This window comes from Mesoplodon bidens (genome assembly GCF_964165515.1).
Source record: "Mesoplodon bidens genome assembly, chromosome: 2".
Taxonomy (NCBI): domain Eukaryota; kingdom Metazoa; phylum Chordata; class Mammalia; order Artiodactyla; family Ziphiidae; genus Mesoplodon; species Mesoplodon bidens.
Window position 1 is genome coordinate 161,052,201 of NC_138177.1, and position 144,179 is coordinate 161,196,379.

A 144,179-nucleotide genomic window follows, 5' to 3' on the forward strand; every position below is an offset into this window, starting at 1 on the left:
CCAAAGTCACAGTATTATAAATATCCTGATCTCACTCTCCTCCTTCCCTCTGATCTCCTGGCAATGTCTCCTACTGGCCAAACTTTACCTGAAACCGTAAGGCAAGGGGGCCCAGGTGAGACTGGCAGTGGTAGTCAGACCCAGGACACAGGGCAGGGCAGAGAAGCACAGAGAATGAAGGGTAGGCAAAGAGTAGCCAGCCCAGGGGCTTCTCTGCTCTTCGTGGACTCGGCTTTGTGGAAGGGCTGAGAGACAGAGTGGCTGTGCTTGTCTCTCCAAGCAGTCTGTGCCTGACACTGGAACGCCCTTTCTCCTCTTCCAGGCTCAAGTTATTTCATCCGTGAGGTTGTTCCCAGTCCTGGAGTTAATCTCTCCCATCCTTGGCTTCCTTGGTTCTCAGTGCCTAGCCCATCACTCAGCTCAGTGATTTAGCATTATTCTCTGCAGGGGTTTGTCGCCCCAGGGGACAGTTCTAGCATTCTCTACACTGTGAGCTCTTTGCAGGCAGGGCCCTGGGCCAAAGAAGCCCATTTGCTCTGACACAGGACCCAGCACAGGCCAAGTGCCCATGTTTGCCAAGTGAACGGAGTCCTGTGGCCTCAGCCACCTCCCTCTGCCTTGGTGTACACAGCCTGGGCACATGTGTAGGTCTGTTTCCCTGAGTACAAAGGGGTTCCTTGGTGGCGAGTGGCCCAGGCCAGGCACACAGCAGGCATCAAATGTTGCCTGAATTGGCCTAGGGAGGACCATCCTCCTTTCCTTCATTCATTCAACAACTTTTTGAGATCCTACTATATGCCAGGCCCTGTGCTGGGCCCTGGGGACACAGAAGTGAACAAGACATACAAAGTCCCTGCCTTCATGGGGTTTCCATTCTAGTGGGGGAAGCAGAAAAGAAAGGAATGGAAAATGAACAATATTATTAAAGATTGCAGTAAGTGCTGTACAGAAAATAAACAAGGTGATGAGACAAACAGTAAAAGGATGGATATTTATGTGGGAGAGGAGCACATCAGGGAATGTCTTTCTGAGGAGATCACATGTAAGCTGAGACCTGAAGAAGAGAGGACATGAAGAGCCGGAAGGGTGTTCTAGGGAGAGGGAACAGCAAAAACAAAGGACCGGAGGTGCTTCTGGGACCCCGGAGGATTCAGTGTTTCAGCCTAAAGGAGGGCTTAGGGGGAGTTTAAGAGCAGTTAAGGAATCAGTCTTGGGGGCGGCCCGGGGCCAGGTCCTGGGCTGAGGGTTGGAGGGGAAGGGACAGACCTTCTTAATGCCACCCTTGCTGCCTGTTGCCTAGCACCACAGCAAATAGTGCTGCTGGCAGGCCCTGCCCTTGCTCCCTCGGCTCTCCTCTGGCAATGGCTGTCAAATGACCAGCCCCAGAGGCTTTGCCAACCTCCTCCCCTGGAATATTTTAGAGGTAAGTCAGAAAATGACCAGCAGCCTCCAAAACCCGACTTTTTCTCGTGCATACCTTACAAGGGTATATTTGGCTGCCCTGGGTGTTAATCTCCCACCCCCTTGCACTACACAGAGAGATATAAATATACGCCAAAGGCAGCACACTCAGAAACTTGGATTAAGGACCACATACTCGGGCCCCAGTGACACACAGAAGACTCCACACAGCTGCTTGTGAGCCCTCCCTCCCACACACTTCAGTCCCCAGTCTCCTGTAGGTACACAATCACACACACAACTATACACACGCCCCACAACACAGTCACAACAGCCAGCCACACAGACACTCCACCACCAGCACAATCACCACACACACAATCACTCCCCCATGATTATACAGTCACATATCCGCATGGGGTACATCCACATGGACAGGTACCCCACAGTCATCACAGAGTCACACGTGGACACACCATCCCACAGCCTCCCCCTCTACAGAGCACACACACAACCACGTGGTGTTCACACAGCTGGCAGCGGGCACACAGATCACAACGCACAGCCCACAAGTGTTCCACACGCCCCGCCCCGCCCCCCTCCCTTACTCAAGGCCTCTCTGATTAAACACATCCAGCCTCTCGGCTGGTTACAGTGAACAGCATTCTTCTGCGATTGAGTCAAAGATCTCCCCAGACAGAGGGGCTAAGTGGAAAAAAGGCATCAGAAGGGAGAATGCCCGAGGCCCAGGTCTGGGAAGGGGCCTGGCAGCTTCTCGCTTAGGGAGACAGCCTTCAGTGTTGAGTTTGATCCTGATACTGGTGGCCTAAGGACTTGGGGGAGGGGGCACGCCTTGGAGTGGGTAGAAGCAGGGCGGGTGGGGGGTGACAGGTGGAGCAAGCGGAGAGACCCCTGGAAACCTCGTAGCGTGAGGGAGGAAAGCGGTGTTAAATATGGACTGAACCTTAGAGGCTTAAACCCTCCCACGCAGTCCTCCCACCGCCCTTCCCCAGGCTCCGGACTGTCCCCAAACGTACGGGGTGTAGTGTTACCCCTCCTCCGCCAGCCCTTGACGACAGCTGCGGGGCACAGCGCTCAGGCGAGGGGGCATCGCAGGGCGCCGGGCGGCGGCTGATACCCCCGAACTCCTGCGGGCGGCGGGCAGGGTGCGGGGTCCCTCGAGGTCCCCAACCCCACACCCTGCCCCCCTCCCGGGCCGGTCGGGCAGGGCAAGCGGTCTCCTGAGGCTGCGGAGCCACCTTCCTCCACTGCCCCCCCCGCCCCGCCCAAACTGGGACCCTCGGAAGGGAAAGGTGGGGAGAAAGAAGGTTCGGGAAGACCTCAGGGGGGCTGGTTTTGGAGACGCCGACCCCCCCATATCTCTCCCCACACCCTCCGCTGGTCACGGGAGGGGCGGCCTCTCCCCGCCCCCGGGCCGCGCGGCCCGCTCCCTCCTCCCGCGGCGGGAGCCTGGGCCAAGTGGGCGCGCCCGGCCCGGGGCCGGCGGGATCCGGTGTCGGCTGCAGCTGGCAGTGCGGCGGACGGGCGCGGGCGGCCCGGGGGGCCAGCTATTAATACCGCGGCCGCCCAGCCAGGGTCGCGCAGCCATGGCCAGCCCGGAGCCCCGGCGCGGCGGGGACGGCGCCGCCGAGGCCGCGAGGTAGGAAAGGACCGTCCCGGGACCGCGTCGCCGCCCCCTGGGGAAGGGGTGCTGGACGGATCCCCACCCCCTGCGAGCGCCTTTCGCCGGGCGGGGGCGGGGGTCCAGCCTGGGTGGGGCACGGGGCGGAGCCACCCGCGAAGGGAGATGGAGGCGTCTCGTCCCGGCCCGGCACCTCCGGTTGTCTGGGACTTTTTATAATTACCCCTCCCCCTCCCACGGGCGGTGCGAGGATTAACCGCTTCACACTAGCGGGCACCAACCGTCAGATGCCATTCGGCCCCCAGTGGTCAAAGACGCTACCCGTTTTCTTTCGTTGCTCACCCCAAATGCAGCTGGAGATGGAGGCCTCCAGATGCTGAATTTGCCGTGTGGAAGAGACTTGGTGCAAGGTTGGGCGGCTGCCAGCTTGGAGTTGAGAGTCTGTTCAAGCAGCTGGTTCTCTCTGGTCTGGGGCTTGGGGTGGTGTTGGGCAGGGCGGGGTGGGGGGGAGAGTCTACTGTCCCAGACCAGCAAAAGGGCCTTGGTTGGCAGGGGCCCTGGAGGGGAGGCCCTCTCCAACATCCAACGGCCAGCTCCGCCACTGGTTACCAGGGAAGGGACCTGTGGCTGAAGGATTTGGGGCGAGTAGGAAGCGTTTCTGCCCCAGGTCAGCCTGTAGCCCTGGACTTCCTCTTGTACCAAGAGGTAGAGGTGCAAACACACACACCTGACACCCCTCCCCTGTCACCAAGGGTACAAAGCTGAGCCTTGTTTTACATGTGCACTCACCTGTACACAGGGGTACACACAGAGTCACACACCAACTCATGCCTGCACAGTATCACAAACACTCCCAGTCACATCCCTGATGTGTTGGGAGCTGCTGGAATCCTCTAGGGACAGGGACAAAGTGGCAGAGAGGGAGGCTGCTTGGAGCCCAAGGAAACCTGAGGTCAGGGGCCCCCAGTTAAGCTGGCCCCCTTGCCCCTAGGCCTCCCATAATCTACTTTTCCCCAGCTCCTTAGAGAGAGACAGCGGTGTGAGGGCAGCACCTAGCAGAGGCCTGGCACTGTGGATGGGTTGACTGAGTGGTGTGTGGTAACAGCACTGCCTGCAAGTCGGGAGACCTGGAATCTATTTCCAGCTTTGCCACTCGACCTTGGGCAAGTTTCCTCCCTGGAGCTCAGTTGGTTGCTGCCTGCCTACCTTCTACAGAGCCCCACCTTGGGATATAGAGAGAATAACTGTACTTGTTGTTAGGAAATGTACTTGTTAGGGGAGACAGATCCATGCTCTTCTGTAACACAAAGCACTTAGTTCAAAGATGAGCTGCCTACAAAGTGCCTTGAGAACACAAGAATGGGAGTTGTCTGGGAAATGCTTAACAGAGGAGGTGGAGTTTGAGCAGGGTTTGAAGGATGAGTAGAAATTTATTAGGTAAATAGATATAAATATATTTTGAATGCTAGGGCCAAGCTCTATTATACCTGCCGTAGTTGTTTTACCTCTTTCAGATCTTATGCCTGTTTTTTTTTTGTTTTTTTTTGCGGTACGCGGGCCTCTCACTGTTGTGGCCTCTCCCGTTGCGGAGCACAGGCTCTGGACGTGCAGGCTCAGCGGCCATGGCTCACGGGCCCAGCCGCTCCGCGGTATGTGGGATCTTCCCGGACCGGGGCACGAACCTACATCCCCTGCATTGGCAGGCGGACTCTCAACCACTGCGCCACCAGGGAAGCCCCTTATGCCTGTTTTAAGACGAGAGTGGTAAAAAGGAGCTCCAGCTCTGGAGCCACACTGCCGGCCTTTGCCAGGCTCCACCACATATGAGTTGTAGAACTTTGAGTGAGTTCTTTACTCTGTGCTTTGGTTTCCTAATCCATAAAGTGGGGATAATGGATGAGCATCAGATAAATGAGTATTTATGGGAAACGCTTAGAATACTTCCTTGAACACAATTACGTTATTCCACGGTGGAGGACTCAGCTGGAGCATGATGTGAGGGGCCGTCTGCTGGCAAAGCAGGGACTCTCTTGAGGATCCGGGTGGGTCTGGCTAGCTGAGCAGGTGCATCCTTCCTGGCATTAGGAACTCTACTTTTCCAGGTAGTGTAGGACTGTTCTCTAGTCAGGTGGTATACGATGAACTGTATTTTCTCAGCTGGACCCTTTAGATATTGTGGGGTAGGAGTAGGAGGTATAAATGTTAACGCATGTTACGGGTTGTCAAGCATTGGGTGGGCTTTGGGTAGTAATGTGAGATGAGGCTGAAGAGGTATGTTGAGGTCACATCTTTAAGGGCCTTAAATCTATGCTAAGCAGTTGGCTATATATGGTGAAGTGGAGCAAGATGGTTTGCTTTATATTATAGCAAGCTGCAACACTGTCAAGAATAGACTGGGATGAGAAGGAAGAAGGCTTATGGGAAGGCTGGTACGAAAGTGCGGGTGAGGGATGATGACTCGGACAAGGGTCCTGGCAGTGGGGTGAAGAGGGAGATGGAAACTGGAGACTTTCTGAGATAGAAATGTCAGTTCTTAGTGAGTTGGCTGTTTAAAGACCACTTGTCTATCAACAGAGGGATGGATAAAGAAGATGTGGTACATATATATAATGGAATATTACTCAGTCATAAAAAAGAATGAAATAGGGCTTCCCTGGTGGCGCAGTGGTTGAGAGTCCGCCTGCCGATGCAGGGGACACGGGTTCGTGCCCCAGTCCGGGAGGATCCCACGTGCCACGGAGCGGCTGGGCCCGTGAACCATGGCCGCTGAGCCTGCACGTCCGGAGCCTGTGCTCCGCAACGGGAGAGGCCACAGCAGTGAGAGGCCCGCATACCACAAAAAAAAAAAAAAAAAAAAGAATGAAATAATGCCGTTTGCAGCAATATGGATGGACCTAGAGATTGTCATACTGAGTTTGGTAAGTCAGACAGAGAAAGACAAATATCATACAATATCACTTATATGTGGAATCTTAAAAAAAATAAAAAGGTACAGGGACTTCCCTGGTGGTCCAGTGAGTAAGACTCCACGCTCCCAATGCAGGGGATCTGGGTTTGATCCCTGGTCAGGGAACTAGATCCCACATGCATGCTGCAACTAAGAAATCTGCATGCCGCAACTAAAGATCCCACATTGCCGCAGCTAAGACCCAGTACAGCCAAAATAAATAATAATAATAAATAAATAAATATTTAAAAAAATGGTACAAATGAACTTATTTACAAAACAGAAATAGAGTCACAGATGTAAAACACAAACTTATGGTTACCAGGGGGGAAAGGGGAGGAAGAGATAAATTGGGAGATTGGGATTGACGTATACACAGTACTATATATACAATAGATAACTAATAAGGACCTACTGCACAGCACAGGGAACTCTACTCAATACTCTGTAATGACCTATACGGGAAAAGAATCTAAAAAATTAGAGTGGATATATGTATATGTATAACTGATTCACTTTGCTGTACAGCAGAAACTAACATAACATTGTAAATCAACTGTACTCCAATTAAAAAACAAAAAAAAAGACTGCTTGTCTCATCAGCCTGGTGTATGGTGATATATTTCTCTGAGCTGGAAAATACAGGCGTAACAAGCTCAGGGAGAAGGATAATTTGGTGGCAGTTGAGTTTGAGGTGCCAAGTAACATAAGATGAAGATATCTAAAAAAGCACTCCAGGGCTTCCCTGGTGGCGCAGTGGTTAAGAATCCGCCTGCCAATGCAGGGGACACGGGTTTGAGCCCTGGCTCGGGAAGATCCCACATGCCGCGGAGCAACTAAGCCTGTGCGCCACAACTACTGAGCCTGTGCTCTAGAGCCTGCGAGCCACAACTACTGAAGCCTGCACACCTAGAGCCCGTGCTCCGCAACAAGAGAAGCCACCACAATGAGAAGCCCATGCACCACAGCGAGGAGTAGCCCACACTCTCCACAACTAGAGAAAGCCCGTGCCCAACAACAGAGACCCAACTCAGCCAAAAATAAATAAATAAATGCATTTATAAAAAACAAAAAAAGCACTCCATCTCTGGTAAAGTGAAGTGAATGGACTAGGTGATTGTTGAGTTGTCATTAAGTTTTAGGTTTTGGTGCAGGTGCTGGGGTTAAATGAGGCCAGTGATGTTTGGGGCCTGGTGAAGCCACACTTTTGTGGTTTCCAGAGGGCCATCCGGAGATACAAAAGGGAAGCCAGGGATTCCTGGGGGGTAGAGAGGAGGACTGAGAACACGATTTAGAATAAAAATCATCTTTATTGGGAAGTTGGAGCTGAGAAATAGAGCTGAAAACCTGGACACAAGCCTTTTCAAGACAAATCAAATTCTTTGTTTGACATGTGAGGTTTTCATTTATACTTTATATCTTATAAAAGAAAAGTTTATTGAAAGCTACACTCAAATTTAGTCTGTTTTATAAGTGGTGCACTCTGAGTATCTGAGTTTCCTTGAGCAAATTACTTAATCTCTTTAACCTCCATTTCCTGATCTGTAAAATGGGAATAATAAATGTAACCACCTCATAGAATTGTTACGAGGATTAAATGAATTGATATATTTAAAACATTTAGAACAGGGCCTGGTATATGTAAGACCTTTAAAAGTGTAATTTATTATTATTTCCATGGTATTTTATATTTTCAAAGAATTGCTCAGAGATCCAAGGTAGGTAAGATGCATTTGAAACAGGAAAGACCAAAGCCACTTGAGGGCCAAAGCAGCAGGAGAGCATTCCTCAACAGGAACTGAGTAAGCTAGCAGGCAATGGGCAGCTGGGTTAAGGGGCTCATCTGTTAGAATCACAGAATCTGAATTCAAGAGCATTGACAGGCTGGAAGGATGGGCCAATTCCAACAAGATGAAGTTTTATAGGAACAAGAGATGTGGTTTAAAAGCACTTGGTGTGAAAAAGTCTTCAGGATTTTAGTCAAACTAAGCATTTATCAAGAATATGATGCAGCTGCCCTATATGCTAAGGGCATCTTGACTGCAACAACAGAAGTATAGTGTCCAGAGAATCACTGCTCAGAGTACACCTGGGTATTGCTTCCTATACCCATCCCCAAGGGATAGCGAGCCTGTCAACTTGGAGCCTGTCAGAAAGAAGTGACCCAAATGAGGAGGGTACTGGAAACCTTGGCATGCATGGAGTAATTGAAGGATAAATCAGTTCTCTTTAAGTGTTCAAAGAACTTACATGGAAGAGAAATTAGATTTGTCTGATTCTAGAAAGAAGAATCAAACCCAGGGAAAAATTGCAGGGAAGGTTTTACCTCAACACTAGAATTTTCTTATGACAGTGGAACATATAGTAGCTCAGGTGTGAGTTTCCAGTCCTTGAAGGTATGTAAGCAGAGACTCGACACTGACATCATGGGGATGGTGTCAGATCTAAGCAATGGGCTGTGTCGGGGTGGATCGATGGAGGGAAGGGGCAGACGAGTGCTCTCTGAGAATTTGATATAAATTAGGCCTGTGTCCTACTGGCTCCAGTCACAAACCATCCCAGGATTGTGGCTGCCCTCTCACCTTGTCGTTTCTCTTGCAGGAACACAAGAGCAGAGGCCACTTCTCTTCAAGAGGAGAACTCTGAATCCCCGTCTGAGGTGAGGACCTGGAACCCAGAAGTTACTCTGTCTTTGGAAGGGACCTTGAACTTAGAGGATATTCTCTACCCCGGGGACACAGGTGACTTTGATGTGGCTATGTACGTGGAAGAGACCGAGAAGCCTGAGGAGACGCTGCATATTGAGGAGACCAGGACGCCTGATGAGGCCCTGTATGTGGAGGAGCCAGGAAAGCCAGAGGAGATGCTATATGTGGAAGAGCCCGTGAAGCCGGGAAAGACTACAAGCCCAGAGCAGATGGTTTATGGGGGAGAGACAGTCCCGAGCGAGGAGAAACCTGACCCCGAGGAGAGCCTCAGAGCTGAGCCGAGTCCCAGCACAGAGGGGAGCCTGAGCACAGAGGACCTGGAATTGCTGGAGGGGCGTTTCCAGCAGTGTGTCCAAGCCGTGGCCCAGCTGGAAGAGGAGAGGGATCAGCTCATCCATGAGCTTGTGTTGCTTCGGGAACCAGCCCTGCAGGAGGTGCAACGGGTCCACCACGACATCCTGGCTGCCTACAAACTGCACGCCCAGGCAGAGCTGGCGAGGGATGGGCTGAGGGAGGAGATCCGGCTGGTCAAGCAGAAGCTGTTCAAGGTGACGAAGGAATGTGTGTCCTACCAATATCAGCTGGAGTGCCGCCGGCAGGACGTGGCCCAGTTTGCCGAGTTCCGGGAAGTGCTGACCGCCCGGGCAGCCCAGCTCTCGGAGGAATTAGCCCAGCTTGGGGATGCCTATCAGAAGCAAAAGGAGCAGTTACGGCAACAACTAGAAGCACCTCCAAGCCAGAGGGACGGGCACTTTCTCCAGGAGAGCCGGCAGCTCTCTGCCCAGTTCGAGAACCTCATGGCAGAGAGCCGCCAGGGCCTGGAGCAGGAGTATGAGCCTCAGCTGCTGCGGCTCCTAGAGAGGAAAGAAGCTGCGGCCAAAGCTCTGCAGAAAACCCAGGCCGAGATCCAGGAGATGAAGGAGGCTCTGCGACCCCTGCAAGCAGAGGCCCTTCAGCTCCACCTGCAAAACAGGAATCTGGAGGACCAGACCACCCTTTTGAGGCAAAAACGAGACGAGGAGGTGCAGCAGTACAGGGTAGGCCCACATGGCATGAAAGGAAGTACAGTCTTTTAGCCTGGGGAGGAAAAGGGGATCGGGGCCAAATGTCTTCGGGCTGAAGGATACTAGCACATGTAGGAAGAACAATTTGTTCCTTGGGCCATTCACTCACTTCTTTATGCCATTTTCCATTTCATTCATTCAGGTCTGTGCTAGGGCTGAAAGTTATCTTGCACTCTTAATTTACACAGCACTTTTACACCAATTATCTCACTTGATCTTCATTAATCCTCCAAGTCAACTATTATCATTTTTCATAGATGAGGAAACTGAGGCCCAGTGAGTTGGAGTAACTTGAACTCTAGTCTGACCACCCCCAAATATTTCAGTGCTCTCTCCACGGCACAAGTTTCCAATTCTAAGTGAATCACACTGGGGTTTATATAGAGCAGGAGGGAATGAGGCTAGGTAGTATTCATTCTCTCCCCTCCCCCATATTCACCCTCAAGTCCCACCTATCTGATCTCTGCCTTGAAGTTTTTCCAGGCTTAAAAAACTGGGATGAAATCTATAAATCTCAATTCCTCGTTTTCCTTTTTTGTGCATTTGTCACCATTTCACTTGTATTCAAGCTATTTCTGATCGTGAGCCAGTTCTAATCCCTTTTAGAACAGAGTGGGAGACGAACACTAAGTGCATAAACAAGTCTCTCTCCCCCACAGACTGTGAGCTTTCGGAAAGTAGGGAGTATGTTTTACTTATCTCTGCCACCAGGCGCAGAGTATGCATCAGTTAAGCACTGACTTAAGAGCTGCTGGGTGCCATGAGAAGACCACAGTGCGGTGCTTTTCAGAGCAGTACTTTTGTCTTTTGGAACACCCCTTTTTTGGATGAACTTAATCTTATGCCCTGCCAGAGATTTTGACGTATCCTTAAGGGAACATGTCCTCTGTTGAAAATGGCTGCATTCACTTCACTGAAGATTTTGTCAAGCTTTCTGTAGCTTGTATTATGAAAACGGTGGGGTTTTTTGGTCATAATATTGAATGTTTTCAGACTATACTTATATGCACTCCCCTCACTCACCCAACACTGCCCGCCACCTTCACCGCACTGCTTTTACTGGGTCACAATCTAGTGAAAGGGCACTAATTATCTTTGCATAAACAGATACTAACCTTAACAGCTTACACTCAGTCAAGTGTTACATTAATAATTGTAACCCAGGGTAGGAAGTAACATGTGATTTAAGAGAGGTACAAATAAGAATGCTATGGGATAATAGCCAAGGATTAAATCAGAGAACCCATAATGGAAGACAATGTTATTTGAGCTAAGTGTTGAAGTATAGGTAAGATCTAGAGCAGTGCTGTCCAACAGAAATATAACGCAAGCCACATATATAATTTGAAATTTTCTAATAACCACATAAAAAGAGAAATAGGTGAAGGTAATTTTAATATATTTTATTTAATCTGATCTAAAATATAATTTGTAACTTGGCTGCATGTGAAAGGTGAAAAACTGAGAGGTGAGTTGAACCTGTAAAGGTAAGCCGGGGTAGATCACATTAGATTTTGAAATCCAAACTAGGGAGTTTGGACTTTATTCAGTGGTCAGTTGCATCCATAAAGGTTTTTTTTTTTTTATTTTTAAGAGCTTCTTTATATTTTATTTTTTATTATTTATTTAAATTTATTTTTGGCTGTGTTGGGTCTTCGTTGCTGTGCGTGGGCTTTCTCTAGTTGTGTTGAGCGGGGGCTACTCTTTGTTGTGGTGCGCAGGCTTCTCATTGCGGTGGCTTCTCTTGTTGCAGAGCGTGGGCTCTAGGCGCACAGGCTTCAGTAGTTGTGGCACACGGGCTCAGTAGTTGTGGCACAAGGGCTTAGTTGCTCCGTCGCATGTGGGATCTCCCCGGACCAGGGCTTGAACCCGTGTCCCCTGATTGGCAGGCGGATTCTTAACCACTGTGCCACAAGGGAAGTCCCCATAAAGGTATTTAATCAAGGGATTAACATGATCGTTGCTCTCCTTTTAGAAACAGTATTGGTGGCAGTGTGTAAAACGGGCTAGAGACCCAGAGGCAAGGAGACTAATTAGGAAGCTACTGTTGGTAAAAGGAAACAATGGTAGCAGGAATAAAAGGAAGGGGAAGGATACAAGAACAAATGTAGAATAAACTTGGCTACAGAATGAGTGGGGCAGAGAGGTGAGAAGTCAAAGAGGATGCTTAGATTTCAGGCAAGACTAACTAGGATGGTGGTGCTCTAAGTAAGGAATCCTCAGGATTAGAATTTTCTGACATAGTACTAGGCTTGAAGAACTTTTTCCCCAGTGATTTTCGTCACTGTACTGGATTTGTTTCATATTTGATGATCTGTGCACCTTTCCAAAGATCATTCTATAGAAAACAATCTTGATGGGTGTCTCCTATCGCCGTACCATAACTAAAGTAGGAATAAAGGTCTGAAGGAGCTAATTCTTCTCTTTCTTTTCTTTTTTTAAAAATTTTATTTATTTATTTATTTATTTATTTATTTATGGCCGCGTTGGGTCTTCGTTGCTGTGCGCGGGCTTCCTCTAGTTGTGGCGAGCACAGGCTACTCTTCGTTGCGGTGCGCGGGCTTCTCACTGCAGAGGCTTCTCTTGTTGTGGAGCATGGGCTCTACACGCGTGGGCTTCAGTAGTTGTGGCTCACGGGCTCTAGAGCGCAGGCACAGTAGTTGTGGTGCACAGGCTTAGTTGCTCTGCGGCATGTGGGACCTTCCTGGACCAGGGCTCGAATCCGTATCCCCTGCATTGGCAGGCAGATTCTTAACCACTGCGCCGCCAGGGAAGTCCCAATTCTTCTTTCTGAAGTGGCTTCTTCCTAAACTGTTTGCCAAAGGCCACGTATGGCATCTGATTACTTTTCAAAGGTACACTTCACTCTTATGACTATAAACTTTGCCTCTTTCATCACCATCATCCATTCATTTGACAAATATTTTCTAAGTGCCTATTTTCTATGTGCCAGGCAATGAGCTATGTGCTGGCAAGGGATGAGACGTTGTGGTGTAGGGTGGAGGTAGGGGGCGGTCCCTGCCCTCAAAATGTTTATAGTCCAATTAAAATATAATAATAATAATAAATAAAATGAACAAAAAATACAAAAAATAGGGCTTCCCTGGTGGCGCAGTGGTTGAGAATCTGCCTGCCAATGCAGGGGACACGGGTTCGAGCCCTGGTCTGGGAAGATCCCACATGCCGCGGAGCAACTGGGCCCGTGAGCCACAATTATTGAGCTTGCGCGTCTGGAGCCTGTGCTCCATAACAAGAGAGGCCGCGATAGTGAGAGGCCCGCACACCGCGATGAAGAGTGGCCCCCGCTTGCCACAGCTGGAGAAAGCCCTCGCACAGAAACGAAGACCCAACAAGCCATAAATAAGTAATAAATAAATAAATAAATAAATAAAAAATGCTATCACTTAGAAGGCTAGTTCAACGACTTCTCCTGGCTCAGTTAACAATGCAGTATTCACATAAAAGGAGCAAATCACAGTTGGTCTCTTTCGAAAAAAAAAAAAATTAAAATAAAAAAATTAAAATTAAACAGAAAAAGAAAAGAAGAAATAAAAGTTTATAGTCCAGGAAGGATGCCAGATAAAATTTCATAAAATCTAATACACTTGATTGTAAGATGCATCCTGATCCAAGAAAGATATTAAAGTGTGAATTTTAGAATCAATGAAATAATTAATATGCTTCAGTGTGATAGACAATGTAATAGTTGTAGGAATAAAGTGTTGTACTGAAGCAGGTATAATTACACCTGGGGAGATAAGGGGGAAATTTCATTAGAGGATTAACAGTAGCTAGCATGTATGTGAAGTTCTTTACATGTAATAATTCATTTAATTCTTACCTCTGAGATAGGTATAACTACTGTCACCATTTGAAAAACAAGAAAACACGTGAGTCAGAGAAGTCATCTGTCCAGGGTTACACAGCTAGGAAGTGATGAAGGAAGGATGTGACCCTGTGCCATCTAGTTCAAGTCCACACTCAACTACTACAGGGTGTTTGAGCTGAGCCTTAAAGAATGAATTCACTGTGTAGACAAGGGAAGGGTATTCTAGGCAGAGGGAACAGCTTATACAAAAGCATGGAAACACAGACGTTGTTGGAAGTGAGAAGCTCAGTGTGGCTGGATCATAAGGAATGTGAGAAGTAGAGAGATGAGGCTGGAGAGGTAGATTGGGACCAGATTGCAAAGGGCTTTATGTATTCTTTAGGTCAGTGGTTTTAAAAAGGTTTTCTTCAAAGCCACAGACCCTTTCCCCAAAACAATTTTATATGGAATGCCAACATGTAAAACAAGTAAAAGTAGAGCTACTTTCTAACTAAAGAGTGACAAGGTCACTCCAGCATGGCCTCCTCCTGTGGTTTCCTGGAAAACAGTTTGAAGACCATTTAAGAGCCTATCTATTATCTATCTATCTATCTATCATCTACCTATCTATCACCTATCTGTCATTTATCTATCTTTCATCTATCATCTATCTATCTACCTATCATCAATCTATCATCTACCTATCGTCTATCTGTCATCTATCTATCATCTATCTATCTACCTATCATCCATCTATCTATCATCTGTCTATCATCTCTCTATCATCTATCTCTCTATCATCTATCTATCTATGATCTATCATCTGTCATCTATCTATCTATCATCTATCATCTATCTTTCATCTATCATCTATCATGTCTACCTATCATCTATCTATCATCTATCATCTATCTCTCCATCATCTATCTATCATCTGTCTATCATCTATCATCTATCTTTCATCTATCATCTATCATTTATCTATCATCTATATCTATTATCTATCATCTATTTATCAATCATCTATCTATCTATCTATCATCTATGTCTACTTTTATATCTATCTATATGAAGGCAATAAAGCAATTAAGAGTATGAGCTGTAAGTCAGTGGCGAATCCTGGCTCTACCACTTACTAATTGGGAAACTTCGGACAAATGACTTAACCTCTGTGGTTCAGCTTCCTCACATGTAAAATGGGATTAATAGGGCTGTTGCAAGGAATGAACTAGTTAGTATCTGTAAAGTGCTGATAATGGTGCCTGCCATGTAGTTACGTACTCTAAGTGGCAGTGTGGAGGGTAGATTGAAAGAGCCTGGAAACACCACTTAGAGATGAAAGATGTGAGGTTAAATGGGTAGCATTTGGTGACTGGTTGCAGTGGGCAGGGTGAGGAATTTGCTGAGAATGATCTCAAAGTTTTTAGCTTGAAATTGGTAGACTTCTAATGCCGAAAGATGGAATATGCTTACTATCTGCATGCTTCACATCAATAAGCATTATGTGTAGGGTGCCAGACATACTAAGAACCAGGAACCTACAATCTGGTTGGGAGTTAGACATGAAAAAAAAATTGCAATATAAGGGAACAGATGCTATCTAGGTGACAGAAATGGCAGGAGTAAAGGCACAGAAATCTGACCTGGTCAGACTAGAGCAGCACTCTCCAACAGAAGTATCATGCAAGCCACAGACGTCATTTAAAAATTTCTAGGGGGGCTTCCCTGGTGGTGCAGTGGTTGAGAGTCCGCCTGCCGATGCAGGGGACGTGGGTTCGTGCCCCGGTCCGGGAAGATCCCACCTGCCACGGAGTGGCTGGGCCCGTGAGCCATGGCCGCTGAGCCTGCGCGTCCGGAGCCTGTGCTCCGCAACGGGAGGGGCCACAGCAGTGAGAGGCCCGCGTACCGCAAAAAAAAAAAAAAAAAAAAATTGTTTTCTAGGGGAACTTCCCTAGCAGTCCAGTGGTTAAGCCTCTGCGTTTCCAATGCAGGGGGCGTGGGTTCAATCTCTGGTTGAGGAACTAAGATCCCACATGCCACACAGCGTGGCCAAAAAAGAAAAAAATTCTAGTAGCCACATTAAAGAAAATGTAAGAAACAGGTGAAATTAATACATTTAACCCAGCATAGCAAAAATATTACCACTATAACATGTAATCAACATTAAAATTTGATATATATATACATATATAGATATTTGGTGTTAAGTCTTAGAAATCTGCTATGTATCTTACACTCACAGCACATCACAATTCAGACTAGCCATATTTCAAGTACTCAATAGCCACATGTGGCTAGTGACTTCCATACTGGACATTGCAGACTACAGGAATAATGGAGGTTCTAGTTAGAGGTAAGGGTCCAACTAGCAGGAGTCTGAATGCCAGACTAAAGAAAATGGAAAGCCTATGAAAGACTGAGATGATAAAGCAGGTTTGTTTTGTTGCGTTTTTTTTAGTTTTTTTTTGGCCACGCCGTGTGGCATGTGGGATCTTAGTTCCCCGACCAGGGATCGAACCCGTGCCCCCTGCAGTGGAAGCGTGGAGTCTTAACCCCTGGACCGCCAGGGAAGTCCCAATAAAGCAGTTTTTAAAAAATTAACCCAGTGGTGCTACACAAGATTAAGAATGGAGATTGTCCTTAATTTCTGTCACTGTACAATACTTCCTTCATTCTGTGACAGTTTCTCCCTGTCAAGAGCTTATCAGTGATGGTGCAGACAGCCTTCACAAGCAGGTCTTTTGTATGTCCAGCAAACAACAGGTTTGCTAGATGGTGAGGCTTGGGAAACTGGGGCACAGAGGTATGCAGATGCTTTCCTTTAGATAACATGCTCTTAGATAGTAAGGCTACATCTCTGTGTGGTATCAAAGCATGGCTACTAGGCACTAAAAAAAAGAACTTTGACAATGTTGATGAAAGTTGAGATTCAGCCAGAGTATCAAAACACTGCAGATTTGACATGCCACAAGTATATCAAGGATGACTCAGTGAACAAATTATTTAGATCCTTTTAATGACAGTATGCACCTAAACTGGATTCTTTTTTTTTTTTTTTTTTTTGTGGTATGCGGGCCTCTCACTGCTGTGGCCTCTCCCGTTGCGGAGCACATGCTCCGGATGCGCAGGCTCAGCGGCCATGGCTCACGGGCCTAGCCGCTCCGCGGCATGTGGGATCTTCCCGGACCGGGGCACGAACCCGCGTCCCCTGCATCGGCAGGCGGACTGTCAACCACTGCGTCACCAGGGAAGCCCCTCCTATTTTATTATTCTTCAAAATCTGAGGTAAAGTCATTGCTCCTTAAAAATGTGCCTTCCAATTTCAATGCTCCCTTCCCTTCCCAGCTACCCCATGCTTCCTGAGGGTCCATGTCAGCTAGCAACCAAGGCACAGACTGATTTGCTGACACCTTCATTCCTCAGGCATTAATCCTAGGCAGAGACAATTTACGGAATGCATCCTGCCTGGTTTTGGCAGAATGGGAAATAGTTATCTGAAGACCCCTGAGGGCCTCCAGGGCATAGCACCTTCATCTTCCAACTTAGCACTTTAGAAGGAATTGTCCTGATGTAATAAGCAAAGGATATAGGAAATTAACAACTCTGATACCCTCACTAATAAAGCATCTATCTGCATGCCATGTCGTGGTAAGTACTAAGTAAAGATATCTCTGACTTCAAGGAGCTTCAAATATAATATTCAAGAATAATTGCTTACACAAAGACGGTTTCTTTCAACTTAAATTGCTGAAGTTGTTGGGCATTATAAAAACTACTGATTATTAACGGAAACAAACTTGTACATAGAGCAAGGGGTCTATAAAATTCTTAGTTCACCACTAGATAATCAAAATCCTCCCCGACACTTTTTTTTTTTTTAACTTATTTTTGGCTGCGTTGGGTCTTCGTTGCTGCACGTGGGCTTTCTCTAGTTGCGGAGAGTGGGGGCTACTCTTCGTTGCGGTGTGCAGGCTTATTGCAGTGGCTTCTCTTGTTGCGGAGCACGGGCTCTAGGCGCACGGGCTCAGTAGCTGTGGCTCGCGGGCTCTAGAGCACAGGCTCAGTAGTTGTGGCACACAGGCTTAGTTGCTCCGCGGCAAGTGGGATCTTCCCGGCCCAGGGCAGGCAGATTCTCAACCACTGCGGCACCAGGGAAGCCCCCGACACTTCTTAAAATCGGGAAACAAAAAAGTCCCTCTGAAAATCTGTCCACCCTCTGCAGGATTTTATTAAGATGTAAGCTGTGGTTAACAGACAAGACTCCTTTCAGAACAGTATCACTGTCAAAAACAGTATCACTGTCGAAACACAAATTCTCTGAATCTGTTTCTCAACCTCAACACTGCTATGGAGATTACACGATGTGTAAGGAAATACACTATTATGGACAATGTCAGGTTTTTATTGTTTGGAGCATTAGAAATGTTCTTGGCCCTCATGCAGGAACAGCTGGAGGAAATGGAAGAACGACAGAGGCAGCTAAGAAGCGGGGTGCAACTCCAGCAACAGAAGAACAAAGAGATGGAGCAGCTAAGGATCAGCCTTGCTGAAGAGCTCTCAACGTACAAGTCAGTTTTTGCTGCTACCCAAATCTCAACTAACACTGGCTGAAGGAATGGTGGGGAGGGCAGATGTTGCTCAGGGGAAATTTCTCTTGACAGTGAAAAGCCAAAAAAAAAAAAAAAAGGAAAATTTCAAATTGTACTCATCCGTGAACAGATGGAAAATGGCTTTTTTTTTTTTAAACGGCTATGCTTCCCAAGAGCCTGGAACGGGCTAATGCTCCCACTTCTGAGGCAGGTGGAATCCAGACACAGCCGCAGGTGATCCTTGCAGGTTACAAGAGCAGTGTCTGCATTGTTGCTGCTTTCCTAACCTAACAAGACTAGCGCCTTAAAAAAAGATTGTGTCTAATGACAAGTAAGTCATTTAGGGATAACACATACTTCCAGGTTGCCTGGTTCAAGCATTCAGGCTTCATTTGGAATGTTTCAATTTCTAGTAGGACTTAAAATATGTCCTGATTATCATCAGGAAATCCAGAACAGTTTAAAACATCTAGGCTCTGTGCATTCTTACTTTCCTCACCCTACGTGACCCCATCTGCTATTCATAAAGTTTCCTTAGAATAGCAGAGAAGGCAGTTAGGGTACCTAATTCAGACTATGACTAAGGAGGCCAAGAAGGCTAAATTAATCTGTTAACAGTCATTTACAAAGCTGAAGAGGGTGTTGTTTGTAGACTGAAGGACATGATTATTGCTTTGTGAAACAAGCAACACACCTATCCATTAAGTTCTTTACACACCAGTATGTCCTCACATTCTTTATAAAGTGCTGGATTCTCTTGGATAAAGAAACTAAGAATTAAAAAAGATCAAGTTGGATACTAGATAAATATCCATAAATTTTTATTAATTTCCTAGTTAATCCTACATTTTGGATACAAATTCACAAATAACTATTATTACTGATGCTTTTCCTAAATTACTAGGATTTTTTTTTCCTTTGGCCACCCTGCGTGGCTTGCAGGAGTTCCCCTATCAGGGATTGAACCTCGGGCCACAGCAGCGAAAGCGATGAATCCTAACCACTAGACCACCAGGGAACTCCCATACTAGGATCTTCTTTTACCATGTTTCATCCAGGCATAACTGACTACGCCCATTGTTTGGGAGATTACTAGAACCTTGTAATTGAAGAAAATGATCTGCTAAACACCTTTGTGTGGATCAGATGAAAAGTACAACATGGAAAAGACAATGACTAATCCAAAGAATCGAAATTACAGAATTTCAGGCCTTGTAATACCTGTGTGTAAAGTTAACGTGGGCAGAAAAAATTTTTAGCTAGCCCCTCCCAAAGTCAGATGCAAAACACACTGTAGCAATCTCTCCTCAATATGGCCTTCACTAAGCTTCAGAAATTATTAAAAACTTTATACTGGGAATTCCCTTGTGGTCCAGTGGTTAGGACTCAGTGCTTTCACTGCTGTGGGCATGGGTTCAATCCCTGGTCAAGGAACTAAGAGCCTGCAAGCCATGCAGCCCCCGACCCCCGCAAAAAAAAAAACAAAAAACCCCCACAAAAACTTTATACTGTATTATTTCAAGTTGCAAAAAGTTTAAACTTATCATTTTTTCTCTCAACCTTACAGGGGCTGTTTAGAAACATATGGCCGAATCTGTAACCAAGAAACAACAAAAACTTCTTAGCAAAGGATCACTAAGTACCCTTTGGACATACTTTTTTCTAAACAGAGAAGGGAGTGCCAGGGATTTGGCAAGCAGTTCACTCTGGGAAAGTTACAAATACTTTGGCTGACCTGTTTAAAAAGATTCTAGGGCTGGCTGAAGGCAGAATACTATCAGTCAACTCTTAGCTGGATTCTATTTCATAGGCTGCTGGTACTGATTTCAATGCACTGAGGAATGGAAAAATAAGTCTCCTGTCACCCATCAGCAACCCTCCACACACACAAAGTAAAGGATGAATGTATGGACACACCTTGCTGTATTGTGAAGAATGTATCTTGCTTTCTGTTGACCCAAAGCAGAAAGTTTTTCAGGAACACAGGTGGAGTCAAAAAGGCAGACGATTTTCCTTATATTCAAGTTGACCCCCGAACAACGTGGGGGTCAATCTGCATATAACTTAGTTGGCCCTCGGTATCCGAGGTTCCTCCACATCCACGGACTCAACCAACCACTGCAGGTATAGTACTGTGGTATTTACTATTGAAAAGTATGTTATAAGTGGACCTGTGCAGTTCAAACTCACGTTGTTCAAGGGTCAACTGTACATGGGTTTACAATTTGAATTCTTTTGTGCCATGAATGTTAGACTTTAATTGAATCCCTTTACAAAGTTTACTTTTCTTTAAGTCTGTGCTGATTCATGTAGATTTACTCTTGTCATGGTAATTTTCACTATACTCTAAAAGAACTACTGACTTAGAAAAAAGAACCAATCCAGATTTCCCCAAAGATGATTTTGATTTTTCACCTCATGAAAATGATTCTGGGTCAGAGTGACCTACTCAGTTAAAATTGGGTGATTGAAGAACCGGGCATTTTACCTGGTTATGGCACTTGGCTTTCAAGAGCCTATTTTTCTAACCTCTAAGTACAGGCCCCAGTGAAAAAAATACTGGGGAGATTCAACCTCTCTATGAGAAAAGGTCAAACACCTTTTCCAAATTTAAATTTTGCCTTAAATTCTCTCTGCCACACTGCCTCTGACATTCTTGAAAGTTCATGTAGTTCTCTAGACTTCAAAAAGATGTTATTTTATCAAAGACTAATCTGTGCACCTCTGATTCAGTATTTTGTGTCTTTCACTTTCCCTGGGAAGGAGTAAAGCTCTTTGCTATACCTCTGGGTCTATTATATTTAATTCTGCTTTTGGTAGTCAAAGACCATAGAAAATAACTGTCATCTGAACAACTCTTCTAGAAGCCAGAGACTGGTGTTTGATGGATATTATATATTAAATAAAACCCATCAGCGTGGGGTTATGTAGAAAAGCAATTTATTCCATTATAAGCACTTACACAGTTAGTCATGGAGAGTAACAGGCCTGCTGGTGAAACAGGTCACCCAAAATAGAGATGGTATCAAACTAGTGGTCAAGGACTAACTCCTTAAAAAAAAAAAAAGCAACTCTTATCCAGGATTAATTTAATTTTAAAAACAAATACAAGCTATTGATTCGCTCTTCTCAATTTAACTGGACAGTCTACCTGTGGTATAACTGTCAGGTAAAAACATACATCTTTACAACTTGGTGGTCCCAAGTTTTTTTTTTTTTTTTTTTAAAAACCATTTCACAGAAAGGAAAGAAATAATATGAAAACAGCTCAAGAAATACACTAACAAGCAAAAATATATGGGGAAAGAGGAACACATTGTTTTGACTTAACTGAAGAAACTGAGAGGAGACTGGTCTATGTAAGAAAATGTGTATCCTGGCAAGTTTGGTGTGAAGATTTTAGAGCAGGAATTTATATGACTTGAATCTCCCCTATTTCCTGAATAAAAACGACATCTTGTAGTATTTATACTTCATGGCTCAGACACCTACCTCACTTGGCTCTATTTCTTACTCACTCTAGCATTTACTTAAATGAGTCAGAAAAACTTGGGGATATAGCATAAGAAGAAAAATAACCACACACAATATTCCCCTTTTTGTGGCTACTTTAGACCTCTGTTACTAGAAAATTCCTGAAGAAAATTTAAATATAAGTCTGTGGCTTTGCTGAATCAAGAAGCCCCCAGTTAATATTTAGAAAACACCTTCTGTTTGGACTAATAACATTGTTGATAGAACTTACAGAGGGATAACCAAAGTCTGTGTCTCAAAACCAGTGTTAAATCAATCTCGGGGTTGAGAGGAAGAAAAGGGGAGTCTAAAATCACAACAAGTGCAGACATTCTCTAGGATCCTTGTCCTTCTGGATCCACGCTTCCTTCAGGGTCTTCATCATTATAAATGTTCTCTGCCTGCCAAAAACAAGAAAAAAAGAGAAGGATATTGAGTAAACATGAAAGTTACTTCCTGAAGTTAAAGTTTCAAATAGACGAGGCCAGGGAGACAGACTGTGGGGCATATAGTCTGTTTTAACTATTCAACTCTGCAGTTGTTGGATGAAAGCAGCCACAGACAACCTGCAAATGGATAAGTATAGTCGCATGCCAAATAAAACAGGCAGCTGGCCACAGGCCAACCCCCCTGGATTAGGATAGTCCCTAAAAACTGAAGTATGGTTACCATTTGTCTTGATAATCAATCTTGAGTCTTTTAATCAGACATTATTCGTAATAGTCAAAAAGTAAAAACAACACAATTGTCCATCAACTGATGAATGGACAAATAAAATGATATATCCATACAATGGAGTATTATTTGGCAATAAAAAAAGTCAGTCACATATTGTATGATTTCACTTATATTAAATTTGCAGAATAGGCAAATTCATAGAGAAAGTAGATTAATGGCTGCCTAGTACTGGGTGGACTGGAGGCAAATGGGAGGGATGGCTACTGGGTGTGCGGTAACTGTAGTGATGGTTGCACAGTTCTGTGACTGTACTACAAAAACCATGTTCCAAATCTCAATTTATAAATATTTTAAAAAGAGAAACTGTTCTTGCATAAAATAAACTCTACTTGTACGACTTGATGAAATACCCATATCCAAGAGCATCTTAAACACAGAAACCACTTTCACTTGGGCAAAATTTACTGTTCTTAGTATCTACTATGCACTTAGTATCACTAGGGTAGGTACTACAGAGGATGGGATAGTCTTAGCTTACAATCTGACTACAGGGACAAACAATGTATACAATTATGTGAGTAGTCTGACAACAAAAGTGTGGTATCTTCTCCCCGACACCAATGGGGTGTCCAACAACTCAGTTCAATCCTGATGCTGACCACCTGGAGGTAGCACTGAGACCAAGGGCTCAACCCACAAGACTACCCTCACTTCAGCAGAGGCCAGTGTCAAGCCCTGAGTGCCCAGGCTACCCGAGTACTCCTGCCCAACTTGGCTATAAATTTTCTCACAGTCCCTCCCCCTACACCAGGTTTGATGATTTGCTGGAATGATTCACAGAACTCAGGAAAGCACTTTACTGGTTTATTATAAAGACTATAACTCAGGAATGGCCAAATGGAAGAGATGCACAGGGCAAGGTGGGGATGGAGCACAGAGCTTCCATACCCTTTCTGGTGGCATTGATATATTCACCAACCCAGAAGCTCATGAAGTCAAAAGCTTTTTATGGAGCTTTCCCAAGAGTTTTTATAGGGGCCCCCTTAAGTTACCTCCTTAGCCTAAACTCAGGTGTGGCCAAAAGCAGCTACTTATAAATAGCAATAGAGACTCCTACCACTCAGGAAATCCCAAGGGTTTTAGGAACTCTGTGCCAGGAACCTGGACGAAGACCAAATGCTTACTACTTATTATATCACAGTAATTCTTTAAAAAAAAACAAAACAAACACCCCCCCAAAAAACAGAGTAAAGTAACAACCTGGACTGGAGGTGATGGCCTTGAAGGTGATATAGCTTAATCTCCTACAACATTCCCATGACAACCACTAAAATACCTTTCATTGATAGGCTATCTGAGGCAGCCCATTTCACTTTCTTATTAGAACTCTAATTTTTTTTTTTTTTTTTTTTTTGCGATACGCGGGCCTCTCACTGTTGTGGCCTCTCCCGTTGCGGAGCACAGGCTCCGGACGCACAGGCCTGGCAGCCATGGCTCACGGGCTCAGCCGCTCCGCGGCATGTGGGATCTTCCCGGACCGGGGCACGAACCCGTGTCCCCTGCATCGGCAGGCGGACTCTCAACCACTGCGCCACCAGGGAAGCCCTAGAACTCTAATTTTTTATATTAATTTTGTGTGGGTGTGTTACAAGGAAAAGGATAAAGTGGATTTTCTGTTAATACATGAAGCAAATCCTTATTATAAAAAATTATAATCCAGAAAGGTATAAAGAAGAAAACAAGAATTCTCTAAACATACCAACCACATTTTGGCAAATAGCCTTCTATTAAATAGTTACATGTAATTAAACATAAGACTAGATATCCAAATTTTAATAAGAGGGATTCTATCATGCTGTTCTATAATTTGCTTTTTCCCTACTTATTAGCATATCATGAATAGCTTATAAAACTAAGTATATTTCATTCTGATACATAATATTCCAAAGTATCAATGCAGTATATAATGCGTTAATCTCATAGGCCACAAATGCTCCCATTTGATTTCTTTATTTTTGATTAATAGGGCTATTCCATAAGAAAGTTCTGAATATCAAAAATTTTTTTCCTCATGTTGAGCCAAAAACTCACCTCTGGAGCTTCTTCCTGGCTCTAGATCTACTCTGAGACACCAAAAGTTTCTTTTGAATTATTTTCATTTATTAGGCTACTGTCACTTAAAAGTCATGCAGTTGTTTTGTAAATTGTGGTAAAAGACACATAACAAAATTTACCATCATAACCATTTTTAACTGTACAGTTCAGTGGCATTAAGTCCATTCACACTGTGTGCAGCTATCACCACCATCCATCTCCAGAAAGCAACTGTTTCTTGTACTGCTATATATCAGACATTACAGTTGCTTTTATTAAATTTCAAGTGCTCTGAGAATTCAAAGAAGGGTGACCACCTTCAATTGGGGTATAAAGGCAGGGAATGTTTTTGACATCTAGGTAAGTTTCATGAAGAAATGGTACTTTTTGATGCTGTGACATTACAGTAGGAACTGTGCTAGGCATGTTCATAAGTAATTTCAAGGGAATGATCATTCCTAAAGATTCGACTGCTAGCAAAGAGGGAAAAACAGGAGGCAAGCCAACAATTAGGAGGTTACTGCAATAGCCCAGCAAGTAGTAATGAGAACCTGACCAAAAAACTAGGTGTGGAATAGAAACAGGAAAGTTGGTTATATCTGTTTGTAAGATGAGTAAAGACAGGAGAAACACTATAGAGATCAACATTGTAGAGATCAACAATATAAAATCTGATAAGTGAACCGCACCTAGAGGTGAATAGACCGCACCTAGAGGAAGACCTGAGTTTTCAAATCTAGTGAGCTGGGGAGACATTGAAGCCATATAGAAAACAAAAAGTCAGGAGGTAAGGGGAGTAAGGAAAGGAAGGAGAAAAGAAAAGATCAGTTTTGTTTAGTTGAGTTCGAGATACCAGTGAGACAACTTGATAAAGTTAAAGGGCAGGCAGCTGAAAATGATAATGTGCAGGCAAGTCACACTCGGGAGTAAACTGAACAGAGTTGCCAGTTGTACTGATGAAGTATATAAATATGAAGTGATACTAGGTCTCATTTATCTAAACTCGCCCAAATAAAGAAACACTTACCATTTGCCAAACTTGCATGATATTGTCTTCTGATACAGAACAAATCACCCAAGGTTCATTGGGATTCCAGGAGAAATCAGATATCTTGGCAGTGTGACCACCATGAATAAACTGGAAGAGGAAGGAAAACAGAGATGAAAAGCAGACAGAGGACAATAAATCACAAGCTATTTCTGTTCTGCTCAATATCTGTAACATACCAACAACTCTGGTGGCCCATCTTCTGCATCTTCTGGGGACTGTTCCTCTCCAATTTTACTAGCACAAAAAGATTTTTAGAAGTTAAAACAGGGACTTCCCTGGTGGCGCAGTGGTTAAGAATCCGCCTGCCAATGCAGGGGACACAGGTTCAATCCCTGGTCTAGGAAGATCCCACATGCCACGGAGCAACTAAGCCTGCGAGCCACAACTACTGAGTGCATGTGCCACAACTACTGAAGCCCGCATGCCTAGAGCCCGTGCTCCGCAACAAGAGAAGCCACCGCAATGAGAAGCCCGCGCACCACAACGAAGAGTAGCCCCCACTCGCCACAACTAGAGGAAGCCCGTGTGCAGCAATGAAGACCCAATGCAGCCAAAAATAAATAAAGTTAAAACAGATTTACCTTGAGTAATTCTGGAAAGTGTAAGAAAATAACTCCACAAAGAGTAATAATTAACAAGACTTACCTTAAATCCCAGACATTCAGCCTGCGATCAGTACCACTGGAAGCCAAAATAGTCTCATTGTGAGGTGACCACTGAACCTATACATAAGAAAAAAGCCATCAATTAGAAAATTGAGGGGAAAAAAATCTAACATTATATTTAACAATTTAACCCATTACTAGACCCAGGATATCAGCTTTTGTTCTATTTCATATTCTTGAAGATCTCATTTATTCTTATAGTCTAATTCCAGCTTCTAGCCAAATGTCATACAGTGCTGACCTAAGAACTAAAGTACAGATCACACACAAAGTAATTATTTACCCAAGTACTTATAATGAATTCAGTATTACACATAGGACTGACTGCAAAGACTATAATGTACTCCTCACAGTGCCCTTGCATTAAGCTTCCAACATAATGTAACAATTATTTCTTGAACTGAGTCAGAGGGCTTTGCATATGGAGCTTAATTAAACGGATGAGGCAGAAAACATGGTCAGTACTTTACGAATGAACTGTGAAATTAACAGATACAGCAAATTATAAAGGATAAAGGAGTGGAAATAAGGGAAGAGACAAGCGTCAGGAACAAGGCTGATAAAATAATCAGGCACTAAGTTTAATACCTCAAGAGTGTAGGTGACAAATGATCAGCTTAAGTATAGAAATAATGGAGGGAAAACAATCCCAATTCATACAGAGATCAGCATAGGCATAAAGATGATTTTTATTACTTATAGCAATGGGATAAGGCACAAGTGTGCCCACTCCCACACTCAGGTTTCCTTTGGGGTGGGGTGGGTGGGGGGAAGGAGCATTAGTTTCTCTCACCTGGAATATTTCATCCTTATGTGATTCAAAGGAATGCAACTTAAGTTTCAGATTTCTCAGATCCCACAAGGCAACAGTCTACATACAAAAAGGAAAGCAAGTACAATCAATAAAATTTTTTTACTGAGAAAAAGAAAATCCATAACTAAAAGATCTCTGTGCATTCAAAAGAAGCCAGAGAGGGACTTCCCTGGTGGTCCAGTGGTAAAGAATCCGCCTTCCAATGCAGGGGACACGGGTTTGATTCCCCAGTCGGGGAACTAAGATCCCACAGGCCGCAGGGCAAGTAGGCCCGCGCAGCACAACTACTGAGCTCGCACGCCTCAACTAGAGAGCCATGCACCACAACTAGAGAAGAGAAAACCCGCACGCCACAACTAGAGAGAAGCCCACGCACCACAACGAAAGATTCTGCATGCCACAACTAAGACCCAACACAGCCAAATAAATATTAACAACAAAAGAAGCCAGAGAAATCCACCCTATGTTTTCTTGTAGAATAAATCACACTGACCTTGTCAGCTGATCCTGTGGCAAGAATGAACTCACTATAAGGATTGAAAGAAAGGCAGTTCACTTCAGCAGTGTGAGCATCAACCGAGTGGCTTGGTTTGGAAGTATTGTTTGAACGAGTATCCCAGCTTTAGTACAAGAAAAAAACAGGAAAAAAGCTTGAAATGGGTAACTAAATATAAAACTTAGATAATATATTGAGAAAAAAATGGATTCTACTCACATCATAAGTTTCTGATCATCAGCAACTGACCCAAACAGAGACTCATGGAGCAGATGCCAGGAGACGTCTTCTACTACTGCTGTATGCCCTGTAAAGATGGTCTTCGCATCCACAACTTTTCCTTCCTTTGGAACAGCACTGATGTCCCATAGGCAGATAGTCTTAAATGAAAAATTTACTATTAAATAAAAGGGTCTCACTTCCCGACACACCCCCGAGGAAAAAAACTGATATAACTAGCACAGATTTGCTTCAAAATGGAAAGGATACGCACATGGTCATCTGAAGCACTAAGTAAGTGCCCACTGAGATTTGGGTTCCAAGAAAGCCCGTAGCCTTCCTTCTGATGTCCACGGAGACGCAAGTCTGGGTTGCACTCTCCAGAAGGGTCTACAAAGTAACAGACACATCAAGACTATCCAGTCCACTTCCTCTTTGGATCTACTAAGTATAATGGAATTTTTATCAAGAGGTCTAAAGCTCTTACTTTTTATGAGACATACAGACCCATTATGACCAAATAGATAATGCTTAAGAGCTGCACATTCTATCCTATGTAAAAAAGCACTTTTTTTTCCCACGTAGGGAAGAAGGATGAAGGAAGAGTACCCACACATATCAATATAAATACAAGATGTTAAGTTATACAAAGAATAACAGGCAATTAAAATTGAGAGAAGCAATGTAGCCCCACAGTGACTCATCATTTGTATTTGAATCGAAGAGGGCAAGTACCTGGTTTAGAAGGATGTTTCGTATAGTCAAAAACAAGAACATCACTGGATGGAGTCTTTGTGGCAATGATGCAAGGGTTCTGGGGCATATACCGTGCCCTGTTTACTTCTCCTTCATGGTTGATCTTGATTTCTATTTCAATTTTTCCACTAACTGAGCCAAAACCTCCAAATTCTGTAAATACGATAAATTAATTGCAAATGAGGACAAAGCAAGAGCTACTCTATGTCACTCAAAGTATGACACAGGCAAGGCTTTTAATCAATGAACTGGTGTAATACTAGAAGCGATCTAAACATTTGTTAGCAGTATAAAGTGCATTCACATTCCTTATTTCATTTGATTCTTACCATAACCCTACAGTGTAGGGAAGAGTTATTATCTCCAAAAATTTTACACGAGGGCTTCCTTGGTGGCACAGTGGTTAAGAATCCGCGTGCCAATGCAGGGGACACGGGTTCGAGCCCTGGGCCGGGAAGATCCCACATGCCGCGGAGCAACTAAGCCTGTGCGCCACAACTACTGAGCCTGCGCTCTAGAGCCCGCGAGCCTAGAGCCCGTGAGCCTAGAGCCCATGCTCCGCAACAAGAGAAGCCACTGCAGTGAAAAGCCCACGCTCTGCAACGAAGAGTAGCCCCCGCTCGCCGCAACTAGAGAAAGCCCGCGCACAGCAACAAAGACCTAACGCAGCCAAAAATCAAAAATAAAAAAATTTTAAAAATAAAAATTTTACACAAGAAAGGAGAAGCTCAGAGGACCTACATTAATTTGTTTATGGTGACTTGACTATGGCAGAACCTAAACGGAATCCCTATTTTTCTGATCCCTAGCCTGGTACTCTTTCAGCTACACCTACAATGATTTAGGTAATAATATACCTAATAAGTATTACATTACTATCTAAAAGTAAGGAACACTGTTGACTCCACTTCAAAAATTCTCACTAAGTGGCTTTCAAGCCTCACTTAAACTATCAAAAACAATGTGCTCAATAAATAAAATCTAAGTTACTGTTTTAATGAATATCAAGTACACAGTGTGCTAGGTAATAAAGAGTCCCTTTTACTATTTATTTGAAACTCTAGTTTGGGATGATCTTTCTGAAATACCGTCACATCTTTCCTCACACCAGTGAAGAAAAACAGAGCCACAACAGCTGGTTCCACTTTCCTGACCTCCCACTTACACTTGCCAACCAGAGTCCTTGGTTGAAATAAACCAGGTAGGCAAGGACTAGACAAAAACATTTTTTATTCATATTTGACTACTGTATGCACTTACAGAATTCTCCCAAGTACCATTATAAAATGTATCACAATATAATTTGTGATTATGTAAATCTTGACAAAGCAATATTTAAACAAAGGTAGTTAATAAGTAGCCAAGAATTACAGAAGGCAGCATGATAAGGTACCTGAGTAAGAGTCAGGCCATGGCATAACTGACTCTGCCACTTACTACCTTGGTGATTTTGGTGAAGGCCTTCAGTTTCTCTGAACCTCAAATACCTTACCCATAAAACAAAGTTATCACGAGTAACTTGTAGATGAAAATGACACTCTGAAGGACAAAAATCTTTTCAAAAAGCAGAGACATAGTTGGGTAATATAATTAGCAGATAACTTTCAACCTCAAAATAACTTTATAAGTTGAAAAGCAGTGGTTTAAACAAGCTAAAAAACTAGAAACAGTTCAAAATAGACTCTAAAAGAGAAAAAAAAACCAAACACATTGAACAATTTTTCCCCTAGAATTCTAGACCACAAGCATCTACATTGTAAAAAAAGAAGGCACGATTAGGATATGTGATCTCAAAAAACTTTTAGTCCAAACACAGGGAGATAAGATAAGCACACAATTATAGATGACTATGACAGAAAAGAATAATTGCCAGAAAAGAGATACCAACAAGGAAAGAGCAATAGCTGGCATAGAGCCCACAGAGCAAGGGGTAATTACCATATAATGTGGGTTATTTCAGTATCAGCTATATACTACTAATCAGAGGGCCCCCCCAACTGTAGCTGAAGTACAGTAATAAGAAATCAGCTTAGAGGATTCACAGTTGAGATTTATGAAGATGAGGATTTATCTATTTAACAAACAGAGATTCCCCAAGTTGAAGGTGATACGCAAAAGGCCAAATCTGATGTAGGAAAGAAAGACTGAGGTAGCAATGTACAATAAATTGAATGACTATCAAGGTCTAACTATATTGCTATTTTGTTTGCTTCTCTCCATATAAAATACTATTTAAAAAGACTGAGACATAACAATATAGTAACAGTGTCTAGCCTGATGAATTTTTACATAGGCGTATATCAGGGGAACTACCACACAGATAAAAATATGGAACATCTCCAGCCCTCTCTCATCCTCCCGCAAGGCACCACTGTGTCCCTCCCAACCAATGCTGCCTGACAAACTAGATAACCGGCATTCTAATTTCTACCACCATGCCATTTTTTTGAGTCCATAAACATTTTGAAACTAAGAAGAATAAGTTGTAACATCTTAAGTCAAATATTCCATTATTTCATCATGATTTAGTAATAGTTTATTATATATTGAGGCAAAAGACTAAAGATTACTTAAAAACAAATGCCCCCCCCCAACCCATTCCCCAAATAAGTTGCTAAAAATAAATCTGTTGATATTTGAAGATCCTGGTAACGGAGTCTGAAGTAAACTTTTAAACCTAATCTATTTTCAGGCTTAAAATGTGACCATAGCCAGGCTGAATCTAATATAAACACACACATTCTTTTTAATGTCAAAACAAGCCTAAGCCAGTTTTTAGTTCTTTCTCTTTGAAAGTTTAATGATCTTTTGAAGCTGTCTGCCACCAAGTACCTCAAACCAAATGGGGTCAAGTAGATGGTAATCAATTACAATAGTTCAATCTGAGAGTCCAGGAGATTTCATCTGAGAGCAAGGAGGGACTAGGAAGCTATCTATCTAACAATGACCCAAGAAGCTTTAAGAGACATTAGTATGTATCTACTTCCACCACTGTTGAGATCACATGGAGAGCACCTGCCCCGCTTTCAAGCACCAAGCTTGTTCAGTCATCCGAGGGTGATCTGAAGAACGAAGGAGAGTTAAAAGGAAGAGAAAAGGAAGGAATGGGAGCTGATATGCTATGTAACCTTAGGGCAAGTTACAAAACAATCCTTGTGAGGATTAAATAGGGCGAAATACAGTCATACAAATATATCATTCATATTACTGGTATTTTTCATAGTTCCTCTATTATTAAGTATTAGTAAGGGGGATAAAGGTATCATCAGAACATAAAAGTAAATTGGTTTGATGCCACTCAAAAAGCTCAGTTACCAGAAAAAGACTGAAGTGTATGTTAAAAGATGCCATTTCAAAAACCAGGGAAGACTTATATGAGGAATCTAAAGAAGAATACAAATGAATCTATATACAAAACAGAAACAGACTCACAGACATAGAAAACAAACTGATGGTTACCAAAGGGGAGGGGATGGGGGATAAACTAGGAGTATGGGATTAACAGATACAAACTACTATACATAAAATAGATAAGCAACAAGGATTTATTGTATTCTCAATATCTTGTAGTAACCTATAATGGAATATAAAAAAACCCGAACCCCCCCAAACCCAATGAAATCACTATGCTGAACACCTGAAACTAACACAATATTGTAAATCAACTCTACTTAAAACAACAAAAACAGTGAAGAAAATGGATTAGTCATCAAATGGCATTAAAAAAAAATTGCTAACCACTTAGAAAAAAGCTCGGATTCCTATTTCATCCCTAAAACCAAAACAAATACAAGAAAGATTAAAGTTTTAATGGTCAAAACATAAAAGTACCAGAAAACAACAGCTAACTATTTTAAAATCTTGGAATGAAGGCCTTTCAATGAATGACAAAATCTGAAGGACACAAGAGGAAAGCTGGATAATTTAAAATTCACAGCTTCTAAACAAAACAGGACTCAAAATTATAAAATAAAGAGGGAAAAAATTACCTATAACCTATTAGTTAGGGATAACTTACCTTATATATAGAGATAACTCAAAAGAAAAAATGAGCAAAAAACATAAATAAGCAGCTCAAGAGAGACAGACAAAAGAAAAATATTTTAAAATAGGTCCAACATCACGAATAACTTAAAAAGCAAAGTAGGGAATTCTCTGGCAGTCCAGTGGTTAGGACTCCGTGCTTTCACTGCTGAGGACACGGGTTTGATCCCTGGTCAGGGAACTAAGATCCTGCAAGCAGCGTGGTGCAGCCATTAAAGGAAAAAAAAAAAAAAGCAAAGTAAAATAAGAGTGTAGTATTACATTCAATGTTGGCAAAGGCATGCAGAAACAGACATCAGTACATCTGCTATTGGTGAAATTGTGAATCTTTCTTTGGAGGGCAACTTAGCAGTACCAATTATAATTGAAAATGTTCTTGCCATTTGATTAGCATTCCACTTAGTTAATCATTCTACAGCAAAACTATGCAAGATACATGTACAAGAACTGTTTTTGAAGCCAAAAGATTGGAAACCACTTAAATGTTAATTGAGGGATGGTTAATTATAGTATAGTATACAGCCATCAAAAAGGAGGCACATCTCCATATGCTCACACAGAAAGATGTCCAAGATACACCAGGCCAGGAAAGTATATTTTATGCTGTATTGCCAGTACCAAGAAAAATTGCCTGGCATACAGTAAGTACTTAATATATTTGTTGAATGAGTGATCCAATAAATGGGATAAACCATTCAGAAAACTATCAATTTAACAGCGATCCATAAGGGATAGATTTACAGGGGGAGGGGGGGTTCAGTTTTTTATATTTGCTTCAATTTTTTTTTTTTTTGGCTGCACTGTGGCTTGCTGAATTGTAGTTCCCTGACCAGGGATCCAACCAGGGCCCCCACAGTGAGAGCACGGAGTCCTAACCACTGGACCACCAGGGAATTCCCTGCTTTATTAAAGATGATTTATTATATTACCAATCAGAATATTTGCTTTATGTCTAAATAACCAAAAGTCCTATTTAAAGACAAATTATTTAATAAAAAGGAAACAGGCTCAGAGAGGCTAAATGATTTATCCTCAAACCACACAGCTAGTGAGCAGCCCAACAGGGTCTCAAGCCCATCTTCTGATTCTTTTTTTTTTGATGTGGACCACTTTTAAAGTCTTTATTGAATTTGTTACAATATTGTTTGTTTTATGTTTTGGTTTTTTGGCCGCAAGGCATGTGGGATCTTAGCTCCCCGACCAGAGATCAAACTCGCACCCCGTGCATTGGAAGGCGAAGGCTTAACCACTGGACTGCCAGGGAAGTCCCAGTCTTGATTCTTAAGTTCAGTGTTTTATCCCCTCAATCACTGATGCCTACCTAGAGAATAACTCTGTAGTAACCATATCCTATATAGTTCACACACTTGGGTCAGTGACACAAAATCATGTTTGCTGACCTTTATCCTAAGAACTTATTTTGCATTCTATATTACCCTAAGCTAAATATGGAATGATCAAAAGAGTAACTGCACATTACAACCCTTGTAAGTAACCGGAACCCAAAATATCTTAGATAAAAGAATGGATTCTGCTAATCAGGAGAAATCTAAGATAAAAAACATTAAACATTCATTTTTGGCACAAATCTCAATACTGAGAGCCTATCTTCTACCTCCCAGTAATAATTTGAGTTCAAGGACAACAATAAAGGAAACCCACTCATTTCTATCTCTTCTGAAAGGGAAAAAGTATTTCATGAACAGTTAAGCCCTTAGGATATCTCCTAAAAATAGGATATAATTAAACACTCATTTAATTTTTATATACTATATAGCAAATGCTATGGTTAAGTCATTTCTACCACTTAAACCCGGAAAGTGTAATTTAAGCCAGTGTTTTTCAACCTTTTTTTTCATTATTGCCCCTGTAAGGAACCTTGTAGGACATTTTTTCTGATACCTTGATGAAATTCCTGTGTATTTGTTTATGCATGCTATGTATATCTGTGCTTTAAACAGTTCAAAGAATAAGACTGTTTTCATACACACACCCCTCTGAGAACCAATTTTCACTCCCGCAGGGGCAGTATCTCCCATGTTGAGAATGCAAGCATGCATAGCAGTAATATATGGTGGATTTTTGCTTCTTTCAATTCTAGAAATTTCCCCACCACCAAATTTAGTTGAAGAAAGTTTACAGAAAAGGTACAGAACCAAGTATGTGTTAAATATGTCTTCTGACATCTAATATCTATACTGCAAAATCAGGCTTTCCAAAGCTTATCTTGTTCCTAACTTGAGAGACTACTTTATCAAACTGTACACACTCTTTATGATAATTTAGAGATATGAAAAATATAACCCATACATCATTCCTTCCTTCACCTTTAAGATTCTTACCTCCTTTTTCACTGTCGTAGTGTGAAGCATCAAACTGAGCATCATCATTAGGGAGCTGCACACTGGCTATCACAAGGTGGTTTTGTTCATCTGACGTGTGTGTCCCCAGGACAAGTCGATGAATACTGAAATCTTTCCCTTCTGGTCTGTAATAGCAGTATATGGTCAGTATTCAAATCAGTACACTAAGAAAGACTACAAAGTCAGTGACATACCTGTATGCACAAGGCACTATTACAACCAGGTTTTGAGAGGAAGAAGTCATTAAGAGCCATAGTTCCTACTTTTCACGTATCATCCATAGAGCTGAGTATAAGGACCACAGAGCACTTAATTTCATAATTATTTCTTAACTTAGCCAAATATTTACAATTACTTTGAGGAAAAAAGTCTGATGGGATAAAATACGAATTAGCTACTCACCCTTTACAAGGAGTTGGAGGGAAAGAAACCAATTGGTGGGTATACTACCACTTTAGGTTACTTCATTAGGTTAACGTCATTAAAAGGGAAAGGAAGTAACATCAGGTAAACTAACTGTTCAAATACTACTGAAGCACAAAGATGATTAAGATGTGATTCATATCCTCAAAAAACCAGGGACAATTAAACAGTCATATACACAAACATTTTAAACACAAATCAACATATAATTCATGAAAAGAACCCAAGAACATGGAAATTTAGATACGAAAGATTACTTCTGGAATAAAGGACACGTTCTTAGAAGTGTTACCTGAGCAGGTCTCAAAATGAGAGATAATCTAGAAGAGAGGAACAAGGGCTTTGGAAGATAGTATTCTAAGAGAAGTAAGCAAAGGGGAAGATTACAAAGTGCCAGACACCACGTTAAGCATTTCACATACCTCATATCATTTAAACACCATAACGACACTCTGAAGTACTATTCTAATTTAAAGACGGTTTGGGAAAATTAAGCAACTTGCCTAAGATCACAACTACCAACTAATAGAACTAGAACTGAAGTCCAAATCTGACTTTGAAATATGGGAAAACAAAGTGAGAGAGAGGGCTAGAAAGCAGATTAAAATCAGACTCTAGGGTACTGAATGCCAATTTAAGGCATTCTGGACTCTTTACTGTAAGGAACAAAGAACGATGGAAAATTTATAAGGGACACAGCATCATTTGAGTTACCTCAGAAGGATTAATTTAACAGTGTAAAGCAGAGGTTCTTCAAGCGTGGTATCAGGAACAATAGCATCAACATCGCCTGGGAACTTCAGCATGCAAATTCTGAGATCCACTATAGACCTACTCAATCTGAAACTCGGGGGGGGGGGGGCGGGGGATGGTTTGTGGTGCTCAACAATCTGTTCTGCAAGGAACTCCTTGGTTGTCCAGTGGTTAGGATTCAGCGCTTTCACTGCCATGGCCCGGGTTCAATCCCTGGTCCGGGAACTAAGATCCCGCAAGCTGCAAGGTGCAGTCAATTGAAAAAAAAAATCTGTTTTACAATCCCTCCAGCTGATTATGATGCCTGTTAAAGTTCTAGAACCCATGGTCTAGATGGGAAAGATGCTACACAAGAATTGATCAGGGCTTATAAATGGACTGTCAAGTGGATAAAGGGGGAAAAACCTAAGAAATGTCAAACCAAAGTCAACTATGAAAAGGAGAAATGGGAACAATAGAAAAAGTTGGGTTGGGACCTCCATGGAAAAAATATACTCAGTTTGAAATATGTCATGTTGGGGAGGCCAATAAAATACTCCAGATAAGACGGCTGAAAATTCAGGTAGTGCTCAGAAGTTGGGTCTGGAGATAAATCAACAGAAATTCCTCTGCACAGATTTGATAGGTGTCTACATCTTACATGGGAAAAAACAGAGGAAAGATAAGAAGGCTGTCAACATAAAGTTGGGGATACCTGCATTTAGAAAGTTAAAGAATCAGAGCAAGGGAGGGAAGAAGAATATTACAGAACTACGATTGTATGTTTTTTTGTTTTTGTGCAAAATATGAATAAAAAAGAACACAAACACACAGTAAACAGTAGACGTTAGAGATAGTTGCTTAAAGGACCCCTCATTCTAAAAAAATAAATAAGTAAATGACATTGTTATTCGAGCAGAATACCAAAAAAAAAAAAGAAAAAAGGAAGGATATTTGGACCAATATGTAATACTGCAGAAAGATTTATTTACCTAGATTCATAAAGTAGAAAGCCACTAAGACTATAGCACAGATTTCAGCCTTGGGTTATTTAGTCTTATTCACTGCTTTCCAAACATAGCTAATCACATTATATGCAAAGCTTTTCTAGAATGACTTAGTAGGTATGGAGTGGCCAATATTTGGGATCCTCTGGTCCAATATCATTTAGCACATGGCTACAGTAAATCTGGAATCACCATTCAACTATTCTCAAGAATCCTGCCGCAAGTTCCTAAGTGGTTTGAACTGAGAACTCCTGACAGAAATGACTCCACTTATCCTGAACTCAAGTAATTCTGATGATCAGCTGAATATGGGAACTCCTGGTCATGATAAACCAGCTTCCAGCTCTAAATTTCTAAGTACTTATTAACATACTTAGGACAGATGTCGCCATTTAAAAAAAAATGCCAATGTGAAGGTAGCAGGCTCATTCTTAAGTTATTAATAACATTTATATAAAACTTGTTGAGCTGAAACCTAGCCAAATAACCACAATTCGCAAATATCTTGACTTCTAAAGACCTGAGTTTTGAAGGAATTTACTTACTTAGTACACATATAGAATTTCTAAATGTTGTTCTGAATGGCAGGTACCATGTCACATTCATCTTTGCATTAACCAGATACTACCAATGACTGTAAGATTCAAATTTCTTTTGTTGAAAGAACTGGACTCATCATAATACTTTTTGAAAGCTGACAAATTTTACATTACTGTTTGGTCAACTATACTTATAATATGGCTATTCAATATCAGATAATGAAGACAACATGTTTTCTCTTATCAGGTAAACTGCAAAGTAGTTTTACATTTTGCCTTTTTTGGCCTAGAAAAAAAATGTCACCACTAGGTTCTGATCACGTGTCCGCTACGGGTGACTGGAGAAAAGAAAAACAGGGAAAATCAATGCGAGAAATCTACACCGAGAACACAACAAAATAACGTTCAAAAGATTCCTATCACCTGGTTACATCAGGAAGCCACTGTGCAGTTAGGCTGGGCCACTCCAGAGCATGGGTCATCACCAAATCGTAAAGAAAAGGAGTGTTCTTTTTCCATATTTTGTATTCTTCATTGATCACACGTTCTTCTACTGCGTCATCAAAGGCTGCTAAAACATTAAAAACAAATTTAAGTTAGCGACCACAAATGGAAACCGAGTAAACACTTCCAAAGCTACCGGCACGGCTCCAGAATCCCGATTCTGAAATGGAGGTTTGTCTAAATCTCCCCGAGGCGCAGGCACCAACACCGCTCTCCAGCTTCACGGGGCCTAACTGCTGGGGTCATCCCGGCCAGACGCCGTTAGCCGTTCGGGCGACGACGTCGGCAGAACAGAACCCGCGAGGAGGCCCGAACACCGACCCCTGCGGGTAACGAGCGCTGCAGAGAGGACCCAGAGAGAGACAGGTAGACCGACAGGGAACGCGGGGAGGGACCAAACACCCGCCGGGGCCCCCACCGCCACCCTCCCGCCGCTGCGCCGGGCCTCCGCTCCCGAGGAGCTGGCGCGCCGTTAGCCCTCCCCGCGGGGCGATTTTTCCTCACGCCTGCGATGGCGGGGACGGCACTCAGCAGAGTCCGGGCTGTCCTCACTGTTAGGCCGTGTCGAGGCCGCTACGCAAGCCCGGCACCCCCGCTCTCCTGTGGCCGCCCCGGCACCCTCACCTTCCTTGTCGGCCATGGCGGGCAGGCAAGCCGGGGGGATCGGGTTGAGCTTTGCGAGAGGGGCGGGGAGGCTGCGGGCGCTCGCTCTGCGCGCGCGGCCTCTATTGTTTCCTGCTGCCCCTGAGTGAGGGCCGACTCGCGCACCTTCGCGCCAACACCGGCCAATCGAAGCGCGCCGAGCGGCGAGGTGGGCGGGGAAGCCGCGTTCGTAGCCTATCCAGACGCGTAGAGTCGCTTGCCGCGGGGTCGAAGCGCGCGCTCCTCCCCTGCCCCCACACGGCCCGGAGCCGACTTCCTTCGATTGCGCGCGCGCGGGGTTAGTGAGAGTGCGCCTCTCGCGGTCACGTGAGAGGTTTAGTGCGCACACTCCTGGGTGCAGCCATTTTCTTGAAGGGTGTTAAGCTAGCGATCACTTTAAAGTAGGACTATAGATGAGGAGTCTAAGATGTTTTCGGGTCTAGTTGTCAACTCTGGGGGTGAGGCTGCAAGAAAAGGCTTCTGTCAGACCTCGAGGTGTCTAATTCAAGTGTCCCTTGCTCCTAGGTCCTCCAATTTATTTGTTCCCTTCGTTCTTAGAAAGAACTATTGGTGAAGCAAGCCCAGAAAATGAGGCCTTGGACTTTTAAAGGTCTCCTCCAAGCGGCGGGACCTAGGACGGAAGTCTTAGGGGATTAAGTAAGTCGTCGAGAATGGAGTCCTGGCCCTTTAAGGGTGTGTGTCAAGGGGCGGAGTCTAGGGCGGAAGTTGTAAGTCCGGGCCGAAGTCCGGCTGATGAAGGGCGGAAGTTGAGTTTGGGGCCCAAGCCGCAATCATGGCGCTGGAAGCGGAAGATCTTAGAGACTACAATTTGACTGAGGAGCAGAAGGCGATCAAGGCCAAGTATCCTCCAGTCAATCGGAAGTACGAGTGTGAGTAGGTGGCTCACTTCTCTCCTTGCCGGGGGCTGCCGACTTCCTCTTCCACTTTGCCCCATAGGGTGGCTCAGGCATTCCCGTTTTGCCCTTTATTGTAGGCTTTTCTGTACTTCTCTGGGGAACGCTGAAGGCTAAAGCCGCCTGTCTGAGAGTCGGGAAACCCGGGCTCCCACATTTACAGCCTTTTGAACTTTTTCTGCATATGCCTAATTACATTTATCTTGTGGGAATTTTACTTCTGTATTAATTCTGAAGGTAACGTATTTTCAAGCGTTTGGGGGGTTGTCGCCCCCAAGTATCTCCCTCCAACTGTGGGATAGTTAGAGTGTGCCTAGGATAGAGGACTCGGAAAGCTCTGAGTAGGGGACTTCTAAATTGGTGTTTTACCTGTATCGTGTTGTTAGCAAAAAGACCTGGTTTTGTCATTTTTAGCTTAGTGACTTTAGGCAAAAAAATCACATAACCTCTTTGCACTCAGTTCCTTCATGTGAGGGATAAATGAGATAATAATAAATGTGAAAGTATAGTGCAGACTCTCAAGTTCTACATAAAAGTTAAGCTGCCGTCCCTAAAGGTGGATGTGGTTTGGGGAGCACAAATCTGGCTCTTATTTCCTTTCTTAAAGTTCTTTCATTGATTTCCCATTGTCCTCTGTATAGAGTCCAACTATTTACCATAGCATACTAGGCTCTGTACTTTCTGGACCCTGCATATCTCCCTAGCTCACTTTCTCTCACTTAATTTTTTTTTTTACAACTTTATTGGAGTATAATTGCTTCACAATGGTGTATTAGTTTCTGCTTTATAACAGAGTGAATCAGTTATACATATACATCTGTTCCCATATCCCTTCCCTCTTGCGTCTCCCTCCCTCCCACCCCTCCAATCGGTTACAAAACACCGAGCTGATCTCCCTGTGCTATGCGGCTGCTTCCCACTAGCTATCTACCTTACGTTTGGTAGTGTATATATGTCCATGCCTCTCTCTGGCTTTGTCACAGCTTACCTTTCCCCCTCCCCATATCCTCAAGTCCATTCTCAAGTAGGTCTGTGTCTTTATTCCTGTTTTACCCCTAGGTTCTTCATGACATTTTTTTCCCTTAAATTCCATATATATGTGTTAGCATACGGTATTTGTCTTTCTCTTTCTGACTTACTTCACTCTGTATGACAGACTCTAGTTCGATCCACCTCATTACAAATAGCTCAATTTTGTTTCTTTTTATGGCTGAGTAATATTCCATTGTATATATGTGCCACATCTTCTTTATCCATTCATCCGATGATGGACACTTAGGTTGTTTCCATCTCCGGGCTATTGTGAATAGAGCTGCAATGAACATTTTGGTACATGACTCTTTTTGAATTATGGTTTTCTCAGGGTATATGCCCAGTGGTGGGATTGCTGGGTCATATGGTAGTTCTATTTGTAGTTTTTTAAGGAACCTCCATACTGGCTGTACCAACTCTCACTTAAATTTTTAAAAATTACTTTTAATAGGTCATATATATGATATAGAATTCAAAAAATGCAACAGGTATGCACGAAAAGTCTTTCTTTCAGCCCTGATCCCCAGCCCCTTAGTCTTGTTATCCAGATCGACCATCCTTAACATTTTCTTATGTGTACATGCAAAGGTGTATGTTTACTTAATTTACTTAACCAGTTTCTAGTTGATGGACATTTATACTTATACTCGTTTGCCAATAAAAATAATGCAGCAGTGGATATACCTGTGCATCCATTGTTCGGCACATGTGCACGTGTATCTGTAGAATAAACTTCCAAAAGTTACATTGCTTTTTCAAAGGGTATCTGCATTTTATCAATATTTTTTAAAATTGAAGTATAGTTGGTGTACAATGTTGTGTTAATTTCTGCTGTACAGCCAAGTGATCCAGTGATACATATATAGATATTCTTTTTGATATCTGCATTTTAAACTTCAATTATTGCCAAATTGCTCTCCATTGAGGTTGTGCCAGTTTATACCCTTGCTAGCATTGTGTGTGTGCCTTTTTTCTTTCCTTTTTTTTTAAGAAGCCTGAATTCTTTTTTTAAATTCATTTTTTAATTTACTTTTACTTTTTTTTTTTTTTTTTTTTTTTTTTTTTGCGGTACGCGGGCCTCTCACTGTTGTGGCCTCTCCCGTTGCGGAGCACAGGCTCCGGACACGCAGGCCCAGCAGCCATGGCTCACGGGCCCAGCCGCTCCGCGGCATGTGGGATCTTCCCGGACCGGGGCACAAACCCGTGTCGTCTGCATTGGCAGGCAGACTCTCAACCACTGCGCCACCAGGGAAGCCCTACTTTTACTTTTTTAAATTTATTTATTTTTTGGCTACACTGTGCTGCGTGGCAGGTGGGGTCTTAGTTCCCCGACCAGGGAGTGAACCCGTGCCCCCTGCATTGGAAGCGCAGAGTCTTAACCACTGGACCGCCAGGGAAGTCGCGACTATGCCTCTTTTCTCACACTTTTACCAATTTACTGTGTTACCACACTTTTTGATCTTTTCCAATCTGTTAAGTATCTTATACTAATTGCATTTTACTTATCAGTGAGGCTGAACATATTTTAGTATGTTTGGAGTTATTTGTATTTGCCTTCTGGAATGTGTATATTCATATTTTTAACCCATTTTTTCTATTGGATTGTTGGTCTTTTTTACTGTGCAGAAGTTTATTTTTATGTAGTGAAATTTGTTAACCCTTTTTATGGCTACTGGGATATCATACTTAAGAAGGCATTGCTCGCTCTGGGACTGTAAATTAATTCTCCCATGTTTTCTTCTAGTACATTTGAAAATAAAACTTTTTTTTTTCTTAGGCCATACCACATGGCTTGTGGGATGTGGGATTTTAGTTCCCTGCTCAGGGATTGAACCTGAGCCCTCGGCAGTGAGAGCACAGAGTCCTAACCACTGGACTGCCATGGAATTCCCCAAAATAAAACTTTTATTTTAGTATAAGATACATATAGAAGAGTGCACATGTTACAAATGAAATTTTGCAAACTGGATACACCTGTATAACGAGTAACCAGATCAAAAAACAGAATGTTACAGCATCCCTGAAGACCCTCTCATGCTCCTTTCTTCTCTCTCCCTATTTTTCCCATTAGCCTGACTTCTAATACCATACATGAGCTTTGCATGTTTTTGTACATAATCTGAATGGAATCGTGTAGTATGTATTCCTTTTGTGTTTGGCTTTTTTTTGGCTCATATTTGTGAGAACCGTATTTTTGCTAATAGTTATAGATTGTTCATGTTTCTAGTATTTATGGTTTTTTAAAAATATATATTTAGGGCTTCCCTGGTGGCACAGTGGTTGAGAGTCCACCTGCCGATGCAGGGGACACGGATTCGTGCCCTGGTCCGGGAAGATCCCACATGCCGCGGAGCGGCTAGGCCCGTGAGCCATGGCCGCTGAGCCTGCGCGTCCGGAGCTTGTGCTCCGCAACGGGAGAGGCCACAACAGTGAGAGGCCAGCGTACTGCAAAAAAAAAAAAAAAAAAAAACAACATATATATATATATATATATATATATATATATATATATATATATATATATATTTTTTTTTTTTTTTTTTAAATTTTGAATACCTTAGGATTAGGGTAAGGTGGAAGTTAAGTATCAATATCTGATAATTATTTTCCAGATGCTATAAAATCATTTATCAACAGTCTGTCTTTTCCCTTGTGATTGAACTATGACATCTTTATCGTATACAGAATTCCTCTAACTATATATAGGTCTATAGCTGGACTTACTATTCTATTCCTTTGTTTCAGCTCTCTTTTTATGTGCCAGTGCCACATTTTAAATTATTGAGACTTTATTGTATCTTTTAATATCTTCTAGGACAATCTCCCTCTCAGTACTTGCTCCTTTCCTGCCATTCTTATTGTTTTTATTTTTTTCTCCATATGTAGATAAAAATCAGCTTGTGAAGATCCGTAAGAATTACTGTTGGTATCCCCTCTCCCCTTTTAATCATTTGTTTCATCTTCTCTCCATCCTGAGGCTACTTAGGGGCCCAACCCTGAGTCACCTTATTAGCAGAGACTCAAGTGTGGTCAGAAGGGGCTCTTTATGAATAACACTGAGTGACACTCCTGTCACTCAGAAAATTCCCAGGATTTTAAGAGCTCTGTTCTAGGAACCAGAGACAAAGACCAAGTATATATTTTCATTATACCACAAAAGCATTCAGTGAAAAGCAGCAATTAAGAATGAGAGAAAAGGGCTTCCCTGGTGGCGCAGTGATTAAGAATCTGCCTGCCAATGCAGGGGACATGGGTTTGAGCCCTGGTCCAGGAAGATTCCACATGCCGCGGAGCAACTAAGCCCATGCACCGCAACTACTGTGCCCATGCACCGCAACTACTGTGCCCATGCACCGCAACTACTGAGGCTGCGAGCCACAACTACTGAGTGCATGTGCCACAGCTAGTGAAGCCCGCATGCCTAGAGCCCATGCTCTGCAACAAGAGAAGCCACCGCAATGAGAAGCCCACGCACTGCAATGAAGAGTAGCCCCCACTTGCTGAAACTAGAGAAAGCCCACATGCAGCAACAAACACCCAACACAGCCAAAAAAAATAATAAATTTATTAAAAACAAAAAAAAAGAATGAGAGAAAAAATAAACAATAGTGTATTTTTGAGAAATAGTTGAGAAAAGACCGTTTGCTCAAAAATCCTGTTAACATTTTGTTTGGGAATTCTCTGGCTGTCCAGTGGTTAGGACTCGGTACTTTCATTGCCGGGCTGGGGTTCAATCCCTTTCCAGGGAACTAAGATCCCACAAGCCACGCAATGAGGCAAAAAACTGAAAAAAAAACCCATTTTTATGTTATGCCTCATGATTACATCTATGGAGATGATGTAATCTGTTTCCTAAGAATTGAATCTTTGCATTCCAGGGATAAATCCCACTTGGTCATTCTGGATTCTACTTGCCTACATTTTGTACAGAGTCTTGGCATTGATGTAATGTGAGATTAGTCTGTGTTTTCTTCCAGCTTCATTTCTTGCCACTGACTACCCCCAGATCTACCCCAAGCTCTCCCTGTAGCCCTGTTTTTCCTTTAAGACTCAGCTCAATTGTCATCTCATTTATTCATTCAGCAACATTATTGAGCACCTGTTGTGTATCAGACACTGAGCAGGAAACTGGGAATAAACGAGTGAGCAGATAGATAAAGATCATCCTTAGTCTCTTGGCACATAAAGTGTTAGGTCTTGTTTCTTTTGGGAATTCTTACCTGAACCTCTTAGTCTAGCTTAGTTTATCTCTTATGCTCTCCTATAATAGAATTTTCAAAGTGGGTGGTCTCTAGAACCCTAGGTTTTCCCAGACTTTTTCAAAGGATCTGTGAAGTTAAAACTACTTTCTTGGGATTCCCTGGTGGCACAGTGGTTAAGAGTCCGCCTACCGATGCAGGGGACACGGGTTCGTGCCCTGGTCCGGGAGGATCCCACATGCCGCGGAGTGGCTAGGCCCGTGAGCCATGGCCGATGAGCCTGCGTGTCCGGAGCCTGTGCTCCACAACGGGAGAGGCCCCAACAGTGAGAGGCCCGTGTACCACAAAAAAGAAAAAAGAAAAAAAAAAAAAAAAAAAACTACCTTCTTAATAATACTAGATGTTACTTGCTCTTTAAACTGTGTTGATATTTGCACTGGTGGTGCAGAAGCAGTAATAGGTCCAAGTCCTGGCCCCTTGGCGCAAATTGAAGCAGTGGCACCAAACTGTATTGGTAGTCACTGTACTATTTACCACTATGTACTTATAATTAAAAAAAGAAAAAGTCCGTTTTACTTAAAAATGTCCTTGATGACTTGGCAAGAACTATTAATTTTATTAAATACTAACCATTGAGTACACGCCTTTTTAGTATTCTGTGTAACAAAATGGGAAGTATGCATAGTGTTTCTGCTGCTTCTCAAAGTATTGATGCTTACCTTAAGGAAAAGAACTTCTGTGATTGAGTTGTGAGATGCCTTTTTTCTCGGAACACTATTTTTTCTCAAAAGAATGACTGGAAGACATACTATTGTTACTCAGACTTGGGTACTTCCAATATCTTCTTGAAACTAAAGTAATCTGTCACATCAAGGAAAATAACAATATTTGTTGGTATATTGATAATATATATTATTATATAATGATAAAATTCACGCTTTCAAGTGAAATCAGAAGTTTGGAAAACTTGGATCTGCCATCATGAGTTTCACGGTTTCCCAGTGCTTAAAGACTTTTCTGATGAGATTGGAGGTGATATTAACAAATAGATTTTTAAAAATTCTATATAATATGTCAACATCGATGAACTGATATTTTTCCCCAAAACCAATGCTTGATATTACACAGTCAGGCATAGATAAGATCTGTCCTAAGCACAAGATAGAGCAATGCATTTTAATGTTACAGAGTTCGAAAAATTCATTGTTAAAGCCTCAGATTCTGCATTGCAACTAACCTTTAAAAAACCACCAGTTTCTAGTTTTGGTGAAGGAAGACTATATGCAGTTTTTTTTCCTCACTCCGGCTGTGCTGCCCATATGCATTTTTTAAAAATAAATTTATTTATGTATTTATTTTTGGCTGCATTGGGTCTTCATTGCTGCGGGCAGGCTTTCTCTAGTTGCGGCGAGTGGAGGCTCTTCCTTGTTGTGGTGCACAGATTTCTCATTGCGGTGGCTTCTCTTGCCGTGGAGCATGGGCTCTAGGCACACGGGCTTCAGTAGTTGTGGCTCGTGGACTCTAGAGAGCAGGCTCAGTAGTTGTGGCGCACGGGCTTAGTTGCTCCACGGCATGTGGGATCTTCCTGGACTAGGGCTCGAACCCATGTCCTCTGGATTGGCGGGCGGATTCTTAACCACTGTGTCACCAGGGAAGTCCACAGTTTTTTTTAAGCTCTTAAAATACTCCTTTTTCCTCCTGCATATCTGTGAGATTGCAGCACACTGAAAAGCCAGACATTAAAAATACTTGCAGAAATGCTAAACAGCGCCACTCTTCTCACTACATTTTTTGAAAATGTAGTCATTTTTCATAAAAATATATAATTTATGTTAAATAAAATGGGCTTATTATTTGTATTTATTTATTTATTGTTTTTGGCTGTGTTGGGTCTTCGTTGCTGCTCTGGGGCTTTCTCTAGTTGCGGCAAGAGGGGGCTGTTCTTTGTTGCAGCGCACGGGCTTCTCATTGCAGTGGCTCCTCTTGTTGCAGACCTTGGGCTCCAGGCGCGCGGGCTTCAGTAGTTGCAGCACGTGGGCCCTATAGCACTCGGGCTTCAGTAGTTGCGGCACGTGGGCTCAGTAGTTGTGGTGCGTGGGGCTCTAGGGCGCGTGGGCTTCAGTAGTTGTGGCGTGCATTGGCAGGTGGAATGTTAACCACTGCACCACCGGGGAAGTCCCTGGGCTTATTATTCTTAAGTGAATTAATACATACTTAAATTTTTTTTCAGTTAAAATTTCTAGGTTAATATTGCCAGATACAACCCATATAAACAAAAGCTCTTTGGGTCCTCAGTAATTTTTAAGAGAATAAAGGGTTCCTGAGACCAAAAAATTTGAGAACCACTGCCCTATAGCTATCTGTCATTGTCTCTTTAAACCGTCTTTTAAAAAATTGAGGTACAATTTACATGTTATAAAAGTGCTCACATCTTAAGTATAAAGTCCAATGAGTTTTGATAAACAGATGACATCTGTGTAACCAGTACTCGAGTCAAGCTCTAGAACATTTCTATAACCCTAGAAAGTTCCCTTTGCTCCTTTCCGGTTAGTCCCCTAGCCCCTTACCTTGAGGCAAGCACTGCTCTGATTTCTATCACCACAGTTTACTTTTGTTTTAGAGTTTTGTATAAGTGGAATCACACAGTATAGATTCTTTTCTGTCTGGCTTCTTCACTCAGTATCAAACACAGCTAGACTTTAAAGTGGTGAATGGATTTTATTCAGTAACTACTGACAGCAGGGGAAAGAGGTGAGCTCCCTGACTCCTGTTAATGCATTGTATCAGTAGTTCATGCTTCTTTATTGCTGAGTAGTGTGGCATTGTATTCCTCAGTTTGTTTATCCTTTCTCTTGATGGATATGGGGTTTTTAATTTGGGGGAATAAAATTGCTGTGAACCTTCTATGTCCTTTTGTGGCCACATACTTTCATTTCTCTAGGGTTAATACCTGTTATTTTCTTTTAACTTGTTTGTCATCTCTGCTGGTCATTGAGCCCCTTAATGCCTAAAATGTATTGAGTCCTCAGTAATATTCTGAGTAAATTAGAGATGAGCTTAAACCTTGAGTGTTACCAGAACAAGATGTATTATGTAAACGGCACTAAACTGGGAGTTAGAAAATCTCAATTCTAGTCCCAACTCTAATCAGCAGTGTAGTCCTAAACAAGTCGCACAATCTCTCTGGATTTCCCGTTTCTTGTAATTGAAGGAATTCTGTTAAATGAACTCTAAGACTTTGTTGTAGCCTGAATATTCTATGATTCTAAGCAGGAAGAATTGATGGAAGTCAGGTAAGAGTGAAGGATAGACTCTAAAATCATTTTTTTTTAATTAATTTTTTTTATTTTGGCTGCACTGGGTCTTCTTTGTGGCACTCGGGCTTCTCTAGTTGTGGCGCGTGGGCTTAGTTGCCCTGTGGCATGTGGGATCTTAGTTCCCTGACCAGGGATCGAACTCACATCCCTTGCCTTGGAAGGCAGATTCTTAACCAGTGGACCACCAGGGAAGTCCTGACTCTGAAATCTTGAGATAACAGATCCAATGGGAACTTGCTGTAGTAGCAGTTGTTATTTCCTGGTGTTGCTGTGAGAATATCAGGAAAAAGCTCATAATACATATTGTAGAGTTTACTTTCCAAAACTGTTTTATTGGTCAAGGATATCATTGAGGAGTCCTTCAAATGAAAGAAATCAACAAATATAAAACTTGGCTCTTGTTAAAAATAAAAAACTGTTTTGTCTGGGATTTGGCTAGCTCTTCATGAAAAGGTGAAACGAAATCTGGAATTTTATATCTTTGACGATGTAGTTTCTAGAATTCTGGTCATTCACACAAGTAGATATTTAGAAAAGATACTGATTTGTTTTGTTGAGGAAAAGTAACTAATGGCAGAGAATGGCATTTGTTTATTGAAAAACTATGATGTATTAGACACTTTTTAGATCACCTAGAAGACCGTGGCCGTGATGCCTTCCAGAAATTGTCATTTATTTAAATATAAATCTTGGCTTTTAAAAAAATAACCCTTTAGGGGCTTCCCTGGTGGCGCAGTGGTTGGGAGTCCGCCTGCCGATGCAGGGGACACGGGTTCATGCCCCCGTCCGGGAGGATCCCACATGCTGCGGAGCGGCTGGGCCCGTGAGCCATGGCCGCTGGGCCTGCGCGTCGGGAGCCTGTGCTCCGCAACGGGAGAGGCCACAACAGTGAGAGGCCCACGTACCACAAAAAAAAACAAAAAAACAAAACAAACAAAAAAACCCTTTAGCATCAATATGCTAATATTATGGAACTATTAATTCTTTTATTTAATATTTGTTCATTTAATATTAACAGAATAATAACTGTGAATGCTTAGAAGAAATTTTAAAAAATAAATAATAACCCTTAACAGAGCAATCAACTTTTGTGTAAATGGTTAGTGAAAGGTGTGTGGCCAGCCCACATTTTCTTGCTCTTCAAGGATGATGTTCTTAGTAAAATGATCTAGAGTTATTTTCTTGTGATTTGCAAGTCAAGTTTAGTTACTTATAAGTGTTTTTTCCTCTCTCCCTCAGATTTGGATCATACAGCTGATGTCCAGTGAGTATAGCTGGAGTTTATGCCTTTGCAATCATGTGCTTAACATAGGAAGGCTGATGTTTTAATCTTGATGTCCCAAGTTTTCATTTTTCTCCTCCTCTTTTGGTTCCTTTAGGACACACAAATGATGGTTTAAAAGCACCTGGTTTCAGTGTTATTAAACTGATTGAGACCTTTGGTTTTGTATTTATCATGTTAATTTTATTTTGACTTTCCTGACAAGTTTCTGATTTGCAGTGGATTATATTACACAGGGCATGAATGTATTTCTTTAGGTTACACGCATGGGGAGATACTCTGGAGGAAGCATTTGAGCAATGTGCAATGGCCATGTTTGGTTATATGACAGATACTGGGACAGTGGAGCCCCTCCAAGCAACAGAAGTAGAAACCCAAGGTAACCAATTTATTCACAAGGAAGAAATTGTTATAGATGTTCAGTATTCTATATAAATTCAGTATATGCTCACAGTAAGAACAACAAAATTGATTATGAGCTTGTTCTTTCAACTAGCCTAAGAAATTTATTGCACTGTTAAATTCAAACCAGTTTTTTAGAGACAAGAGTTATTAAACATGATACTGTCATGGTTCTTTTTGATCCTGTGTAGGAGATGACTTACAATCTCTTCTGTTTCACTTTTTGGATGAATGGCTTTATAAATTCAGTGCTGATGAATTCTTCATAGCCCGGGTAAGCAAAAGTTTTTCTTTTTTACTGAGCAAATGGGTTCTTACCCATATTTTATAATAAGACTAGTGATTTAAAATAGAACATGTGATGCAAAACCAAGCCATACAGATGATGATTTGCAGAAATTATAATAACCATAGGCTCTTCTTGAATAACCCGAGTTTGCTTATGTATGTGCATTTTGTGTTTAGATCTCTTATTATATACTTGTCACTCATCAGGATTGTGTGACAAGAACGCACCTGTTGTCTCCGTTGTCTCCACTGTCTCTCTACATTTTATGTCTCCCAAGTTTGAGCTGTATTTATGTCCATCCATATGTTCCTTTTGTCCCATTTGTAATTTGGCAGTTCTGCCATGTTGGCCTAAGTTTAAAAATTGATGCTTTTAGTTTTCCTTAATGTGAAAAAGGAAAAGCCAAATGGAGTTTACTTGTTGTCATCAACCTCCAGAGGGAACACCTCTCCAACCTCATTGTTATCTAACACACATGGCCTTCCTTGCTTCCGTAATTCCTCCATTCTCTCCCTTACCAGCTCCACTACATATATTCTTCCAACTGGGTCATTCGTCCTACAGAACTGGGTCATTCGTCCCACAATATTATATAAAAATAGGCTGAGAGTTTTGTCAACTCTAAATAAATAAAGCTGAAAAAAACCCAGAGTGATTGAAATCCTAGGTCATCCTCCTCTATGTATCTTACAGAAAAATTCTTTTGACTCATATTTTTAGATTGTACATTTTCAAGAATATGTCCCTTGAATATGTAAGAAAAAACTGTATTTCCTTGAAATATATAGTTTGTTGTTCTGTTTTAGTTAACATTTTAGTTTTCTTTGCTTCAGAGAAGTTTTATGCTATTATCTTGAAAAGATGATAACCTAGACATGTTGTAGTAGCTGGTCTGTTATGAGCATATATTAAAATTAAAAGAAAATTTTTTTTCTTCTTTAGGAAGTAAAAGTACTTAATATTGATCAAGGAAATTTCAAATTACGGTCAATTGGGTAAGTTTTGAAAACCTTTTAAGTAGCAGGTCATGAATGATGTTAAGTTATTCTTCAGTGAACTCAGTGGGCAGGAAGACAAATAGACGTGTTAAGTCAGAAGACCAGTTGCATCCCAGTAGGGCTTTGCAGGTTAAGCTTCTTGAGATACCTAGGAGCCAGGGTTCACCTCAGGTTTGGTGGACCAGAAACTTGTCAGAACAAAGTTGATGTGTGTTAGTAAACAGGATTCCCAATTTGTTGATTTTTAGCACAAACAATATATCACTGGTAGATGGCACAGATATTTGCATAAAGCTTAGCTTGGTGATGAGAAATGCTGATGCATCCTTTCTTATAGATCCTCACACTTGGACTCCATTTCCTTCTATTAACAAGTTATACATTTCCTTCCAGAGTTTGCAAACACTTGATTACGGCACTTTGATTGGATTTGGTGTTTTCCAAGTTTCTTCAGTCATTTAATGATATCTTTTAGGTGTTTTTTTGTTTTAACAAGTCTCTGTTTATTCATACTTAGATGTAGGTTATTTTTACTCTTTTATTTTTATGTACAGATTTACTTAACAATCACGGTTTCTAGGCCAGGTTCAGGTAACTGAAAAGCCTTTATAAGTAGTTTATATTCTCTAGAGCCAAGGTATGCTGCAAATCCAGTCTGGAGCAAAATGGGAAATAACATCTTTCTAAAGATAGGCTTAGAAATCCTAATCTAGTAATTTAAGATGTTTGCTTCCTCGGGTAGCGGGGCTGAGTTATATCTTGCTGCTAGGCCACCATTCACAGGGATAGCCAAGAAAACAGGGTACAGACCACCAAAAACAAGACCAACCAATCCACCTTGTGTGAAGGTACAGGTTTCACAATGCAAATCACCTGTATTCAAAGGTAAACTTACAAAATCTTTGTAAGACACGTGTGCCGTCAAAAATGGGATCTCTGCCATTAGTAAGCCAGCAGGTATATGAGCCTTTGTCACATGCATGATTCGTCGAAAAAGACTATCTGCTATTAGGCCATAGAGGGCAGCATTAAGTCCAACATATATTGATCCATTTTCAAGCAGATTCCTTTCTGTTTTGGAATTTGGTTAATTTTTCTGGTTATGATATCAATTAAGTTCTCCTTGACAGTATCATCTGGTTCATGATTTTCCATCTTGAGCCTTACGCTTTCCTCCCATCACTCGCTGCCTCCTCTGGTCTTATTCAGCCACGTGAGGACTCACTCCAACCCTTACACAACTCTTTTAGGTTATTTTTATATAAAGCTTATCTTTTCTATTTTATGTTGAATTTTTTTAGTTTCTTTTTGTAAAGTGAGAGCTTTTATCTCCTCCTCCTCCCTTTTTTTATGGGTAAGAAAACAGGGTTGTCCAAAGGTACTTAGCTAATAAATAGTTGAACAGAATTTTAAAACTTTGCTCTTTCTACTACTGCTACTGCTTCTGCTACTGTGATCTTCAGCCACATTAGTGTTGAAGGGAGAGAGGATGCTCATCCCAGGTTCCAGGGCAGTACCTTTCTAGGGCCTTCCATGTACACACCATGGACATTTTTTGAAAAGTTATAAAATACAAACCAAGTTCAGACTGTATTACAGAATCTAGTATTTTGCCTTTATGGTGTTCAGACGTGCTTTCTCCAGTGGAAGTTATTAATTAGTTCTGTAGTCCTGAGTACAGTGAAAATTTTGAACATGCTACTCTGTTATGAACCAATATTCATTAAACAATGTTTATTGAGAATCTACCTATGTACATTATACTAGGACACTTTTTTTTTCTAAAGAGCAACTATCAACCTTCTTGAAATGGCTATTGTACACATAAGTCCCTCAACAGCTGTATCTGCTAACAATCAAATTGAAATTTATAGCTCCCTTCCCCCTCCATCTCTTTTGGCTTTCTAGTATCTAAACCACATTTATAAGGCTTATTTTAAAATGTGGAAAGAGAGAATAAATGTTAAATCCTGGAAATCTTAATCATGTTTCACTTTTCCTTCTCAAGGTGGGGAGAAGAATTCTCATTGTCTAAGCACCCTCAGGTATGTCTTTAAATCCAGCCATTAGAAACATTTTATACTACCTTACCATAAAGTCGGTAAATGTGACAGTTAACTAGTTCTAATAAGTTGGTGTAAAGTCCTAACTTTTTCTCAGACTAATACGACCTGTCGGGACATATTATGTTAAAACACTGTGATTTCACACACCTGATTTGGAGGATTAGGATTCAGCATTTGGGTTATAGGGTCAGGTTTGTTACAGAGTTGTGGGGTGTAAAAATCCCTTTGCCTTATCGAGTTTTGATGTCCTCCCCTGTAATGAAGGTGTTGGACTAGATGTTCTCTAAAGTGTCTTCTGCCTTTTGTGCTTCTCCAGATTCAGTATTTGCCAGCATGTATGGCTTCGCTCTATACGAGTCAAATCTGTTAGAATAGGGGTAGGCAATTTTTTTCCTAATGTTTTGTGCTTTGTGGGCAGAGAATGATGGAAGAGCAACTATTCAACTCTTCTCTTATGTATAGCACTAAACAGCCAAGGAGAACACATTAATGAATGAATGTGGATGTGTTCCAGTAAAACTTTTTTTTACACATTTCCTCCATTACTATTTAGAAATGTAAAAACCATTCTTAGTTCGTGGGGCTGTACAACAATAGGTGGCAGGCCGTATTTGGCCTTCAATTTGTAGTTCGCTGACCCCTGTGTCTAGGCCAAGGAGACCTAAGTTAGTTGGAGGTGACTGGAAAATCCTGTTTGCTTCCGGTAGCTGCAATAGAATTTCTTCAACCAAAGTGCAATAAAATGAAGCCTGGTGAGGGAGCCTCGGGGAAGAGAAGCATAAAAAGAACAGAAGCCAGTAGAGGGGGAGCATGTGGATTGAAAACAAATTATTTTTATAATACAAATGACAGTGGCATTTTCTTTTGAGTATGTTATATTTGAGATACCTATTAGACATCTAAACGGAGATGTTGGATAATAGGCATTTGACTGCCATTCAGAGAAGGGACTAGGCTGAGTTCCCAGGGCCCAGGTTCGACTGTATGGAAGAAGCCTTAAGAAGGAGCCCTGACCCAAACAGTAGGAAAGCTTTGTGTTCTTGGATTCATCCCATCTGATAAATGAAAAAGCTGATGCCCAGAGAGGTCAGACAGCTTCTGTATCCAGTTGCAAACAAAGCCAGGACTATAGTATGCTTTGTCTCCTAACTCAGTGATTTTTCTGCTGTACATATTTGCCTCTCGTTTTTACTGGATCAGTGGATAATGCTATACTAATTTGATAACTAATTGTTTCGTCTGAGTTTTTCAGAGCAATATTAGAATTTTGACTTTCTGCCAATTGTTGCTAGAGTTAATGATTCTGATTTTGATGTCCTTTTTCTTCCTGTTTTTTCTTTAACCCCAACTTCAGGGAACTGAAGTCAAGGCAATAACATATTCAGCAATGCAGGTCTATAATGAAGAGAAGCCAGAAGTTTTTGTGATCATTGACATTTAAGACACACACAAAAAAGAGACTCCCTACGAAGACCTGTTTTTTCTCTTCCTCTTGGGAAGATACCATGATACCATGATATAAATTCTACAGTATCTTTTTTGTTTTCGTTTGTTTGTTTTGTTTTGTTTTGCGGTATGCGGGCCACTCACCGTTGTGACCTCTCCCGTTGCGGAGCACAGGCTCCGGACGCGCAGGCTCAGCGGCCATGGCTCACGGGCCCAGCCACTCTGTGGCATGTGGGATCTTCCCGGACCAGTGCACGAACCCGTGTCCCCTGCATCGGCAGGTGGACTCTCAACCACCGCACCACCGGGGAAGCCCTCTACAGTATCTTAATATATGGAGATTTGCAGAACAGAAATTTTTAACTTAAAGTGTGGCTTTCAGAAATGGAAAATCTAGGTACAGCCTTGGTCTGTGTTATCCAAATATTCAAAGTTTAAAGAAACCTTTAGGTGGCAAGTATGGTTCCTCATTTGTTAATTCCCTGCTGTAGCAGCAGGTGCCTTACACCCTTCCCATGGAATGCCAGCCCTCCAGCCTGATCCCAAAAAGGATCATTGATCTAAGATCAGCCTGAGAGACTCTGAAGCCCCCATGCTCTTACTGAATGCAGCTTGAAAAAAAAATCTGAGGAATCCTACAACCAGGATTTTGCTTTTCTTCCAAATTGGTTAACATATATTTTCTATATGTACATGAAAAGAGGTCGTTTTAGATTGCTGTGGGAAAGAGCCATCCTGTATTCCAGTTGGTTTTCTCAGATGAAACAATTATAGTTGAACAATTGGAAGGCTTCTCTAGAAAGAGCCCTGGTTTACTGTTCTCACTTTTTTTTAAGCACTGAAGTATTGACATTTTCCTGTTTTCCATAAGAAAAATTTGATGCATGTACAAATGGGCCCTTCTTTCTAACATATAATTTTATATTAAAGCCATTATATTTAGAGAAGAAAAGGAGACTTTTTTTAAATGTCTTTGGTTTTTAAAAATTACCTAAGCTTTTCATTCCTAAGGAGACAGGAGGCCAGGAAAACAACTTTAAAATGATCTGAACTTTTCAAAGTAGATAACCTTTGAAAACATGAGGCTGCTTTCATTTGATTTGCAGCATTATTCCATTCTCTATTCATTGATGTATTCTTCCTTGTGATGCAAGAGTTTGCAAAGTTGCTATTTATTCACACATATGTGAAAAAAGATTGCCACTGGGTGCTGCCAAATATCCTTATAGTGTGCTGAACTTGACCTAAAAGGAAGAGATTGTCTGTGAGCTTTCTAACTGTTCTCTCGGAGCACCACATTATTTTTACTCTGGGGATTGTTTTTTTGGGGGGGCTGCGCCGCACGACATACATGATCTTAGTTCCCTAAACAAGTATCGAACCCGTGCCCCCTGCCTTGGAAGCTCGGAGTCCTATCCACTGGACTGCCAGGGAAGTCCCTCTCTGGGAATTTAACAGAAAGTAGGGGGTGCGTAATGAAGACAAGGGCAAGAGCCTGTGGTTTTAATAGTAGCTCTTCAAATGGATACACAGCAGGATCTCTGAGGTAGCACTCCTTTACCTTCTTTATTCTCAGGCATATTTTATAAGTGTAAATTGTGGACCTCCAAGCAAAACAATGTCTAGAAGAATCTCTTTACCTTTTGTTAGGATGAATTTCCAGCCTGAGATGGGGCTCTTTCTTTCGACTCCTTTACACATCATGGGCTACTTGGGGGGGTTGATTGTGAAAGTGAACAATGGGATATTGTGAGGGCAATGGGAGAGCTGAAGCCAAAGTAAGAAGAGCTCTTGGGATGTATCAAGCCAAGTAGGGTACACATTTGACTTGGTGGGGTGGGGGGAAAGCATAGCCATATCTCTTAACCACCAGAGCTGTATAATGGGGCTCAATAAAAACAAGGCAGATGTAATTATGCAATACAAATTATATTTTCTTAATTTTTAATAAATTTATAACATTACAATTTCAGGTAAATTTTAAATTTTAGTTTGTGTTAGTTTTAAAACATGCCAAAACAAAGATACTGAATAGAAGGAAAATGAGTATGTTACCTTTTATACGTGAAATGTTGGCGTTCTTGATCCATCAGTAGCAGCACACGTTTTATTGATTTTTAGTTTATTTATTGAGATGGTTGCACCTTGCTCTCACCAGATTCTTCTGCTAGTTTCAAGTATGTGTCTTTCCCTAAGGAACAGATTTCCCCCGTTGCAGAGCTAATTCTCCTTCCCCATAACGTACCCACCCATCTTCACTTCTGTCTGTCTTCTGGGCTGCCGTTCTCATTTCTGAAAATGTCGGGTAGCAAATCCGCTGCCCAAGGAGTCAGGCAGGTAATGGGAGGGCTGCGGGTGTTGAACTGAGGGTTTACGCAGGGGCCGAGCGGGCAGCTGCCTCTCAGCTCCAGCCCTCATTGCTAATGGGAATACAAGCCTAGGGTGGCAGTTTTTCATAAAAGCCCAGAGAGTGGGATTTTTATGTAAAACCTCCCAAGTTTTTGTAAAGAAACCCAAACCATTGTGGGTCCTCACAATGAAGTACAGACAGGTTGTGTGTGGGCTGAATCTGGTCCACAGGTTGCTAGTCTGCAGCTCCGCTTTAAAACCGAGTTCAGGGAATTCCCTGGCAGTCCAGTGGTTAGAACTTGGTGCTTTCACTGCTGTGGGCCTGGGTTCAATCCCTGGTAGGGAAACTAAGATCCCACAAGCCTCGCAGAGTGGCCAAAAATAAATAAATTTTAAAAACCCAGCTCAAATCACATTTCCACAATGCCTCCCTTACCATTCAGCCTTCAAGGGTCTCTGAACTATGCTTCTCCAGTTAGCTTTAAAGATTTACAGGCTTATTCAATTTTATAATTGTTTAATGTTCACTAGTCTTATACCTCTGAATAGAAGGAAAGCTCCTAGATGGCACATAATAGACGGTCAGTTACTACTTAGTGGTCAGTGGATTAAGCATCTTAGAGCTACGTCAGACTCTTAGGCAGAGACTGCAGGTCAGCTCCTTGAGCATATCTATAAGAACATAAGAATCCCAAGCCACAAGCCTCAGTTCCTGGCCTTTGCTCTACTACTGTCTGACCTTGGACCTACTTCCTCATCTATGTATTATAGGTGTGTATTAGTGATTCCTCAGTTCTTTTCCAGTTCTAAGTTTCTGTGATCTAGTAATATCTTAAACAACTGAGCTGAGAAAAAGAAGGTATCTTACTGGAACAGTTTAGCCTAAAAGGTCCAAATCACACCATCCAGGTCTGCTCACTAATCAGTCAGTCATTGTCATGGGTACAGGGCTGTGTTACATGATGGCAGTGACTTTTCAGGAAAGTAACAGTAGTGATGTGATGACTTTTTCTCACTGGTGCCTCTCCAAGAAGGCTAAGTGGTTATGTGTGTCCTTACAGCCACCTTTGCTAGTTCTCTTTCCACCTTGCTATTACCACTTGGGCTTTGGAAGAGAATGTTCAAGAAGAAGTGGTGGAAAAAGTACAGTTTATACCCTCCTCAAAGTGGGGGAAGCGCCCCAAGTGGACTACAGTTCTGCCCCTTCCTGAAGTCTGAGCTTCAGAAGGTTTGGGGAATTCCAGATTGAGACTGAGAATGTAGTTTCTTCATCTACAAAAACCAGGGGGTGGGAGGGGGGGACAGGAAATTGGAAAAGATAGCTTCCAAAAGCTCCTTCCAGAGCAAACTTCCTCAGAATTTAGTGATTGTAGTAATTTATCAATGTTTTTTCCCCTATAACATGCTCTGTACTTTTTTGTTCTGTTGTCTGTAAAATGAACAATTAATGTTGAATTCTGGACATGCAAGAAAGTAGTCTTAGGGCCAACATATTAATTTTGTCATAAACACATATCCAGGTCTCCTCTGTACAAAACATTTTCCCAGATGCTTTCTGTATATTACCCATTTGTCCTTCCAACAATTCTATATGTAGTACAGTTGTCCTACATTTTACAAATAAAGGGATTAGTGACACCTAAAACCTACTGGCTAGAAGAGGCAGATTTGGGACTTAGGACTCTGTTCATTGTATTTATACAATATCTTTTAATATATAACAAATCACATTTATGTTCTGTTGTTCTTTTGATCCAAGTTAGCACAACAGCTGTCATTACTCAAGTTTTATTTTTTTTATTTTTGGCTGCGTTGGGTCTTCGTTGCTGTGCGCGGGCTCTCTCTAGTTGTGTTGACGGGCTTCTCATTGCGGTGGCTTATCTTGTTGTGGAGCATGGGCTCTAGGCGCGCAGGCTTCAGTAGTTGTGGTGCATAGGCTCAGTACCTGTGGCTTGCAGGCCCTAGAGCGCAGCCTCAGTAGTTGTAGCGCCCCGGCTTAGTTGTTCTGCAGCATGTGGGATCTTCCCAGACCAGGGCTCGAACCTGTGTCCCCTGCATTGGCAGGCGGATTCTTAACCACTGCGCCACCAGGGAAGCCCTCAAGTTTTATATATAAGGAAACACTTCACATTTGTGTGATATTTGTAAGGTGCAACTCAAAAATAGATGATTGACAATGGCTGTCTCATTTTCTCTGACACATACTCTAAAAGTTCAAAAGCTAATGTTATTTAGCAAAAACATTTTGACTATAGAAATATCTCGTATCAGGACAAGACAATAGAAAATAGTGGATTTATATTATTTTTTCCCATTGCCAAATAAATACACAACTGTGTGTGTTTTTTAAATTACTTCCAAATACAAACTTTAAGTACATTAGAGTCATGGATTCACATCCTGACCATGTCACTCACTAGCTATATGACTTTGCGAAATTTCTTGAAACTCTCTGAGGCTGGGTTTCTTCAACTCTGAAATGAAGATAGTGATACTCACAGACCAGGTGTCCCCAGCTTTGCTACTATAGTTAAGAATCTTATTTTGTAGAAGAGAAAGGGAGTAATTTTGGAATTATACTTGGAACTGTGGAATTTAAACACTACTGTGCTAACAGTTTTATTTTGAGGATTTTGGGGGTGCAGTGGTTAACAGCACAAACGAGCCAGATCATGGGGGTTCAAGTCCTGGTTCCACCACTTACTAACTCTCCACTTTGGGGCATGTTGCTGAATCTCCGTGTGCCTCAATTTCCAAATTTTAACTCATGACAATAGTTGTTGAGAGAATTAAATAAATGTATACACATAAAACTCAAGACAGTGCCTGGCACATAGTAATGCTCAGTGAGGGCTAGTACTATTATTGGGACAAGATTAAATGCTAACAGCCCCCTTACTTTTTCACCTTTTAATTTTTTAAAAAGGCCACAGCGCTTGGTTAGGGGGTGACCAGCCTAAGGATAACCCTGGAGCCAGTGCCATTCTGCCAGTCTTGTTTATTAAGAAGGGCAAACAAAGCCACTCCCTTCTGCTTCTCCTCCTGCTTTCTCTTCAGACTTTTTCCTTTCCCGCTTCTCTACTCCAAATCTTTCCTGTTAGTCTAGTTTTCTTTCTTCCATATCAGAGTTCAGCTGTCTTCAAAAGCTGTGCCTGTCCCTTTATGCCAAGCTGGGTGCCCTTCTACAGGACTCCCATTTTACTGTCCCATCCTGATTCCCTTGCAGCTCGAAGTATTAACCATTCAGGGGGTGTGTCACAATGAGAAGAAAGATGAATCAATTATAGGGTAACTTTGTTTCTGCCATTATGTTCCCATGGCCTCTCCAAGTCTTCTCTCAGTACCATTGAAGCCCACCCACCACCACCCACCATCAAAGTCCACACCATACAACTCACCAGTTCCTGCCTTTGAATTCTTGTGCAGATTCTTTTTCTTTTTTTTTACAACAATTGCATAAAGTTCCTTAAGTCAGCTAATGTGTGTAGTCAACTCCGCTTCGAAGTTGGAAGCACCTTAAGGAGCAAGGGAACTGGCTTCTGGTTATTATTTGTACCTTGTACCTTCCATCTTTTTGTTGTTGTTGTTGTTGTACGCGGGCCTCTCACTGTTGTGGCCTATCCCGTTCTGGACGTGCAGGCTCAGCGGCCATGGCTCACGGGCCCAGCCGCTCCGCGGCATGTGGGATCTTCCCGGACCGGGGCACGAACCCGTGTCCCTTGCAGCGGCAGGCGGATTCTCAACCACTGCGCCACCAGGGACCCCCCACTTCCATCTTTTAATGGTCTGTTTCAGTGATGCTTCCAGTTCTTCCTGATTCCAAAGCCCCCTGGTGACATGCTCCTTAGGGAGAGATCTTTAATGTCGTGTTTTCATATCCAAAATCTGAGTTCCTTGTTTCTATCAACAGTGCCCTTATCCTTCCACAGCCCACACTGGAGTTTTCTTGAACTCCTCTTACACTTCCATCCCCTGTGCTCAACTATTTGCTAGTTTTCCTTAGTTATACTGATCATTTCTCTTTTCCTTTCATTGTGTCTCCTAATTGGATGTTCTTTCCATTATTCAAGGTGTAGCTCAAAATCATCTTTTTTTTTTCCTTTTAAACATAGCATTGCTATTTTACATGTTGGCATTAAGGACCATTTTTGTTATCTGTATTTATTTTTGAGTAAAAACGAAATTAATAAATGTGATACTCTTCCCAACCCAAATTTTTTGTCTGAATTCCATTTAGGAATCTGGGTGCTTGGTAGATATTGAGACATTGGTTGGGTGAATAAATGGATGTATTTCTGGCTGTTGGTACTTTCTACCACACATCATCATTGGCCGTATATGTATGTCTCTCCAGCTGGAATGTAAAATTCCCCCAGGACTTTATTTCATTTCTCTCCCTTGCATGTGACAAGGGTTCCCGAAGTCACTACAAATGCCTCATCTTCCAATATGTGGATGTTTATATGTATGTCTGTTACCTAAAGGTAGGAGTCAAGGCCTCTCCTTCCAGTTTCCTTCTTGAAACTTCCTAAATTTTCTGAACTTGGCCAAGTCTTTTCACCACTCTAAGCCTCAGTTTCTTCATCTGCCATAATACAGTAGTACCTACCTCATCTGGCTGTCAGGCTAAAACCTTTGTTGCTCAATTTTTCTCTAAAAGAGTTACGACTCCCTGAAAAAGGAAGGAGGGGAGGGAGGCAAGACAGGTAAACTAAAAAACATCAGTGAAGTGCCCACAGAATCTGGAGAGCTAGGCTCTCATCCGGTACATCTCTTCCAGCGGCAGCGAGGCCAAGGGCGCGGTCCCCACTCTGTGTGATTGGGAGGGGAGGAATGGGGGGGACGCCCAAGGCAGTGACTCTCTGTGACCCACGGACTGCACTATGGGAACCAAGAGTAGAGGTAAAGCACACTAGCTCCCCCTGGCGGTAGGGCGGCGGTTTCTGGCACCGCTAGCCAACCCACTGTGTGGGCTGGACTCAATGACTTTGGGGTCAGTTCTCAAGCCTCAGTTTCCTCCTGTTTTAAATGGGGAGGCATGTGTGCCTACCTCAGCGGCCTTGGATCGAGTAGGGAGCCGGCAAATAGGGGCTCTTTATCGGGTGCACACTGCACACAACAGAGTTTTCTATTCATCTTGCCCCCCCCCCCCCAGAATTTAGCTTTAGGGGTGTCTGGTATGTCGGGGCCCTCTACGGTGAACTGTGGGGTTCTCTACGGGGCTCTCGCTGCTGGACTCTGATAACTTTCCAGGAAAAGTAGTTGTGCGGGAAACAGGACTGAAAAGGAAAAGAAAGGTTCCTACTCCTTAATCCCACTCACTGGTGCAGTCCTCCCTGAGAGTAAGATGAAGCCACGTGGTCATCGGCTTGAGCGCGAATAGATGTCGCTGCTGCTTAGGGGAAAACACAGGGCTTTCATTTTTTAACACGGTCCCCAAATACTGGAGCGTCTGGTGCAGGTGCCATTTTCCACTGCTGTATTCCTTGTGGATTTTTTTCCTCCAGGGGAAAAAAAGTTTAAAATCAACTCAAATATGCAACAAAAGACACATTATCTTGTATTTCAGAGTTTAACCTTTTTTTTTTTTTTTTGCGTTACGCGGGCCTCTCACTGTTGTGGCCTCTCCCGTTGCGGAGCACAGGCTCAGCGGCCATGGCTCACGGGCCCAGCCGCTCCGCGCATGTGGGATCCTCCCGGACCGGGGCATGAACCCGCGCGTCCCCTGCATTGGCAGGCGGACTCTCAACCACTGCGCCACTAGGGAAGCCCCTAACCTTTTTGAATTATGCAAGAAAGTGCCACTTCCTTATTGGATAATTTTTTTCTTTTGGTAGGAGATTAAGCAATGGTGTCTGCATATACAATACTACTGAACAGATATACTTGTCATGTTTGAATTGCATACATAACCTGTTATGGGAATGAGGATGGTGCTTTATGCCAAAGTCGTTTCAAGTTATTTTCCAAAAAAAAAATTTTAATGGCAATACTTGAAGTAAAGCAAAGACATTTATTTTTCTTTCCAAATTAATCTGAAGGCTTCTTTAAATAAGACATCTTTCTTGGTTTCTCTGCTATGGCATTTAACTTGAATAAAAACTGATTTAATTCAATTCATTGATGGAATACTAATGTGTAGCAATTAAGTTTCACAGTGCTTGGAGAGTGTTCTGGTTTCTTTTTCAAAAGCAAAGAAAACATTAAAGCTTGCAAAATTTCAGGATATAGTATTTCAGTCACATATTCCTAATATAGTTCTTTTATTACTCTGTGTGATTATTCCCAGACTGCAACCCATGATCAAATAAAAATGCAAATACATCTCAAAGTAAAAATGGGCTATTTTAATTTAGTGTCCATACTATTTGACCCTAATAAAAAGCTTAGATGAGGGGGCATACACAATATCTTAAAATTTCACAAAAATTAATATTTTCTTGGACTGGGCAACCATATTTTAATTTTTTTTCCTTAATGATAGGGTTGCAAACCAGTGGACTGGAAGGTGAAATGGTTCCACTGCCCAACTTTAGCATCTATCTATCTGGGGAGAACAAAGGGAAACCTTGACTAGGGGACCTATTTTGCACATAAAAAACACTGGAAAGATTAAAAAAAATGTATCCAGGCCCCATCTGCCAGAGATTCTGCTTTACTTAGGCATCTGTATTTTTAAAATTTCCACAAGTGGTTCTCAAGTGCAGCCAAGGTTGAGAACTACTATCTAGGTAAAAATGTTCCATTTTTTCCCTTATAGGCTGAATAAAATAATTTACTCAATAAAAGAATTAAGTAGTTGTAAATAATATCAACAAGGAATTAAAAGATTTTCCCAATGGGAAAATCAAGAAACTATATAATGGATCTGTGTATCTAGAAATCCAAAAGAGTGAAGTAAAGTATAATCAGTTCTTAGATATACTTTACAAGTTGTCTTTAATAATGTTTGCAAATGATCTAATCAAGCCCAAAGGTAAAGAGATGACTGGCATTACCCTGGTCACTGGTTTCCTATCTAAAGATGATGAAGTACCAGTGGCTTTTGCTGGTGTGAAGAAAATAAAAAGAGGCAGGGAAAAGTGTTTATCATGCTTTTAAGAAAATACATTTCAAAATATTTTGCATTTAAAAGTTAAGAGTCCCGGACTTCCCTGGTGGTCCAGTGGTTAAGAATCTGCCTTCCACTGCAGGGTACACGGGGTTGATGCCTGGTCGGGGAACTAAGATCCCACAGGCCATGGGGCAACTAAGCAACTACTGAGCTGGCATGCCACAACTAGAGAGCCCACACACTGCAACTAGAGAGAAGCCCACACGCCACAACGAAGACCCAGTGCAGCCAAAAAAAAAAATTAAAAGAATCCCCTGACTTCTCCTGTGTGTGGCTTATTAACATATTTTACTTTTCATTGGCATTAACACAGGTACTTTAGGGAGAAGGCTGATAAGTTAGAAAATGAAGTTTATAGATTCTCTGTGGATTTCATTTTTCTGTTCTATTCATGGCTCAATTGGTATGAATAGTTGAGAAACTCTTGTATCAAAATAAAATATTAATTATACTTCACAATATATAAAATTGGCTAAATAATGCCACTTGTGTGACAACTTGAATTTTTATCATTGAAACTCTTGTAACCAAAGTCACATCCTTTACATAATATTTATTCTGTATAGGATTTATCCACATACAATGACGTCAGCTTTAAAACAATTGACTGTTATTTGTATAAACTCATCTTATAAAATAGAGTAATACACAACACACCTCAGTGATTTAAGCTGATATTCTAGGATTCAGAAAATCTGATCATTCTAATTCCTATTTTTTGCCACTGTTTCACTGGGTTGTCTTAGGCAGGTTGCTTTACTGTTCTGTGCCTCAATTTCTTTACCTTTCATGTGATAAATGTCCTATTTCATAGATATGTAAAGAATAACAAAAATTATTAAATACTTTGCAAATATAAAATGCTATATAAATGATAAATAGTAATACTGATCCACTCTAATATAAAATAACTTAGAACTTTCCATTTATAATCTAAAGTTTGGTCCTCCAGTACCTACTGTTATCACCCTTCCCAGTTAAACACATCTTATGCTGTACTGTTTTTAGTGATTTTTCCATAGTATTAATTTTACGACTCCAAACATATATAACCAATATGAATGGAAATTTCAATATATCTTAGCATGACTCAGCAAAATAACTTTAACGAATTGAGTTCTGAGCTCATAAGTAACTGAAACACTAAACTTTTCATCCATTAAGCAGTAACTTGGCCACATAAAAGCAGTAACTGTGTTTGATTTCATCACTCAGACATACAATATTGAAAAATTTGTTCTTAAAAAGGTCTTAAGATATATGATAACTATAGAAGGAACCTTGAAAAGATGTGATTTGCTGCTCTATGGTTACCAGCTTATAAGTGCAAGGAGTAACAGGAGTAATGAAGTGAGACTGTAATGCTCAAAGGGAATTCAAAAAGTGATCCAGCCCAAGGTTTTCAGTGCTGGACTCCTGAGCTCTGCAGAGTGTCTGGGGAAAGGTTTGCAGGGAGCTTAAACCAGAGCAGCTCTGTCCTTTAGAGTTTCCTTAAATGTTGAACTTCTCTATGAAACAATTCATTTGAAGAAGGGGTTTCTTGGGTAAAAAAAACTCTTTAAACCACTGGCCTAGTCAATTTTGCTTTCTCCAGACAGTAGGCATGACTCAGTGGTGCTTTATTTTGCAAAACTTCATCCTATCAACCGGATCTTGAGGACCATAGACTTAGAAGGGTGTTCAGAACCTGATAAAACAGCATTCTTGTAAGAGCAAACTTTGGTCTAACCAACTTCCATTATTTTCCTAACATTAAAAAAAACATCTTGGCATAAATAAAGCTTATATTAACAGATTATACCCCTATGTAATATTTTCCGATATTTAAGAGCCAAAGAATTCAGTTTTCTTAGAAACCATTAATAGACAATTTAACTCTAGAAAATAATTGGTCTCTAAAGTCTTAGATAAATATGATATGATACTGGAGTTATTATTTACAACTTACAAACATGTCACGTATGTTCTTTTATGATACTAAAATGATAGAACAGATGCACTGTCTAGTTTGGTGAATTTGATAGCTGTTTTGTGGGGATCGCCTGATGCTTGTTATAAACAATTATGAGAAAGCATTATTTCTGATAAGGCTCTACAAGTGCTGGTGGCACTGTGTTCAGTGGACCTTGCTGACAATCATGCTGATGTTTGCATGCAGAATATAGTAGCATCAAAGAACATTTAGATCATAGACTAAAGTGCGTTAGAGTATACACATGCAAGCACAACTTCATTTCTATAAATAAAGCTCAAGTCAGTCATTTTTCCTATTGGTTCCAATGATTAAAAATCAGATTACAATTTTGAAAGATGTTATCATCCTCTGGTGAGACTAAAGAATGACAAGTGTTCCCTCCCTCATTTGGAACAATGTAATTGTTAAGACTCCTGACTCAGGAATGGTCATGTTGGGAGACAATGAACTCAGTGCACACTATCTGGTCTTGAAGCAATTGGAAATTTACCATCAGGGGAATCTTGAAAAAAATCTCAGAATTAGGTACCATAAAACAAAGTGGTTATTCATCTATTTATAAAAAAAACTTAAAGAAATTAACCATTTTGGCCCACAAATTGGTATTAAGGGCAATCATTAATTAAAGAATAAGAGAAAATAACATAAAAAGTATCTTGAGGTATGTCATGGCAGTTAAAAATACAGTATAATACATGGAGCCTCTATCAAAATTAAAACAAGCTTAATTGGGATAACTTGCCAAGACCTTTATGAACAGTTCTTTACTTCTAGTATTTAGATTTTATCTTTACAACTAAAATAATGCATCTCCAATTTGACTGTGATTTTGGAATGTTTCATAATTTATATAGGGGAGGAGTTAAAACTTAATTTTGTATTCTAGTAGAAAAGTTTTGAAGAATTATATATAAATTATATAAACTGCTTAAAGAACTTAGGAGAATAATGTGTTCAAATAGTTTTAGATATAAAATTTATATATAAATAACAAAAACATGCCAATAGGTACTATAGGGACATTACTTAGCACTACTTGAATAACTCTAGTTCAAGATATTATATGTTGTTGAAGATGATTAAATTCCTCTTCTTTCATACTTTCTAATTCTCATAGGCTTTTTTTTATAATTATTGCATATTGGTGAGGTTTGACTTCACTTCTTCACCATTTCAGGGGACTATCCAGGGAGAGACGGTTGAAAGAGGACTGTTTAAAATCAAAACCTGTCCAGTCACCAGTCCCACCACTTAAACTTTCTGACCTTAATTTCCTCATTTGTAAATCAGAGACAATACCATTTACCTTGCTGATTAGGTGGGGAGATGTGTGAAAGAGCACTTTATAAGTAATATAGTAGTATATAAATGGAGGAAATTAATCTTAAGAACTGGTAAGAACCTCCAGTTTTCTTTTCTTCTCTAGAGAGGAAGAGAGCTATATAGACAGATCCTCAAAAAACTACCTTGACAGTATTAGCTTCCTGCTTTAAGAAAATGATGTCTGTATATAATCTCTGGTCAGCTTCTATTTTAGAGTTTGTTCTTTTTAAACACTGACTACATAAGAGTAATTTTTAACTTAATGACAAAAGTTTCAAATATGAACGATTTCAAACAGTTTAGGTTTGTTTTCTGCCATAATTCTAAAACATTTAGGATACTGGAATAATGATAGGTTATTTTTGGTCTGAAGGTAATAGACTAATTAGCTTAGTCAGGTAGGGTGCCAGACCCTTAAATGTGCTCTTACCTGGTTCCCTGTGAAAATTAAATAGTGGTAGTTTATGTTTTTGAAACACCTTGAAATTATCATATATACAGTTTGGTTGTGGTGAATTTATTTAAAATATTTTCTTTGAAAAAAGTTCACTAAGTAGATCTTCCAATATTAAAAAAAAAAGGTATCTCTGTAATAAAAGTAAGAGGATTAATTGTTCATCCATCATGCCAACTCAAGCTAGGTCTTTCTTCCCAGTGCAGCAACAGATTTTAGGGCAACAAAGTTCAGAATGGATACAATGGCCTGTTCAGAAAGCATGCAAGTGATATCAGGTCATTACTTTCAAGTCAGTGTGATAATTTGTTAACCAGACTCTGACCATGGAAAGAGAGAGTTATGGGAAGTCAGTGTAAGTTGCAGACATGCCAGATCTGTTGGTTCACATCCCAGCTACCTGATGTTGGGCTTTATCTCCTTTTCTTCTTCTTCTTCACTATCATCAACCTGTTGTATGACCAGATCAGCAGACCCATCCTCTACAATCTCCACGTATGATCTATTCTCATCTTCGCCCAAGTGCCATCTGGAATCCTTATCTCCATCTGATGCGGACATAAGATGCTGTTCAGCTTCCAAATCAATGGGGAGGCTGTCTATGCCAACTTCAGCAAGGCACTCATTACAGAGTCTGTAGCGCCTGGTTCCTTCCTGTACCACTTGACCTGTTAGATCAGTCACATGGCGTTTGCATTTTCTGCAGATGAGTTTGCATGCCTGGTGAATCTGTGTAGAGATTTAAATAGTGATAAAAAAAGATTTTTCAAAAGCAGAACCGTTTGATATTCTAAGTACCAATTCATAAATTTAAAATGTTCAAAGCCAAGCATTAGTATTAAATTAACATCTAGTTATTAGAAAAAAATCACAGGTTTTGGTGATAAATTAATGTCACAGAAATATTAAATACCAGCTTTCTCTAAATAATGTCTTTTATGTTTTTATGATTAATATTACATACTTAATAATTTCACATATCCCTTAATCCAATAATGTTTTTATATCTGAGGTAACAAGGGACACATTCCCAGAATAATACAAAATAATTGCAAACACTTAATATCTGCCATATACTATTCTAAGGACTTTACATATCTTAATTCAGGGGAAAAAACTCATTTCATTTGAATACTAATATTTTGTTATTTCACTAGAGAAGGAAAAAATATTGTCCCAAATTTAAATTTATCAAAAAATATTTTTCAATATAAGGATTATTGCCACTTTTATTAATGAAAGATCTAATAGAAAGAAGACTGGACTAGGAATTGGAAAGCTTGGGTTCTAGTCCTGCTTTTGTCATTTACTAACCATGTTATCTTGAAGCAAGTAACTTAAAACATTATAAACCTGCTTCCAGGGTGACTGTCAAAATATTTAACAACTGATAAGGTATGGGCACCACCCAAACAGAATAGAAGCCTGACTATCAGAATGGACACTGGTTATAAACAACCACTATGGTGGTTCTGCTACATATCAGTCTATTACTATTCCTAACTGCTCCGTTATTACTAATAGGGATACAGCTCAGGTTGTGTGGACCAAATGAGTTAATATGTGTGAAATGCTTTGGGAAGAAGTTGTAATTGATGAATAATTGTATATTATAGTTAGTAACTTTGTTCAATTAGCTGTCAGAGCAATAGATTATAGATTCTAATCTAAAAATTATTACATATAATTAACTATATATGCTGAATTAATGTTTATGGCATATTCATTTAGATAATGTCAGAATGGTACGAAAGTGGGCCACCAAACACAAATAGTCAAAAAACCCAAGAGAACTAAAGCAGTCTGGTAAAATATCTAAGAAAATGTATGGTACTACCACTCAGTACAGTTATTATCTTCTGCTTAACCACTGACATATTAATCAGTAAATGTTGAAAGTACATAATTTGAGTGTACCTTTATTTCTCCTGAGATAGAATCAGTATTATGGTTATCATATGTGGCATTGTTTTTATTACAAAGTTCTGACACAGATTCATGTTCATCCCCCTCCAAATCCAATACAATTATGAAGACAAAGAAATTAAGTGAAACACTGTAATGTTAAAACTGAAAATATCATCATGAACTCATTATTTTAAAAATATATACCTTCTAGAAACAATCTAAAAAGGATGCCCTAATAACAATGAGCACCCTGGGTGTCTAAATTTTGGTTTCTAATTTCATTCCCCACTAAGAGGTACCAAAGCTCCTTTGAGAAATGGCTGATTCCAGTTTTGTGGCAGCGGAAGTACAAGATGAGCCTAGGGCTCTTTTGGAGCCAGAGAAAAAGGACACTGAAAATTTAATGGAGTTGTGACAGAAGGACACAAGAGCCAGCTTCAAGGGTCCCCACTGCACAAATTTGAAATTTTGAGTATCAAAAAAATAATAATTATTATGGATCCAAACACAATGAACCAATGAAAATTCATGAGAACATATGCTATTTAAAAAAACAAAGCCAGAAAAACCTCATATACCATTTGAGGCTACTATTAAATCACTCTTTACTTTGAAAATTGGTAGTTAAAGGGAAATAATTAAACATTTATCTTGCTTCTCCTGCAGGAACCCTATTTCAAAGTAACCAAATAGCCCCAGGTGATGAAGGAAAGCTTTATAGAATTCCAGCTAATAATATAGAAGGAAGGATAATATTAGTAAATCATTCCACAACTCCAAGTAAAATTAATAATTTGGACAGAGATTACCAATTGGTATTAATACTATTAAATGAATAGTTCATGGGGAAATGGATAGTCATAGAATACCAAAATAGTTACACAGAGATTCCTTTCTAATTACAATGCAATGGTGGGATCATAGTATCATCACCCTAATCCAGTGATCAACTGTAACAACATGAATGATGGGTACACCAGATATGATGTGTCTCCTAATGTGACACAATATGAAACATACAATTTTGTCTTTTTTTTTTTTTTTTTTTTTGGTACGTGGGCCTCTCACTGCTGTGGCCTCTCCCGTTGCGGAGCACAGGCTCAGCGGCCATGGCTCACGGGCCCAGCCGCTCCGTGGCATGTGGGATCCTCCCGGACCGGGGCACGAACCCGCGTCCCCTGCACCGGTAGGCGGACTCCCAACCACTGCGCCACCAGGGAAACCCACAATTTTGTCTGTGTTGAAAGTATTTAACTTGAATCCATTAAGCCTTTAGATAAAACTTCTAGTTTTCGGAAAATGCAGGGGGGGATAGAAGAACAAGCTAAAAATGACACCATGTAGAAGCAAGCAGAGAAATCCAGAGGTAGGATATTTTGTAAAATAATTGGCTCAATATCTTCAGTAAGTCAATGTTATTTTTAAAAAGGTGGGGGGGCGGCAGGGGCGGGTAGGGAACTATGCTAGCTCAAAAACATATTTAAGGGATCTAACAATGAGATGAGTTCTGGATTGGATTCTGGCTTGGATACACCAGCTATAAGTGGTATTTTAGGAAACTATAGGTAAATTTAAACTGTGTAACACATAAAATTTTATTGAGATGGAAAGGTAGAGATTATTCACTAAAGAAAGCAGGTTACAGGGACTTCCCTGGTGGCGCAGTGGTTAAGAATCTGCCTGCTAATGCAGGGGACAGGGGTTCGAGCCCTGGTCCGGGAAGATCCCACATACCGCGGAGCAACTGAGCCCGTGTGCCACAGCTACTGATCCTGCACTCTAGAGCCCACGAGCCACAACTACTGAGCCCATCTGCCACAACTACTGAAGCCTGCATGCCTAGAGCCCGTGCTCTGCAACAAGAGAAGCCACCGCAATGAGAAGCCTGCGTACCGCAAGGAAGAGTAGCCCCCTCTTGCCGCAACAAGAGAAAGCCCACGTGCACCAACGAAGACCCAATGCAGCCAAAAATAAATGAATAAAATAAATAAATCTAAAAAAAAAAAAAAAGCAGGTTACAAAACAGCATATACAGTATGATATCATTTTGGTTATAAAAACATAAATGCACATGATAAAGTGTTAAGAATGGTAATATCTGGGTGGTAAAAATATGGTATTTTTATTTTCTTATTATGTCTATCTATTTTCTTAGTTTTTATAATGCATGCTTATTGCTTTTGTAATAATAAAAGGTTATTTTAATTTTTAAAAATCTAGCTTCAGAGATTAATGAAGGCAGAGAGTTTGTTTTGCTCACTGCCGTATACCTAGCTCTTAGGAAAGGGTCTGGCACATAGTAGGTGCTCAATATATATCTGTTGGATGAATACCTAGAAAGCAATGCATCAAGTGACCAATACCCTTCCAAATTAAAAGGAGCTTGTATAAATGGAATAAAAGTATGGGTAATAGAACATCAATTTTGGAAAAAATTTTTGCTGCAGGACGAACAGCAGAATAATTCCAATGTCACTACCATATTTATTTTTATTTTTTTAAATTTATTTATTTATTTTTGGCTGTGTTGGGTTCTCGTTGCTGTGTGCGGGCTTTCTCTAGTTGTGGCGAGCAGGGGCTGTTCTTCGTTGCGGTACACAGGCTTTTCATTACGGTGGCTTCTCTTGTTGCAGAGCACGGGCTGTAGGCCTGCGGGCTTCAGTAGTTGTGGCTTGTGGGCTCCAGAGCGCAGGCTCAGTGGTTGTGGCTTAGTTGCTCCGCGGCATGGCATGTGGGATCTTCCCAGACCAGGGCTCGAACCCGTGTCCCCTGCACTGGCAGGCGGATTCTTAACCACTGCGCCACCAGGGAAGTCCCGTCACTACCTTATTAAACCACCAGAGCACTGAACAGAAAATTCCCTGAGATTTTTCTGACTGCTGACAGTCCAGCCCCTGACGGAGAGTCGCTCTATTGCCCACCTCACTCCATTCCTTAAGGAGACCAGAGAAACTGGAGAGACACTAGAAAGAGGCTGTAGTGGAGAGAGGTCAGACAGCAGAAACTAGACTGACAACCCACCAGATAAGGATTCAAGAATCACTAGCAGATGCTGAATATCTGAAGTGGTGATTCTGACATAGACATTTAAAAAGTTTTAAACATTTTAAAAGTTTACATTGTCTTTGGCTCGAAAAAACCGGGATATAAAAATAATAGATTTTAAGTGAATTGAAATGGATATTCAAAAGAATATCTCTTACTTCAAGGTTTCAGAGGAGAAAAAAAACCCTATTTTAAAAAATATAGGGCTTTCCTGGTGGCGCAGTGGTTAAGAATCTGTCTGCCAATGCAAGGGACAAGGGTTCGAGCCCTGGCCTGGGAAGATCCCACATGCTGTGGAGCAACTAAGCCCGTGCATCACAACTACTAAGCCTGCGCTCTAGAGCCCGTGCTCCACAACAAGAGAAGCCATGACGATGAGAAGCGCGCACTGCAAAGAAGAGTAGCCCCCGCTCGCCACAACTAGAGAAAGCCCATGTGCAGCAACGAAAGACCCAACACAGCCAAAAATAAAAAAAAACAAATAAATAAATAAATTTTAAAAATATATAAAATTATGCATTATGTGCAAAGTAAAAACATTAAATTGGAAAAATTGTTTAATATTGCAGAGTTGTGTGAAAAGATTTTCCTCAGTGAACTAGATTATCCTAAAGCAGATAAATGCATGTATTTCCTAAAAAGTAAAATGATGAAAAATCATATACTTACTGTTCGAAAATGGCTACTTAGATGGTCTAGCCGGCTAAATCTTTTCCCACAAGCTTGACAGGGATAGGGCCTTTCTCCTGTGTGACAACGAAGGTGGCGCTTGAGGTCTGCCTTCCGCTTCACCACATGTGTGCAGTACGGGCACTTGAACCTCATCCTGGGCAGGTCATCTGTCAAGAGACAGTTTGATTAAGTCACTGTAAAGTTCATAATCACCGTTCTGATAATATCAAGAATCCAAAAGGGTCTGGAGAGTCCAATCTCGGAAAGGTAGGCAACAAGAAGGAAGAAATTTTATAAAGACTAGATTGTCAGTGTAATCCTAAGTATAGAACCCTACCTTCAGGATTTGATATATTTACAAAGTCTGGATAGATTTAGACTGTCCCACTCATGTTTTTATTTAATGGCATAGAGTCACTAGATTTAAGTAAAGCAGTAGTACTAGATTTTAAAACTACAGACACAATCCAGGGTCTTTACGCTTTTAAGTAACTTGTTTCTTGTTTTATTTACATGGGTTTATCCCCCCGCTCTTAATTTTCTTTAAAAAAAATTTTTTTAATCGTTCCACCTGGGCTGGATTCTGACTCGCAGGCATTCAGTCATAATTCCACAGATGGTAGCATCGCCCCATTGGCTCCGCAGCCAAGCACACACACTAGATGTCTGAACCCCCTTGCTCTTACTTTTCATACAGCTGTACTGCTTTTCTTTTAAAGGTAAAAAGTGTCAAGGATCTTTAATCGTTTGTTTTAAAACTCACACATATTCAAAATGTTAGTTGTGGTTGGAGGCATACCTTCTCAATTTAACAGCAGTTAAGTTCAGCTGTTCATTATTGAAGTTAGATTTAAATAACCTAGAGTTACAAAAGTGCAAAGCCCAAGAAAGGATAACTTTGTTGCTGTTTTAAAATGCAACAGAGATTTCCCATTTTTGCTCTGTTATTTCTGTCTGCCTTGGTCAATGGTAGAGCGCCTCAGCATTTTCAGAAAGCTTTATATGATACAGTTTCATGTATTTTCATGTTAGTATCCTACAGGAAAATGTGCTAGTAAAAATCAATCAGGTTGCCTATTATTTTTAAATATGTTATCTATAACCAAATTATTTTCTAAAATTTACATGACAACCAGGGAAATGTGAATATTGATTGGCTTTTAGTGATATTAAGGACTTGTTAATTTTGTTTAGGTATGATAATAATGGTATTGTAGTTTTTTTTCTAAGACTATATTTTAGGGACACATTCTGAAATATTTACACATGAAAACATATGATGTTTGAGATTTGCTTAAAAATGGGAGTGGTCAGGGGCAGAGGTACAGATGAAACAAGACTGGTCATGAGTGGGACTGGGTAATGGGTGCATGGCGGTTAATTAGACTACTCTACTTTTATATATACTTGGAATTTTTCTAAAATTAAAAAATTAAATATATCACCTAAATCTTTTTTTTCTTTTTTTTAACATCCTTATTGGAGTATAATTGTCATCTAAATCTTATACTCTGCAAGAGTTTAATTTTATCATAATTTTCCTTTAAATTCACATGTAAACTATTAAGCAAATTTGCTAACTGATTAATTGGTGGGGGGAACTGGATGATATACATTTCTAATCCCTGTTCTCTACTTTGAAACTATCAGCCTCCAATAATATCTCTGCATTTTACTACTATCATAAAAATGAGATGCCTCATGGTGGTGCAGAGATACAGTATCAATATTATATGTTGTATTAAGTTTCTAAAAATTATGTATTTATATCTTAATAAAATCAGATTTAGTTTAATTTCTTTTCGATACTGGGTCTGTGAACCTTTACCAATATGTATGGTTGCTCTATTTAACTTTTCTGTATAAAAATACTGCTCCTGAGTGAATACTCAGAAAAAAAAGTAAACTATTTAAAGTGAAAATATGATGTATAACTGAATATGATGTATAACTGTACAGCAAAGTGTGCTGTACACCTGAAACTAACACAACATTGTTAATCAACTATACTCCAATATAAAATTTAAAAAAATAAAGTGAAAATATGTGTCTTAAGGATTGAACCATTTTACAAAAGAGCTTTAAACATTTAACGGTAATCTAATTGCCCACAGATAAGCAGCTTTCGAAATTCATGGGTTTCTGACCCTCAGAACTCTATTGTTTTGACTTCATTAAATTTATCCAGTATTATAATTTTTAAAATTTGTGTTTTATGCATAGATTTCATTAGAGAAGTATGACTTTTAAAAAATCACTTGTTTCAACTGCCCATAACACCTAAAAGTAAGGGCATGTTGAGATAGGATTGATTTATATCAGAGTCTTGGAACCTGATTGAGGGGACTGATTCTCTTTCTGGGTACCTGGAAAACTTCTTGATGTGACATCAGATCCTTGACCATACTGATAGCCAACAGGAGGAGAGTCCATTTCTGCATCCATTTGTGCCTGTTCTTCAGATTGCGAAATGTGGCTGGAAGAATCAGATGTTCGTGCTTCTCGTTTGCTTGACTTATAATGAGCCATTTCAGAAGGCTGTGACAACCTCAAATGTTTGGATTTTTTAATGGAATCTTTCCTTTGTTCATGTTTGGCCAGAGGCTGTTGAGTATTCCTTTGGGAGGCTGGATGGTAATTATACTTACTCCAAGATTTCCCACTTATACCTGTTCCTTGATCTGGGCTTAGGTGAGAATGTGGAGAACTGCTTTCATCTTGCCAGCCGCCACTATAAAAAGAGGAGCGTTCTATACCATCAGAACTGGCATTTTTATCCGAAAGGCTGAAATAGCGATCCTTTTCTTTTTCACTAATGTCTAACGAAGATTTAATAAAGGTCTTACATACACTAATGACATCAGTCATTTGAAGGAAGCTAGCAGCGGACATCACTTCTATGACATTCTGACCTGTGAGAGAGAGCTTGCCGGAATAGACAAAGTCCAGGATAACTGTAAAAGTGTCAGGGGAGAAAGCCTGAAATGTCGCTGTGGTTGGCTGACTTGTCTCCTTGGAGTTCTGGGAAAGAAGCATTTTAAAGTAGCCGCTACTAGCAAATAATACATTTCGATGGGCTTTAAAGACCTTTCCTTCAACCAGAATACTGCAGTCACAAAATACATCCTGCCTGCGCTGCTCATTCAGTTGTTGCAGGAGGTGAGACTGATGAGAGGAGATCTCCATTCTAAAGAGGAAAAGAAACAGTGATTACCAAAATCGGAGTAACACTGCTTCTCTGAGTCAAGTAAAATGACAGTCAGAAACCTCTGTCCTTTTTCCATTAAAAACACTTTCTCCTTAGAGAATATCGTCTCCAAGACACAGAAGATAATGGGTTTCAGGATATCATGTAAGACTCTACTCTTAGTTAGTTATTAGATTTTTAGACAATTATTTGTTCAGTCACCAAACCTGATTGAGCATCTTCTATAAATCAGGCCTTCTGCTATATATGGTGAACTGAACAGGCTTGATTCTTGCCTCCATGTAGTTTTTAATCTAGATGGGTACCAGCTTGAAACAAATACTCATATGAAGTTATAAATGACAAGTTAAGTGCTAAGACAGAAGGAGCGTGCTCTTAGTATAAAAAGGTGAACTAGTTTAGATTGGGATGGAGAGGGTTAGGGAATACCTCTCCAATAAGTCACATTTAAGCTGAGACCTCAAAGGTGACTAGGAATTAGCCAGGTGAAGAATGAAGGGAGAAGATTTCTGATTCCAGCAAAATGGTGGTCTAGAAAGTGCTGAAACTTTGCTGTCACAAATCTCTAGAGATGCTGGCTAAAATATAGCCAAGGCTTTAAACTGTATGGCTGAGCTGCTGGGGCAGCAACGTGGGCTCCAGTTTTTATCAGTAACAGAAATTGGAACTCTCTAAGGATTCAACCGTAATGAAAAAGGACTAGTAAACTTTGCCCCGAAGTCCAGGGAAAAGGCAAAGAAAGTTTGTCTTTGCAGGGCCTTAGTTGGGAAGAAAAAAATCCCTAGGTGAGACATCAAACGCAAGGTTGTGCTTTGTGAGGTTCTGGAGTCCAAATTTATTTTACCTGCTTGGTGTGGGAAACCTCAACTGAAAAATTAACATGAGAATTAGTCCTGGGCTGGTGGTGTCTGTGGGGACACCTTGCAGAAGCAAATGCCAAACTGCTCAGGAGGGAAGCTCTCAGAGCTTCCAGGTGGGAAATAAGCTCTGCTTAAACTGAACTCAGTCATTCCCATCTCTGTACAGAGTGGATCATTTCCTATATTGTACCACCATGATGTCTAATATGGCCTATCTTAAAAACTCCCCTTGATTTCACATCTATTTCTGGCTACTACTCCATTTCTCTGCTCCCTTTACACAGAGTTCATTGAAAGAGTTTTTTGTCTTGGTTTTTTCATTTGCTATCTTCACTTCTCCCATTCTAAATCAGGTTTCCATCCCCATCCATCAAAACCCATTTTTTGAAGATCATTAGTTGCATGTTGACAACCTGCATGTTGTCAAATCCAATGGTCACTTCTTTGTCCTCATTTTACAGACACAGTGGATCACTCTTTTCATCCTGAAACACTTGTTGCACTTACTTGGCTGCCAGGACACCACTCCTTCATGGTTCTTCTATTGCTCACTCCTCAGTCTCCTCTCCTGGCTCTTCCTTGTCTAATCTCTAAGTTTTTTGGGATTCAGGACATGCTACCCCCCAAGATGGCACCTTGGCATATTGAATATTGTGAATTGAAGGAGTCTGAGTAAACAGCAGAAGCAGGAAGGTCACTCTGACACCCCCTCCCTTTTCTGCTGCAACAGATCACAAAACCCTCAGGTGAGAGGTGTCCACCCTACACCCAGAGGAAAGGAGCCTCCTTATCTCAGAAGACAAAGGGACGCTGAGAAGACTCTGAACAAACAGGCTTTGCTGGGTGTGCCCCAGTTTTCTAACCTTACCTCTTACTCCTTATTCTATCACATTCTTCCATGACTCTCCACTCTTCACCAAGCCTAGCATAAAAATACTCAGGTCTGTCTCTTCGGGCCTTCATTTCCTTATGAAGCCTTCTGTGTCATGTAAAATTTATATTGAGAAAATATGTATGCATTTCTCCTGCTATTCTGTTAGTTTGATTTTCAGACACAGGCCGGAAGAAGGTCAAGGAAAATTTTTTCTCCCCTACAGCTGGAATGTCCCAGGCCTCAGGGCTCAGACCTCTCCTCTCCTTACATCATTCCCTAGGTGAGCCCATCCAGTCTCATAGCTTTAAATACCATTTTACATATCTAGCCCCTGACCTCTTCCCTGAGCCTCAGACTCAAATTGTCTGTTTATCTGCATCCCCACTTAGATGTTTAATAGGCATCCTGAGCTCAACAGAGCCCAAGCCACTCTTCATTCATCCTCATCTTAAACCTGCCTTTCCTACAGTCCTATCCGTCTCAGGAAATGGTAACTCCATTCCACTTATTTAGACCAAAAACATGAAGAGTCATCTTTTACTGTGTGTTGTCAGCTTTACCTTCAAAACAAATCCAAAATCCTACCACTTCTGTGCTACTGCTGTTACCACTTCACTCCATCACCTATTATCAACAGCCTCCTAATTAGTCTCCTTGCAACTTCAGTCTAGTCTGAATACAGCAGCCATGGTGATGCTTCTGAAACACGAGTGAAATCGTGTTACCCCTCTGCACAAAACCCTCCAAACAAAGGTTCCCCACCCAACCCCAAAGTTCTTCTCATGACCTACACCATCTGCATCCTGCCCCTCCTGGTACCTCTCTGCCCGCATCTCTTCTGCTCTACCCCTCACACACTGCATTCCAGCTCCAAAGACCTCTGCTTGTGCCCAAACATTCAAGGCATGTTCCTGTCATGCAGCCTTGTACTTGCTATGCCTTCTGCTTGGAAATGCTTCCTCCAGATACACACATAGCTCACATTCTCACATTTTCTAGGTCTCTGCTCAAATGTCACCTTATCCTTTACCATTTCCTTTACCATTAGCCAGGTGAAGACTGAAGGGAGAAGATTCTTCTCCCTTTACCATTCTTTTTTAAATAAATAAATAAATAATCAATTAAAATAAATTAATTTAAATAAAGGCTTTCCTTTACCATTCTTTTAAAATTAATTAATTAGTTAATTTTTGGCTGCGTTGGGTCTTCGTTGCAGTGCGTGGGCTTTCTCTAGTTGAGGCAAGTGGGGGCTACTCTTCGTTGCAGTGCGCAGGCTTATTGCAGTGGCTTCTCTTGTTGTGGAGCACGGGCTCTAGAGCGCAGGCTCAGTAGTTGTGGTGCACGCGCTTAGTTGCTCCGTGGCATGTGGGATCTTCCCAGACCAGGGCTCAAACCCGTGTCCCCTGCGTTGGCAGGTGGATTCTTAACCACTGCACCACCAGGGAAACCTCCTTTACCGTAAGCACCTCCTCCCACTCTGCGTCCCCTTACTCGTTTACTCTTTGTTTTCTCCTACTAGAATTTAAGGTCCAAGAGAGCAGAGTTTGCCTGTTTTGTTTACTTATATATTCCCAGCTCCTTGAACAGCACTTGAGCAAACAATAGCTGCTCAATCAATGCTGTTGAATGAATGAGTCAAAAATATTAAAAGACACAAGGAAATTGTTCTTTATAAAGAAGAATCAGCAGGCATAACAAGCAGGGAATTAGGACCCCAAGAATTTGAGAAAAATAGTACAAAAATCTAATAGGCTATTAAATAAGTATGTTTAAAATGATCAAAGATAAAAGGTGATGCAGACTAGCACATAGTTATGAGCACAGACACTAGAACCAGGTAGCTTGATTGGAATTCTTGCTCTATCACTTAACTAGCTGTGTGAACCTGGGCAATGTATTTAACCTTTGCATTGCTGTTTCCTTATCTGTAAAGTGGAACCAAAAATAGCACTTATTTCATAGGATTATTGTGAGGATTGAATGAGTTGATGTACATATACCACTCAAAACAGTGCTTGGCAGGTAGTAAGTACTTCACAAATTTTAGCTATTCTCCTTTTATTATTATTATCCATAAGAAAAGGGAAAAAAAAGAAGAGGTAGGTTTGAAGAAGAATCAAATGAATTTAATATATGAAAAATATAAGTAATGAAATTAAAACACCTCATGCTGCAAGATGAGTGCCCCATCTGCAGTCTCATGTCCATATTCCTGGCAGGAAGAAGACAAAAAGACAAAAGGCAATTACCAGCCCAGTCTATCTTCTTTTTTATCAGGAAAAAAAAAAAGTTCTTCCAGATGCCACATCCAGGGGACTGACACTTGCAACTCAATGGCCAGAATCATGTCACCTACTTTTTAGGTGTGCACTCCCACAAATGGTATATATCAATTTCTACTTCTCAATTTTTGCCAACACTTAATATTATCAGATTTTAAATTTTGCCAATCTTATGGATATGCAATGGTATGCTATTGCTTTTATTTGTATGGACTGAAGAACTTTTAATGTTTGTTGACCATGATTAAGTGAATTTCCTTGCTCATTACAATGTTGTCAAGTAACACTGAATAACAGCTAACCACAAAAACAATGTTATACAATAGTATTTATTTAGCTTAGTGCCTTTGGGTTGGATGGGGCAGCTTGTCTAAAGTGGCTGTGTTATTACATGGTCTTACATCTTCCTCCTGGGACTAGTAGGCCAGCCCGGACAATTTCCTCTCATGACAATGGCTGAAGTATAAAAGCCCAAGTGGAAATACATGAGGTCTCTTAAGGCTTAGGCTTGTAACTGCCACACTGTCACATATTCTAATAGACCAAAGCAAATCACATGGCCAAAAGGGGAGAAATATCCTCTGGTCTGTTAGTGAGAAGAACTGCAAAGTCATACAACAAAGAGTGTGAATGTTAGTAGGCGGTGATGAACTGGGGCCAATAATGCTATCTACACAATATCCTTTCTTATTTGTAAAACTGAATTATCTTTTTCTTACTGATTTATAGGTATCCTTTATATATCCAACATACTAATCCTTTATCAGTTATATGCCTTGCAGATATCTTCTCTCATCTGTGGTTTGTCTTTTTAACTCCATTAAAGGTAGCTTTCATTAAAAAGCAGCTTTCAGTTTTAATAGTCAATTTATCAATCAAAGTGTTTTCTCTATCTTGTTTAAGAAATCACTATTTCAAGGACATAAAGATATTTTTTAAAGTTCTGTTTTTCACTTTTAGGGCTTTAATCTACTATTGATTTTTCATACGGTATTCTAATTTTTTTTCATATAGATAATCAATCTTTCTGGCACTGCTTATTGAGCAGCAAATCCTTTCCCCACTAATCTGTAATGCTACCTCTGTTATTCATCTAGTTTCCATAAATTCATGGATCTATTTCTGAACTGTCTGTTCAGTTTAATTTGACTATCTCTCTGTACCAATACGTCACAGCTTTTTTTTTTTTTTTTTGCGGTACGCGGGCCTCTCTCACTGTTGTGGCCTCTCCCGTTGCGGAGCACAGGCTCCAGACGCGCAAGCTCAGCGGCCATGGCTCACGGGCCCAGCCGCTCCGCGGCATGTGGGATCTTCCCGGACCGGCGCACGAACCCGTGTCCCCTGCATTGGCAGGCGGACTCTCAACCACTGCGCCACCAGGGAAGCCCCACGTCACAGCTTTAATTACTAAATCTCTAAAATGAGTTCCCCCACCTAGGTCTTCTTCAAATAACATTAAAAAAAAAAAACTCTGGGGACTTCCCTGGTGGTCCAGTTGGTAAGACTCCATGCTCCCAATTCAGGGGGCCCACCTTCGATCTCTGGTCAGGGAACTAGATGCTGCATGCATGCCACAACTAAGAGTTCACATGCTGCAACTGAAGATCCCGCACACTGCAACGAAGATCCTGTGTGCTGCAGCTAAGACCCGGTGCAGGCAAAATAAATAAATAAATATTTTAAAAAAATTCTGATTGTCTCTTTGTTCTTCTATATAAAAATTAGGATAAGCTTACCAAGTTTCACTTAAAAAATATCCTATGGGATTTTTTTTTCTGGAATTGAATTTATAGATTATGGGAGAACTCACATCTTTATAATATTGAGTCTTATCATCCATGAATATGGTATAATTCGCCACTCAGTTAGGTCTTCTTTCATATTCTTCAGTTATGTTTCCTTATTTTCTTTAAGATCTTGCATGTTTTTTGTTAGATTTATTTCTGTTTCTTATAGGTTTTATTGCTATACTGAATGGGATAGCAGGCTTTGTCAGCTGAATGGAAATGCTGCTAAAATTTTACCATTAAGAATGGTATTTAGGGACTTCCCTGGTGGCGCAGTTGTTAAGAATCCGCCTGCCAATGGAGGGGACACGGGTTCAATCCCTGGTCCAGGAAGATCCCACATGCTGCAGAGCGACTAAGCCCATGTGCCACAACTAATGAGCCTGTGTGCCACAACTACTGAAGCCCGCACACCTAGAGCCTGTGCTCCACAACAAGAGAAGCTACCACAGTGAGAAGCCTGTGCACCACAACGAAGAGTAGCCCCCACTCACCGCAACTAGAGAAAGCCCGTGTGTAGCAAAGAAGACCCAATGTGGCCAAAAATAAATAAATTTTAAAAATTAATTAATTTTTTAAACGATTGATTTATTTATTATTTATTTATTTTTGGCTGCGTCGGGTCTTCACTGTGGCACTTGGGACCTTCGTTGAGGCATGCGGGCTCTTCGTCGTGATGCATGGGCTTCTCTCTAGTTGCTGCATACGGGCTTCTCCCTAGTTGTTGTGTGCGGGTTTTCTCTCTCTAGTTGTGTTGCGTGGGCTCCAGGGCACGTGGGCTCTGTAGTTTGTGGCACGCGGGTTCTCTCGTTGAGGCACGTGAGCTCAGTAGTTGTGACATGCAGGCTTAGTTGCCTTGTGGCATGTGGGATCTTAGTTCCCTGACCAGGGATGGAACCCCCGTCCCCTGCATTGTAAGGCAGATTCTTTGCCACTGGACCACCAGGGAAGTCCTGAAGCTGTAGCTATTTAAAAGCTGTTACTCTAATTGTTTCAGTGGACGCTTTTGTTTACCAGTCTGTTATGTAATTTCCCTTCTGTTTTTTCATTATTCTATTCCTACTACTCCCCCTACTCACTCAGTTCCTTTTTCTGGTAATAACTCCTCAACTTTTCTTAAGAGGATCACCACTTCACTTCTTTGGTTCTTATGGTTTGGGAGATATTGACTCAACTCATCACTCCAGAGGTCAACTTGTGACCTAGACCTGGCAAATCAGAGCACTGCATTCCCATGGCCAGTTACTGGTCTGGGGATGGACACGTCAAACAAGGCCAGAAAAAGAGGTTCAATCAAAGCAAATCTTAGCATTTTTTATTGGACCAACCAGAAAAGAAGACCATTCTTATGAGGATGTGAGCCTGGAGCTATAGTAGATTTTCTGCCACCATGAGGAGAGAGCCTACATGAGAAAGGACCAACACTGAGGAAAGCAGAGCAAAGAAACAGAAAGGCCAGATCCTATCAACATCATTTTTCCCTAGACCAGAGGTGTTTGGGCTGTGCAGCACGGCATGTGGGATCTTAGTTCCCCAACCAGGAAGAACCTGCATCCCCTGCATTGGAAGTGTGGAGTCTTAACCACTGGACCGCCAGGGAAGTCCCGGTCATTCATTTCTATAAAGGGTCAGATAGGAAATATTTTAGGGTTTGTGGGTGTGAGAATGTGATGTATAATAAATATATATTTTGGAGTCTGTCCATGGTTCCTGGCTCACAGCTCCCCAAAACCCTTGGAATTTCCTAAGCAGTAAGAGCAATAGGAACATCTTTTGTTATAATATTTGGTCTCTTGTCCTCGGTTCCTGAAATCGCATCAGAGCCATAAAGGTGAAATGGACATCTTGTTATTATGAAAAGCCCCTTTCAACCATAACTGAGTTTATGTTAATAAGGTGACTTTCAGAAGTCCCCTAAAGATTGGAGGAGGTTGCCAGGGAAACCAATCAGTGGATTAGATTAATTAGATCAGAGGGTTGGAACTTACAGTCTCACCTCATGACCTCTGGAGAGAGAGGCTGGAGGTTGAATCAATCACCAATGGCCAGTGATTTAATCAATTGTGCCTATGTAATGAAGCCTCCATAAAAACCTAAAAAAGACAGGGTTCTGAGCTTCCAGGTTGGTGAAAGAGAACTCATCCACTTGCCAGCCCTAAACTCCACAGGGACAGAAGCTCCTGGATTCAGCATCTTGCCCTATCCAGCTGTTGATTCATATCCTTTAATACACTTTGTAATGAACCAGTAGTCTAGTAAGTAAACTGGTTTCCTGCGTTCTGTAAGCCACTCCAGCAAATTAATCAAGGAGGGGGTCCTGGGAACCTTTATAACCAGTTGGTCAGACGCACAGGTAACAACCTGACTTGTGACTGGCATCTGAAATGGAGGCAGTCTTGTGGGATTGAGCTCTTAACCTATGCAATCTGATGCTATCTCCAGGTAGATAGTACCAGAATTGAGTTGAGTTAGTGTTGGGAGAATTGCTTGGTTTGGGGGAAAAACCCACACATCGTAGTGGGCCATAGATCTCTCACAGCTACTCAACTTCACCACTATATTGCTCAAGTCAGAGCACAAAAGCATCTAGACAATATGAGAAGGAATGGGCATGGTTGTGTTCCAATAAACCTTTATTTACAAAAACAGACACAGGCTCCTGTTGCTAACCCCAGCCCTAAACCCAGTCATGGCTTAGGCTATATCTATCCTTGGACTTTTCAGTTACTTGAGCCAATAAATGTCCTTTTCCTTAAGCCAATTGGAGTTGGCTTTCCTTTTAACTTGTAACCAATTTATGTTATATCTGAAGATTCTGAATTCTTTGGTAACTTTCATCTAACATTAGTGCAACTTTTGTTTAAAATCCATTCTTAATCCGGAAAGGAATCAAAGTTGGCTTCACAGAGGAAAGATTAATTGATGTCCAAGTCATTGCCAGTTCTTTTTCAGACATAAAAGTGTTACATAAACACAAATTCTATTCTTAAAAGATTTAATAAAAAGTTAATTCCTTGGTGGGGGGGGAAACAGATTTTCTTTTTCAGTTTAAGTTTCCATAAGAATTTGCTTTCCAGGCAATTTGTAGACATTTGAAGTGAGCATCAGTATTGTTAAGAGTTGCAAACTGCAGTCACTTTGTACAAATTTAAACAGGCTCCTTACTGAGAGTTGATAGGGAGTGGGGGGATGTTAACAGTGAAAATAAAGTGGAAAATCATCTTCTCCTGACTGCAGAGACTTGAGCACTGCCTTTGACAAGCAGAAGAAACAACAGAGGACCTCTGAAAAAGCTGAGAGCTGTGGGGAATGACTTCAGCAACGGACTGTGTCAAAGGGCAGTCACACAACTCTTCCCTAATGTGAAATACCCCAAGTTGGCAGCTGAATTCCTAGTGCTATATACTCTTGAAAATATAATTTCAAGATAGGATTGAGAGTGAGTTCCAGGGGCTTAATGAAAAGACTCCAATAAATAAAAGGGAAAAGGCAATTCACACACACACACACACATCAAGGTAACACACATATGGCAGGGAGGAGAAAGAGAACAGTCAAGGATGACTCCAAGCTTTATGGCCTGAGTACTGGCAGAAGGGACTTGCCATTTGTTGAAATGGGAAAGACTGGGAGAGAAACAGGTTGTAGGGGCTGGTATCTGGAGCTCAATTTTGGACATATTAAGTTTAACATGTCCTGTTATTTATCCAATAAGAAATAAAGAGTGGGCAGCTGGATATATGAGTAGCGTTAAGGAAATAGGTCCAGGCTGGGGATATAAAATTGGGAATCGTCAGCATATAGACGGTATTTACAGTCATGAGATTAGATGTGATTACGAAAGGAGGCTACATAGAACAGAGACGAGTCCGTGGCACTCCAACATTTAGAGAGATGAAGAGGACCAAGAAAAGATACCTGAGAGGAAAGCCAGAAAGATAGGAAGAAACATCCTGGAGGTGAAGAAAGTGTTCCAGGGAAGAACGGGTGATCAACTCTGTTAGTTTTGGTAAGATGAGAACTAAGAGTTGACCACTGGGATTTATCAGTGGTGTGTGTGTGTGTGTGTGTGTGTGTTAGGGTGGGTTTAAGGGAGAATGGAATGAGAGAAACAAGCACACACAACTCTTTTCAAAGAATTTTGCTGTAAAGGGAAAGAGAATAAGGGAGGAAAGTGGGCTCAAGGCTGAAGAAGGATCTGAATATTTTAGAAAGAAAAAAAAATAACTGAAGAAATAAACTTCCAGATGAAGCAGGAAGGGATTGAGAACACATTAAAATGGTTACTATTAGAAAGGATTAGTGAGGGGTGGGAGAAGAGGGTACCCTCTTTGCAACAGTAAGAGAGAGTGAAAAAATGTACAGATATCTAAAGAGAAGGAGGTGACATTGGAGCTCATTACAGATGGCTTTGATCTCTAAAATATCACTATTTGTGAAAATGAGGAGGATGGGGGAAATGTGGTAGAATTACAGTAGTTAAATGTAAAAATGTAGAGCTGATTTTTAATCTACTCTGATTTATACTTTTCACTCAAATCACAAGATTAAAGTAGCACAACATAAGCTGAGCTTAAACCATAGTAGATACTCAATAAATATTCAGTGGATTTGTACTGGTGAAACTGTTTCATTGCTAGACTAACAGCAATTGACAGGCAGGAGAAGTTGCCATTTTTCCTTAATCTACCCATCTATGGCTGAATACGTTTGTTTTTTGCTCTTGTCAGGAAGCAGGGCTTTCATAACTAAGGCAACAGATTTTGGTTTCCGTACTGATCATTTTTACCTATTGCTTACCTATTTAAGCCAAACAACTGTCCTTTTGTATTCTGCTCTGTTCTGATGGGTAGCGTCTGGGGCTGAGAGTCTGCAACTTCATGACCCAGGATCTTTCATCAGTTAACTTTCTGTAGGATATGCTAAATGGGTCATAATGGATATCAGAAGACCAGGGGAAGAGAGAAATTTCCAGCTTCTAGCTCTCACAGTGGCTGGTGTTTGTTGTAATAGTAGCAAGATGGGAGGATTCTGGACAGCAGCTCAGGCAGATGCAGAAGTTTTTTGGTGGTTCCAATTCTGATCGAGGTGGCAACTCTTCAGCAGATCTAACACTGTGTCTCCAAAGGTCCAGCAAGCAGTATATGCTTGTGGGCTCAGCTTTAAGGGCTGGTGAACTCTAAGCCCTTATGATTAGCAGCTCGTCACCTCTGAGTATCATTTCCTTCTTTCTTTTTGTTCCTCTAGACCCCATCCTCATTTGTGCTCTTCTAGGCCTTCCCACACCCTTGTACTGGGTTGGCCAAAAAGTTCATTTGGGTTTTTCCGTAACATGTTATGGAAAATAATTTCGTGTATTATATTATCTCTGTCTGGAATATCTAGAATGACTCCCATTTTCTGGATAGGACTATATAATCTTGGCAACAGAAAAGGTTCCAGGAAATAGACCCTCTAAGCTTGAACAGAGTGATGGCCTTACTGCCAATGGAAAATGGAGATGTAGTAGCTCTATGATTACCTACCTACCTTATCACCTGTGTTTGCTTAGGATGAAGTCCTATTGAAGGCAACGCTTTGGGAGATGAAGTGTAATTGCTGCCTTTCCTCAGCTCATACATATGGTTCCAAAGTGAGTTCCCGACAACAAGTTGACTGAGGAAGAAAAAGTTAAGGCCGATTTACAGATGGTTTTGCACAATATGCTGGCATCAGCTGGAAGTGGACAGTTGAAACATCACAGATCCCATCAGGAGTGTCCCTGAAAGTTTTTGGGAAGGAAAAATCTCCCCAGTGAGCGTCTGGTTGCCCACTCTGCATAGAGAAAGAGATAGACACAGGTATAGATTTTACCCTGATTCATAGACAATAGCTAACAAGTTGGCCAAAGAGTTAAGGATTTAGAAAGAACCAGACAGAAGAACTGGTGACCAAAAGGCATGTGGGGGGGAAGAGGCAGGTGGAAATACCTCTTGGAATGGCCACAGGGTAAGAGACGTTAGTGCCTCACATGAATGCTTAATAAAGGGTACCCATTGCAGAGGAGGCTCTCAGAAATCAGGTAGACAAGATGACCTGTTGTGTGGATGTCAGGCAGCCTCTTTCCCTAGCCACCATGAAGCTTGCTGTATACTCCATCACCCAGAAGCAGCTTACCTGATAAAATGGTGGAATAACCAACTGAATATTCCATTATGGCCCCGTAAGAGAGATGATACCCTGAGAGATCGGGGTGCTATCCAAATGGATGTGGTATATAATTTTAGCCACTGACCAATATAGATGCTATTATTTCCATAACTAGAATACTCACTTCTAGAAATCAAGGGATGAAAGTGGCAGTGCCTCCTTTCACTTTTACCTCTAATAGCCCACTTACAGAATTCTTGCTTTCTGTCCCTGCAGAGGTCTTATCTCTCAAAATAGGAATGTTGCCACCAGGGAAACATTGCATGCTTCCACTAAATTTGATCATGACTGACCTAAAAGAAGAATGAACGTCACCCATTTTGGGGAAACGATGATGGTGTCCTTGTTTGTATGAAGGATAGTTGCATACTGGAAAGCAGACTCGTGTACTTGTTTAGAATTTTAAATATGGGAAGAGTGGTATATGTGGATGCCATGTAGCCAGAGAGGGTGGACTATATTGGTCATTTACCTGTTGTCTCTCAGTTCAACACCTGCCATGCTCTACTCTACTCTCTACTGATGTAATTGGAATTCTGCAAATGACATTTCCCAGGCTTCCATCCTTGCAGCTGGCTTCCTGTTAGAGCCTATCAGTAGGAGGCGCCAACAGGAGATCAGTAAAAGGAAAAATGTTTCCTGCTTTGGGCGGTGAAAATGCAGCAATTTCTGGTGGCTGCTGGCTGTTGGCGTAGTGGCAGCAGGAGCAGGTGATTCTGGACTCCAGTAGACTTTCCAGACTTTGGACTTTCCCTCTCTGATAGAAGTGGTACCTCTCTGGCAGATCCAGAACGACTGTGACAGCAACTCCAACTGCACAGCAGCCAGCACAGACTTGAGAGCTCCAGCTCAGGGGCACAGCAGCTTCTGATCTATGATTGGAATTCTTTTTTGTTGTTGTTTTTAAAGATTTATTTATTTATTTTGGCTGCTCCAGGTCTTAGTTGCGGTACGCAGACTTCTTAGTTGCGGCATGTGGACTCTTAGTTGCAGCATGCATGTGGGATCTAGTTCCCTGACCAGCGATCGAACCGGGGCCCCCTGCATTGGGAGCGTAGAGTCTCACCCACTGGACCACCAGGGAAGTCCCTATGATTGAAGTTCTTCTAGCTCCCCTGGCCCCTTTTTTTCCTTTTGCTATTCCAGCCCTTCTTAAACTTGTGGAAGCAATTTCATATATTAAATTTCTTCTCTTTGAAATACCCAGAGTGGTTTCTGTTTCCCTGAGGAGATCCTGACTGATAACATTTCTAGTCCCTAAAACAGATAAATCTAAAAAAAGGATCTATCCTGAGACTTGCCCTTCTGGGCAAATGATATAATCTTCCCTCTCAGCTTCTCTCTTAACTTTTACTTCTTACAAACAACCATAGTCAATAGAAACTGCATTTATTTTGTTGTTGTTATTGTTGGTGCATTGTTTTTTGTCATTAACTTATTTAAGCAAAAATTTAAACACTCACCAAAGTAAAGCAGATAATATATAGAATACTTGCGTATTTATTACCCAGCTTTAACACTGATCGATTTTGCTAATTTTGTGTCTTGTATCTGCCTCCACTTTCCACCCAGAATATTTTAAAATAAAATCACAGGCATCAAATCATTTCACCCCATAATATTTCCTGTGTACTTTTTACATGAGCCTCCTTCCATTTCTGTAATTACAGTTGGACCTCTGTTATCCTTTGCCTGCACAGGACCCCTTTCTCTTCCTCAGCATAGGAGTCTTCTTTTTCTCTTTTTTTTTTTTTTCCATTTTTTTTTTTAAGTTTATTTATTTATTTTTTTAATTAGTTTCTGCTTTATAACAAAGTGAATCAGTCATACATATACATCTGTTCCCACATCCCTTCCCTCATGCATCTTCCTCCCTCCCACCCTCCCCATCCCACCCCTCCAGGCGGTCACAAAGCACCGAGCTGATCTCCCTGTGCTCTGCGGCTGCTTCCCACTATCTATCTACCTTACGTTTGGTAGTGTATACACGTCCATGCCTCTCTTTCGCCTTGTCACAGCCCACCCTTCCCCCTCCCCATATCCTCAAGTCCATTCTCAAGTAGGTCTGCGTCTTCATTCCCGTTTTGCCCCTAGGTTCTTCATGACATTTTTTTTTTTAAATTCCGTATATATGTGTTAGCATACGGTATTTGTCTTTCTCTTTCTGACTAACTTCACTCTGTATGACATTCTTTTTCTCTTGGGAACTGCCTTCCAAAATCTGGTGATGCTGTTCATCCGTTTGCCTCCCTGACTCTATGGACATATGAACTAGACTCGTCAGTCTGAGTGTGTTATGGAAGCTAGAGAATAAAGGTCTCACTACACAAGGGCATGGGCCTTAAGGATCACATGAACCTAGAACTGCAAAAAGTTACCTCCAACAACTGGGAAAGCCCACGTAAGAATTATGCTAACACAGAAGAAAACTAGATAAAACTGTTTCAGAGAGAGTCCTGATGATATTATTTTAATACCTGAATCCAGCTGTGCCTAAAACCAATGCTCCTTCTGGATTTTTAGTTATGTGAGCCAATAAGTTTCCTTTTCTGCTTAAATTTAAGTTGGATTTCTATCATGTGTGACCAAGAGTCATTTATTACTAATTTGTAGCACTCTCCAAGCCTGAAGCGATAGCCCATTCAAGAATACTCTATTTAGCAGGGAGAGCATATTTCTATGGATGGGAATGTTAATAGAGTCAGTGCAATTAAGGTCATCATATCACTAAAGCATAGTTTCTGGTGTTGCTATTTTGCAGTTATTTTTTCCCTTCATACTCCCTGAAATCCCGGTATGCTTCCAGGCAAAGTTTCTTCCAACTTTGTTCATTCAGGTAGTTGTGAATCATTTCTTCTCAGGCTACAGTAATTCCTATGATAGCTTTCATGATGTCAGAAGTCTTCCACCAATCTCTAATTAACAGCTGATCAGTTTTTTAAAAGTGTTTCCCTGGTTTGAACCACTGTAAAGTATCGATTTTAACATGTAAAGTAGTATTTTTGTTTAGTACTCTTTTTTTTTTTTTTTTTTTTTTTGCAGTATGTGGGCCTCTCACTGTTGTGGCCTCTCCCGTTGCGGAGCACAGGCTCCGGACGCACAGGCTCAGCGGCCATGGCTCACGGGCCCAGCCGCTCCGCAGCATGTGGGATCCTCCCGGACCGGGGCACGAACCTGCATCCCCTGCATCGGCAGGCAGACTCTCAACCACTGCGCCACCAGGGAAGCCCTTGTTTAGTACTCTTATGGTAACTTTAGCTTTAACATTTGTGATAAGTTATTATGGGTCAAAATCATTCGGCAGCACATGAAATAATGACAGAAATTGAGACTGTGGCATAGAAACACAAATAGATTAGTGAGGCCTCTCAAACTCAGGAACACACCGTCTGCTAAATCAGCTCTCTTTAGTGCTAACTGTATTGACTGGCTGAGCGGTTATTTTTTAAATGCATTAACCACAATTCAGTACTGTTTCAAATTTATAAATATGAACATATACGGAGATGAAAAGCACTATAATAAATTAGTGCTCAAGGAGTTACGTCTATAATGAAATTTCTTTCATGTTTAAAATAATCTAGGTTCTAGCTAATAGTAGGCTTTGAAATCCCAAACTTCCCAGAAATTATTTCATAAAAAAGACTAAAGCAGTTGGCTAGAGATTGGGGCCTTCACATTCTCATTATAGGCCCAAAGATCCAGCTTTTGCTGAATCCTTATATGCCCAAGTCTCTGGAATACAGACAAACCAGGGATACTATGCTAACAGAGGTAGAATATACTCAAGGTTATATCATACAATTGCCAAAACAGGACATCTGGAAATATTGCTAAAGAAGCATAAAATCAATACCCAATTTTTTACTATCATATCCTATCAGTTAAAATCTAATAATTCCTCTATTCTAATCTGAAGCACAGTAGTGGGTCATGACTTTACAATTTTTTGCTATTATAAATAAGGCTGCAATGAGTACCTTTGCACACAGATCCTTGAGCACTTGTGAAATAATCTGATTCCTAGAAGTAGAGTTGCTTAGTGAGTACAGATTACCTTCCCAAAACACTATATCAATTTAAATGTTTACCAACATGAAATGACAGTGCCCTTTTCCCCCAACACTTTCATTAACTCTGGATATTATCTCTTTAAAATGCTTCCCTTCTACCCTTAGGGAAAAATACCAGGGAAATATCAATACTATTATTTAACATTGTCCTGGAATTACGAGCCAATGAATTAGGCAATATAATTAAAATATGAATATTGGAAAAGATGAAATGGTTATTATTATTGCAGATATTATATATCTTTAAATGCAAAAGTAAAATTAGAAAACTATTTTCTAAAGTAAAATTCTGGGCTTCCCTGGTGGTGCAGTGGTTAAGAATCCGCCTGCCAATACAGGGGACACAGGTTCAAGCCCTGGTCTGGGAAGATCCCACATGCCGCGGAGCAATTAAGCCCTTGCGCCACAACTACTGAGCCTGCGCTCTAGAGCCCGTGTGCCACAACTACTGAGCCCATGAGCCACAACTACTGAAGCGCCCGCGCCAAGAGTTTGTGCTCTGCAACAAGAGAAGCCCCCACAATGAGAAGCCCGCGCACCGCAATGAAGAGTAGCCCCCACTCTCCGCAACTAGAGAAAGCCCATGCACAGCAACGAAGACCCAATGCAGCCAAAAATAAATAAATAAATAAAAATTTAAAAATAAATAAATAAAATAAAGTAAAATTCTTGGGCTTTTGTCATATTGGAGTAACTGGTACTAGATTTGGCCTTCTGCTATAAACAATTAGAAAACTGGACAAAATACATGAAAAAATTGTCTTCGGACGATGAAAACAGGGCAAGTGAGACTGTGATCTCCAAGAAAAGGAATCAAATGAGGCAGCCTATTATCACTTTGGCTTTCTGGATTTTGATACAGAGAGGGGAAATCAAACTAGATTGAATAGACAGAGGTGGTGTTCAAGAAGGCTGAGGTGCCTGGCAGTTGTGGGGCAAAGTACCAGAGGAAGCAACTACACAGGCAAAGAGATCCATAAATCTGCACAGGAGTATTCTAGAGTCTGTGCTGAACACTAATCTACAAATGTGTAAGGTTAAACTACAAGAGTTCAGCTGAAAAACAACTGGGGAACTGTGAGCAGAAAAATCCCCAGAGCTCACACAGGGTTAAGAGACAATTAAGTTTTGACCAGTCAGGATAAAGATTCTTCGCTGAACGCCTAGGGCATTTACTAGAGACCCCAGAAGAGAAATACCTTAGTAGAAGGACTAACCTAACTCAACAGTAAAGATGACTCTAGATCTGCCCCAAAGTTCAAAAACAAGCTTCAAAATCATCAAGCTGATTCATCTGCAACTTAACTAACACATAAACCAAAATTCAAAAGTCTTTGAAGGAAAACAACAAAATTCAGATACTCAAAAACATATAATTACAATGTTCACCATTCCATCAAAAATCACTAGACATGTGAAAAAGCAAAAACAGTCACCTTAAAATCAGAAGAAAAATTGGTCAATGGAAACGGATCCAGGAATGAAAGAGATGCTAGACTTAGTAAACAAGGATGTAAAAAAGAGTTAATATACTTAATAAAATTTTGTATTTGAAAATTTTAGGGCTTCCCTGGTGGTGCAGTGGTTGAGAGTCCGCCTGCCGATGCAGGGGACACGGGTTCATGCCCCAGTCTGGGAAGATCCCACATGCCGTGGAGTGGCTGGGCCCGCGAGCCATGGCTGCTGAGCCTGCGCATCCGGAGCCTGTGCTCCGCAATGGGAGAGGCCACAACAGTGAGAGGCCCGCATACTGCAAAAAAAAAAATATATATATATATATATATATATATATATATTTAAGTTTAATTTAAAATTTGAAGAAAAATATGAATATATTGAAAGAAAGACAAGATATAAAAATAATCAAAAAATCTAGAAACAAATACAATATCTGAAATTAAAAATTCGGTAGATGGGCTTAGTGGCAGATATTATAAACTGCACAAGAATAATCCATGAATGTGAAGACATAGCAATGGAAATTATCCCAACTAAAAATTTTTAAAGAACTGACAAAAAATAAACAGTCTTAGTGACATGTTAAACAATATCAAATTGGTCTAATATATTTGTAATTGATGTTCCAGAAAAGGTGGGGGCAGAAAAAATATTTGAAGCAAAGAGGAGAAACATAAATATACAGTTTTAAGGTCCTTACGCTATACATCAGAGGTTGACAAACCTTTTCTGTAAAAGGTCAGATAGTAAATATTTTAGGCTTTGCAGGCTAGTGGTCTTTGTTGCAACTACTCAACTCTGTCACTGTAGCATAAAAATATGCCATAAACAATATGTAAGTGAATGGCTGTGATTGTGTTCCAATAAAACTTTACTTACAAAAGCAGGGAGTAATCCACATTTGGCCTGAAGTCTGTAGTCTGCTAACCTGTGCTATACATGAAGTGGTACAATATGTGATAATAATAAGGGAAAATGCATATTGCAACTCTTGGAGCAACTGTTAAATATAAAACAAAGAGATTAAGCTAATAAGCCAACAGTGGGGATAAAATAGAATACTGAAAATTACTTAATATTCTTTTATTGAGGCAGGAAAAAAGGGGAAGAGGAACAACAGAGATGGTATAAATAGAAAACAAATAGCAAGACAGTACACTTAAATCCAACTATATTGATAATTATATCAATGAAAATATTCTGAACTGCATTTAAAAAGGAGATTGTCAGACTGGATAAAATATGATGACTCAAATATATGCTGTCTACAAGAAACACACTTTAAATCTAAAGATACAAATGTTAAAGTAAATAAAGGTAAAAAATTATATGATTAATTGTAAGAGAGCTGGAACAGTTATATTAATATCAGACAAATCAGGCTAAAGACAATACCAGAGCTAAAAAGATATTTTATAATGATAAAAGGATTAATTCATTAAGAAAATATAACAACGATAAATGTGTACATACTTAATAACACATACTTAATAACTTTAAAATACATAAAGCAAAAACTAGCAGAAATGAAAAAAGAAATACTGAAATTCATAATTATTATTGTATATTTCAACACTCCTCTCTCAGTAATTGGTAGAAGGAATAGATAGAAAAATCAATACGGATATAAAACACCTGATCAACACTATCAACCAATTTGGCCAAACTGACATTTATAGAACACTCTATACAACAGATTAATGGAATAGAATAGAGTCAGAAAAAGACATGCAAATATATTATCAATCAATTTTTTTAAGTAAGGCTCATTTCATCAATTTTTTTTACAAAGGCTAACACAGTAATTCAATGGGGGGAGTAATATTTTCAAACAAATGGTGCCAGAACAACTGTATATCCATTACAGGAAAAAAAAGGAACCTTGACCCTTACTTTACACCACATATTGATACAAGTTTTCACTCAAAATGGATCATAGAACTCAATGTAAAAGTTAAATTTCTAGAAGAAAACATAGGAGAAAAATCTTTAGGACCTTGGGATAGGCAAAGATTTCTTAGGACACAAAAAGCATGGACCGTAAAGAAAAATTTGACAAACTCTGCTCTTTGAAAGATACCATTAAGGAAATGAAGAGCCCAGCCATGAACTAGGATAAAATATTTGCAATACATATATCTGACAAAAGACTTGTATCTAGAATATATAAAGACTTCAAAAAACTCAATAATAGGACAAACAACTCATTGGCAAATGATTTGAACAGATATTTCACTAAAGATATACAAATTAGCACATGAAAAAATTTCAACATCATTAATCATTAGGGAAATACAAATTGTGGTTTTACACAATGAACAATGAAAGGTCATTACACACCCACTATAATGGCTAAAACTAAAAAGACTGACAGTACCAAGTGTTGACAAGGATGTGGAGAAAGTGGATCTCATACACTGCTGGTGGGAATGTAAAATGGTACAATCAATCACTTTGGAAAACTGTTTAGCAGTTCCAACAAAGTTAAACCTATTCTAGGACCCAAGAATTCCATTCCTAAGTATTTACCCAAGAGAAATGAAAACATGTCCACAAAGAGACTTGTATCAATACAAGAATCTTCATAGCAGCTTCATTCGTACTAGCCCTAATCTAGAAAGAAATGTCCATCAACTGGTGAATAGATAAATTGTGGTACATCCATACCATGGAATAGTAGTGAGCAACAGGAAGGAACAAACCTCTGATACACACAATGACATAAATGAATCTCAAAAGCATTAGCCTCAACAAAAGAAGCCAGACACAAAACAGTACAAACTGTGTGATTCCAGTCACATGAAATTCTAGAAACAGGCAAAATTAATCTAGAGTGACAGAAAGGAGATTGATAATTGCCAGGGGCTGAGAGTGAGACGGGCGTTTACTTCAAAAAGGCATGCGGAAAAAAAAAAGATAGGACGGAAGTTCTGGGTGATAGAAATGTTCTATATCTTATTTATGCTGATTGTTACACATGAATACATATCAAAACCCACTGAACTTGTACACTTAAAACCGGTACATCTTATTGTATGTAAATTATACCTTAATAAAGTCAATTTTAAAAAAATCCTTAGAAACAAGAGAATTTGGGAAGATATCCCAGTTATAAAATACACAAAGTGAATACACAAAAAATGAGTAGCTAGTTATCAGATGCAATGGAAGGTTCTTCTTGCAAAATAGTGAAAATTAAATATTTTAACAAAAAATATGCAGAAACTTTATGAAGAATATGATAAAACTCTGTAATGAGGATCATAAAAGAACACTTGAATAAACAGACTACTGCCTGAGCTTCCTTTCTGTTCTCTGCTTTTACCAGAGGGATCTGCTAAAATGTTAAGTCAGGTCATATCATTCCTCTACTCAAAACTTCCAATGGTTTCCCTCTCAGAAAGAATGCCAAAATCTTTACCCTCGTCTAAAAGAGCTGCAAGATTTCCCTTCCTCCCTCTACCTGCCCCTAGCTCTAACCTCATTGGTTTTGATGTTTCCCAATGTGCCAATGCACTCCTGATGGCCCTTGTGTCGGGAACACTCTTCACCCAGATCTTCACATAACTTGTTCCCCAACTTTATACAAATCTTTGCTTCAGTATCACTATCAGAGGTTATCTTGACAAATCCATCTTTAGTGTGGGAAGTTTCAGTTGATCACTAGGGCTCAATAACTGTTGTCATAGAAACTATGTCATATGTGGCACAGTTTAGAAACCAGGGGAAAGGATTAAAAGGAAACATGATAGCTGTCTTCCAATATTGAAGGACAATTATGGGGAAGAGGAAGTAGAATTATTCTTTTAGCAGCTCCAGTAGACTAGTCCTCTGGACTGATCACTAGAACGTAAGTTCCGAAAGAGCTGACTGTTTTGTTCAGCTCAGCATCCCTCGAACAGAGCATGTCTGGCACACAGATGCTCAGTCATATTTGTTGAATAAATGTTCAGTGTAGTTCTGAAAAGCAAAAAGGACGGATGGATAGGACTAAAGGGGGACAGATGTTAACTCAGTATAAAGAACAGTTTCTTAAAAATGAGAACTTGATGGGATTTTTTTGAACTCACGTGTCTTGATCTAGTGCTTTCATATTTATACGCAAGCAAACTAAGGTTTGGAAAGTTTTAAGTCAATGGTTATTATACTGCTTGTCTCAGTCCATTAGTGGGTTTTGAAATCAATTTAGTTAGGATTTTAAAGAACACAAAATAGAATTTAAAATAGTAGAGCTTATTGCAAATAGTAAGAATTCTTATATGAATTTTTTGTTTCAGATAGAGAGAGAGATTAATAAGCAGAATCCCAGGTATGTGTGTATTGGGTCAAGATGTAAAATGTAGTATTTCTTACTGCGGGTTCTGGTTAAAAAAAATTTCTTTTAAGAAATACTGGGTTAAGCTGCTCAACAACAGAATTTGCCCCCTTGCAAAGTAACGAGTTCTATTTGCAGTTGAGGTAGAGGCAGAATGTCATTGACTTAGGGTGAATACACTTGGGGAGAGGTGGGGCTAGATGACTTCAGGAATTTATATTTTTTTCTTTATATTTGTCTATATTTTCCAAAAGGATCATACATCCTTTTTAAAGAGATTTAAAGTAGTTTTAAATACACATATACGAAACATATTTTACAATAGATATTAGAAATTTAAAATGGAGATGAGATGGTTTCTGTAGGTTGACATTTAGCACCATTTGTCCTGGAATCCAAGGCAAAAGCAAAAAACAGAGAAACACAAACAATTTATATAGTGCTCACATCATTTGCCCAGTAGAAATGAGCACTGTTCTGGCACTAAGTTTCAGGAGGAATTTGTATGTGAATTATTATGAGGACATAAAATTTCATTATAGAGAATATTTGGACTAATACAATAAACTTCCTAATTGGTCTCCTTGCCTTTTATCTTTCTCCCTTCAATCCACCCTGAAGTATGTTATCTTTCCAGATTCTCCTGTTGAGAATTCTTTAGTGGCTCCTTCCTGCCTACTAGATAAAGTCTATATTTCTATGAATGGATTTAGTACCCTTTACGACCCAGCTTCTGCCAATCTCTGCACTCTCATCTCCTACCAGCTACCTCACCTCCCACTCTTAAGCTATATGTCATTCCCAGGCACGCTATACCTTTCATGCTGCCAAGCTTTTGTACATATTGTTCCTGTGCTACAATAAAACCACACTTCTCTGTTTGAGAAACTCTCACTCTTCATTCAAAGTCAGCTCAAACAGAGCATCCTTTGGGAAGCTTTCCTTGACTTCCCTGGGCTCGTGTTTTTGTTTGTTTGTTTTTTGGCCATGCCACGTGGCATATGGGATCTTGGATCCCTGACCAGGAATCAAACCCGTGACTCCTGCATTGGAACCGTGGAGTCTTAACCATTGGACCACCAGGGAAGTCCCCTCTGGGCTCATGTTAATTGCTATTTCCTCCATGCCCCATTGTACTGTATACATGTACGCCATGGCAAGTGCTAGAATGCATTTTATTTGCCTATTCTGATGTATGTTTCCCTGCTACATTGTATTGAGTAATATCCATATGAGGAGAGACCATGTCTATGTGTATGCCCAACCTTAGTTTAACGTTTGGGATGCGGTAGACATTCAATAAATATCTTCACCAGTGTCTTTACTGAACTAACAAAGGTTCTTTTTATTTTTTAAATAAATTTATTTATTTATTTATTTATTTTTGGTTGCACTGGGTCCTTGTTGCTGTGTGTGGGCTTCCTCTACCTGCGATGAGCGGGGGCAACTCTTCGTTGCAGTGCGTGGGCTTCTCATTGCAGTGGCTTCTCTTGTTGCGGGGCATGGGCTCTAGGCACATGGGATTCAGTAGTTGTGGCAGGCGGGCTTAGTAGCTGTGGCTCGCAGGGTCTAGAGTGCAGGCTCAGTAGTTGTGGCACATGGGCTTAATTGCTCCGCAGCATGTGGGATCTTCCCGTACCAGGGCTCGAAGCCGTGTCCCCTGCAGTGGCATGTGGGTTCTTAACCACTGTGCCACGAGGGAAGTCCTGAACTAACAAAGGTTCTTTACGTGACTTTCTCTATATGTTGCCTCTAAAGTCAAGGACGACCTGGGACCTCCCTGGTGGTCTAGTGAGTAAGACTCGCGCTCCCAGTGCAGGGGGCCTGGGTTCGAGCCCTGGTCGGGAGCTAGATCCTGCATGCATGCTGCAACTAAGAAGTCTGCATGCCACCAACTAAGAAGTCCACATGCCGCAACCAAGAAGTCTGCGTGCCGCAACTAAAGATCCTGCATGCCCCAGTGAAGATCCCGTGTGCTGCAACTAAGACCCAGTGCGGCCTAAATAAATATTTAAAAACTAAAAATAAAATAAAGTCAAGGGCATACTATAATTAATTCAACAAAAACATTTCAAAGGCAAGCTAAGCTAATATGCTTTGAGTACACTGTCCTTTGGAATTTTACCTTGACATGGGGTTCAAGCTGATTAGCTATCACCTTTTTTTGTGTCCCCACTGTGTACTATACATAACTTTACTATGACACATATCACACTAATTTTTGTGTCTGTCTTTTCCAGTAAACTCTTTGAAGGGTGGTGGAGTCATACTCATCTTTTTTAATCCCCATTTTATGGCACAGAGTCTGGTATACAATCTATTAAAAGTTTGTTGGTGATAAAATATATCTATTTTAGCCCCAAACCCAGCATCTTAATAGAAGCATCCCAGTAAAGTCAGCAACAGAACAAGGATGCCCTCTATTAACACTACGTATTATTTAACACTGTTCTGGAGACATTAGCCAATGCAATTAGATTTGAGAAAGAAACTACAGAAAGGAACACTGGAAAGTAGGAGGTAAAATTACCATTGTTTGCAGATAAGATGATTGTATACCTGGAAAATGCAACAGAATTAACTGTAAAATTACCACAAACAAAAAGAGTATTCATTCAGGGCTTCCCTGGTGGCGCGGTGGTTGAGAATCCGCCTGCCAATGCAGGGGACATGGGTTCGAGCCCTGGTCCGGGAAGATCCCACATGCTGCGGAGCAACTAGGTCTGTCCGTGAGCCACAGCTACTGAGCCTGCGCTCTAGAGCCCATGAGCCACAACTACTGAGCCCACGTGCCACAACTGCTGAGCCCGTGAGCCACAACTGGTGAGGCCCACACGCCTAGAGCCTGTGCTCCACAACGGGAGAGGCCGCCACAATGTGAAGCCCACGCACTGCAACCAAGAGTGGCCCCTGCTCGCCGCAACTAGAGAAAGCCTGTGCGCAGCAATGAAGACCCAAAGCAAGCAAAAATAAATTAAAAAAAAAAAAGAGTATTCACAGGGGGAAGGAGGTTATGAAATTAAAGTCTCCTGTTTACAGTAGCATCAAAAATAAAAAATACCGGGCTTCCCTGGTGGTGCAGTGGTTGAGAGTCCGCCTGCCGATGCAGGGGACGCGGCTTCGTGCCCCGGTCCGGGAGGATCCCATATGCCACGGAGCGGCTGGGCCTGTGAGCCATGGCCGCTGAGCCTGTGCGTCCGGAGCCTGTGCTCCGCAACGGGAGAGGCCACGACAGTGAGAGGCCTGCATACCGCAAAAAAAAAAAAAAAAAAAAAATACCTAGGAATAAATTTAACAGGAAATGCACAAGACTACTCATGAAAAAAACCAAGGGACACCAGAGAAGACTATGGAAAATCAAACCCTTCAAACAGGAAGATTCAACATATTAAGATGTTAGTTCTTCCTAAGTTATTTTATAATATAACATGATCATAATAAAAATACCAGCAAGGGGGCTTCCCTGGTGGCGCAGTGGTTGAGAGTCCGTCTGCCGATGCGGGGGACGCGGGTTCGTGCCCCGGCCTGGGAGGATCCCGCGTGCCGCGGAGCGGCTGGGCCCGTGGGCCGTGGCCGCTGGGCCTGCGCGTCCGGAGCCTGTGCGCCGCGGTGGGAGAGGCCACAGCAGTGAGAGGCCCTCGTACCGCAAAAAAAAAAAAAAAAAAAAAAAAAAAAAATACCAGCAGGTTATTTTAAGATCAATACAAGTTGATGCTAAAGATTTATTGAAAAATAAATATACCAAAGAGCAGGAATTAGCACCAACAGATATTCAATTATATTACATATTGATACTTCATCAATAATTAAAACTGTGATGCTGGTCATAAAGAGAAGGACAGGGGGACTTCCCTGGTGGCGCAGTGGTTAAGAATCCGCCTGCCAATGCAGGGGACATAGGTTCAAGCCCTGATCTGGGAAGATCCCACATGCCGTGGAGCAACTAAGCCTGTGTGCCACAACTACTGAGCCTGAGCTCTAGAGCCCGCAAGCCACAACTACTGAGCCCACATGCCACAACTGCTGAAGGCTGCGCGCCTAGAGCCCGTGCTCCACAACAAGAGAAGCCACGACAGTGAGAAGCCCGCGCACCACAATGAAGACCCAACACAGCAAAAAATAAATAAATGAATAAATTTATTTAAAAAGAAAGAGAAGGACAGACCAGTGGAGTATACTAGGAAATCCAGAAATGTACCCCAGTATATGCAGAAATTTAATATATGATGAACAATAAAAAGATGAGCAACTTACTATGTGGCACTGGGACAATTTTTAGCCTTCTGGAAAAAGAAATTAAGCTGGATTTTCACCTCCCATCGCATATCAGGATAAATTACATATGGATCAAAGACTTAAGTGTGAAAATAAGGCCATAAAAGTGCTAAGAGAACATTTGGAAGATTTATAAACTCAAAGTGGGAAAGACCTTTATAACCATGACTCAAAATACAAAAGCCATAAAAGAAAAGATTGATACACTTAATTACATAAAGATAAAACAAAATTCTGTATGGCAAAAAAAATCACAAAAAGGCAAAAGACAAATAACAACATGGCAAAAATGTCTATTAGAGAAAGGGCAATCTCCATAATATACACCAAGCTTCTAAGAAATTGGCACAATAACCTAAGATAAAATAAGACAAAGGATAGTTCACAGAAAAAGAAATACAAATGTCCCTTATCATATGAAAGAATGTTCAACCTAAGCCATAAAAATATAAATGCAAATTAAAACTAAAACTATACTCTTAACACAACATTGTAAAGCAATTATACTCCAGTAAATATGTGAAAAAAAATACATATAAAACTACACTGATGTTTCATTTTTCCTCTCTCAAATGAGCAAAAAAATCCAAACATTTGATAATATTGATAAGACTGTGGGAAAGCAGGCACTTTCAATCTTTACTGGCAGGAATATAAATTGGTATGACCCCATGGCAGGCAATTTGGCAACAGTTCTCAAAATTATGAACGCATATATTCTCTGACCAAGCAATTTCACTTCTGGGAATTTATCCTACTGGTACATGATCAAAGTGACACATGTACATAGTTATTCACTGCAGCACTGTTTGTAATAGCAAAAGACTAGAAAAATGTCCATCAGTAGGGGAGGACAGTCAGATGGAAAGATGGCTATGATACATACATGACACATATGATACATGATACACATAGTTGTTTTTTTTTAAAAAAAGGGAAGGAACAAGGACTTCCCTGGTGGTCCAGTGGTAAAGAATCTGCCTTCCAATGCAGGGGATGTGGGTTCGATCCCTGGTCGGGGAACTAAAATCCCACATGCCAAGGGGCAACTAAGCCCGTGTGCCGCAACTACTGAGCTCGCACACCTCAACGAGAGAGCCGGCCTGCTGCAAACTACAGAGCCCACGCACTCTGGAGCCCATGCGCCACAACTAGAGAGAGAAAACCCGCATGCCACAACGAAGAGCCCATACCGCAACGAAAGATCCCGCACACCTCAACGAAGACCCCATGTGCCACAACTAAGACCCAACGCAGCCAAAAAAATAAATTTTAAAAATAATAGGGCTTCCCTGGAGGTGCAGTGGTTGAGAGTCCGCCTGCCGATGCAGGGCACACGGGTTCGTGCCCCGGTCCAGGAAGATCCCACATGCCGCGGAGTGGCTGGGCCCGTGAGCCATGGCTGCTAAGCCTGCGCGTCTGGAGCCTGTGCTCCGCAACGGGGAGAGGCCACAGCAGTGAGAGGCCCGCGTACCACAAAAAAAAAGAAAAAAAAACTATTTAAAATAAATAAATAAAAATAAATAAAAAAATTTTTAAAAAGGGGCTTCCCTGGTGGTGCAGTGGTTGAGAGTCCGTCTGCCGATGCAGGGGACACGGGTTCGTGCCCCGGTCTGGGAGGATCCCACATGCCGCGGAGCGGCTGGGCCCGTGAGCCATGGCCGCTGAGCCTGCGCGTCTGGAGCCTGTGCTCCGCAACGGGGAGAGGCCACAGCAGTGAGAGGCCCGCATACCACAAAAAAAATAAATAAATAATAATAATAATAATAAAAAATTTAAAAAAGCAAGGAACAGAGTATATGTGTGTGTGTGTGTATACACGCACAAAATACAAGGGAAAAAAGCAGAAACTCTGGAAGGATTAACAAGAAACCCAGGATGATGGTTGCCAGTTGGAGGCAAGGTGGGACCTGGGAGACAGAGGCAAAGATGGACGGAAGACTTTATATGGTATACTTTTTTAATATTTTGAGTTAAAAAAATTTTTTTTAATTAATTATTTATTTATTTTTGGCTACGTTGGGTCTTTGTTGCTGCACGCAGGCTTTCTTTAGTTGCAGCAAGTGGGGGCTACTCTTCGTTGTGGTGCACAGGCTTCTCATTGTGGTGGCTTCTCTTGTTTCAGAGCACAGGCTCTAGGCGCATGGGCTTCAGTAGTTGTGGCACGCGGGCTCAGTAGTTATGGCATGTGGGCTCAGTAGTTATGGCTCATGGGCTCTAGAGCGCAGGCTCAGTAGTTGTGGTGCACGGGCTTAGTTGCTCTGCGGCATGTGGGAATCTTCCCAGACCAGGGCTCGAACCCATGTCCCCTGCATTGGCAGGCAGATTCTTAACCACTGCGCCACCAGGGAAGTCCCAATATTTTGAGTTTTGAATCCTATGAATATATACTCAAAAATAAAAATTTTAAAGTGTGTCAAGCAAGTGGGTGAAATATTAACTATCAGTCTCATATTTAGCCAGATCTAGGTTGTAATTCAAGATTAAGATATCTTGGGAGCTCTCAGAGTAATGATATTCTGTGTCTACTTAAGTATAGATTCATGTGCTACATGAACAAGTGACAAGATGACATTCCATTATGAAATGTTAAGAGGTTGTATTTCTTGGGAGAAAGAGAGAGAGAGAGAAAGAAAGAGAGAGAGAGAGAGACAGAGAGAACAAACCAAGCTATTGCCAGATGAACAAACAGCTACACTATTGCAATTGTCAATCTGCTTACTGGTCTGAACACAGTGATGATGACAGGAATGGGAAGGAAGGAAAAGATACAAATGTCTTGAATGGGAAATAAATCTATGGGTCTTGATGGCTGATTGAAAAATCCTGCTACATATTTTCAGAAAGCCCCACAGTAGTCCCCAGAGCTCTTATAATTCTTATTCGATTTGCCTAATTGCACCAAAGTGTACCACGATTTGTAATTGGCTGTGGAAGGCTAGAGAGACATAAAGAGGACACAGCGATTTTAAAAACATAGGCGTTTAGTAGTATCACTAACAGAAATTAGGAAGCCAGGAGGAAGAAAGCCAGGTTAGAGAAAAAGCAATGACTTAGGTTTTAAGTACATGGTGTTTGATGTGAGTGGGAAATCAGGTAGCCGTGGCCAGAGGGCCACTGGAAATGCTAGTCTCAAGTTTAAGAGGGGAAGTCAGACTTGAAGGTGGAGACGTGGGAGATATTTGCAAATAGAGATGAAGGGGCTCAGAGGAAATACGGGCTGAGGTGAGAACCAGGAGGACTGTGCCGACCGTGGAGCAGAATGGGGAAGAGAAGCCAGAGTTACAGACAGAGAATTACAGGGAGAATCAGGAGAGCATGTGACATGTACACCGAGGGTGGGGAGCTTTAAGAAGCAGTGAAGGGGTAACACGGTGAGAAATGAAAGGGCCACAGCCACAATAATAGTAGCAATGTGCACTGTCTCCTGAATCCCCACACACAACAACCTATCAGGTAGATGGTACAGCTAGCCCCATTTTACAGAAAAGGGTATTAACCCAGGGAATCCCCTGGCAGTCCAATGGTTAGGACTCCCTAGGACTCTGTGCTCTCACTGCTGAGGGCCAAGGTTCAATCCCTGGCTGGGGAACTAAAATCCCATAAGCCGCAGCAAGGCCAAAAAAAAAAGGGGGGTGGGGTGGGCGGATATTAACCCAGACAGTGACTCCAAAGCTGCAGGATGTAACTGATGAGCTATACTCCTTGAACACTGTCTCGGGGAGAGCTGGGAGATCAGAGTTCTGACACTCGTTCTACCACTAAATTAGCGATATGTCCATGGACAAGTAACCTTCCCTTTCTAAGTTTCATTTCCTTCTCTGCAAATTGAGGGTATTGGTCTAGATAAACTCCAGCTCTTATGTAAATCTGAATCTTTGATTAAAGCAGAATGGAAGAAATACATACACAAGATAGGCAATGAATTAAAAATTTAGCCATAAGTGAACAGGGAGACCTGGCCAAGAAAATCAGAATGTTGAATGTTTTATACAGTGACTTTTCAAGCAATAAACCCATACTCTGATACATAAAATCTATAATTGCAAAACTCTACTTTGTATCTATATATTTAAGTCAGGTATAACATCAAGAATTAAAATTTTTCATACCTGGAAATTTATAAATGCTGCTCTTGAAACCCTGCTAAGTTGATTGAATGGAGTAAAAAAAGGGAAGATTCCAAGTCTGTGTATGAAGGATTGTCCTGTAGAGACAGAAAAGAGCTATTTACAATGAACTTTTGTATAAGAGACAGAAACATCTGCTAAGGTACGTAATAAATATTTATTCAAATAAATTATATGGCTGCATCTATCAGGTATCAGTTTTTAGCATATAAAAATAGATCATCTGGCACAGAATATTAGCTGATGGGAATCTTATCCACCTATCTATCTACCTATTTATAACCCAAACCTTAAAATTAAAATCTGCAAGAAAAGATTGCCAAAATTAAAACATATTATGGCAAACTGAAAGCAAACATACTTTTTAACTTTGAGAATAAAATAAACTTCTTAAGACAACAGCTATTCAAAGGCAGGCCAATAGATGAAATACCAAGACAGCAACATATGTTCTATTACTCTTTTCCTGCAAGTGGCATCAATATGATTTGCAAGAAAACCAAACAGAATAGCTTTAAAGATTCAACTTGAAAAGTTAAACATTTCTTTAAAACTCTATGGTTAAGAGGGAAGTGGGAGAAAAAGTCCTGCTACATATATTCAGAAAGCCCCACTGCAGTCACCCAGATCTACCATTCGATTTGCCAGATTGTACTACAGTGTACCACAATTTGCGAGAGGAGTTGCAACAACGTGTATTAAAAATGTTTCAGTTTCTACTATATTCCAAACCTGTTTCATTGCCAAAAAAAAAGAATCTGTTCAACTATTTTGCTCAATGACCATGAAGTTTTGTTAATGTGGTGACTGTTAAAGCTTTATGTCCATAGGCAGTGGAAAAATGAATTTAATGCTTTTTAAATCAATGAATTAAGCTAAGAATTCCCGCCAAAATAATTCTGACTAAATTAATGAAATCACTTTTTAAAATAATATGTTTTTTTCTGATTATAAAAGTATTACATACTTACAGAAAATTTTAAAAATACAGGGAGGTATAAAGAAGAAAACAAAATGAAGTAACTTTTAAATGAGCGTCCTGAAAACACCACCAGAGAAAAGAGAACTGCTCAAATATACTTTAGTTAATAAAACAAATGCATCAGCTATCCACTCATGAGAAGGTCTAAATTCTGGCAGCTTAAACCATTCAAAACACTGCTATTTAAAACACTGACCTAGAAGTTTACCAAAAAAATTTTTTGAACAGCAACCAAAAGAGAAAATAGCCAAGATGATCTGAGTATTCCATAAAGTGTAATGTGATTTCCTCTTATGATTGGCAAAGTTTATTTAAGAAGAAACAAGTCCCACAGTCTTTATAGGTGGGAAGAATGGGAGATTTTTACATTTTGTTTTTTAAATAAAGGGACAAAAAACAAACTGAGAGCAAAAGGTGATGGAGTTGGGAAGCAGCAAACCTCTGACGGTGGTTTATCAACACTTTTTATGTGTTTACATTTAAAGTACAGCAAAGAATAGAATTGGCTATGAAAAGGATTTTAAGAAATACCCATAATTAAAACAGCAGGATCTAATTTAGGGGTAAACTAGGATTCTGTACTTGGAGGAACAAAACAAATAACTTTTTTTTATCATCTTTATTGGAGTATAATTGCTTTACAATGGTGTGTTAGTTTCTGCTTTATAAAAAACAAATAACTTTTGAGAACAACTCCTCCCGACCCTAAAAGCTCATCTACCCCAGTGAGCTAGGAGGGCACTTAGTAAAGGGTATTCACTTTGATAGCTTTAATGTCACTATTTCAACAATGCTACTTAAGAGCACTAACTAACACTGTCCAGTGTACTGGGTCTGTACAGTGGCAAGCAAAATTAATTCTGAGGCTTTTTAAGAGAACTGACTTCTGAACACAGTCTGTACCCAAAACAGTTTATACATACTTGATGAAATGTCAGTTTTAGTGATAACCGAGTTCTACCCTGGCAGAAATTAGTTAAGAGTAGATTTGTGTATTAACCCCCAGCATCCTTTCTAACTTCCTTGTGGAAAATTAAAAAGACCATTTCCCGGACTCCTTTACAGTTACGTTTCCCCATGTGAAATGGGGCCCATCCATTAGATGTTCTTCTGTGAGATTTGGAAGGCAGAAATGAGGTGGGAGCCATCTTTCTGCTGTTCTGGCTGTTAATGCTGACAAGCACATTTATGGAAACATTGGGTTTTTCTGCAGCATTCCAGTGTCCAGAGCCTCATGGCTGTCAAGAGACAAGTTTGGTGGAGACAGCCATGACTAATTGGTGGGTGTTGAGGGGCAGTTTCAGAATAGCAATTTCTTGACCCTTGAATTGCAGTGAGCAATGTCATCTGGAACTCAGAAGTGCCAGTGGTGGCCTCCCGATTCCCTCCCCTGGAGGCCCTGTTTGGCAGTCTGGTCCTGGGAATAATTTCTGAAGGCCCAGCCCAGAGCCCACTCCTCTCAGCCCTTCCAATGATTCTGCAAACGAATTAAAATGCTAGAGCGGTTGCTCTTTCCTGCAACTAGGCCCAGATGACATATTAGCACATCAGTTGCCTCAAAATGTAAGCAGAAGGGTGATTAGTCTGTGAGCAGCAGTACTGGGCAGTGTGCTTGCCGGTACAGGCTCTGGAATCAGACTGCCTAGGTGCAAATTCTGGCTCTGCCACACATTAACCTCCCTGTGCCTTAGTTTCTGCATCTGTAAAATGGGACTAGTAATAATACCTATACCTTCTAGAGTTATGCGACACAGTAAATGAAAAGATAATCTAAGTAAAGTGCTTACAGCAGTGGCTGTCTTATAAAAAGCCCCTGAGAGATGTTAGCTATTATTAGAGTAATAATAGTAACCACTATTATTAATTATGCAGGCCACTTTAAAACACTACTTTAACTGAGTAGGAAATGTAAACATTTTAGAATTTTATTACCACACATTTTCTTGTAGCCTAAAGAATGCTTACTTATACAAAAGTGGACCCAGAAAAAATGTGACTGGTTCCCATATTTGTATACTCAGAGAGAGTGATCATTTAAAAACCACAGTGTACCTGAGGATAGCAAACCCCTAACTAGTCAATTAATTAGTTACTCTAACTAGTTATTGTAGACCTCACCCTAAGGAAGAGTTATTCTTTGTTTCCAACTGAAGTATAGTTGATTTACAATGCTGTGTTAGTTTCTGCTGTACAGCAAAGTGATTCAGTTATACATACACATATATTCATTCTTTTTTAGATTCTTTTCTCATATAGGTTATCACACAATATTGAGTAGAGTTCCCTGTGCTATACACTAGGTCCTTGTTGGTTATCTATCTTATATATAGTAGTGTGTGTGTGTTTATCCCAAGCTTCTGATTTATCCCTCCCCCCCTCCACATTGCCCCTTTGGTAACCATAAGTTTGTTTTGGATATCTTTAAGTCTGTTTCTGTTTTGTAAATAAGTTCATTTGTTTCTTTTTTAAAAAAATTAGATTCCACATATGAGTGATATCATATATTTGTCTTTGTCTGTCTGACCTTCTTCACTTACTATGATAATCTATGTCCATCCATGTAGCTGCAAATGGCATTATTTCATTCTTTTTTATGGCTGAGTAATATTCCATTGTATATATGTACCACATCTTCTTTATCCATTCCTCTGTCGATGGACATTTAGGTTGCTTCCATGTCTTGGCTACTTTAATTAGTGCTGCAATGAACACTGGGGTGCATGTATCCTTTTGGATCATGTTTTTCTCTGGGAGTGGGACTGCTGGATCATATGGTAGTTCTATTTTTAGTTTTTTAAGGAACCTCCATACTGTTCTCCATAGTAGTTGTACCAATTTACATTCTCACCAACAGTGTGGAAGAGTTATTCTTTAGAAACAGTTTTTGTCATTTTCCCATTTCAAATGTTACCTCATTAATTATGCTCTATGAACCAGGGTGTTTGTTAGGTTTTTTTTCAGCTTCATTTAGATACAACTGACAAATAAAATTGTAAGATATTTAAAGTATACATTGTGGTATACATATATATTGTGAAAGGATTCCTCCCATCTAGTTAATTAATACATCCACCACCTTAGATATTTATCTTTTTTTGTTGTTGTTGTTTGGTGAGAACATTTAAGTTCTACTCCCTCAGCAAATTTCAATTATACAATACAGTGTTATCAACTATAGTCACCATGTTATACATTAGATTCTCAGACCTTGTTCATCTTAGAGTTGAAAGTTTGTACCTTTTTACCAACCTCACCCTACTCCCTCTATCCTCCAGTCCCTGACAACTACTTTCCTACTCTCTGCTTCTATGAATTGGACTTTCATTTTTCAGATTTCACATATAAGTGATAACATGCAGTATCTGTGTTTCTCTGTCTGGCTTAATTCACTTAGCATAATAAACCCTCCAGGTCCATCCATGTTGTCACAAATGACAGGATTTCTTTTTTCTCATGGCTGAATATTATTCCAGTATATATACAATCATATTATATATATATATTAATAATATATATATCACATCTTATTCATCCATTAACAGACAGTTAGGTTGTTGTGTTATTCAAAACTTAGGTTGTTTTTAAAATGTTATCACAGAGGAGGTTTCATAAGAATGAGATGTGTATAAGATTTGCAATCTCAAAGTTTCAAGTTTTAATGTTTAGGCTTAGAACACTATTCTAATTTACATATTAAGGTCTTAGATGAAATGATGGCCTGGTTTGGTTTGCAGAAGTGTCTTCTGATGATAAAAAATATATTGTAGATTTTGGAATAAAGTTTCCCCCAAATATTCTGAAATTGTAAGAACCTTGTGTTGCTCCTTATCCAACAATGCCAGTGAGATAGAGGGACCTGAAGCCTAAACAAAGGTGTTTGTTATACCCTCGACGGTTCAGATGCTGCTGAGAGTCCAGGACTCAAAGCAGTGCAGATTTACTGAAGGGTTAGAAAAACAATTGAAAGAAAGCAACTTCATCCTTGATTCAGTAGTTAGGTTTACACTGTTCTGAACTTCATACAGCTATACGTATTTTCTCTTCCTTGCTCCGGACGCGTAGGCTCAGTGGCCATGGCTCACGGGCCCAGCCGCTCCGCGGCATGTGGGATCTTCCCAGACCGGGGCACAAACCCGTGTCTCCTGCATAGGCAGGCGGACTCTCAATCACTGCGCCACCAGGGAAGCCCCTCTTCCTTTTTTTTAAGAAAAAATCTTTTAATTCTATTTTCATGAGGTCAGATATTCAAACTGAAATGTGAAATGTATTCATTCAGTATCTATTTATTGACCTATTTATTGAGCATCTGCTCTATGCCAGGCTATCCCTGGCCCTGGGAATACAAAGATGATGACATGTCAAAGATCAGTGCTCTAGAACAACTCAATGTCTATCAGCAGAGAGAGAGAGTCAGAGAAAGAGAGAGAAAGAAAATACTCCTAGTAGAAGTAAACTATAAAACCAAGGAAGCAAATGACTTTGCCTGGGAGTGTCCACAAAAGTTTCCAAAAGGCAGAACCGTCGAGTCTTGAAGGATGAGTAAAAGTTCATACATGAAAAAGAGGACAAAGGGCATTCTCAACAGAAGCACCAAGGGCAAAGGCACAGACAGGTATTAAACAGCACGACCTCTTCAAAAAAAGTGTGCTATGACTAGAGACTCAGGGTCTGTGGAGGGACAGGGGAAGATGAACGGAGAACAGTATGTAGGTGCCAGATCCTGAAGCCCCTCCATTTTTGTAGGTTTGGGGCACTTTTGAAGGATTTTAAAAAGAGTGACATGGTTATAGGTCCACCAATGACTAGCTATGTGACTTAGTCAAGTTGCTTAATTCTAAGCATCAGTTTCCTTTTTGTAAAGTGGGGATATTGACTGTTAAGAGGCTCTAAGGAAGTCTGTTAAGAGGATTACATAAGATAATAGCCAAGATAAATAAGATTAACAGCAATAAGAAATAAATTAAGACAAACAGCAATAAGCACATGAAAATATGTTTAGCATCAGTAGTCATTAGGGAAATGCAAGTAAAAATCATAATGAGATACGACTTCACACCCGCTAGGATGACTACAACACACACACACACACACACACACGAAAATAACAAGTGTTGGTCACGATGTCGAGAAATCAGAACCTTCATGTACTGCTGGTTGGAATGTAAAATGGTACACCCATTTTGGAAAACAGTCTGGCAGTTCCTAAATGATTAAACACAGAGTTACCAAAGGACTCTGCAATTCTACTCCTAGGTATATGTCCAAGAGAAATGAAAATATGTCTCCATTGAAACTTGTATACAAATGTTTATAGCAGCATTATTAATAATAGTGAAAGAGTGGAAACAACCCAAATGTCCATCAACATTTGGGAAAATGGATAAACAAAATGTGGTAGATCTATACAATGGAAAGTTATTCAGCCATAAAAAGGAAAGAACTGATTACCTGCTACAACATGGATGAACCTTAAAAACCTCAAGCTAAGTGAAAGAAGCAAGTCACTAAAGACCATATATTTTACGATTTCATTTATATGAAATATCCAGAATCGGCAGATGAGACAGACAGAGAGTAGGTTAGTAGTTGTCGGGGGTTAGGGAGATGCAGGAATGGGGAGTGACTATTAATGGATATGGGGTTTCTTTATGCAGTGGTGAAAATGTTCTGTAATTAGAGGGTAGTGACGGTTGCACAACTTTGTGAATACACTAAAAAACACTGAATTGTACACTTTCAAAGGATGAATTTTATGGTATATAAGTTATATCTTTTTTTTTTTTTTTTTTTTCTTTTTGTGGTATGCGGGCCTCTCACTGTTGTGGCCTCTCCCGTTGCGGAGCACAGGCTCCGGACGCGCAGGCCCAGCGGCCACGGCTCACGGGCCCAGCCGCTCCGCGGCATATGGGATCCTCCCAGACCGGGGCACGAACCCGTATCCCCTGCATCGGCAGGCGGACTCTCAACCACTGCGCCACCAGGGAGGCCCTAAGTTATATCTTAATAAAACTAAATAGCTAATATTTGAATTTTACTAGGCACAGTACTAAGCATTTTACACTCATTATCTTATTTCAGTCCTCACAACAGCCTCATGAGGTAACTGCTGCTGTGATTCACATTGTATAGATCAAGAACTGGAGGCACAGAGAAATGAAAAGAAAATCTTCTCCAAGACTGCGCAATGAGCAGCTGAACAGAGATTGGAATTCAGGCTGACTGAACCCAAACCAGCACTCGTAAGTCTCGCACTTTTCTTCTGACCATAATGTATGCAAAATGCCTAGCACAATACCTAGCATGCAGTTAGGTCTCAATAAATATAAGGTATTATTGTTATGATGATCCAATTTGTATACCCAGAAGAAAACCGTAGACAGCATGGAAGAAGAGAAACAGTGGGAGAGGCAGGGCCAGCGAGATCATTTTAAAGGCTTGATGCAGTTGTCAAAGCAAGAAATGGAGAGGAACTAAATTAAGGCAGAGGACAGTGAATAACAGAAGTGATAACAGGAACCTTTGCAAGAAAATAGGAATTGTCCTATAAATTGGGATCAGTTACAACTTCATAATACTACAAAGCATTAACGTAACCTGCATTCATAATTGTACTCTTGAGTCACCAGGAAAGGTTTAAGTTATTCTCAAAATATGTGATTAAGGGGCTTCCCAGGTGGCGCAGTGGTTGAGAGTCCGCCTGCTGATGCAGGGGACACGGGTTCGTGCCCTGGTCCGGGAAGATCCCACATACCGCGGAGCGTCTGGGCCCATGAACCGTGGCCACTGAGCCTGCGTATCTGGAGCCTGTGCCCCGCAACGGGAGACACCACAACAGTGAGAGGCCCGCGCACCACAAACAAACAAACAAACAAAAAATGTGATTAAGTCACGGAAATGGGTAATATGTTTCAAATTTTCTTTTCAGTAGATTGACCTTATAAGTTGAAACAGCTAGTTGTACTAGTTCATGTAGACAGTCCAAATTCAATTTGAAACACTTAAAATACCTATAAGAGTTTAATATCTATAATAGTTCTAAGAATATTAAAGAATTAATGATTCCCATCAAGTTCAAAGATCTTTAAAGGTGGGTGAAAAAGACAATACATATTTTAGAAGCCATTAAGTGCAAAGGTCTTTGGAACAGAAGGAAAAGACATGAATTTCCACAAGCAGACGAAAGATTTAGGTAACGAGTGTAACTCCAATTAAGGTTGTGGGATAGAAGACCATCTTTATAAAGGCACATAGTTTTTTGTGTTTTTTTTTTTAAAGGAATTTTGCCTTTTTAAAAAATTTTATTTATTTATTTATGGCTGTGTTGTGTCTTCGTTTCTGTGCGAGGGCTTTCTCTAGTTGCGGCAAGTGGAGGCCACTCCTTATAGCGGTGCGCGGGCCTCTCACTATCGCGGCCTCTCTTGTTGCGGAGCACAGGCTCCAGACATGCAGGCTCAGTAATTGTGGCTCATGGGGCTAGCTGCTCCGCGGCATGTGGGATCTTCCCAGACCAGGGCTCGAACCCGTGTCCCCTGCATTGGCAGGCAGATTCTCAACCACTGCACCACCCGGGAAGCCCAAGGCACAGAGTTTTAAACTAAGAATTTAGTGTTTCCCATCAGGGTCACCAACACAAATCTCATTAGCCTTCTTAGCATAAATCTCTGGGCCATAAGGAACTTCAGCAAACTGGCATGGTAACTGTATGGATAAATATCTTTTAACACTGGAGAGATTTAGAATTAAGTATAAAAGTGTTTAAGAAAATCAAAACCATATTTGGTAAAGTCTCAATGAGAAGATGGTATTTAAAGACCAGGGCTTCCCTGGTGGCACAGTGGTTGAGAGTCTGCCTGCCGATGCAGGGGACACGGGTTCGTGCCCCGATCCGGGAAGATCCCACATGCCGCGGAGCGGCTGGGCCCGTGAGCCACGGCCGCTGAGCCTGCATGTCCGGAGCCTGCGTGTCCGGAGCCTGTGCTCCGCAACGGGAGAGGCCACAACAGTGAGAGGCCCGCATACCGCAAAAATAATAATAATAATAATAATAATAAATAAAAATAAAGACCAAAGGAGGTGAGAGAGAGTCATTTGGGCACCTGGAGGAAGGGTGTTCCAGGCAGATGGGACGGCAAGTGCAAAGGCTCTGAGGTGAAGCAGGCAAGGAGGATTGTAGGAACAGAAAGGAGGGCTGGGGAGAGCAATGAGAGATGGAGTCAGAAAGGAAGGACAGATTGTGAGGCAGGTAGGACATCATGGGACCAGTTCCTGTAGGACTCTGTAGACTACTTAGGGGCCTTTGGCTTTTGGTCTGAGTAAGATGGGGAGCCACTGAAGATGGGGAGCCACTGACCAATTCTGAGCAAAGAAGTGACAAAAACTTCCCTCAAGGGGATCAAAAAGCTTGCACCAAATCCTTTAAATATTATAAACATATAGTTAGGTCACTGAAAAGGTTGAGCCTCTTAGATGTAAATTCCATTTTATCTAGAAAATAAGATTTAAATGATATAGGATGAATCAAGTATTACCCTATTTTACAAACTTTGGGGCTCAAATCATCAACAGCAGAGCTGGTGATTTCAAGGCCATGAGATAAACTCTGGCAGAGGGCCGTCTTTCATGGGGTTGGAAATTTACATGACTTGGAAGAAGCCTAGGTCCTCATGATGCCTCTTTCTGACATTTTACAGCCAAACCCAAACATGCCCATTTATTTGGCCAAGGGTGGCGGGTTAGATTCTCACTTCCCATTTACTGCTTGTGTGGCCAGAGGGACTCCCAGGAATAAAGATATCTGATCCCCGGTTATCAGTGAAGGGCTCTTCTTGTTCCAGGGGTCTCACAAACCCAACCATACCTGAGGCTTGGGGAAGATTACAGAAGTTTGAGCCTTGGTTCTTCTGCTGAGGATTTGAGACTTGTTTCTGATAAAGATCAGTTAAGGTCTTTAGAGCACGGTAGCGATATGACTTGCTTACTGGAAGACTCTGGAGGTGACTTTAGGAGGAAATAAAGAGCAAGAACAGGAGGCAAGGGCGCTGGAAGGCTGCCACCGGTCACCTGGCTTAATGCTTAAATGCTTAATGCGTTTCCTCACCTAGAAAGTGGAAAAAGCATCAGCCTGACTGGGTGGTTGTTTTATGTGAAATAATTCATATAGGCGAAAGCACTCCATTTACTAAAGTTCTGCAAATATAAACGTTTATTAAGAACAGAAGTAATACTGACGTGTGTAGTTTAAAAGCCCAATAGGTGAGAATCTACCGCTTCCAAACACGTCTTGGACTAAACCTAACAAGATGTTATATGTCTACTATATCTCAATTTAAAAGGGAAAAAAGAAAAAGGGGAGGGGTAAAAACACGCCTTTGAACGATACAGAGCCTGGCTACTGACATAATCAATAATAAATAAGCGCATTTGAAGGGGAAGGGGCCAAACCGCTATTAACTTACAAAAGATGCCGTCTGCATAGGTAGGAGGTGCGTCTGTGTGGGTCCGTCATAAAACAATAATTATAGCACAATATTTGTTAGGTATAGTAAGTCTGCCTTGGGTTCTAAGCTCGGATCTGTCGCATCACGATATAAAACCAAAGGATGAAGGATGTACGGAGAAACTCGGACCACTGCCCAGGCAGCCACCTTCCCGAGGAAGCGCCCGGGGCCGAAGGGGTGAAGCCCCAGACCTCGGCCGCCCCATCCCGCGGGCCATCCATCACTCGCCGCGCAGCCCGAGCCCGGCCGGCCGCCGACCCTCCGGGAGTCCGCGGCGCCCGACGGCTCCAGACACGCCCGGCACCGGCCCCGCGCCGCCTTCCAGCCGCCGCCGCCAGGAGGCTCCGCGCACCTTCCCGCCTTTCCCCGCGCCGCGGCCGAGCCGGGCCGGGCGGCCGGGCGGGCGCGGGCGGCGACGGCGCGGCCATTGTCCCGCTGCCCCTCCCGGGCGCGCAGGCGGGCAGGGCCGGGCGGCTGGGCAGGCGGGGCGGCCGCGCAGTCCGGGAACCGGTGCGCCCCGCCGCCGCCCGCCTCTCCTCGCCGGCCGCCGTCCCGAGGCCGGGTCCTTTGCGCCGGCCGGCCGCGCCTCCTTTGTGACCGTCTCCAGACCCTCGGAGCCGGCGCACCGCCTCCACTGCGCCCGGGGCTGCAAATGGCGCCCGCTCGCCTCTGCGCCTCCTGCCGCTCTCCCGGCCCGGGGACGTCTGGGGGGCGCCGCACCCGGGCCGCATCCCGCCGCTGCCGCCGCCCGGGGCCAGAGCCCGCGGCGCCTTAACCCGCGCCCCCGCCCGCAGCAAGGCTCACGGGCCCGTCCCGGGCTGCCCCGACGCCCCGCCCGCCCTCCGCCCGCGCCGCGCGCAGCCACTTACCGCGGGCCGAGGCGCACCGGCGGGTCGCGTGCGCGGGCCGGGGTAAGATTCCCGGTTCTCGGCAGGGGAAATACCCCCTTTCGAAGCCGTTCCTTTGCGCCCTAAAACAAGTAGCCCCAACGTGAGAGAAACAAAAGGTATTTGCTGACGTGGGCGTTGGACAGAAACGCCCGAGGGCTGGGGACACAATTAAAGGGGCAACGCACAGATTTCAGGCACCAACCAGCAGCTTCGCCCACTCCCCTGCCCTTGCCTACACCCCCCTGCACCCTCCAGAGGCACTGGGGTGCCCGGATCCCCTAGCAGTTGACTACAGAGTCATTATTTAGTCAGGAGCTTAAATTTTAAATTGTACTTTACGTTGGGAAAAGGCGCCTCCGGAGGGCAGAAGGGCTGGATTTCTAGGATCTGGGGAATTTGGTTTAGGAAAGAGGGAGGGACTTAGGCGTGCCCACAATTACTGTGTAAGTACATGTGACATTATTGTACTTAAGTTTAGCAACGTCAAATGGAAGAGATCTGCACAGAATTTTTCCCTTTATTGAAGCACTCGTTTTAGTCGGGGATAACCTTTTCTAAATCTCTACAGGTCACAAGCATGTTCTTTGAAGAGGATAACCCAAGAAGCTGAGATAAGAGAAAATAACTCTTGGTTAAGTTCAGAGAAAATATAAAACTAGTAAGAATAGCAGGTTTTGTGTTTTCAAATACAAAACTTCATTGTATATCAAGCCTTTCTTCTGACATTTATGTGCCTAATATTTAGAGTTCTGACGTCAGGTTATATATTTGCTAAATCTTAAGTCACTGAATTTTCATTGTTACTACGGAAACAATTCTATAAACTAAATTAGTTTTCTAGTTCCTTATGTTGGGGTCAGGTACTGAAAAGTACTGTGATACAGTAAAACTGAAAAAAAGACTCAAATTTTCAAAACATTTAGTTTTTTATGGATTTCTCTCTTATGTCATACTCAATTATACTGGACAAAGTTTATTACTTTGGTTTGATCATAATTAGCTATGCGTTTTGAGGATCATACTCTCTACTAGAAGGATACAAAATATTCACAACTATCTCTTAATGTCACTTCTGTATTACTCTTGAGTTGTTTTCCTATTTAGTTGCATGTCCTCACATTCTGAACAGGTAATTGAAAACGTGTTTGAAAGCCACTTGGTATCAGGAGTGTTGGATGTACTCAAACTCTTTTGCTAGCATCCGCATTGAGAATTCTCCCAGAAAGACTTGGGCATTGTTATAGCAAAAGTGGTTTTTTTGTTTTGTTTTGTTTTTTTAGCCTTAATTAATTAAAACATGCAAAAGAATTCTACAAACTTGTTCCTCAAGAGAGCACATCAGATGGGTGATGAACTCTTTGTTTCAAGGAAGAAGTAATGGGAGTTTTTTTCCCTCAACTTCCCCCTCTAGCTTCTGAAACTCATTTATATATTTGGAGAATTCCTTACATTATGAGTAATTGGTAGGAGGTGGAATCTGCCTTCTGCAACAGAATCTGGAAATGCCAGTGACTTGCTTTCCCAGAATCCCTTGTGGCTAAGACAATGGCCAGGATCTATACTTTGATAATCAGATGCACCCACCAGGGACTTTGAAGAGGGAGCTGTAAGAAGCAGGAAACTCAAAGAATCTTTTCTGACAGTGGTGATAGTTGCAGCAAGATAGTATCTCCAGGTGCCACAGTGGCAGTGCCACTAGTGGCAGTATCCACTGTCCAGTGCCAGTGCTATCAGTGGTACCAGCTGCCATGGCTCTGCTGAGAGCAGTGTTGGTATCCTCACCAGACCAGTTCTGTGCTATGACTTGGCTATTGTTTCTAACTGGTTAGCATAGGCTCCAATCCCTGTGCTTTGCTCTTCCTGTGATTCTGTGAACTTTTAATACATTCATTTCTGTTTAAATCAGCCAAGGCCAGTCTCTGTGCAACTAAGAACTCTAACTAGTACAAAATGTTAAAAGGCATTTGGACATATGGCCTGAAGCTTAATAGATAAAATTGTTGGAGGTAAAATGTTGTCATCAATGTTGAATAGATGGGAATTAAAACCATGAATATAGATAGAAAAGAGAATATGAAGTAAGAGAAGAAACTAAGAACCAAGCATCACCAACTTCATCATCTAGTGGCTGGCTAGAGGAAGGTGAAATTGCAAATGAGTCTAAGAAGTGACTAGAGTAGAAGGAAGAGATGTGGGATAGTGTGGTGTTACAGAAACTAGAAGAGAGTAATTCAAGAAGGGAGAATTGGACAATAGTGTTAAATACTTCTCTTAGCAGTCTAAGAGAAAAAGTCTATTAGATCTAACAACTTGGAAATCATTGACTTCAGAGAACATTATTAAGCTTGAAAGAAGGGAACAAAATCCAGATTATCGGACTACGTGGGAATGAAGAAATAGAGGTGGTGAGAATAGACAACTCTTGAGAGATTTGGTTATAAAGGGCGATATTCCAATTACTATTGCTGTGTAAAAAGCCAACCCAAACATAGTGGCATAAATCAAAGATTATTTTATTATGCTCATGGATTCCATGTATTGCAGGAAGGGGGACCCCTTCTAGGGCCCAAGAGTGGGCTCTTGTCTAACACTCGGAAATGAATTGTCTGAGGAGACACAAGTGCTGACAAAGCAAGAGACTTTACTGGGAAGGGGCGTCCAGGTGGAGAGCAGCAGGGTAAGGGAACCCAGGAGAACAGCCCTACCACGTGGCTCTTGGTCTCAGGTTTTATGGTAATGGGGTTAGTTTCCAGGTTATGTTTGGCCAGTCATTCTGACTCAGGGTCCTTCCTGGTGGCGCGCATCACTCAGCCAAGATGGATTCCAACGAGAAGGATTCTGGGAGGTTGGTAGGAGATATGGACTGGCGTCTCCTCTCTCCTTTTGACCTTTCCCGAATTCTTCTGGTTGGTGGTAGCTTGTTAGTTCCACATTCCTTACCAGGACCTCCTGTTGTAAGATAACTCAAGCAAGTGGTTACTATATTGTCTGGCCAGAGTGGGCGGTTTCAGTCAGTGGTTCCCCTAATACATGGGTCAAGAATTTGACAAGTCACAGCAGAGATGGCTTGTCTCTGTTCCACAGTGTCTGGAGTCTCAGCTGGTAAGACTCAAATGGCTGAGGGTGACTTGAACTTCTGGGAATTGGAATCACCTGGAGGTTTCTTCACTGACAGATCTAGTACCAAGGCTGGTGTAGCCGAAATTCAGCCTCAGTACCCTGGTACTGAACTGAATCTTGGAGACAGAATTTTGGGTGAAGTAGAAAAGAATAGATTTATTGCTTTGCCAAGCAAAGGGGGCCTCAGAGGGATAATGCCCTCAAAACAGTGTGTCCCAAACTGGAGGGGATAGTGAGGAGTTTCACAGTAATGGTTCAAAGAGGAGGGTATGATCAGCTTGTGGACATTCTTCTGATTGGTTGGTGGTGAGGCAACTGGGAGTCAGCACCATCAGCCTTCTGGTTCCAACCAGAAGGGGTCTGTGTGCTTGTGGATAGCATACAGTTAACTTTTTTCACCTCATGGGATTTTAGTATCTTCAAAACAACTCAAAGACATTGTTATGAAACACGACCCTGCCCCAAGGCTGTACTATTGTTTCTTTTTTTTTTTTTTTTGCTCTACACGGGCCTCTCATCGCTGCGGCTTCTCCCGTTGCGGAGCACAGGCTCAGCGGCCATGGCTTACGGGCCCAGCCGCTCCACGGCATGTGGGATCCTCCCGGACCGGGGCACGAACCCGCGTCCCCTGCATCGGCAGACGGACTCTCAACCACTGCGCCACCAGGGAAGCCCCACTATTGTTTCTTGATGCTCCTCCCTTGTCTCCGCATCCCTTCCCTTCCCTGATTAGCAACTGTTTGAACCTGCCCTTTGGAACTCAGGGAAGATAATGGAGGCTGAACGAAGGCTATTTCCTGAAATCAAGCCTATTTCCTGTAATCAAGAACCTGCCCATTGGAACTCAGGGAAGATCATGGAGGCTGAATGAAGCCTATTTCCTGTAATCAAGAAATGGGGGACACAGAAAGACTTTTGTGCCCAAGAGCCCCACAGGGTCTGCTGTGTTTCACTGGGACTACTTGAAAACTAGGCTCAGCTGTGACTGTCATCTGGAGCCCTAAACATGGTCTCTTCATGTGACTTGAGCTTGCAGCATGCTGGCTGGGTTCTGAAAGGGAGTGTCTCCAAGAGAGAGCATACCAAGAGGGGGTATTTCAAGAAAACTAGGAAGGAACTGCACAATCTTTTATACCCAGCTACAGAAGTTGCATTGCCTCACTTGCCATATTCCATTGGTTAAAGTAGTCACAAGCCTACCAAGATTCAAGAAGAAGGGGATATAGCTGCGATCTCTTAAGGGGAAGAATGTCAGAGAATTTGGGGCTATGTTTTAAAGCTATTCCAAGCAAAGAGACAGGGTATTAGCTAGAAGGGGATATACACAAAAGACTTTAAAATGTTTAATGATGATGGAAAGCATGAAGATGAGAGAGAGATACTGAATAATCAGGAGGAACAATTAATAGTGGCTGAATCTCTACAAATTCAGGGAGAAGAAGATCAAAATCTTAAATAGAGGAACAGCCCCTAGATCAGAAAAGTGATAACACTGCTATCCCCATTGAAATTGGGGGGGGACAAAGAGAAAAGTATGGATAGGTGTGTTGGTTTAAAAATGCCCACATATTCTTTGACACTGCTCCCTTCAAGAGGTACATCCTAATTCCCCTCTGCATGAGTGTGAGCTGGACTTAGTGACTTGCTTCTAAATAATAGAATAAAGCAGAAATGCTAGTGTTGGATTTCAGAGTTTTGGTGATACAGGGGAAAGCAGCGTCCTGCTTTTTCTTTCTGTCTCGGATCAGTTGCTCTGGGAGAAGCCAACTGCCTGAGGATGCTCAGGCAGCCATGTGGAGATGAACAGAGGCTTCCTGCCAACAGCCATGTGAGTGATCCATCTTGGAGTGCATCCTCCCACCCTAGACAAGCCTTCAGCTGACTGCAGCCCCAGCTAACAGCTTGACTCTCCCTCAGGAGAGACCCTGAGCCAGAACCAACCAGCTAAGCTGCTCCTGAATTCCTGACCCTGATAAACCTTGTGAAGTACTCAATGTTTGTTGTTTTAAGCCATTAAGTTGTGGGGGTAATTTTTTATGAAGCAACAGACAACTTATACAGATTGTGGTGATTAAAAGTGCTACCATAACAGGGACTTCCGTGGTGGTCCAGTGGTAAAGAATCCACCTTCCAATGCAAGGGACACGGGTTTGATCCCTGGTCGGGAACTAAGATCCCACATGCCACGGGGCAACTAAGCCCGTGCGCCACAACTACTGAGCCTGCACACCTCAACTAGAGAGAGAAAACCCACACACCACAACTAGAGAGAAGCCCACATGCTGCAATGAAGAGCCCACGTGCCACAACAAAAAGATCCCACATGCCGCAATGAAGATCCCACATGCCACAATGAAGACCTGACACAGCCAAGATTAAAAGTAAATAAAATAAATATATTTTTTAAAAGTACTACCATTGGGCTTCCCTGGTGGTGCAGTGGTTAAGAATCCGCCTGCCAATGCAGGGGACATGGGTTGAGCCCTGGTCCAGGAAGACCCCGCATGTCACAGAGCAACTAAGCCCCTACGCCACAACTACTGAGCCTGTGCTCTAGAGCCTGTGAGCCACAACTACTGAAGCCCGCGCACCTAGAGCCCGTGCTCTGCAACAAGAGAAGCCACCGCAGTGAGAAGCCTGCGCACCACAACAAAGAGTAGCCCCCTACTTACTACAGCTAGAGAAAGCCCCTGCACAGCAGCAAAGACCCAGAGCAGCCAAAAATAAATAAATAAATTTTTTTTTAAAGTGCTACCATAACAAAAACCTAAAAATGCGACTTTGGAACTGAACAGTGGGTGGAAGCTGGAAGAACTTGTATGTAAGTTTAGTGAAATCTTGAGCCTTTCAAAAAATAGTAGAGTCCTGGGCTTCCCTGGTGGCACAGTGGTTGAGAATCTGCCTGCCAATGCAGGGGACACGGGCTCGAGCCCTGGTCGGGGAAGATCCCACATGCCGCAGAGCGACTGAGCCCGTGAGCCACAATTACTGAGCCTGCACATCTGGAGCCTGTGCTCCGCAACAAGAGAGGCCGCGATAGTGAGAGGCCTGCGCACCGTGATGAAGAGTGGCCCCCTCTGGGGAAAGCCCTTGTATAGAAACAAAGACCCAACACAGCCAAAAATAAATAAATTAATTAATTTAAAAAAATAGTAGAGTCCTGATTGCCTTTGAGTAAGCTGTAAATGAGGACTTAAAGGAAAGTCATAAAAATTTTACTGGACATTGAAGGAGATGGTGTCCTTGTTATGTACTGGCAGAAATTTAGCAACACTGTTGCCTACAGTAAGGCAAAAAGTAGAAAATGTGCCTAGTGAATTGGGTACTCTAGCTAAGGAGATTTCCAAGCAGAGTGTTGAAGGGGTCACCTGGTATCTTCTTGCCACTTGTAAAATATGAAAAAGAGAGATAAACCAAAGCAAGGACTGTTAAACAAAAGGAAACCAGAGTTTGCTGGTTTTGAAAAGTCCTAGCCTCTCCAGGTGGTAAATGATGCTAAAATTAAGAAATGGCTTCTGAGAACAGATTAAATGCCAGAAAACACAGTCTAAAGATGAAGTCAAGGGAGTAGCTGTAAAAGCCTTTGTTAAGATCGAAGAAAGATCTAAGGTGGTACCTCAGAGCACTCTTCAGTTGATTTTAAAAGTCCTCTAAAGATTTAAGAATGTGACTCATGGATCCTCTCAATCAAACAATAAAATTCTAAGAAGTTTAAGGGCATTGTTCCTCAGCAGAGGGCCAGGATAGAGAAGAACTTATCTTGAAGAGCTTTGTGAGGGTGCCTTTTGTTTAAAAGAGTGAACCCTAGGAAGATTCACAGGAGATCCACGTTTTTAAAAGACTGTTCTGAGGAGCACTGTTTGGACTGAAAGAATCAAAGGCAATACAAAATGAAAAAATATCTTCTGACCCCCAAAATTCAACTAGTAGGATGCAATCTGTGCAAACTATGCAGTTGCAAACATGGGCTGTCTTTCATGCAAAAGGAAGAGTGACTCAGAGGGAAGAACCAAGAGCCCAGAAGGTAGAACCAAAAGCCATGGAGGATTATCACTAGGCCTTGAGTCCTAATCAAGGAATTTCCAACATTTGCTCAGCTGGATTTCAGAATTGCTATGGACCAATGATTCATTTGTTCCTGCATTTCTGCCCTTTTTGAATAGGAATGTCTTATATGTTATCTTATATGTACCCCCATTGCCTGTTTGGTGTGTATGAGGTAGATAACTTGTCTTTTTAGTTCATGGGTCTTCAGATCAAAAGAAGCTGTACTTGAGGAGCTGTACCTAAGGAATTGCACCCTTAGGCAGATGTGGATTAGAGTGGTCAGAGACTTAATGAAATGGAATTTTTAACCAGTCCCTGGAATACGGACTGGAAAGTAATGGACAGAAAGGAAGGGAGTATGTTTTCTGAATTGGGGCAATGGTTTATTGATCATTGCTTCATTTGCATTCTGTTTGGCTGAGAGTGACAGAAAACCCAAAGTAACAATAGCTTAAACAAGATAGAAGTTTATTTTTCTCTCACAAAAGAATCTGGAGGTAGATTATCCAAGGCTAGTATAGAAGCTCCATTCTGTGAAGCCCTAAGGGAACCAGGCTGTTACCAACTCTCTGTTCTACCATTTCTAAAGTGTGGCCCTCATGCTCCTATTCTAAAATGGACCTCCAACTCCACATTCCAAGCAGAAGGACAGAGGAAGGGGAGAAGAGGAATAAAGGGCATGTACTTGTTGTCTCTTAAGGAAGATTGTGGAACTGCCATATCACACTTTAATTTACATCTCATTGGCTAAAACTTAGTCTCATGGTCACATCTAGCTGCAAGAGAATCTGGGAAATATAACCTTTAAACAAGGTAGTAATGTGTATAGCTACATGTTCTATTACCAAAGAAGAAAGAGAGAAAAGATACTGAGGGACAGCTAATAGCCTTCTATAGTCAATATTGTTACTTGTAGATAATAGAATCCACTCTAGGTAGTTTAAACAGAAGGGGATTTATTAAGCAATACTAGATGGCTTATGAATCTCTAGGTGGTCCAGGGAATCATGTTTAATTGCTGAAAGTTCAGGACATTATCAACCAAGAGAAACTGCCAACTGTACCACATGGCTATAGTTATAGAACTCCCAATGCTGCTTCTTCTTGATACTACGACATTAGGAATAGACAGGGCAGTCCCTGCCAGAGCTACCCCAGAAGCACCAAGTGCCTTCAGACTCTGCTTGCAAGAAGAGCTGATCTACCCATGAGTATGGCTTCTGCCTCACATTTCTCATTTCCTCCTTTCCAGTCTCAAGTCGATGCATCTATTTGAACTATATAGCTTCAGGGGAGTCTAACAAATATAGTTTCTAGTTTTCCAGCCTATGCAGTATAAGAATGCATACTAGAAATTGGGTCATTTGTAGAGATGTGAATGGATCTAGAATTTGTCATACAGAGTGAAGTCAGAAAGAGAAAAATATCATATATTAATGCATATATATGGAATCTAGAAAAAATGGTACAGATGAACCTATTTGTAGGGCAGGAATAGAGACGCAGATGTAGAGAACATGGTCACAAGGTGGGAAGGGGAGGGTGGGACGAATTGGGAGATTAGGATTGACATATATACACTACCATGTGTAAAATAGATAACTACTGGGAACCTGCTGTATAGCACAGGGAGCTCAGCTCAGTGCTCTGTGATGACCTAGATGAGTGGGATTGGGGGTGGGGGTGGGAGGGAGGTCCAAGAGTGAGGGGATATATGTATACATATAGCTGATTCACTTCATTGTACAGCAGAAACTAACACAATATTGTAAAGCAACTATACTTCAATTTTAAAAAAAGGCACACTATAAGGGGATTGGAAAGAATGTTTAGTGAGCCAATACACAGTATATGCAACAGTCCATCATTTTGTATAGTAGTTATTCATACAACCTTCCCATAATTAAATTTCAAAAAACAGCAGTAGCAATAAAATAGTCCCACTTAATATAATTCAACTGTCATTTTAGAAAAAAAAATTCTCGCCCTGTCTGTGAAAGGGAATACCCAATGTCTCATCAGGAACTGCATCAATTTCTGGGAAATGTTCATATCTTATCTGTTCAGTCGTAATATAATATTCCTTTTTTTCTTTTTTTTTGTCTGCGTTGGGTCTTTGTTGCCATGTGCAGGTTTTCTCTAGCTGTGGCGAGCAGGGGCTACTCTTTGTTGAGGTGCTCGGGCTTCTCATTGTGGTGGCTTCTCTTGTTGCAGAGCATGGGCTCTAGGCACATGGGCTTCAGTAGTTGTGGCACACGGGCTCAGTAGTTGTAGCTCATGGGCTCTAGAGCACAGGCTCAGTAGTTGTGGCACACAGGCTCAGTTGCTCCATGCCATGTGGGATCTTCCTGGACCAGGGATCAAACCCATGTCCCCTGCATTGGCAGGTGGGTTCTTAACCACTGGGCCACCAGGGAAGTCCCATAATATGATATTCTGTAATCAAGAAAGAAAATGGGTGTAGCTACTACAGTCCTATTTCTGAAACTGGTCACAAGACAATAGTTGGCATTTATAATTTCCTTCCTCTACTCCCTAGCCTGTGTTCCGTATTCCATAATATATTTCATCTCCTATGATCTTTTTTACCTCAAATCTATTTTATTAGATATTACGATTACTCTCTTATGGATTCTTTTGATTCATATATGCCTGTCATAGCTTTTGCTATCCTATTTTTAACCTTTCCTTTTTTCAAAAGAAATATATGCTTTGGTAAATCATATTGTTGGATTTTTAAAGCTGGTCTGAGAGTCTTGGCCTTTTAGTTTTGAATTTAATGCAATTACATTTATTGTATTTACAGTTAAATTCGGATTTACTTCTGTCATTTTTAAAATTATTTTCCATTAGAGTTTATTACATGATATTGAATATTGTTCCCTGTGCTATAAAATGGGACCTTGTTGTTTACTGTCATATTATTTTATATTTTACATTTGCTTCATGTTTTATTTATTTTATGCTATTGTTGTTGTTCTTCCATATAGTCCATTGGCTATATTGAGTTTTCTTCTGCTGATTTAAAAGTTATATATTTATATTTTGTTTGAATTGTGGTTGCCCTTAATTTATTATCTATATTCATGTTTGTTTGTTTGTTTTACCCTTTTGGATAATTAAATGTATAAATATATATTTCTTCCCCTTAGCAAGCAAATACTTAAGCACACCCTCATGTCTCTTTTTCTCCACCCTCCTCCAATAAGGATATTTTGGTAATGGATTTTTTTTTCTCTTTTTATCTTATTTGACATAAACCTTTTTTCTTTAAAGACAAAGATAAACTTTATCAAGGTATTTGAACACTCTTATTTCTTCCATCTTTTAGAGCATCTCCCAGATTTGTTTCTCATCCTGAGTACTTTCTTCAAGATCCTTTTTTAAAAAATATTTATTTACTTATTTGTTTATTTGGCTGTGCGGGATCTTTATTGTGGCATGTGGGATCTAGTTCCCTGACCAGGGATTGAACCCAGGGCCCCTGCATTGGAAGCGCAGAGTCTTAGCCACTGGACCACCAGGAAAGTCCCAAGATTGTTTTTATTTTTTATTTTATTTTATTTTATTTATTTATTTTTTTTGCAGTACGCAGGCCTCTCACTGCTGTGGCCTCTCCCGCTGTGGAGCACAGGCTCCAGACGCGCAGGCTCAGCGGCCATGGCTCACGGGCCCAGCCGCTCTGCGGCATGTGGGATTTTCCCGGACCGGGGCACGAACCCGTGTCCCCTGCATTGGCAGGCAGACTCTCAACCACTGCGCCACCAGGGAAGCCCCCAAGATTGTTTTTAGATGTTTGTCTTTGTGCAGCAAAGCATCTAAGGCTTCGTGTGATGGAGAATATGTTTGTTATGCTCTAATATTTGAATGACAATTTGACTGGGTATAAAATTCTAGAATCAGAGTTCTCTTCCTTTGATACTTTAAAGCATACTGCTCTATTCTTATCTTGCATCCAGTGTTGCTGCTGAGTAGTATGATATCAATTTGCTCTTTCTATGGGGACCTTTACAATTTTCTCTTTGTCTTTGATATTCTTACATTTTGTTAGAATGTGTCTAGACTTTCCCTTAATGCTCCTGTTTGGCACTTTATGGGCTCTTTTAGTCTAACACCTTTGATCCTTCTTTAATTCTGTGAAGGTTACCTTCATTATTTAAAATTTTATTTACTTCTCTCCATTTTCCCCCTTCCTGCTGGGACCCCTAATTTTCTAGATGTTGACATTTCTACTCCTATCCTCCATGTCTCTTGACTTTTCTTTTTATATTCTCTTTGTCCTTTCTTGCTATTTTATGGGAAATTTCTTCAATATGGTCTTGAAATTTACTATTTTTTCTTCACCCATATCTATCCTTCCATTTATTCTATCTCTTGTGTTCTTTCTTTCAAGTATTACATTTAAATGCTAATATTTCTTCATGGCTCTTTTTTATGATTTCTCATTATTGCCTCATATTGTTAATGTAATCTGTTATCTAAGTATATTTATCATTCCTATCTTAAAACTTTGATCCTTTTATTCCAATATTTCTTAGATTATATGTATGTAATTGTGTGTGTGTGTGTGTATGATTTACTTTGTTGTTTTTTTTTATGATGGTTGTATTTTGGCCTGTGAAGTCATGTTACCCTGGGAGTATTAGCTAGTCTGTCTGCTAATGCTTCTCACACTGTGCTTCTCAAACTGTGGTGAAGAACCAGATTGCTTTTTTCCCAATCTGTTGCAGGCCTATTTATTATATAAAACTTTTTACATGCCTACTTTCATTTTCTGTACTTATTATAAGCCAGGGACATCAGTCCTTGAACTATACTTTGACTAGTATTGTTGTAATGCATATTGGGAAATGGTATTTGTTCAGGGTGGTATATTGTATTAAACTTTCCAACTATTCCCTTCTTTTACTCTGAGAGGATTATATATCATCACCCATTGCTATGTGACTTTCAGTGCCTCTCTGGAGACAGAGTGTTTTTCCCTGCTTCATTGTCTGGTTTGGTTTTGTGACTGGCTTGGACCAGTGGAATATGAGCAGTGACAGCATGCCTGGTCTAAGCAGGAGCTTTAAGAGGCATCCTGTGTTTCCACCAGCTTTCTTATTCTTCCACTCTGCTGCAAGAATAGTGTGACCCAAATAGGGGCTGCTCTTACAGCCCAGCCTATGCCCTAGAGTGAAGCACATGGAGCCACAGAAGCTGACCTGCAATCGCCAACATGTAATAAGCAATAAATATTTGTTGGTTGTTGTAAACCAAGGGTTGGCAAACTACAGTCCATGGGCCAAATCTAATCTATTATCTTTGTAAGGCTAAGATTTCTTTTCATTTTTGAAAGGTTGAAAAGTAATCAAAACATGCATATATGTAAATTAATTTATGACAAAGGAGCCAAGAATATGTACTGGGGAAAGGACTGTCTCTTTAATAAATGGTGTTGGGAAATTGGACAGCCACATGCAAAAGAATGAAACTGGACCACTATCTTATACCATACACAAAAATCAACTCAAAATGGATTAAAGCCTTGAATGTAAGGCCCAAAACCATAAAATTCCTAGAAGAAAACTCACAGGCAGTAAGCTCCTTGACATAGATCTTAGTGATGACTTTTTGAATTTGACACCAAAAGCAAAGGGAACAAAAGCAAAACTAAACAAGTGGGACTGGCTTCCCTCGTGGTGCAGTGGTTGAGACTCTGCCTGCCAATGCAGGGGACACAGGTTCGAGCCCTGGTCCGGGAAGATCCCTCATGCCGTGGAGCAAGTAAACCTGTGTGCCACAACTACTGAGCCTGCGCTCTAGAACCCGTGAGCCTCATCTACTGAAGCCCACACACCTAGAGCCCATGCTCTGCAACAAGAGAAGCCACCACAATGAGAAGCCCATGCACTGCAACAGAGTAGCCCCCGCTCACCACAACTAGAGAAAACCTGTGCACAGCAACAAAGACCCAACACAGCCAAAAATAAATGAATAAATAGATAAATAAATAAATAAATATAACAACAAAAAAAGTGGGACTACATCAAACTAAAACGTTTCTGGATAGCAAAGGAAACAATCAGCAAAATGAAAAGGCAACATACTGAATGGGAGAAAATATTTGCATATTATTTATCTGATAAGAGGTTAATATCCAAAATACATAAAGAACTCATACAACTCAACAGCAAAAAACCAAACAATCTGATTTTAAAGTGAGCAGAGGATCTGAATATACATTTTTAAAAAGAAGACATACAAATGGCCAACAGGTACATGAAAAGGGGCTCAGCATCGCTATCATCAGGGAAATGCAAATCAGAACTCACACCTGGGGACTTCCCTGGTGGTACAGTGGTTAAGAATCTGCCTGGGGCTTCCCTGGTGGCACAGTGGTTGAGAGTCCGCCTGCCTATGCAGGGGACACGGGTTCGTGCCTCGGTCCGGGAAGATCCCACGTGCCACAGAGCGGCTGGACCCGTGAGCCATGGCCGCTGAGCCTGCGCATCCAGAGCCTGTGCTCCGCAATGGGAGAGGCCACAAAAGTGAGAGGCCCGCGTACTGTAAAAAAAAAAAAAAAGAATCCACCTGCCAATGCAGCGGACACAGGTTCGAGCCCTGGTCCGGGAAGATCCCACATATCACGGAGCAGCTAAGCCCGTGCACCACAACTACTGAGCCTGTGTTCTAGAGCCTGCGAGCCACAACTACTGAGCCCACACACTGCAACTACTGAAGCCTGCGTGCCTAGAGCCATGCTCTGCAGCAAGAGAAGGCACCGTGATGAGAAGCCCGCACACCACAACAAAGAGTAGCCCCTGCTCACTGCAATTAGAGAAAGCCCACGCACAGCAAAGAAGACCCAATGCAGCCAAAAATAAATAAATACATTTATTAAAAAAAAAACCTCACACCTGTTAGAATAACCGTTATCAAAAAGACAAGCTATAAATATTGGTGAGGATGTAGAGAAAAGGGAGCCATAGTGCACTGTTAGTGGGAATGTAAATTGGTCCAGGCACTATGGAAAACAGTATGGCAGTTCCTCAAAAAATTAAAAATAGAACTACCATATGATCCAGTGATTCCACCTCTCAGTATTTACCTGAAGGAAACAAAAACACTAACTCAAAAAGACACATGCACCCCCGTGTTCATTTGCTGCATTATTTACAATAGTCAAGACATGGAAGCAGCCTAAATGTCCATCAATGGATGAATGTATAAAGAAAATGTAATGTATATATACAATGGAATATTATTTGGCCACAAAAAAGAATGAAATCTTGCCATTTGTGACAATATGGATGACCCTGAGGGCATCATGCTAAGTGAAATAAGTCAGAGAAAGATAAATACCATATGATCTCACTTATGTGTGAAATCTAAACAAAACAAAACAAATGAGCTCATAGATACAGAGAAGAGATTGGTGGTTGCCAGAGGCAGGGAGGTGGGGGATGGGCAAAATAGGTGACCCCTAAAGGTACAAACTTCCAGTTGTAAAATAAATAAGTCATGAGGACATAATGTACAACATGGTGACTATAGTTAACAATATTGTACATTTGAAAGTTGCTAAGAGAGTAGATCTCAAACATTCTCATCACAAGGAAAAAAATTTGTACCTATGTGTGGTGCCGGATATTAACTAGACTTTTTGTAGTGATCATTTCACAATATATACAAATACTGAATCATTATGATGTACACCTGCAACTAATATAATATGTCAATTATATCTCAAAAAAAGGTAATCAAAAGAAGAAGAATATTTTGTGACACGTGAAAGCTACATGAAGTTCAAACTTCAGTGTTTGTAAAATTTTGTCAGAACACAGTCATACTCATTCCTTTATGTATGTCTCTGGCTGCTTTCATGCCACAAGGGCAGAGCTGAGGGCAGCAGCAGGGACCCTATATCCCACAAAGCCCAAAATATTTACTATCCAGCCCTTCACAGAAAAAGTTTGCCAGCCTCTGTTGTAAGCTACAGAGATTATGAGGTTGGTTGGTACCTCAGCAAAAATGACTAATATAGTCAAGATGAGTTTAAGGAGAGATAGGGAAGTAGCCCCAGAGAAACGAATGCCAGGCACCACAGAACTATTCTGGATCATTCCCATTCGCTCTCACTGTGGACACGCAGCCCTTCTGAACTCTTACCTTGAAGCTCTTCCAGAGAAGTAGCATTGGGATGAGGTGGTCTCTTAGCGTATAATTCCTTAGCTTTGTGTATTTGGAAGAGAGGCTGGCAGAGAGAATGCCCACATGCTGTAGTCAGCCCACTCCCACCTCTAATCCCCCAGCAGGACTTGGCACTGACTCGATATTAGTCTGTCCATACTGGTAGCCTGGGGTTTTGCTCTTTGCACTGCAAACTGAACCTGTTGAAAATATCTTTATTTCTCTGGGCCCTACTCAAAATTGGTAGTCCTTTGGGTTACTTGGCAAATGGATCAGAGCAACACCCAAATGTGCTATATGTGGCCTCCAAAATTCATATTCATACAAGTGTGCCACTTCTCCTTCTCCTTCACCTTCTCCTTCTTCACCTTCTCCTTCTCCTTCTTCTTCATTGAAGTAGACATGACATACAATATTACAAGTGTGCTTCATAATGGTAGGTATTGGAAAGTGCAGCAACTTGCTTTTTACTTAAAGGAACTATCCTTAAACGCCTTAGGCCATGGGAACCTAGAAAGTTCACCGAGGTGGCAGCCCCTTGAATTATCATGGAGCTTCCCTTGCATACTCTGGCCTGTATGTGTCCGACCAATGCATCTAGATACTTGTTCTCTTCACCAGGTCCTATTGCTACAATGTCATCACTGACGTGGCAGACATCTTATATGACCACATTACCCAGTATAACAAGTTGTATGGAAATCTCAGTGGAGGGCTAGCCAGACCACCAGCCGGGAATGGTGATGCCTGTGGTTGGGCTCCAGGACCCAGAGCTATGATAGGTCATTCCAGTCAAGGGAGCTGCAGAGAGTCAAAGATGACTTCTGAACCAAATCCTTGGAGGAAACCCAAGGTTAAGCCAGGGAAACCAAGTTCAAATTGTGGAAATAGGATAAATACAGCTGTCAGAACAGAGTAGGAGCAAGGTAAGGCATGAGCCCTCACATATGAATAGTATCTTGGTTGACTGTAGGATTCTCGGATCAGTCCTCTTTTCTCCAAGGCCTGGAATGTTCCATCGTCTTCTAGAGTCCAGTTTTGCTAATGAGTTTTCTGATGCCAGTTCAATTCCCTTTCCTTGATAAGAAAACTATTTTCTCTATCTGGAAGCTTGTAAAAATTTTGTTTGATCCTTGGACTTCGGAAATTTCACCAGGACTAGTCTAGGTGTGTGTCCTTTTTCATTTGCCTCTTTCTACCCTCTCCCTCAATCATTTGACTACAACCACCTCAGTCTGACAAGCCAGCTCCTGCCTCAGAGCCTTTTACTCTCTCTTTTTAAAATTGTGGTGAAATATACATAACATAAAATTTACCATTTTAACCTTTTTTTTTTTTTTTTTTTTTTTTTTGCAGTACGCGGGCCTCTCACTGTTGTGGCCTCTCCCGTTGCGGAGCACGGGCTCCGGACGCGCAGGCTCAGTGGCCATGGCTCACGGGCCCAGCCGCTCCGCGGCATGTGGGATCTTCCCAGACTGGGGCATGAACCCGTGTCCCCTGCATCAGCAGGAGGACTCTCAACCACTGCACCACCAGGGAAGCCCCATTTTTTTAGTATACAATTCAGTGGCACTAAGAACATCCACAGTGTTGTACAACCATCACCGATATTCATTTCCAGAACTTTTTCATCATCCCAAACAGACACTCTGTAGCAATTAAACAGTAACTCCCCATTTCCCCTGCCCCCAGCCCCTAGTTATCTCTAATCTATGAATTTGCCTATTCTGGGTACCTCATTAGAACCTTTTATTCCTATTCCCTCTGACTGGTTTCTTCATTTTCAGATCTCAGTTCCATTGCCACCACCTCAAGCGAAGCCTTCCTTGATCACCTCACCAAAGCAGCACTCCCCAGTCCAGTAAGTCTCTATTCTAATACTCTATAACCTTATCACCATCTGAAAATTATGTTGCATATGTTTTGTTATTGTCTATCCTCCCCAACTAAAATACATTATTCATGCCTTGTCTATCTTGATTATTCCTGTGTCCTTAGCATACAGGACAAGTCTTAGGAAGTGTTTGTTGAATGAATGAGTGACAGTGGAATATAAGAAGTGTTTTTTTCTCCCGTGGGCTTAGAGAAAACAGTTCACAAGCTGGGATCTTTGTGTTGAGGTATGTGGAAGTGTCCTTTCTGTTTGCTGGAGGCCAGCAGGAAGCATTGAGTTCAGCGCAGCATGGCAGCTTCCTCCATGCCACCTGCATCTGAGCAATACAAGCTTCTCCCCGAACTGCATGCAGAAAGCAAGCATCAGTATCTTTGCCCTGGCTGCCTCCTGGGAGGAAACACTGTCTTCCAACCTTGCATCCTTTGACCTCTCCCCAAGCTGTGCTCCATTTTGCAAATGTTGATGGTCTATGCCTTCTTCACAAGAACTCAGGGTCCTGGATGTACCTGAGATCTCCCCCAGACTCCAACAGGGTCAGTTATCGAGTGGTTCAGCTGTCCCAGCAGAGAGTTGGAGAAGGTGGAGGAGAATGTATGCATTCTGATTTGTTTTCTTAAGTGGAAGAGAAGGAGATAGAGTTAGAGGCAGCAATTTTGTATAGCACACAGCCTATCTTATCTATGCTACAGATGGTAATGAGCAACCATTACTGATGCTCCATTGATAGTTGAAGCAACTTTGAATTATAGACGTTGTGTTACACTCTCAAATTAGTGGAGGGTTGTTTCAGCAAAAACCTGGCACAGGTATGGAACTGTTATGAATATGAACGTTAGCTGTCCTGGATGTCTTGGTGCAAAACAGGTTGAAAATCTCTGTCCTAGAGCCCCAAATCCAAACTACTTACAGTGGCTCACAGGATCTTTCACATTCCTTACCATCCCCTCCAGCCTCCTCTCCCCCAGCCTGTGGAGCAACCTCACTTACAATCCCCAAAATGTAATGTGCTTCCTCTTGCCTCTGCACATACTTTCTCCCCTCCATCTGGATTTTATTACTCTCCACCCCCACTTGCCTTGAAAACTCTTAATTTCCTTCAAGATTCAGTTCAGACATCACCCTGTGAAATCCCTAGAGGTAAGTGCTCCCTCCTCTCTGCTTCCCTGTGGCCCTAAACAAACATCTCCATTACTGTCCTTATGAAAAGTTTTCGTAACTTTTCCTTGGTCCATTTCTTTCAACTACTGAAGGCAGGCATTTTATCTTATTTCACTGTGTAATCTCCATGTATATGCCCTGTATTAGATATACTGCTGATATCAATCAGTGCCTGGTCAGGAGACAGAAACCACACCAAGAATTTAGTATAAAGAATTATTAACTAGGGCTTCCCTGGTGGCGCAGTGGCTGAGAGTTCGCCTGCCGATGCAGGGGACATGGGTTCGTGCCCCAGTCTGGGAGGATCCCACATGCCGCGGAGCGGCTGGGCCCGTGAGCCATGGCCGCTGAGCCTGCGCGTCTGGAGCCTGTGCTCCGCAACGGGAGAGGCCACAACAGTGAGAGGCCCGCGTACTGCAAAAAAAAAAAAAAAAAAAAAAGAATTATTAACTAGTAAACAAGATAGACAGATAGATAGATAGATTATAAAGATTATACAATTATGGAGCCAGGCAAGTCCAAAGCTGTAGTGTGGGCCAGAAGGCTCAAGACCTAGGAGACCCAATGTTCCAGTTCAGTCCAAAGGCAGTCTGCTGGTGAGTTCCCTGTTTCTCATGGAGGCCAGTCTTTTTCTTCTATTCAGGCCTTCAATTGATTGGACAAGGCCCACCCACATTATGGAGGGCAATCTGCTTTACCCAAAGTTCACCAATTTAAATGTTAATCTCATCCAAAAACACCCTCTAAGTTGACACATAAAATTGATCATCATAGGTGGTTATCTACTAAAAGGGTAAAAGAAAACAGGAATAGCAAATGTAGCAAATGGCAAAGAAAACAGAAGCTAACACCTCTAGGGTTGAAGGAAAGTACTGAAGGAGGGAACAAATTTGCAAGGCTCCCCAACCTTCTTCATCTCTTGACAAGACTGAGATTCAGACAACTGTGGAGAATGTATTTGCAGCCCACTGGATGGTGAAGTTTACTGAAGTGCCACAGGCCTGGACTGGAGGATCAGAGGACAGCCACAAGGATGCCAGTATATTTTGCTAGAAAGTGAACACAACTACATTGGCAGCTGCCATGAAGGATCAAGAAGACAGGCCCACTAGGTCCAGGACAAGAAACCCCTGCCTCTGCTTTTGTAATATCCCTCCAGTGTCCTCTATTAACTAGGCTTAGGATTGCCCCAGCTGACAAAGAAGACTTGTCTATAGGGTCCAGCTCATTTCATGAAGCAGGGCAAAGAAGGGTAGATTGGGCTTCCCTGGTGGTGCAGTGGTTAAGAATCCACCTGCCAATGCAGGGGACACGGGTTCAAGCCCTGCTCCGGGAAGATCCCTCATGCCGCAGAGAAACTAAGCCTGTGCGCCACAACTACTGAGCCTGCGCTCTAAAGCCTGCGAGCCACAACTACTGAGCCTGAGTGCCACAACTACTGAAGCCCATGTGCCTAGAGCCCATGCTCTGCAACGAGAGAAGCCACCCAATGAGAAGCCTGCACACTGCAATGAAGAGTAACCCCTGCTTGTTGCAACTACAGAAAAGCCTGCGTGCAGCAACAAAGAACCAACGCAGCCAAAAATAAAAATAAATTAATTAATTAAAAAAAGAAGGGTAGATTTAGAGCTAAGTGACAATAAATTGATAACTTGCTACAGTTGAGGAATAAATAAATAATAAACAATAAATAATAAAATAAATAAATAAATAAATAAATGTCTTCATCACCAAAAACTGTAGCTAATTAGGATGGTCATGTGTTGTCTGAGATATTCAAATGAGAAAATTTTTAAATTTAATGAAGGGAGTGGGGCTCTTCATAGGAAGGAAAGGGGGAAATAGGCTATAAGACAGGATCATGGTGACCAGGGAGATAGAGAATAATAAAGCACTATGAGGACAACAAGATGGGCCAGATACCTGTGAAGTTGTACCAGCTCTTTAACAAATGTAATTATCTTACCCTTATCCCAGAATTAGAAACCTTTGTACTTTGTATGCTTGTTATTCCAGTGACCATAAATTCATTCCCATGCCACAGTTCAAAACACATTATCAGAATAAACTATTTTCCAATTTTTGAATTTATTTTCATGAAAACATTTACAAAGGGAATAAAAATTAAATCTCACTTCATTTCATTTAATGTTTTGCTTTAAGTCCAGTGGTTAGGACTCTGCGCTCTCAATGCCTAGGGCCCAGGTTCAATCCTTGGTCGGGGAACTAAGATCCCACAAGCTGCACAGTGTGGCCGAAAACAAACAAAAAAATGTATTGCTTTATCCAAAATAATATCTTATTTAAAGTTATTTGTTAACGTAATATTAGGCCAACGTTTCCATAATTCATTCTATTTATCTCCCTACTCTATTGGCTACAAAATGTTACCCCAAAAAGGGAAAGTTCTTGTTTATCAAGATCAGTTGTGCTGGACCCAGATTTGCTCAGTCCCCTTTTCTCTCACTGCTGTTGAAGACTCCCCCAGAAGGATTGCCTGGTAGTAAGCACATTCCTCTAGGCAGCAGGAGGGAGGCTTGCCAAGTTCCTAAGGCAGAAGTAATACTGTCTTAGTGCTCTCCAACCTTGTCCAGGAGGGCCTATTGTGGGGACTACTCTTGGCCCCCCAAGTTGCTCACAGGCACAACCCACTCTTAAGCCTCCGAACTACCTCTGGGGCTTATCTGTTGCTGCTGAGACAAAACGTTCTGCAAGACCCACTCAGCACGCATGCTTCCAGACTGGCTGGCTAGGCTGGTTCCAGAAATGTGGGGGAGTTGATGCCTTTTGGGGTACACTTTGGTGAGATACAGGAAGCAGCAGATACCTTCTTCTCCCTTCTTCCCCACCATGGACAGTTAGGGGATGCAGTAATTTCATACAGCCTTGCTGATGACATCCCCGGAGACCAATCACCTGTACTTGTTATGAAGCTGTGGCCAGCTCAGTAATGCATGTATATTTTTATTGAATTCCTTCCCTGCTTTACTCCCCTTTCTCCCTCACTCCTGCTTCCCTGGGATTGCACTATTCCCTAAAATGTTAGCACATAAGCTTTTGCCTCAGGCTTTGCTTTCTACGGAACTAGGCTAAGACACCAGTGCTCTCATTCTACTTTCTTCCCCCAAAGGTTACCATTATTAACAGTTTAATATGGATCCTCTATTAATTGACTCACATAAATGAGGTTTACTTGTATTAAGTATTGTGTTTTATGTTGTTTTATGTCCATGATATCAAACTATACTTTTCCCCTGAGGTTTGTTTTTAACAATATGTTTTGGATATCTTCCCATGTCAGTACACACAAAATTGATCTCATCCTTTTTTCCCAATATTTTATTTTGAAAATTTTCAATCATACAGCAAAGTTGAAAGAATTTTACAATGAATACCCATATACTCACCACCTAGACCCTTCCATTAACATTTTACTAGACTTATATCTATCCATTCCTCCATTCATTTTCCCTTTTGATGCATTCCTAAGTAAATTGCAGGCATCAGTACACCTCCCCCTTAAAAAATCAGTATGAATATAATTAATTAGAGTATAATGTTTATATATATATATTTTGTTCCAGGTAAAATGTATATACAATGGGATGCACAAATCTTAAGGCTGCTTTTGCAGAGTTATAAAAAATTCATACACCTGTGTAATCAAAACCCATATAAATACATAGAACATTATCATCACCCCAGTAAATTCCCTTAGGTCAATTTCTGCCCATAATCCCCCATTGTCAACAATTGTTCCAATTTTATTTCATCAAAGTTTAGTTTTACCTGTTCTAGAACTTCATATAAATGGAATTACAAAATACGTGCTCTTTTGTGTAAGAGTTATGTCACTCAGCATAATGTTTTTGAGATTCACTGTTGTTCATTACATAATTGAGTAGTACTCCACTGTATGAACTTATAAGTGTTTATGTATCTATTCCCCTACTTATGGACCCCAGTCTGTTTCCAGGTTTTTGGCCATTATGAATAGAGCTGCTATGCACATTCTTGTACAAGTCTTTTTATGCACGAAAGTTTTCATTTCTCTTGAGAAAAAACCGAGGAGTGGAATTGCTGATTTATAGGGTAGGTATTTGTTTAGTTTTATAAAAAACTGCCATTTTTTTCCGAAGTGGCTATACCACTTTACACCTCCAAAAACAAAGTATGTGAGAACCAGTTACTGCACACCCATGCCAACATTTGGTGGTGTCAGTTTTATTCATGTTAGACATTCTGGTGGGTGTGTAGTGAAATAGCATTGTGGTGATATTCTCTTTAAGGGCTGCATAGTATTGCATGGTATATATATATCATAAGTTTCTTGACTATTCCCTATCAATGGACATTAGAGTTATTTTCAACTTTTCCTATTACAGGCATACCTTGGAGATATTTTGGGTTAAGTTCTAGACCACCACAATAAAGCAGATATTGTGATAAAGTGAGTCACATGCATTTTTGGAATTTCCCAGTGCATATAAAATTTATATTTACAGGGCTTCCCTGGTGGCGCAGTGGTTGAGAGTCCGCCTGCCGATGCAGGGGACACGGGTTCGTGCCCCAGTCCGGGAAGATCCCACATGCCGTGGAGTAGCTGGGCCAGTGAGCCATGGCTATTGAGCCTGCGCGTCCGGACCCTGTGCTCTGCAACGGGAGGGGCCACAACAGTGAGAGGCCTGTGTATAGCAAAAAATAATAATAATAAATAAAAGTTATATTTACACTATACTATAGTTTACTAAGTGTGTGATAGCATTATGTCTAAAAAATGTACATACCTTAATTGAAATACTTTAATTTAAAAATACTTTATTGCTAAAAATTGCTAACCATCATCTGAGCCTTCAACAAGTCATAGTAGTAACATCGAAGATCACTGATCAAAGATCCCCCTAACAAATATAGTAATAATGAAAAGTTTGAAATATTGGGAGAATCGCCAAAATGTGACACAGAGACATGAAGTGAGCAAATGCTGTTAGAAAAATGATACCAATAGACTTGTTCGACGCAGGGTTGCCACGGACCTTCAATTTGTTAAAAAACTCAATATCTGTGAAGCACAATAAAGCCAAGTGCAATAAAATGAGATATGCCTTACAAACAATGATGCACAGACATGTATCCACTCATGTGTCTGATTTGCAATGTGTCAACTTGGTTGGGCTAAACTACATTTCCCAGAATTTCCTCTCTTGTATATTTCATTTAGTGTGGGCCACAAGGGAGATTTGGAAGACAGAAGGAAAGCAACAGGCATTTTGTAGTTCATACACCTTGTTGGTGATCTGCTGACTAACCTCCCTAGAGGTAAAGCAACAGATGGACCTGCAACTTCTCTACCTTCCCCTGGATCCTCCTTCAGCTTCTCCAACTCCTGGGCCAGTTGCACATATTTTGCTCTGTGACAAAGGGCTCTGGCTTCTGCAGGATGCCCACATCAGCAAGAATGGAAGCAGTGAAAACCAACATGGGTTCCATTCCATCCCTGTGGTGTGCTAGCTCTTGCTTGTGGGTCCAGTCTGCTTCTGATCTCCCCACTTACCTCCATCTTCCCTTACACATTGCCTTCCTGAGTTTCTGCAAAAGAGTTTCCCTAGAATTAGAATCGCTAGGTCAAAGGGTATGCCTATTTAAAATTTTGACATACTGACAAATTACCCTTCAAAAGATGCTACCAATTTGCACTGTCACAAATGGTGTATCAGGGTGCTCATTCTCCTGCAACTTCATCAAACTGGATTATTATAAATCATTTTAATTGTTGACAATTTGATTGGTTAAAAATAATAACTATTGGAAATTCCCTAGTGGTCCAGTGGTTAGGACTACAGGTTTCACTGCTGAGGGCCCATGTTCAATCCCTGATTGGGGAACTAAGATCCCACAAGCTGCAAAGTGCAGCCAATAAATAAATAAATTAATTAATAAATTAATTAATTAATTAAAGAATAACTACTGTTTTAATTTTCATCCCTGCTGATCAGTGAGACTGAACATCTTTTCATATGATATTGGGTATTATCTTTCTCCTTCTGTAAATTCCTGTCTTTTTTCCTATTGAGATATTTGGGCTTTTTCTTAAGGAGTTCTTTATGTATTATTGATATTAATCCTTTTTCTGTTACATGTTTGGCAAATATATGACTTCAATCTTTCTTATCTTTTAATCTTGCTTGTAGTATCTTTCACTCTACAAAATATTTTGATGTAGTAAAACCTGTTCATCCTTTTCTTTTTTTTTTTTCTTTTTTTGCCGTACACAGGCTTCTCACTGCTGTGGCCTCTCCCGTTGTGGAGCACAAGCTCCGGATGTGCAGGCTCAGCAGCCATGGCTCACGGGCCCAGCTGCTCCACGGCATGTGGGATCCTCCCAGACCGGGGCACAAACCCGTGTCCCCTGCATCGACAGGTGGACTGTCAACCACTGTGCCACCAGGGAAGCCCCCATCCTTTTCTTTTATTGTCTTTTGGTTTTCTGTTCTTCCTTAGGAAAGATTTTCTCACATAAAGATTATAAAATATTATCCTTTACTTTCCTTTACTACTTTTATAACTTTGTCTTTTTATGTTTAGAACTCTGATCCATCTAAATTTTATTTTGATGTATAGGATCTAATTTTTTTCCCAGTATACCTCTCCAATTGTCCCAGTGGTATTTATATAATAAGTCATCCTTTCCTTATGGGTTTAAAAAGTCACTTTTATCAGATATTAAATTTACATATATTCAAGAGCCTTTTTCTGGATGTGTTATTCTGTTCCATTCATCTGTTATCCATTGATGTACTAATACCATACTGGTTTGATTACTGTAGCTTTGTATTATATTTTACAACACTAATTTTAAGTGGAATAACTTTTTTACTAAGGCTTAATAAGGTAAATTTCCTTTTCTGACCATTTTAGTATTCATTTTTACACTAAAAATAAAATTAACATCTACACACAACTATATATAATAGATAATCAATAAGGACCTACTGTATAGCACAGGGAACTCTACTCAGTACTCTGTAATAACCTACATGGGAAAAGAATCTGAAAAAGAATAGATATTTGTATATGTATAACTAAATCACTTTGCTGTACACCTAAAACTAATACATCGTAAATCAACTATACTCTAATATAAAATTAAAACATTTTTAAGTGTATAATTTCAGCAAGTAACCTTATTGTCATTACCTCCTATGCAGTCAATCAACTTTGGCTTATTGCCACAATTGTGTGGGCTTTTCATACTAGTCTAGAGTGAGTGGGTTTAAGACCAAAGTCCCTTGTCACAGGTTGGGTTTTCTGGGAAGTAGATGTTGAGTTAGAGTTGGGTATATAAAAGGATTAATGGGGAGTAACACCTGTGAAGGAAAGGGAGCAGAAGCAGGACTGAGAAAAGACTTCAGCAGTGACAGTCTCTGCCAGCCCATTGGGAATCTCCAGAGCGAACTTTGCTGGATGGAAGACTCCCAAATTTT

The 144,179-nt window shown here is 41.2% G+C and overlaps 4 protein-coding genes and 1 pseudogene across 6 annotated transcripts; 2 read left to right on the plus strand and 3 right to left on the minus strand.

Annotated features, from left to right (window-relative positions):
- The first annotated feature begins 2,895 nt into the window (after positions 1–2,895).
- On the plus strand, positions 2,896–21,381 carry SYNC (syncoilin, intermediate filament protein). Its single transcript, XM_081223929.1, has 4 exons — positions 2,896–3,061; positions 8,592–9,735; positions 18,014–18,138; positions 19,727–21,381. Exons 1-4 carry the CDS (start codon positions 3,009–3,011, stop codon positions 19,782–19,784), a joined length of 1,380 nt encoding a protein of 459 aa, XP_081080055.1. The 5' UTR covers positions 2,896–3,008; the 3' UTR covers positions 19,785–21,381.
- Positions 21,078–38,825, minus strand: RBBP4 (RB binding protein 4, chromatin remodeling factor). The gene is made up of 12 exons (XM_081223937.1): positions 38,682–38,825; positions 37,977–38,124; positions 34,832–34,977; positions 28,425–28,598; positions 27,964–28,079; positions 27,690–27,850; positions 27,468–27,594; positions 26,954–27,031; positions 26,141–26,217; positions 25,672–25,729; positions 25,472–25,582; positions 21,078–22,073 (listed from the first exon to the last, which is right to left on the minus strand). The coding sequence occupies exons 1-12, from the start codon at positions 38,695–38,697 to the stop codon at positions 22,008–22,010; spliced, it is 1,278 nt and encodes a 425-aa protein (XP_081080063.1). The 5' UTR covers positions 38,698–38,825; the 3' UTR covers positions 21,078–22,007.
- A 242-nt stretch (positions 38,826–39,067) lies between these two features.
- On the plus strand, positions 39,068–55,285 carry ZBTB8OS (zinc finger and BTB domain containing 8 opposite strand). 2 transcript variants are annotated; one of them, XM_081223939.1, is made up of 7 exons: positions 39,068–39,356; positions 49,401–49,425; positions 49,701–49,822; positions 50,037–50,119; positions 51,077–51,129; positions 53,141–53,177; positions 54,553–55,285. In XM_081223939.1, the coding sequence occupies exons 3-7, from the start codon at positions 49,750–49,752 to the stop codon at positions 54,637–54,639; spliced, it is 333 nt and encodes a 110-aa protein (XP_081080065.1). In that variant the 5' UTR covers positions 39,068–39,356; positions 49,401–49,425; positions 49,701–49,749; the 3' UTR covers positions 54,640–55,285. The 2 variants fall into 2 exon arrangements, with proteins under 2 accessions (XP_081080065.1, XP_081080064.1); XM_081223938.1 differs by lacking the exon at positions 39,068–39,356 and adding an exon at positions 39,372–39,589.
- On the minus strand, positions 51,139–53,134 carry LOC308611838 (transmembrane protein 126A-like; annotated as a pseudogene). Its single transcript has one exon. The product of its transcript is annotated as a transmembrane protein 126A-like (transcript).
- An 11,802-nt stretch (positions 55,286–67,087) lies between the features above and the next one.
- Positions 67,088–118,555, minus strand: ZBTB8A (zinc finger and BTB domain containing 8A). The gene is made up of 5 exons (XM_081223930.1): positions 118,284–118,555; positions 106,918–107,012; positions 75,851–76,671; positions 73,482–73,651; positions 67,088–68,588 (listed from the first exon to the last, which is right to left on the minus strand). The coding sequence occupies exons 3-5, from the start codon at positions 76,668–76,670 to the stop codon at positions 68,256–68,258; spliced, it is 1,323 nt and encodes a 440-aa protein (XP_081080056.1). The 5' UTR covers position 76,671; positions 106,918–107,012; positions 118,284–118,555; the 3' UTR covers positions 67,088–68,255.
- Between the last annotated feature and the right edge of the window lie 25,624 nt (positions 118,556–144,179).

Coding starts and splice junctions, on each gene's coding strand:
- SYNC (XM_081223929.1), top strand. CDS start 3,009: ATGGCCAGCCCGGAGCCCCGGCGCGGCGGGGACGGCGCCGCCGAGGCC. Junction 3,062..8,591: donor GGCGCCGCCGAGGCCGCGAG/GTAGGAAAGGAC, acceptor TTTCTCTTGCAG/GAACACAAGAGCAGAGGCCA. Junction 9,736..18,013: donor AGGAGGTGCAGCAGTACAGG/GTAGGCCCACAT, acceptor GCCCTCATGCAG/GAACAGCTGGAGGAAATGGA.
- RBBP4 (XM_081223937.1), bottom strand. Junction 27,032..27,467: donor CCACAGGATCAGCTGACAAG/GTCAGTGTGATT, acceptor TTTTGTATGTAG/ACTGTTGCCTTGTGGGATCT. Junction 25,730..26,140: donor CTGAATGTCTGGGATTTAAG/GTAAGTCTTGTT, acceptor TTTTTGTGCTAG/TAAAATTGGAGAGGAACAGT.
- ZBTB8A (XM_081223930.1), bottom strand. CDS start 76,670: ATGGAGATCTCCTCTCATCAGTCTCACCTCCTGCAACAACTGAATGAG. Junction 73,652..75,850: donor CACATCAAGAAGTTTTCCAG/GTACCCAGAAAG, acceptor GTCTCTTGACAG/ATGACCTGCCCAGGATGAGG. Junction 68,589..73,481: donor TAAGTAGCCATTTTCGAACA/GTAAGTATATGA, acceptor ATCTCTACACAG/ATTCACCAGGCATGCAAACT.
- ZBTB8OS (XM_081223938.1), top strand. CDS start 39,493: ATGGCGCTGGAAGCGGAAGATCTTAGAGACTACAATTTGACTGAGGAG. Junction 49,426..49,700: donor GATCATACAGCTGATGTCCA/GTGAGTATAGCT, acceptor GTATTTCTTTAG/GTTACACGCATGGGGAGATA. Junction 50,120..51,076: donor ATGAATTCTTCATAGCCCGG/GTAAGCAAAAGT, acceptor TTTCTTCTTTAG/GAAGTAAAAGTACTTAATAT.